This window comes from Leptidea sinapis, chromosome 18 (assembly GCF_905404315.1).
Source record: "Leptidea sinapis chromosome 18, ilLepSina1.1, whole genome shotgun sequence".
Lineage (NCBI taxonomy): Eukaryota > Metazoa > Arthropoda > Insecta > Lepidoptera > Pieridae > Leptidea > Leptidea sinapis.
In genome coordinates this window covers 10,142,061-10,286,239 of record NC_066282.1, presented here as the reverse complement: position 1 = coordinate 10,286,239, position 144,179 = coordinate 10,142,061, and the positions used below count along the sequence as shown (strand labels likewise).

At 34.8% G+C, this 144,179-nt stretch overlaps 1 protein-coding gene across 2 annotated transcripts; it reads left to right on the top strand.

The window, feature by feature from the left end:
• Positions 1–53,000: 53,000 nt before the first annotated feature.
• LOC126969567 (uncharacterized) lies at positions 53,001–143,799 on the top strand. Of its 2 annotated transcripts, none has more exons than XM_050815094.1 (6): positions 53,001–53,151; positions 129,531–129,654; positions 130,622–130,860; positions 134,536–134,628; positions 138,959–139,099; positions 139,945–143,799. In XM_050815094.1, exons 2-6 carry the CDS (start codon positions 129,548–129,550, stop codon positions 140,727–140,729), a joined length of 1,365 nt encoding a protein of 454 aa, XP_050671051.1. In that variant the 5' UTR covers positions 53,001–53,151; positions 129,531–129,547; the 3' UTR covers positions 140,730–143,799. The 2 variants fall into 2 exon arrangements, with proteins under 2 accessions (XP_050671051.1, XP_050671052.1); XM_050815095.1 differs by lacking the exon at positions 53,001–53,151 and adding an exon at positions 63,637–63,724.
• The last annotated feature ends 380 nt before the right edge of the window (positions 143,800–144,179 follow it).

Sequence of the window (144,179 nt, the reverse complement as noted above, 5' to 3'; positions counted from 1 at the left end):
GGCGCGTGATCAGCACGGTGCGGTGCTTCGGATCAGCTGTGGGTCAACGGAAACTACGTAGCCGTCCGGATGTGAGGTCAACAAAAGGTCAAACAGTGAAGGTGTATGATTTTCCATATCTGGGATTCGCGTTGGCGTAAAAACCAGTTGCATCAGACCATATGCTAAGGCAAAGTCGTGAACAGATTTCCCTTCATAATCGATGGTACGTGAGCTTAGCCATTCAGCATTGTGGGCGTTAAAATTGCCAAGAAACATCAAAAATCTGCAGTGGGGATCTGCTCCAACACGGAATCTGTAGCCATTTGGATGTGCTCGAGTAGCCGGTCAGTCTCTATGTTACCGCTATGGGACCTACACAGGTATACATAGATTCGCGGATATTCGTCGCAGTCTACATACAGCCAGATTATGGATAGGTCTTGTCCTTCAAGAAAACTCAGGAGTCGAGAACAGATCCTCCTCCGATCCATCCTCCCTGACGTAAACGCACACGCCAGCCCGCGGTATAAATGATGTTGTTCCAGATTATACCCCGGGTATATATGTATAGAGATAAGATGTTACAGCCAGAGAGGATATCTGTGAAGAAGAGCAGGGCTGGCCTCGCGTCTTCAGGTGAAAGTGGGCGGCATGTAAATCTGAGCCCCCCGATGTTGCAAAAGTCCACAGCGAATGTGGAGGAGGGTAGTTTGAGCCTCTTGCTCTGTTTGCCTGTAGTCAGCACAAGTTTGCCACATGCAGAATACGCGGGGCAGCCTGGGCATCCATTATTAGGTACAGGTCCTAATTGTGGACGCCTAGGGACGGATTGTCCAGGACTACATAGCCTGGTACCATCCTGGAGTAATCTATTTTAGTCCGTGCTGCCATTTGTATCTTTTTGTATGATAATAAGGGACGAGGAGCGGGACGTTCAGCTGATGGTAATTGATACGCCCTGTCCATTACAATGCAGTGCCGCTCAGGGTTCTTTAGGACTCCAGATACTCCATATACAACACGAAACACAGCGGCAAAGCCGCTATTTCACGCCGGTTTCAATTTCGGTTCGGTTGTGTACGTTAGGACCCAACATGGCACTAACACATAAAAATATAGATAGTTGACAATATAACAAACATAAAAAAGAAATCTATAAGTCCATGTTCTCCGTTTATACGGTTGTATAACGTGATGAAGCTTCTTTTCTTTGTAATATTTTTGGACGTAGGTAATTCTGGCTGGGACTGGGAGGCTTTGTGTCACAAATTGAATCAACTGATAGAGTCGTAGTGACACATTAATCACAAAATATGTCCCCTTATAGCGCCGCCCGACAAGATTATACTGACCAGAGCAATACACCGAGATAGAATTTCTCAGTTCTTCACACTTTCATACAAAAACATTATAACTCGTACCAAAATTTAAAAATACCTTCAAAACAATATGAAAACTTATTAGAACACGTAACGAATGAATTAATTTTACGGTCAGCTCAATTAAACTGGATGTTCACTTATTTAATTTATTCATTAGAGGGACAATTTATGTACACATAGTCTTGCCATAAATACTGAAACAAAAAAGAAAAAAAATCTATTGCAAATATTATTTATTACTTTTATAGTGTGTTAGTTTAATACATAAATATAAAAGAATTTTAAATATAAGAGCTTATTAAAATCGTAAGTCAAAAAATCTCCATTCAAATTCAAATTCAAATTTAAATACTTTTATTCAAAATAGGATGTGAAATCACTTATTGAAAGTCAAAAAAAAAAACAACCACCCATTCCAAAGTGAATGCCTCAGGCCTGAGAAGAATGGGCGCAACAAACACAGCGGGCTTTTTTTTTTCATCAAAAATATGTTTAACAATTAAAGTAACATTTACAAAGTAATATTGTAAAATTAAACTTATTATTTAATAGCCTGAGGGCGGTCGCTCCATTCCCAATCTGTGGTATCATTAAGAAATCATTTATGTTATAGTAACCTTTACCACACAAACGTTTTTTAACAATTCTTTTGAATAACGTAACACCTTTGTTTTGAACACTTTCTGGGATCTTGTTGTAAAAGTATATACATCGCCCCACAAAAGACTTACTAACTCGACTAAGCCGAGTAGTAGGCATCATCAGTTTATGTCTGTTCCTGGTGTTAACATTATGGTTATGACAGTTTCTGGCAAATTCACTTATGTGCCTATGAACATACATTACATTATCAAGAATATATTGAGAAGCAACAGTCAAGATGTTAATTTCTTTGAGTTTTGCTCTCAATTATTCTCTAGGACCTAGGTTATAAATAGCGCGAATAGCCCTCTTCTGCAGCACAAATATTGTATTAATATCAGCAGCGTTGCCCCATAGCAATATACCGTAGGACATAATACTATGAAAATAACTAAAGTATACTAGTCGCGCCGTATCTATGTCAGTTAATTGTCTAATTTTTTTAACCGCGTATGCTGCAGAACTAAGTCTGTTCGCCAATCCTTCAATATGGGGGCCCCATTGTAATTTGGAATCTAGAGTTATGCCAAGAAATATAGCAGATTCCACCGGTTCTATCACCTCTCCGTTTAACAAAACATTTGCATTTACATTTTTGACATTTGGTACGGTAAATTTAATGAATTTAGTTTTCTTGCTATTTAATAATAGGTTATTAGCGCTAAACCAGTACACGATGTCAGATAAAATATCGTTCACTTCGTCATACATAGCTTGGTTTCTTTTCACTTTGAAAATCAGTGAAGTGTCGTCCGCAAACAATACTACCTTATGTTTTTTCTCTATAAGATTAGGAAGATCATTTATATAGATAAGGAAGAGGAACGGTCCAAGAATAGACCCGTGTGGTACCCCCATACTGAGAGGAGTCCCAGGAGATCTCCTGCCATTCACGTCGACCCTCTGAATTCTATTGTTTAGATATGAAGTCAGAAGATCGAGTGAAGTTCCTTTTATAGGCCATAGTGGTATAGCTTCCTGACCAGCGTTGAATGTTGAACACAATCAAAAGCCTTAGATAAATCACAGAAGATGCCAAGTGCATTCTGCGATTCCTCCCAGGCATCAAAAATATTCTTGATCAGCTCAACACCTGCATCCGTTGTTGAACGTCCCCTAGTAAAGCCAAATTGTTTCAAATGAAGTAACTTATGAGAGTTAAAGTAAGTAAGCATTTGGCTTAAAATTATTTTTTCAAAAATTTTACTAAGGGTCGGCAAAACCGACACAGGACGACAGTTGTTCGGGTCAGAAGAGCATCCCGACTTAAATATTGGTGTTATTTTACTATGTTTCAGAAGGTCAGGAAACACGCCACGATTAATACAATTATTAAATACTATTGCAAGATATGGTGCTATGACTTCAATTATTGAACTTATTATTTTAACAGAAATGCTCCATATATCAGCAGTTTTTTTCATGTCTAGAGATTTAAAAGTTTGGCTGATTTATTGGCTGCAATACAGTAAAGTAAGTACTTTAAACGTTGTGGCCTGTTATCAATGGAAGTGCGTGACTCTTTCCATGGGAAAATTCTTTACTGCCAATGGTACGGATTGTTTTAGGTACTCCATATTATCATGTAGCTTAGAGCAAGCCATACTCTCTAAAACTGACAATAAATCTCAATCCAGCGGATTAAGATAGGACAAGACGACGGCCAGTCTTCAGCTTTGATGAAGTCCGAAACGTACGTTTCCAACCAAGAGTAGATCGAGCTTTATGACCCGGCGCAAAGGCTTGCTGGAAGGACCATTATAGGATACGATAGGAATCCAACATACTTGGTATGGTGGAACATATTGAATAGGATTCAGCTGGAATGCAGTAGCATTCCCTAGTGGCCTTGTCTGTACAAACTATATCACATGCGATGGTATTGGTGACACATGGTCCACCTACTAGGATATAGCTACAATTAGTAACACAAATATCTACTTGAATATTGGGCGTTTTGATGTCAATGCACACAAACTTAATGTTTTTTCAATTATATGTTAAATTTAAATGCCACAAACTACAAAACATCGCACTGAAATAAGGATTCGGCATAAAAGACAAGTCCATCGACAGTGACACGATAAAGCGTATATACACAACAGCAGTAGCCTTTCTAGCTACTGTCACGTTAGTTCCACTTCTAAGTTCGTTGTCATCTCAAACAATCACAGAGAACTTAAGCTATTAAAAATACCTGGCAGCAGTTAACTGTATAGAATTTTAATATCAGCAATACTGCATTTGTTTCTTTACCTTGTTGAGCTACCATTTGTTATTTACACGTTATCAGAGAAAACATATAACCATTGGAAAATAAATGTCACATTTTTATAACATAATATTTACTAATGCAGTTAAATAAACTATGGAGATACTGCAAATATTCTATGAACACCTCAATCCTTGTTGATTTCCTGTGGATGTTAATTTATTGTCCGTGGCTTATTTTTTTTTATTTAATGAAAATACGGGAAGAGACGAGCCCGACATTCAAATGGTAATTTATACGGCCTGCCCATTACAATGCAGCACCGCTCAGGATTCTTGAAAAGCCCAAAAATTCTGAGCGGCACTACAGTTGCGCTCGTCACCTTGAGACATAATATGTTGAGTCTCATTTTCCCTGTAATTTCACTAGCTACGGCGCCCTTCAGACCGAAGCATAGTAATGTTTACACATTACTCCTTCACGGCAGCAATAGCGAGCCTAATCTAGCCGGCATCCTGTGCAAAGGAGCCTCCCACTGGTTAACTTATCGAATCTATCACGAGTACCACTGTAAAATCACTATATCGTAAATAATTGGACATTGTAATATAAGTACAAAAACCAGCATTATGTACTAAACTTAAATTTAGAAAAATAATTTAAGCTATGTTTTTATATAATACTAGCAGCTGTGCCTTGTACTTAGATAAAATGCAAAAAGGCTTTACATGTCTGTTATGCCGCCCGTGTAGTTGAAGGCAGCTTGAGTCAGTTAACGGCCGTTTTCAATAACCTATCTATCTTAGTTTAACTTACTAGACGTAGACAAATCTATCCTTTTACGCTTACTTACATTTCAATAACCTATCGATAGCAGATAGCATTGGACTATTACTATATTGGACATAACTATGGATAGGTAAGACCTTATCATTAACCGGTGATAGCAATACATGCGTAACTAGATATACTTTATTAAAACCGGCCGTAAGAGATCATGTTAAGTAAAACCAAAATTAACAAGTTAGAGCTACTGAAAATCCAAGTGACCTGTGACCTGTGCGCTTCTCCGGGGCATAAAAAGAATAGAGAAGTCTTAGGCCCAAGGGTGTCGTAGGAGGCGACTTAGAGCATTTACCACTGGGAGGCTTGTTGTGAGGACGATATTACTGGGCAAATGAGACATAACATCTCGTGTCTCGGGGTGTCGGGAGCTAGCGCCGCTCAGTTTTTTTTTTGGTTTTTCCAGAATCCTAAGCGGCACTGCATTGTAATGAGCAGGGCGATAAATTACCATCAGCTGAACGTCCTGATTGTCAAGTCCCTTATTGTCATAAAAAAACTGTCAATATTCTTAGTTAACTTCCACACAGTAATAATTTCGTTTACAAGTTACATACAAAATATTGTAAATTTATTAAATAAGCTTAATTGTATTCTTTTAATTGTATTTGCTTTATTGACCTCGCCTTGATGAAGTTCTTATAACTGTCGTGTGGAATTACTAATGTGTCTGAAAGTCTGGATCAACTAAACCAACGACCAAAAACCAGCAAACCTTCATTAATTGCTGTGTGTATTTCCATTCCATATTCTTTTCTTTTGCAACCTACATTTGGTATTCAACATCAAAACATCTCTGATATTAATATCACGCACCAGGATCAATCCTTTTGTTAGACTGGCCCACACAACTTCCTTTTTATATTTGCTATCATATAGTTGCTTTAGGTTTAGTAATATATATATATATATATTTATATATTATAATAATATTTAATTGCATTCTTAAATACTTATTACGCAGTGAACGTTAAAACGAACGTTAAAATATTTTTTTTTGTTACTTAATCACACTGCTCGTAGTTTATACTGAAATTTAATTATTTTCTAATTTTAAGTTTGGATTTACTATAAATAAGTGTGTTTTTTTTTCAAACTGTTAATTATTTTTGCTTTTTTAGTCTTAAAACGATGATAATGTAGTATAAGCATGCGCCATTTTGCGTCAAGTCTTCGGGACAAAGATACTACCGGGTATCGGACCTTAAATAAAATCGTTGGTGCTGAAGATCCTGGTAAGAAAAATAGGATAGACTTTATAAATATTTAAATTGATATCAATCCTTGACCAGTGTGCAGTTTTGAAATTATGCCGAGCTTTTAAAGAGGTCAAAAATAACTAAAATAAGAGGTCAAACCCAACATTTTAAATTGGGTGAAAATAATATTCAAAGTTTCCGTTACATAAAAAACAGACATACATACTAAGCTAACAAAAGTATTATTGTCATCGGTCCTTGTTAAAGGTGCAAAGATTCAATTCAACCCAACATTTTAAAGTGGGTGAAAATCATTTTCAATGTTTCCATTCCGTTACAAAACCTCGTCAAAAATGTTATTACAAGTTAATATTTGCATAAATTGTGTTTTCTGTAATACATTGTAAATAATTTTTATGCATCAATCTATCTATATATATAAAAATGAATTGCTGTTCGTTAGTCTCGCTAAAACTCGAGAACGGCTGGACCGATGGGGCTAATTTTAGTCTTGAATTATTTGTGGAAATTTAGAAAAGGTTTAAATAAAAAAACAAATTTGTTTTCCCTTTGATATGTCCCCCATCGTTCAGAAATCAAATTAAAAAGAATAGTTTGAAATTAATAACTAATTAGAACTTTTTTATTTCTTTCAACTGTCCCTGAAGGTAAAAAATGAACTTAAACTTAATTTTAGCTAACTATAGTTGGTAGAAAAACTCTCTATCAGATTATTTTTATGTAGATTGATAAATCTTATGTTTTGTCACAAATAAAATTTCGCAACTATAATATTTGACATTTGACAACCAACTACACTGGCCTGCAAAAGTAAGTATCACACTTTTCAAATTATTTTTTTTTCTTAACTAAAGAAGGTAGAGATTTAAGATTAAAAACGTTTTGTTGCAAATTTTATAGGCTTTAATTCTTAGAAACTACAATTATACATTAGCAACATTTTTAACTTAAAAAAGATAAAACAATGAAAATTTTTAGTTTAGTGTAAAAAAATTCAACTAAAATGTATTACATGTTATTTAATTTTTAATAACTGATATTGCCTCCTCGAGCTCTGATTACAGCTTCGAACCGGTTTGGCATACTGAACACTAGGTTTCAGAGCAAATGTTGGGGAATATTCTCCCATCCTTCTACCAGGGCCTGCTTTAGTGCCCTGAGGGTAGTAGATGGTGGTCTGCGATTTCTAACTAGCCTCCCAAGCTCATCCCAGGCGTGTTCAATCGGGTTGAGATCAGGACTTCTTGATGGCCAAGCCATCACGCTGATACCGACCTCCTAAATATACTCTTGTACGATATGAGCCGTGTGTGGCCGGGCATTATTATGCATCAGCCTCTATCCATCACCTATATTTGCTAAATACGGCCCTGCATACTCATTGAGAATCTCTTGAGCATATCGTTGCCCAGTGAGGGTGCCATTTTCTATGACTACTAGCTCTGTGCGACCTTCTGAAGATATGCCAGCCCATACATGTACACTGCCTCCACCGTATTGGACTCATTCTGAGATGCAGGCTTGAAGGTATCGCTCATCAAGTCGCCTGTAAACACTTCGCCTTCCATTAGAAGTGTAAAGGGAGAATCGAGACTCATCTGCAAACAAAATTCTTGACCATTCTTCTTCATCCCACTGCATGTGTTCACGGGCGTATCGCAGTCTCGCTAGTCCATGCTGTCTCTTGAGTTTTGGGCCACTCGCTGGTCTTCGGGGTTTCAAATTTGCTTCAGCAAGTCTTCTTCTCACTGTACTGTCACTAATGCAGTCCCTCCGGGTCTGAAGTAGCTGTTGCTGGACTGCAACTGCATTTTGGTGGCGATTTCTTAACACAGTGGAAATAAGAAATAATTCTCGGGCACTGGTACACCTGGGTCTGCCATTACAAGGTCTCCTCAGATGGTGTCCAGTCTCTTCGTACCTTCGCTTTACCTTCTGGACCGTTCGTACCGTCACACCCACCATTCTTGCAGTGCGACGCATACTGATGCCTAGTTCCAGAAAAACCATGATCCTAGCACATTCTTCAAGTGAAAGAGGTATGATAAATAAATGTTATGTGCTTTTTAGCATAAATTTTTAAAACAAGACCCATCGATCTTGAAAAAAATTTAAAACAGAAAGAAAAATGTGAATGGTAAAATTGTAATTCGGAAACGTCCACTTTGAAAAAGGAATAGTTTTGTTTTTGATGTTTTTTTTCAGCCAATTCTTAAAAGAAGGTAACCGACTATAAAGTTTTTATGTACAAAATTAAATTCTCTTTGGAGTCCTTTTTATTTCGAAAGTATATCTTGTGAACTTAAAACGTTATCCCAATTTTAAAAGTGTGATACTTACTTTTGAAGGCCAGTGTATATCAATTACTAGCTGACCCGACAGACGTTGTTCTGTAGATAAAATTAAGTTTATTTTTTACCTCCTGAGAAAGTTAGAAAGATATAAATTCTAGTAAGTTATTCATTTTAAACTATTCTTTCAATTTGATTTCTGTCCCCCACATCAAAGGAAAAACATAATTGTTGTTTTTATTTAATTCCGAACATTTTCATATATATAGATATATTCAAGTTGTGTGCTATTTTTTACACGCTTTTTATTAGCTTCACCTGTATGTATGTTTATTTGTAACCGACTCATTTGGGCGCGATTTTGACCCATTTTAAAGGGCCAAATTTCATTCAAACAATTATTTTCAATTCCAATATTTGTTTTGTATGGACATATTTTCTATGAGAGAATTTATTGACGCACGGTTTGGCAGTTTTACTGTGAAAAAATTTCATTATGTCATAAAATCATTATTTTATATATTACATACAGAACAACGTCTGTCGGGTCAGCTAGTAAGCAATAATTTTTATCTTTACCAAATTATATATAAGGATAATAAATAAGGAGACCGAGGAGTATATACCAGTGGGAGGCTCCTTTGCACAGGATGCCGGCTAGATAATGGATACCACAATGGCGCCTATTTCTGCCGTGAAGATGCAGTCTACAAATTACTGTGGTTCGGTCTGACGGGCGCCGTGGCTAGTGAAATTACTGGGCAAATGAGTCTTAACCTCTTATGTCTCAAGGTAAAGAGCGTAATTGTGGTGCCTTACAGAATTTTTGGGTTTTTCAAGAATCCTTAGCGGCACTGCATTGTTATGGGCAGGAAGAAATCAATTACTGTTAGCTGAACCTGCAGCTCGTCTCGTCCCATATTTAAAAAGACTGCCAAAAATGTTAGTTTAATCATTAGCTACTCTTAAATTTCTTTCTATAGAATAGTATAAACACAGACAAATTATGTTTAATTTTATGTATATAGATGCTGGAAAAACAGCCACTGTAATCTTATGTAAGCAAGCAATATTGTTGTTTGTTTTCAGCAATGCACCGTTGTATATTGAAATTGTGCTACAAAAAATCTGCATCGTATTTACTTAGCAAATTTTACAACTTGTTGGTACTGTTTCTTTTGCAAACTTATTCGAATTTTACATTTTGTTGGTACTGTTTCTTTTGTAAACTTATTCAAAATGGATTAAGCACTGTTTAAAAAGTAAAATGGTGTCAAATAGAAAATACTTATATGTTATTATATGTAAAATAATTTATTTTACTTTCCATCAAATGACTTACTTACACCTCTGATATAAAACGCTTTATTACTCCATTAAATAGTAGATAAACCATAGAATAAAATCAGTACTTATAAAAAAGTTTAACACGAGATAATATTAGTAAATATTTATGAATTTTAAGAAATAGCTACAAACATGGTACAAACGTCATTATGTTTTGGTTTTTTGCCAATGTAATATTGTAGTTATAAACCTATTTAAATATGATTTTAATATTTTTCCTGTAATTGATTAATAATTGTAATATTCTTTTATTGTATTTTTGTTTGGTTTGGTCTTGTTACCAATGCTCTAAATAAATAAAACAAACAATTAATGTAATTTTTCAGAAATGTGTCAAATGTCAATAACTGTTAGTTGTCAATGTTTAAAAGAAATATTTTAATAACCAACTTCAACCTGTTACTTTTGTGTTACAGTGATGCGCGCGCATCTTAAAATTTCACTCTCATCATTTTTTCATAACGCGCCTAAAGAAGTATAACTTCAAAAATATTTTAGTTTCACGTTGAATTTTCGCGAGAGTAAAAGAAATGGATAATTATCCATTTAGTGGCTATTTACCAACCAATAAAATGGTCAAATTGGCAAGGCAAAAAAGGCATACAGTGAGTACTGTATAATACATTATGAAGATGAACATTATATTTTGTTATTTGGTACAGTTCTCGTGAAAGACATCGTCATGCTCGCTTAATGCCACTGCTTGTGGCGACGACGTTTGAGTATTTTGTAATTGAAATCAATTATAAATTTAATTGAAAATAAGAACTTGTAATACCATTCTGTTTTGAAAAGAGCAACCTTAGAATTTCTTGCACGTACTTCTCTAAGGAAATCTGTCTTCCGAATGAGCTGTATAAAAAAGTGACATATTTCAACACATACACACACACATACTCACGCCTTGTTCCCGTCGGGGTAGGCAGAGACAATAGAATGCCATTTGCTTCTATCCTTACAAACCTCACGCGCTTCCTCTACATTCATTACTCTTTTCATACATGCTCGCCGGTTGCGGGTGCTTCGGACCTCTCCTTTTCTCAAAACGTCCCCAATTTGATCGACGAATGTTCTACGAGGTCTCCCGCGACCGGCTTGCCCACACACACTTGCCTTATATATTTGATGCGTCATTCTTTCTTCACTCATTCGCTCCACGTGTCCAAACCATTTAAGCATTCCTTTTTCAGTCCTTGTCACAACATCCTCTTTCAAACCATAGCGCGCTCGAATTACCGCATTTGGAATTCTATCAGTCAGTCTTACCCCACACATACTACGCAGTGATCGCATCTCAACTGCGCTGATTCTGCTTTTATGCTTCTTCTGCCATACCCAACTCTCACTTCCATACATTAACGTGGCGACAAGTACTCCATTATGTACAGCCATTCGCGCTTCTATTGGCACAGTCTTACCGTTTATAAAGGCATGCAGCGCTCCATTCACACAATTTCCCGCAGTCACTCTCTTTTCAATGTCACCTTCATATCTTCCGTCTCTTGTAAACATGCTACCCAAATATACGAATTCTGTAACTTGTTCTACCCTTTCATCTTCAATTGTGATAGTACACTCAGTCAACCTTTCATCCTTCTCAAATACCATCACTTTCGTCTTTCTTGCATTTACTTTCAAACCTCTCTCTTTAAAGCTCCCGTTCAAACAGTCAATCATTTGTTGCAAGTCATATACCGATGATGAAAAAATGACTTGATCATCGGCGTACACGAGGCACTTAACACACAACCCTTCCATATTGATTCCACATTGCATTTCTCTCACATCATTCATGCATCTATCCATGAATAGGTTGAACAACCAAGGCGACGCTACACAACCCTGTCTGACACCTTTGGAGATATCAAACCAGCCCGTATAGGCACCATTAACACGAACACAGGCTTGAGAATCCCTGTACAGAGATTTCAAAGCCCTTATCAGAAAATTGTCCACCCTATACATAGATAAGACCTTTCATAATTCCTTTCTATTCACCCTATCATATGCCTTGTCCAAGTCTATGAACGCGCAATATACTTTCTGGTTTTTTGCCAGACATTTTTCAGTTATGCAGCGTAAGGAAAAGACTTGATCCGTACATCCCATTCCCTTCCGAAATCCCGCTTGCACATCCCATACCTTGTCATTAGTCACATTCTTTCAATCAATATTCTGGCATACACTTTTCCAACAACACTAAGAAGGCTGATCCCGCGATAATTTTGACATTCCTGCTGCGAGCCTTTGCCTTTATAAATTGGGACAATCACTGCCTTCGTCCAATCGTCTGGAACTTGGCCCTGTTTCCAACATAAATTAAAAAGGCGATGCAGCAGGCTCACTATTAATCCATCGCCAGCCTTCAACATTTCAGTCGTCACAGCAGACTTTCCCGACCTCATACCTCTTAACGCTTTCATAATTTCATCCAAACCTATTTCATCACTCGGGTCCACAAACATATCTATTATCTCTTCTTGCTCTTTTTCACTTAAATCTTTCTCGTATAAGCTCTCAAAATAATTCTTCCAGCACTCTAGTATCATACTTTCTTCATGTATGACCTCACCTTGTTCATTCCTAATCAGTTTCATAGATGAATTTATATTTGTTCCCCGCGCTTCTTTCACGAGTTTCCAAAACAGTTTTATATTATCTCCTGTTGTTCCTATTGTTCCTTATATTTCACCTTTTTCTCATTCCTTTTCTTCTCTATACATTCTTTAACTTTCGCTTTCACGCATCTATATTTGTCCTTGATTTCTTTAACATTATCTTCATTCATACCGCCACTCGCTCTATTTGTTGCTTCTATTGCCAAGACATCCAGCCATGCTTTTTTCTTTTCCTCAACCCTTCCTCTAGTTTCATCATCCCACCAGTCGGCATTTTGGCATTTCTTGCGACTTCTTTTACTCACACCGCATACATCATCAGCACATTTAATAATGTTAGTTTTAAATTCCGACCATACATCATTCACACTTTCCTCATTAACATCACTCCAGCTTTTTTCTAGCCGTTCACTCAATTGCTTTTTATACATCTCTTTTACTCGCTGATCTTTCAATCTTTCCATGTTTATACGTTCTAATTCAGTAGTTGACCCTTTTGATATGTGCCGCGAGCGCTTAAACAAACCACTTATTCTGCTAATTACCAAATAGTGATCTGTGCTGACATCTGGTCCGCGATAAGCTCTAGTATCCACTACTTTCATTTTTATTCTTTCATCGACTATCACAAGATCTATCATACTCCTTAACACAACATTGCCTTCCTTCTTTTGCCACGTGTACATATGTATCATCTTATGCTGAAACCACGTATTCATCACAGACAGACCCATCTCCACACATATATCTAACAAGTATACGCCGTTGTCATTCACACTCTTATCCCCAAACGTCCCAAGCACATTTTCATACCCATCACGCTTCTCTGAAATCTCCAAGCATGACAATGCGTTCATTCAACTTACGCAATAACAAAACCTCTCTCGTTTGTTCCCAAAATTCTTCTCTTACCGCCTTACTATGGGAAGAGTCCGGAGCTACCAAAAATAGAGGTGTCAGACCTACTTTCAATCGGACCCAGATAAGGCGGGGACTTACGCACTCATACTCTCGCATGCATTCTGACATTCGCTCTGAAAGAAGTATACCGACGCCTTTACTGCCATGTTCTTCATCTGGAACTCCCGACCATATTTCTGTGAACGGGCCGCGCGTCAGTATCTCTTTCCCTTTACTTTTTGTCTCATTCACACACAGCACATCTAATTTTCTTTCATTCATTAACTCGTAAATTTCATCCAGTTTCTCATTCATTCCTCCTCTAACATTCAACGTCGCAAAACGGCATTCCGATGCCCACTTTCCGCCCCGGCGAGAACAATTTGGACTTGACGTATGGCGAATATCGTCGCCGCCTACAGCTGTTAGGTTGCTCCCCCCAGAATACGAGGAGCAGCCTCGTCCTGCAGATACAGGAGGAGGAGGGGATTCTCCGGCTCTGCTGGGACCCCCCTGGGGTACAGTTACAGTATTTTTTCCATATTTCAAGTGTAATGCGATTAACCTACAAAATAAAATAATTTTGATTTGATTTGATTTGATGTTGTTATTGGTGAACAGTATTAGACACCGCACCTTGTATTAGTATTACCAATCATTTATTATATTTTTTTATTTTCATCATAGCTAGAAATAAAGCAGCAAGCAATTAGTAGTATTAATTATTATAGTCGTGTAAAGAACCCAAAAAGCAAGTTACAAATTATGAAAGATTGAAACATGGCCTTAAGAATGGTCTTAGTAATCAACCTTAGATTATAAAAGAACACAATATCGCTAGTAGGTATAAGAAGTAATACAAAATCTAATAAGTATGCTTGATTCAGTTTGTGATAGATTCAAATATCAAGTCAGCGTGTTAACAACAGTAATAAATTGATTCAAGCAAGTCACTTATGTCATAAACAAAAGTCCACAGAGCAGTTGTCGACAATGTGCTAACTTCATGTGTAAATCAACCCCTTTTAGTGTTCGGGCAGTACTAGTAGCCGTCTGGTCAAGCAGGTTTAAGATTTACGATGACAGTAAAGTAATGTTTGCTAGCTTACCGTCAGCATTCAATTAGGTACCAATATTATTAATATTTTGTTAATTTATTATGATTCTCATGGGAAAGGATAAATTCAATTCGTATTACCAATATTCATAATTAAAAATATATGCGTAGTGAATCATCCATAGATATCCAAGATGGCCGCCGCGCAAAATTATGATTTCAGCAATATGGATACCGTATCCGAGGTTCTCGAGGGTGCAGATCACGAATTTGGGATTTATTTTGCAGGGAAAGTTAGATTGAGACCGATTGGGATAGAGTGAGAAAGGGCAAACGTAGCATAAAGCACATGGCACCGCTAGTAAATATAACAACTTCGCTACTAGCGTTGTGTCTAGCAGATTTAGCGCGCGGCCGCAAGTAGAACATCTTCCCTAATCATTATCGAATTAGTACCAAAATATTACTGACAATACAATATACATTATTATTGTTTATTGTACGTCAATGCAAGAGATCCGAAAAATGTAAGTCAGTAAAAAATTGATTAAAATTAATTCTATAAATCATCACACAATTTCACATTCTCTCAGCATTCAAAAGTTAATATATTTATTATTGCTATGGAAGAGCGGGCCTATTACTGTTTTTATTTCATGAAAAAAAATTACTCTGAAATTATTTGAAAAAGAAAAGTAAAAGTACTTGTATTATAATTGGTTAAAAGTCAAATAAATTTTATTCAATTAGACTTAAACTAAGTGCTTTTGAATCGTCACAACGAATAATTCTTTTAAATTACTGAATTTATCATATGTTCGTAAAAAGTTGACTTCGCGAGAAGAACATACAAGAAGCTCAACGGCCACTCTTTTCAAGTAAATAGAGTATTTTACAATGGCAGTAATATGTATAACAGATTACTTTGTAAGATGCTCCATCCAATATATGAGTCGTGTTTAAATAATCTTATATCTTTAAACGAGCAACAATTCTTTATTATCTCTCTCTTATTATAATCTGAATCTCGGAAACGACTCCAACGATTTTAATGAAATTTAGTATACAAGTAGTTTCGGGGGCGATAAATCGAACTATCTAGGTTTCAATTTTTTTTTTGTTTTATCCGTGTTTTTCGTGTGAAACTGCTACAATGACATTAGAATACAAAGGTAAATTACGCAACTGTATACAAGACTATAATAGCTAGATAGATATATAATAGACAGATATCTAGGACTAGATAGAAGACCGGGGTCTTCTGCTTTCCGGAAGATGCCTTTCAAATCCAGATGTCCTATTAGTTTTTTTTGTTCAAGTTTTGTACCTTCTTAAAAATCCGAGAAAGGCTCGGTCGTCCAGGTACTTTAAATTAATTCATAAAAGGTTTTAAATAATTAAATGTATATCTAATATATAAAATTCTCGTGTCATGGTGTTAAACTTTGAACTGCTCCGAAACGGTTTGACCGATTCTCATGAAATTTTGAGTGCATATTGGGTAGGTCTGAGAATCGGGCAACATCTATTTTTCATCCCCCTGAATGTTAAGGGTGGTCCACACGAATTTTATTTTTTTACTTTTTTGACATTTTGTTTTAAATTATTATTATTATTTGATTATGAGTCAGCATTAAAAAAGACATACAACTTCAAATTTTCACCCATCTACGATCAACAGTTACTTTTGTATCGCGATTTTAATATCGGCAATACAACGTTTGCTGGGTCAGCTAGTTACTATATAAATATCATATCAAACTTTAGAGCTTGAATTCATTGTTACATGAAATACCAAGAATCTGAATGCTGACGGTAAGCAAGCATTTATTATGTCATTGTAAATCTTACACCTGCTTGACCAGACGGCTACCAATACTGCTAGAACACCAAATGGGGTTGATTTACACGTGAAGTTAGCACATTGTCGACAACTGCTCTGTGACTATTGTTTATGACGTAGGTGCCTTGATTGAACCGATTTATTATTGTCGTCTACGGAACACAAACTTTTTTCTGTTCTGTGGTCAGCTGTCATGACATTTTAATGTTGTATTTGGTTTCTTATACATTTTGGCGATATTCGACGTTTTGTTTTGGGTGGGTAAAACACTATTATATTATAGGTATCTATATTGTGGTGTAAATACTTTTGTGTTACACTTATTTGGGGTTTCCTTAAACATGGCAAAGATTTAAGCAAACAATTAGTTTATATTTATTTTTAAATATGAAGACTAATAACAGGCTGCTTAGATTCGGAATAACACGAAATCGTAATAACAAAATGGAAAACCAATTATTCAAAAATTGTTTATACCTATATTATAGCACGAAGTAGTTTCAGACCAAAAATAAAAAAAATTGCTTAAGTGTGTGTTTATATATTTATGACTCACGTTGGCATATAATAATTATCCTTTTTATTATTATTTTATGTGAAATAATTTATGTGAGTTTTTAAGTATATATCACTTAAATTAATAAATTGTTTTTATCACAAAATTCACTTATGCATAATAATGTGTTATGTTTTAAGAGTGATAACCCTTACTTCTGGATTAATTCACAAATAAAATTTGAAAACAAAATTTTATGAACGATGCGGGAAAATATGTTTTTAAATTTTATTTCTATACATAATACCAAAATATTTATTATAAAGTTAAAAAAGGGTTCTACAAGAACCCTTATTTAAACCTTGCTAGCACTCCTTTTTCTGAGCTTCTCGTATTTTATATGAGCCAGCCGTTTTAGTAATTTCGTCTTGCCATCTCGTCAGCGGTCTTCATTTGTAACGCTTACCATGTGGTCACCCTTTTAGCTTATCTTCGGTGTTGCAGCCGCCGTACGGGCCTCTCATTATTTACATTTCTGTTTCATAATAGTGACACGAGAGTGGGTCAGGGATTGGAAATAATACTCCGCTTCCTATAAAGGAACGAGTCTTTATATGCGTTCACTTTTTCTGAACTTGCACTTCGCCGGTCTGCCGCTGTTCCCCTTGTGGGCGGCGGTACCTTCAACGCGTCACACCGCACCGAACACTAAGTCTCTTCTATCTTCTTCTTCTTCACCTGGATCACTTGGCACTTTTCACTACTTCTTCTTTTCTTCTTCTTCTTCCTTAACACTTTCGAACTGCCGTACGCAAAAAAAAAATCAAATTCCAAATTTCTGTATTTGATATTAAAATATATACAAAATTACTTATAATCTACTTATTAAGCCTATGTAGGTATGAGAAAACTTACTTCTACAACCCTATCTACGTGTTGAGGGATAAAACTTTATTATGCTTAAAAACTAATACAAAAGGCTTAAAAGGCATAAGAGGCATTTATTTTCTAAAAATTGATTCCTTTAGAATTCTTTTTGATGTCATTTCTAATATACTAGATACTACTACCGCTTCGGAAACAAATAGCGCTCTGAGAGAGAAGAAGCGACCCAAGAAACTCTCCCAGCATTCTTTTTTTGCGCACTTTTTAATTAAAATATACAATATTGTATATTCATTGCAATTGCTATAAAATAATCATAATCTAGTCCCAGGCTGTCCGAACACTTAAATATTCAGCTGTGGAGTAATAGAATTTACGACAGAGACGAATTTTTATAAAACATTTAAATTAATTTATAGATAATGCATGAACAGTGGCTGGGACTTTATTATAAAAGTGTATACATTTACCCTTAAAGCTATGTATCTTATGAAGCCTACTAGAATTAGTTACAAGCGATCCCTTATTTCTATTTCTATAATAATGAAAATCACTATTAAGAGCAAAAAGGTGTCGATTTTTGTGAACGTATATTAGGTTTTCATATGCATATACATTTCTATGCAAGGAAAGGTTTGTGGGGGAAAATCCAGGAAACTGGGAAACTCTGTTATCCCTACCTTAACATTTTATTGAGATAAAACCTTTAGTTGCGAATGCAACCTTTACTTTGAAGGCAACTACTTGTTATATTATAACAAGGTAAAGTTTTTTGTGTATTGGTAGAAACAAAACTCGTACTCGATGGTCATCATCATCATCATCATCAGCCGGTAGACGTCCACTCCTGGACAAAGGCCTCCCCCAAAGACCCCCGACGATCGGTCCTACGCTGCCCTCATCCAACGTATTCCGGCGATCTTGACCAGATCGTCAGTCCATCTTATAGGGTAACTAACAACACTACGTCTTTCGGTACGTGGTCGCCATTCGAGGATTTTACAGCCCCAACGGCCTACTGTCCGTCGAACTATGTGCCCTGTCCACTGCCACTAGTCCGATGGTCAACAGGTCTTAAATAATTATAGTTAAAAGAAATTAAAAAATCGTAGAAAAAACTTTTTTGGATAAACTGACATTAACTGTATCCCATATACGAACACTTGATTTGCTAATAATTTATTTATAATTAAATAATCAATAAATAATGGGTAATGCCTGAATCTACAGCAACAGATATTACGGAAATGTGTCTCAACGAAGGTAGGAAGTGTTTTAATAAGATTATAGATAAGAGGGTATCATTTGTCATAGATTACTTATCATTCGAGTAAATTATATGAATGTGCATCGAAATTGCATTATTATTTTTACACTATGGCGCTATAATGGTGACATTAAATGAACACACGGGCTTAGAAAAAGGTAAACCGTAATCATAAACAAACAAGAGTGGGTTGACGCCGCCCGTTTATTCCGGCACTCATATTCAAAAGGCGTAGTCCCTGACTCATGGAAGTCAGCCGTTGTCCAACCAATCCAAAAAAAAGGAGACAGTTCGGATCCGGCAAACCACAGGCTTAAAGCTATTACCTCCTTGCTCTCCAAAATCATAAGCGCATAATTAACTTAGGTGTATCTAGAGGGTCACCAGATGATCAATGACCGACAGTACGGCTTTCACCATGGTCGGTCGGCAGGTGATCTTCTGGTATACCTAACACATAGATGGGTGGCGGCTATCGAAAACAAGGGGGAACCTGGCAGTATCATATTATATTATGACATGTTGGACACCACCAACATGCATTGCTATGCAGACAACAGCACTAGTGATGCCGTATACACGGGCCATGCAGGGAAATCGTCAACCAGTGCCGGAAGAAACTTGTGTCTTCTAACGAGTCCTCTCTTGAAAAGGTCGTGGAATAGGGTAAATTGAACCTTGTCCAATTTAACCCCCAGAAGACTCAAGTTTGCGAGTTTACCACTAAAAAAAAACTCCATATGTCGTATCACCGCTCTTCGACAACACTTCCCTTGTAGCCTCGCCTAGTATTGCAGAACTGGGCCTCGAAATCTCGAGCAATTGCCAATTCCACGGTTATGTGGAGGGCAAAGCCAAATTGACTTCGAAGAAGCTGGGTGTCATTAGTAGAGGACGGCAATACTTCAAGCCGGCCCACATTCACGCATTCAAGTATTTTCAGGACGGTACAATAAAAGCGCGTACACCCTCCTTAAAGGCCGGAAACGCTCCTGTGATTCCTCTGGTGGTGGAAGAGAATGTGGGTGGTGGTGATCACTTAACACCACGCTCGTTTGTCCTCCTTTTCCATATAAAAAAATAAAAAACAAATCAAAAATTATAGTAACTAATTGAAATTTTTGTACATACAAATTTTAATTTGTATGTTTCATACATTTCAACAAATTAAAATTGTATTTAAAAAAAAAAATCATCATTAATCATTACATAGGCGCTTTTCACCTACGAGTATTGACACTTACAGTTTGTTCCTATATGATTTTATGGAAATTTTATTTATTGAGGTAAATTGTGATTTTTTTTATGATTTCGGTTAAATAGCTCTAGCCGTGCATTCATTTTATGTAGCCAATGTCGCTCCCCGCACTATACATCCACCTTTATAAAAATTTAAAGTTACAAATACACTTTAAAGGTTGGTAGAAACCGTATACGACAAACAAAATCATGTTGAATGTTATCTTTCGTTAACATACTGGATTTAAGTCTACACTGACGAAGTAATGGGCACAGTTAATTAATATATAAAGTCCTCTGACTTATTCTAATTTAAAAATCTCAAATAATCACAGACAATATGGACTCAAGGAATACCCAGTATCCCATACTTCTTCTCGGTCGTGTTCTTCAATGCTGAAGGTCGTGTCCACATGGGTCAGGTGATATGATAAGGATGACTTATTTGGTTTTCGATTTGGTAATAATAAATTTGATACACTATTTACACTGATATATGATATATATATTTTTTTATATATAATCGCTTATAAAATGCTCACAGAATACCTTTATTTATTTACGGTTTGTGTGGACGATGCAACTACTGTACTCAATAACTTTTGTTTTGCATTAATTGTCATTTAACCTAACCTAATAGACTGACCAGATATTCTTCAAAATATTGGCATTTGTGTACCGTCATTTAATTGTCAAATAGGTACTTATTCCCCAATTTTTTTTAAATTTTATAGAAATAACTACGGATTTGACTTTCCCATTCAACTCATGTGTAAGCTATAATAAAATAATTAAATTAGATCATAACATCGATATATATTCAAATATTAACTTTTATAAAAAACAGGTGTCCTTGTCATTAAAAGGCTAAAATAAAGATTAGTAACTATGTAATTAGTATTAGTAGTAAATTCATTATTGTTATTTTTCTAATTTGTTTTTAGCACTAGGTTTTTAGTTTAGTAACGATGTGCATACCTTTAATTTATATATGTAAATAGTAACAGTTATAAATGTTTATCTTATTCGTATATGTAAAGTTATGTATCTACTTGGTAAGCCTTAATAAATAAATAAATTTACTTTTTTGTCTTACTTGTGTAAGGCATTGACTATTTTGTTGCATCACTGTACATATTATATTGTAATTAAAATAATTTGAAAAACGATGAAAATGTAAATCATGATTTAAAAGAGTGGCAATGAGTTTCTTGCGACTTCTTCTCATATACTCAACCATTTACGAAGTAGCAGTAGATTCAATAAGGTAAAAAATCTTTTTTTTTTGACACTCAAAACTGTCATTTCCGTGACCTACATGAATAAAGTGATTTTGATTTGATATAACATGAACATGAAGGAGAAGAATAAGCCACAAACATATGGAATATATCGTACAAGCTGCTATTATCGAGAGCTATATCGTGTATATTGGAATATTGGTTGAAGTAATAAGTTGTCGGTTGGAGCACTCAGCATAGTTACGACTATGTGAGCGCTAATTAAATGTCTTCGGGGAAGGTGCCAAAGTGCTTTCACTTACATCCTGAAGCAATTATTAGTTAATAGATGTGACATTATTTTAATTTTATGTGGTTATGCATATGCAGTCAAGTGTGAACTTAATATAATAAGGCCCAGTTTTATTAAAAGTAAATTAATTTTGTTCATGACATAAATTATGACAATCTAGAAAAAAAATTGTTTCAAATTTTTTATAGAATTAAGTTCAAATTTTTAAAGAAAATGTTATTTTTGTCCATATTTACAAAAATAAAACTGAAAACATAATTTTATGAACTCGAATATTCCGTGCGAACGGAACGCGTTCGAGTCCCGCATCGTTTATAAAAAGTTTTCAATTTTATTTGTGTAATTATTCATCCCAGACGTGAGGGTTATTACTTTCAAACATAACAAATTTTCCATTTTTTTTTATAAAATAACAGTTTTAATTGTTATTTTTTTGATTACGCTGTTGTATGTTTGGCTACTGACATTAATTTAGGAACCAAACAGAATAGCTAGATAGCAGGAAGCTTTTCATTAAAAGCGCCAATGAACTCCACTATTGCCGATACCAGTGCCGACACTTTGGAGTACTTATAAATGAGAGACATACCTATAACAATGAAGAAAACTGATATCTTATTTTAAAAATGGAAGATAATTCTAATATCATTATAATTGCAGTAAACATTTTAGACTCTTAACGATTTTGTGTAAATGAATAAGCATATTTTTAAATTTTTATCAAACTAGATGAAGTCACTGGGAAATCTTTTAAAATAACTGATTGACTATTTGTATTGTTTTTAAAGAACATTTTCCAAAAAAGGAGTCGTTGCATAAACCGCGCGGAAAACTAGTGTGAACCCCATCTTGGATCGTATTCATATATTAATCTATTTTATTTTTATTTATTTGGAAGACAAAATATATGTATGACAACTCCAAAGCTGTTTTAAGACTGTAAGCATCGCAAATTCCTCGTAAGGACTGATTATGCCGACCTTGAAGTGGTTACTAGAATTCAAGAATCCGGAAGGACAAGTGGCCAGATGGAATGAGCAACTTCAAGAGTACGACTTTGAAATCGAGCATCGAGGGAGAAAAGATCATGGAAACGCAGATGCCTTATCTAGAATACCTTGTCCGACGGAATGAAAATATTGCATTTGTCAGGAGGAGAAAGACATGTGAAATGATCTGGCAGATCAGAACAGATTCCATCTATGAGAATTGGAGCAACAAGCAATGAGGAGAGCCCAGGAACATGATAAGGATCTTCAACCACTTTTACATTGGACAGTAAGTGGATCTCTTAAGCCAGTAGTGGACAGACATCAGGATAACTGGGATGAGTCCATTCCACTATTTCTCATGTTGCATAAAGCCGCAATACACGAGACGACAACGGTGACTCCTTCGTACGCCAATTTTGGAAGGGAATGGAGATTACTCTACTCCGTAGAGTATAAAAGAGTATGTGGATGACTTACGGTATAAGATGGTTGACATCTACGAGGAAATTACATGAACTGGGCTTAAGGCAAGTGAACGGATGAAGACCCGCTACGATCGAAGAGCTAATGTTCCTAGTTTTTAAGAGGAAATCCTGGTTTGGTTACACAATCCCGTATGGCGAAAGAGGAAGTCTCCGAAGCTTCAACCAAGTTGGGTTACCATACAAAGTAATCACAAGGATAAATGATGTGCCTCTTAGGATCCAGTGTGCCCCTATAAGTCCCTCGAAAATCGTACATGTTGATCGGGTGGCTAAGTACTACGGAAGCATCGATGATAGGGACGATCATGTCGTGGGAGGGGGCCGTGTCGCGTAGCAACGCTTCGACGTACATAACGAGCGTTGTCATACTTCAAGTCATAGATAATTTCGACAGCTTCGTCAATAATACTCGCAGCTAAGCGGAAAAGTGTTTATTTCAGATGCTGTATACCCGGGATCGATAAACACTGTTTAGTGTAGGATTTTTTTTTGGGTTTTTTTAAAGTTAAAGGAAATTTCTAGTTCAGTAGTAGAAGTAAAAAGGGAAAAGAAGGAAGAAAAGAAGAATTAGTGAAAAGTTGAAAGTGATTCAGGAGAAGAAGAAGATAGAAGAGAACTAGTGTTCGGTGCGGTGTGATCTGTTGAAGGCACCGACAAGAGGGACAAGGGCAGACCGGCGAAATACATGTTCGAAAAGTGAACGCAAATAAAGACTCGTTCCTTTATGCAGAGTATTTATTTCCAATCCTTGACCCACTCTCGTGTCAATATTAACCCAAAATACTTATGTTGTTTATATATATATTAAGTACCTATTTGAAAGTATGTATGTTTATAAATCAGAAAGTGTCCAGTATTTTTTTTTATTTGGCACTTGAACTGACTCTCGGATAAATGGAAAATATGAGCACTAACAAATTAAAAGATGAAATGGGAGGCTCCTTTGCGCAGGATGTCGGCTAGATTATGGGTACAGCTCCTATTTTTGTCGTGAAACAGTAAATATTATTGGGTTTCGGTCTAAAGGGCGCCGTAGCTAGTGAAATTACTGGGCAAATGAGGCTTGACAGCTTATGTCTTAAAGTGACGAGCGTAGTTGTATTGTCGCTCAGAATTGGGGTGTTTTTCAAGAATCCTGAACGGCACTACATTGTTATGGGCAGGGCGTACCAATAACCATCCACTGAACGTCCTGCTCGTGTCCCTTATTTGCATAAAATATATACGATGAAATTCGCAAAAGTCAATTGAGTATTCTCCACAATCACTCCCAAGTATCGTTGTGAGAAAGCTTCTTATATTTATCTAGAGCATAGGAAATTTAGATGAGAGCCATTGTGTGAGAGGAAATAACCCTTGCTTTTATGAAACTGTAACGATATGAAGGGGAATTTTATCCTTATTTTTTATTTTTCTTACTTGCATCGCAAATGAGTGTAAACTGAATATGTTACTTTTTATTTTATTTCTATTGTTATTGCTCACAAGTTGACTCATTGAATATAATACTTTTATTATTTTCTGAGTTTGGCATTTAATTTAACGAAAAATCTTTCTTATTTTATTGCGTAGCCATTTTTTTATAAATATAAATGAACTATATTGAATACCTACTATTTTAAATTACATTTTGGAAATAATCCATTAAAAATATCCCTTACCTTGAATCAAGCAAGAGAAAAAATATATTTTTTTGAAATAGTACTTTTATATGTTCTTTATGATACATAAAATAAATTAAACATAATATTTTATTAATAAAATATAATGAAAACTTAAATAATATGTTATAAAACATTTACAATTAATTATGAATATTAAAAATTATTAATATTGCAGTCGGCACGAACGGTGCCTATTGCTTTCTATTCCAAATGCACAGTTGTTTTAAACGTACGAAATTATAGGCTAAGTAATATTTTTACAACGTTAGTTTACTACGCAATATATAAACGTAAAACAATTGTGTAATATTATTTTCAACTAAGACTACTTACGTATAGAAAACTTGTCAAATTGTGTATAATCTTTTTATAATTGATTTATTAGGTTTATTTACAATCACTTACAATAATACACACAAATATAAAAAGTAAAACTAAAAACTAGCTATTAAATTTAGGGATTACTAACAAATAAACACAGCATGCACAGAAATAATTAATTTTAAGTATTTAATAGTAAAAGTTAAGAATTAAACATTTTTTTTAATTAATAAATGATACACAGCTACAATAATTTACCAATTACAATATTATTAAGAATTTCCAATGTTGGTGAAAATTGTCTTGTGGTATTTGGCTAAGGAATCAGCAAATATATCAATATTAGCTAAGCTATAAGAATTATAATTACTGCCGACAAACTGCTGCGCAGTTTGGCAGAATAATATGTATACATCGCTTTGTAATGTTGTATCAGAAATAAATGGTTTAAAAAAAAAATTTAAAATTTTTCATAACCCTGGGACTGGGGAAGTGGTAGGTTGGTAGAAGAAGGATCGTTCGACAATATGGAGTAACAAGCTTACCTGGAATTATTACCGGTACTCTTAGGCTGGATTTATTTAGCATTTTGTGACAGTCGATAAAGCCGTTCAGGAGTTTATGAGTAAACAGAAGATCTAGAAGTTCATTACGTTCATCCATTGCGGTCATTTTTAAGAAGGCCAGCCTTTCTTTATAAGAAGAAAGACCTTTTGAAATCTTGTAGATTTCATATGACATTAAAAATATGTGCCCTTAAAAACATTGTCGTGTTAAAACCAATATATTATTAAGTTCAATATGAATGTATCTTAATTTTTATATGTATTTTAATTTGATCTACAGACTATATGTTATAATCACATTTTACTACCGAACAAACATTAACAGAGCGTATTCTCAAATCCAAAATTTCATAATCAAATTAAGCCCCATATTGAATATAATTGGAGCGAATAGTTGAAATTATTAACAGACCCATTCAGCGAAAACAATTTTAATTACTCTATGTCATAAGCGAGCTTTACGTTGAAAATTTAAAATTCGAACGGACGCGAGGCAGCAACAGTATTTCAACTAACGAGCGAAGTGCGGCGTGCGTGGGAAATTTTGTTATTAAAATTGAATAAAGTCAGTGTTGAAGCTAAAATAAAATCCAACGCATGGACTTCTGATGTGTACACAATGAATCTTAGAGCACGTAACTGGAACAGAGACGCTGATTATTTAACTTAGAGTAGGGTTATGATAACTTAGTAACTAGTTACCGCGAATAATAAATAAATTTTTACACACTTAAAACTGACAACAAAACTTTATGAACGATTTTTATTTTCAGTTTTATTAATTACATTATTAATCCCAGAACTGAGGGTTATCACTTTTAAACATCAGAAATTGTGCAAATATTGGGGTTGAGCAGGTTATCATTATGCCCTGTGCTGCCTCGGGGCGTAAAAAGAATAGGGTAGTCCCAGGTCCAAGGGTGTCGTAAGAGGCGACTACGGGCTTTTTGAAAGTGGGAGAGTCACGCTGCTGTCTTATGACGTCAGCACAATCGGGTCAGACTCGTCCGGGTTACTTACTACACTCGCACAGAATACCGGCGTGAAGTAGCGGCCTAGTGCCGCTATGTTTCGCATAGGTTAGTGTCGAGGACCGGAGGCCATCTCCCCCCCCCCCCCAACAAAATATGAGAGCGGTCCTAAAAAATAAATTACCCCAGGAGGGTACCGGCTCTTGTAGAGCCGGAGAATCCCTCCCCGAGCATTCGCGCTCGGGCTGCCCCTCGTATTCTGGGGAGGGCACAGTACCGCGTATGTCACAGGACAAACAGGGCAGCAACACCACGGCACCCCGCTCCACGCTTAATGTGGACTTTTGTAACATCCGGGGAATTCACTCCAACTTAAACGCCGTCCACCACCACCTTGAGGCGGCGCAGCCGGCCTTGTGTTTCCTTACGGAGACGCAGATATCTCGACCTAGCGATACGTCATATTTAACGTACCCCGGGTACAAAATTGAGCATAATTTCATGCCTGTACGTTAGGGAGGATATCTGCTGTCGCCGTCTCGGCAATTTTGAGGGTAGGGGCCTGTCTACTCTCTGGCTCCGCGTAGATTTAGAGGACCGCGTCCGCATCTATGCGTGTCTCTACAGGTCCCATAGTGGTAACGCAGAAACGGATCACCTCATGGGCTGCGTTCAAGCGACATTTGATGACGTGCTTGCTCAGATCCCCTCCGCTGAAATCGTAGTCTTGGGTGATTTCAACGGGCACAATGCCGAATGGCTTGGATCACGTACCACAGACTACGCAGGGCGATCTGTGCATAATTTTGCATTGGCGTATGGTCTGTCCCAATTGGTTGAGACGCCGACGCGGCTCCCGGATGTGGATAGCCACATGCCGTCCTTATTAGATCTTCTGCTGACTACACATCCCGATGGTTACCAGGTCTCTGTCGACGCCCCTCTCGGAATGTCCGACCATTGCCTGGTCAGGAGTGTAGTGCCTATCCGACGCCAACGTCGCAGACCACCAGCGACCCGCCGCGTTTGGCACTACAAGTCAGCAGATTGGGATAGGATGCGTTCCTTTTTTGCATCCTACCCTTGGGGCAGGGTTTGTTTCCTTTCAGATGATCCTAGTGCCTGCGCCGTTGCAGTAGCCGATCTGATGCTGCAGGGCATGGATATTTTTATACCAAGCTCTGTAGTACCGATCGGTGGCAGATCACAGCCCTGGTTCGATGCGTCAGTTAAAGCAGCATCTGACTGCAAAAAACAGGCGTATCGAACTTGGGTTGCGGCGCTGGGCTCAAAGGATCCGAACTGCAAAGTTCTGAAGAGGAAATATAACCGTGACTCCAGATTTTTTAAGCGGCAAATCGCCCGTGCGAAATCGAAGCACGTCGTCAAAATTGGCGAGCAGCTTTCCAGTTACCCGACCGGAACACGCAAGTTCTGGTCGTTGTCGAAAGCTGCTCTTGGTAACTTCAACCAGCCGTCCATGCCGCCGTTGCACATGAGGAATGACACCCTGGCCCATACGGCAAAAGAGAAAGCCGATCTCCTGTGCACTCTTTTTTCCTCCAACTCGACTCTTGACGACAACGGAAAAACACCGCCGACCAACCCGCGGTGTCAGAGCTCCATGCCTGAAGTACAGTTCCGACAGAAAACTGTTAGGCGAGCTCTGTTTTCGTTGGACGTCAGGAAGTCGAGTGGGCCGGATGGCATTTCTCCAATCGTGCTTAGAACGTGTGCCCCTGAGTTGACGCCGGTGCTAACGCGTTTATTCCGGCACTCTTATTCAAAAGGCGTAGTCCCTGATTCATGGAAGTCAGCCCTTGTCCATCCGATCCAAAAAAAAAGGAGACAGTTCGGATCCGGCAAACTACAGGCCTACATGCATTGCTATGCAGACGACAGCACTGGTGATGCCGTATACACGGGCCATGCAGGTCTCTCTCGGGAAAACGTCGACCAGTGCCGGGTGAAACTTGTGTCTTCTATCGAGTCCTCTCTCGAGAAGGTCGCGGAATGGGGTAAGTTGAACCTTGTCCAATTTAACCCCCAGAAGACTCAAGTTTGCGCGTTTACCACTAAAAAAACCCCATTTGCCGTATCACCGCTCTTCGAGAACACTTCCCTTAAAGCCTCGCCTTGTATCGGAATACTGGGTCTCGAAATCTCGAGCAATTGCCAATTCCGTGGCCATCTGGAGGGCAAAGCCAAACTGGCTTCAAAGAAACTGGGCGTCATAAATAGAGCACGGCAATACTTCAAGCCGGCCCACATTCTAGCGCTCTACAAAGCGCAGGTCCGGCCTCACATGGAGTATTGCTGTCATCTCTGGTCTGGCGCACCCCAGTATCAGCTCGATCCATTTGACCGCGTGCAACGCAGAGCAGCTCGAATTGTCGGGGACCCAGTACTCTGTGAACGGCTGGATCACTTGGCGTTGCGTAGAGACGTCGCTTCATTGTGTGTCTTCTACCGCATTTATCACGGGGAGTGTTCCGAAGAGCTGTTCAACCTGATTCCTGCCGCCGAATTTCACCTTCGCACGACACGCCACAAGTTACGATATCATCCCCACCATCTGGATGTGTGGCGGTCCTCCACAGTGCGGTTTTCAAGGAGCTTTCTTCCTCGTACCACGAAGCTGTGGAATGAGCTTCCTTGTGCAGTGTTTCCGGGACGATACGACATGGGTACCTTCAAGAAAAGCGCGTACACCTTCCTTAAAGGCCGGCAACGCTCTTGTGATTCCTCTGGTGTTGCAGGAGAGTGTGGGCGGCGGTGATCACTTAACACCAGGTGACCCGTACGCTCGTTTGTCCTCCTATTCCATAAAAAAAAAAAAATATATCAACTGTAAAGTAGATCCTGTAGATGAAGCCACAACCTGAGAGTTGAACAAAGCATTCAACATTTTATGACGATACGTCACTCGAACGGTTGGTTAAATTGGAAAGAGCGCACGCACGGAATATCGTTCATAAAATTTTGTTTTCAGTTTTATTTGTGTAATTAATCCCAGAAGTGAGGGTTATCACTATAAAAACATAACAAATTATTTAAAGAAGTTTTTGTTTTTCTTAAAAGACGAGTCAAGTTAGAAGTTTAATGGCCAGTTTACGCCTTCCACAGCCGCTCATCGTTCTTGATTGAATCCTTAACTCTATCCGCCACAAATTAGAATATCATTTCCACCGACCGGATGTGTGGCGTTCCATCAAAGTGCGGTTTTCAATGAACTTTTCTTCCACCTACAATAAAGCTGTGGAATGAGCTTTCTTGTATGGTGCTTTCGGACGGGCGTAAACCTTCCATAAAGTACGGTAACGCTCCTATGATACCTCTGATGTTGCATGAGAATGTGTGCACCGGTGATCACTTAACATGAAGTGATCCGTACGCTCGTTTGTCCTCCTTTTTCATAAAAAAAAATAAGTGGCATCGCAGTTTCGCTTGAAATTTTGAGACATTAGATGTTAACCATTCCGTGCCGGGAAACTGATCGGGCGGTATGCATCAGATCAGTGTGATTCTGTCGCTCGCGCAGCGTTATGTTAATGCATATTCTTTTACGTGTATTAATAGATTGCTTATAATTAGGATGATTTCAGTGAAGGTATCTGAAAGCTATAGAAACAAGCTATAAGCCCATGCAAAATAAACCATCTTACAAACAAAATAAGGGTCAAAACTTGATTAGGGAGTAGTGTTCCGTACGGCACACTCGGTTTTGATGTATCTGAAAAATCAAGTGCCCTGGGGTACTGCTAATTTCAGAAGGGTGTGTATCATTAGCCCAGTAATTTCAAAAGCATCGGCACCTTGCAAAACAAAACACAACAACGCTTACATATTCCTTCTGCACACAAGAAATGGCACTACTATGGCAGCAACCAAACCGCCATCTGGTGTAAACAACCAACACTGGTAAATGTTGTTATTTTAACTGTGTTTTTCCTTATTTGTAAATTGCGATTGCGTAAAAAAAGGTTGTCATAGTAAAATAGCCATTGAGGAATATTATGGAAACAGTAAGTAGAAAAGTAGATTAACTTAGGTTCAGACAGTGAAACATGGAGGTGGATACATCAGTTCGGAAGCCTTTTTTTTTCTTTTGTTTTTCTTCATAAACAACAGTAGTTATTGCTGACTGATGGGTTTAGCCTAACGCCTATTCGCTATTTCACGTTATTCTCGCTACAGAGATTAGCGCGTTCAAACCAACAGAAAACTCATCAGATTTATAATATAAGTATAGACTATAGATAATAATGAATGGCAGTCATTTCGTTTATTGCTAACTGAGATCGAACTCGCATCAAATTCAAATATTTTTATTCAAAATAGGATCCAAAATCACTTATTGAACGAAAAAACTACCACCTATTCAAGTTAGACTGCCTCAGACCTGGGAAGAACGGGCCCAAGAAACTCAGCGGGCTTTTTTTTAAAATATGGATTACAATGTAATATCGTTCAAAAACATTTATAATTAAAGAGCCTGAGGGTGTTAGCTGCATTCCCAGTCTATGGTATCATTAAGAAAATGATTTATGTTATAGTAACTTTTACCACACAAACGTTTTTTAACAATTATTTAAAAAATCGTAACATATTTGTTTTGTATATTTTCTGGGATCATATTGTAGAAGCATATACATCGCCCGATAAAAGACTTACTAGCTCGACTTAACCGGGTAGTGGCTGACTCAGAGACTCAGGAACAGTGGTGGAGGAGATAAGAGTGCTTGTGATAGAAACTGGAATGTCAGAAAAAACTTCTCAAAAGCAGAATCCATCATTATAGATTGGTTAAATACTATGCGATACGCTGAACAATTTTGTTTTTATATAAACTGACGCGGATGCGATGAGTTTTTAGCAAAGTTTCGCATTTACGCGTGTTAGCTCCGACGAAATTTAGAAAGGTCTTTCTTTGTTTGAAAATGCTCAACCACACAAGTGCCTCATTTCGAAGCACTACTGGCTACACGCTCGGGGATTCGAAGCCAACGAAACGTGAGTCGTTTGTGTGGTTCTTGTTCCAGCGTAGCTTATTGTGAACGGCAATACTTTTGCGAATATCATTTACGCGGACCGCATTCCAATTACCTACTCGTAGGTTGTTACGTAACGGCGTAGTTGTGGGCTTCAGAGAATCATGAAAATGTTGGTTCACTTCGAATGTTCCAAATAGTAATTTGTACACAAGTAAATAAACTCACAAATATTTTCGGAACGATGCCATGGTTCTGTTTAACTTTAAATAAATATTTTGTGATATATGTTTTTTTTTTAATTCCGTAGCTAGTGAAATTACTGGGCAAATGAGACTTAGGGTGACGAGCCTAACTCTAGTACCGCTCAGAGTTTATGGGTTTTTCAAGAATCCTGAGCGGAACTGCAGGGTGTTTCAATTACCATCAGTTGAACGTTCTGCTCGTCTCATCTCGTATTGGCAAAAAAAAAGGTTTTCCCAAAAGAGAAATTGAAATAAATTTGTTTTATGATAGACATTTTAGCCATAAACATATCTGATTAGGTATTTAATTAATATAAATTATATCGCAGTATTTCAACGGAATGCTAAAAATATTGTTTAATAACATGCCAAATAACAATTGTTTTGGTGTAAACAGACACGTAAAGTTAATATCCAATACGAAATTTTGTTAAATACTTAAGCTGGTTGAATTTATCACAATGTCATTGTTATTACACACAAGATTATGTTTAGGTAGAAAAGTGACCTAATAATTAACTAAATAGATATCATTTTTAAATAGCTTCTTTTGAGAATGTAATTTTATTTTTCTCTCCATCTCGTCACATATTTAAGAACATTTCTCATCTTAGCACATAAGTGAATTTGCTAGAAACTGTCATAACCATAATGTTAATGGAACAGACATAATCTTATAATGCCTACTACTCGACTAAGTTGAGTCAGTAAGTCTTTTGTGGGGCGATGTACATGCTTTTACAACAAGATCGCAGAAAATGTTCAAAACAAAAGTATTACATCAAAAGAATTTTTCAAAAATGTTTCTGTGGTAAAGATTACTATAACATAAATGACTTTCTTGATGATACCACAGATTGGAAATGGAGTGACCGCCCTCAGGCTATTAAATAATAAGTTTAATTGTACAATATTACTTTGTCAACATATTTTTTCAATGAAAAAAAAAGCCCACTGAGTTTGTTGCGCCCGTTCTTCTCAGGGGTGAGGATTTTGGAATGGGTGGTAGTTTTTGACTTGCAATAAGTGATGTCACATCCTATTTTGAATAAAGATATTTGAGTTTGACTAACGGAAACTTTAAATTGTAACAAGGTAATATTCCCATTCAAGTATCGAGAAAATAATCAACCAAGCATTACATTTAAGTTGTCTTAAGTACTATAAAATTAACTAACCCATTATCCAGCGTCGTGTTAACGACACAGATGAGATTGCGCATTTGCTGCTTAGATGTAAGTTACTTCAATATCTTGTGTATTAAGCATTCTAAATGCAACTAAAATAATTTAAAGTGAAACAGAATTGTATAGTTAAGTCACTAAAAAACTAAATTTTTCTATATGTGTAAGCATTTTTCCAGTGGGAGGCTCCTTTGCACACGATGCCGGCTAGATTATGGGTTCCACAACGGCGCCTATTTCTGCCGTGAAGCAGTAATGTGTAAGCATTACTGTGTTTCGTTCTGAAGGATGCCGTAGCTAGTGAAATTACTGGGCAAATGAGACTTAACATCTTATGTCTCAAGTTGACGAGCGCGTAAATTATAGTGCCACTCAGAATTTTTGGGTTTTTCATTAATCCTGAGTGGTACTGCATTGTAATCGGCAGGGCGTATCAATTATTATCAACTCAGCGTCCTGCTCATCTCGTCACTTAATTTCATAAAAAAAATACAGTGAATATTATGTAATAAAACTACAAGACTGACTTTGGAAAACACTCCTGCAAGAAACGAAAGCAGAATATAAATAGTGTATTAATAACAAGTTTACTGTACTCTTTATCTCTAGAGGCTTGCCTATCGTGTTCCATTTTACCGCATATAAATTTTGCAAATTGTCTAATACATTGTAGAAAATACTTTAGAGTTTTTGACTGTTAAGATTAAGCTTTCTTGATGCAAATATTGATAATGAATTTGACTTTAGACAGTTTTATATGTAAATATGTAATGAAACTGGTAAAACAAAAAACTCACAAGTATATTCGCCTTAGTATTTGTAAGCTTCTAATGATTTTCTATAGACGGAGGACTATCCATTGCCTTTATATATATGTATGTATGTATATTATATAATATATGTGTATGTATAGATTTCTATATTATATTGATATTCCTCAGCGGGTTGCTTCTATTCAATTGCTTTGTGAACGGCTAGAGATGTCGCTTCGCTGTGGTTCTTCTACCGCATTTATCACGGGGAGTATTCCGGAGAGCTGTTTGCCCTCATTCCTTCCGCTGAATTCCATTTTCGCACGACACTCCACAAATTAGAACCTTCAACATGGGTACCTTCAACAAAAGCAAGTCTGATGTACCAAGGGAATGCGGGCGACGGTGATCACTAAACATCAGATGACCCGTACGCTGGTTTGTTCTCTTCTTCCTTATAAGAAACACACGATCCTGGCTGAGCAGTAGCGTATGAGCACTACTTCTATTTTGGTTTTAACAGCGCCGTACCTAGTAATAATACTAGGCAACTTAAACTTAACATCTTAAATTTGCGAGATATCTTTATTGCCATATCTATTATGCCAGTGGGAGGCTCCTTTGCACAGGATGCCGGCTAGATTATGGCTACCACAACGACGCCTATTTCTGCTGTGAAGCAGTCGTGTGTAAGCTTTACTGTGTTTTGGTCTGAAGGGCGCCGTAGCTAGTTAAATTACTTGGAAAATGCAAGTCTCATTTGCCTTGCCTTGCCTATCTTATGTCTCAAGGTGACGAGTGCAGTTGTAGTGCCATCCTGCTCTTCCCTTATCGTCATAAAAAACCGCTCATAAGTTTAGATCTTTCAAGAATCCAGGGCGGCAATGTATTGTAATAGACGGGGTGTTACTAATGCCAACAGTTGACGTCACGTATAGGTCGTTCCGTAACTTTATCTCATGAAAACGTAAATAATTAACTTTGAAAATTAATCATATTAGTATTAAGTAATTGCTACAATCCAAAAGATAATGAAAAACCAACCACAATAATGTAATTATCTTTATTATTACTAGTAAATCTCCGAGATAAGACCGCATGTTGTTCAAGCTCAATTTAATTTAATAGTGAAAAAGATTACCTATATAGAATATAAATTAAGGCTTGTTATCACTGAAGAATAATAATACTTTTCTATATTTCATTGCAAAGCAAAGGATCGAAGTAGGGCATTGTGTAGTAATAACCGAAATAATAATCCTTTTAAACAAAGCATTTAACTTCGCCTAGAGAATACCTTACCTATTGTCTGAAATATGATTTCGAATGCTTATACTTTACAAAACAACAAATTTAAGGTGCTTATTACTAACTTAAAAGCGATTTTGTTCAAATAAATAATTTGATCACTGTTAATTGGGATGCAGAGTATGTAAATATTAATGAAATATCAAAACTTTCATTTTATTTCAGTTATCATTTTCAATTATTACTATTATCGAATCGATAGAAGATTCGGCATTAAACACGCCTTAATTTTCTTCGAAGTAAAAGATTGTTTAGCATCGGTATGATTTAATCTCTATGAAATGTAGACTCTTATATTGCCCTATACTTCACCGAGACACCATGGTTGCGCAACCAGTCGCCGCTACCAACAACATAATTATATACAGCCCTATAGAGAGTTACTCACCTGGTTTCCGACCAGCTCGGACGCGTCATGACTGTAGTGTCTGTATGGTGTCTAGTTTGGTAGCTTAGAATTTTGTTCCATCGCACTGTATACAGTGCGATTTTCAAGGACGATACGATATGGGTACCTTCAAGAAAAGCGCGTACACCTTTCTGAAGCACCAGCTATTCAATGCCTTATTTATGTGCATAGATACTCATTACGATTTAATATATTATGTAAGAAAACATGGAGAAGCCTAGTAAAAAAGCAGTTGCTTAAAGTACATACTTCGTAAATTATACCATGTTTTCTTAAATATAATTGCGTTACGCGACCTCAAATAATATGCTAATAATGTTTTCGTTGTATCATTTTTACGGCTTCACATTTCATTATCCAAGATTGGAGTGGTGCTTACCAATTACGATATGTTTATTTAAGAAAATTATTTTACATTCTTCCTAAGGTTGGGTTACGCTTCAAATTATAAGATATTTCAAATTATTCAAACAAAAACATTAAGGAAATAATAATAAAACTAAAATGAATAAATTATCAAAACAATTAGATCTTTATGGAATAACACTACTTGTTTAGATTGCCTAAACCTATTATTGAGCCTATTGTCCTATGTATCACTTTCTCGATATCGATGTGTTACCATCCTACATATATACATAATTAGGAGGGGGAATAATTCGAAATATAACACCAAATTAACATGGGAGTTAATTAGGAGATATTTCAGATAAAGTTTGACATATATTGAAGATAACTTGACGTGAAAACTTTACGTTTGACCACATTCACTACTAGCACTCAAAAGTTACAATATAGAAAAAAAGTATCGTAAAGCTGTGCGCGCTACAGGCTTGTAGACGTTCTATAACACACGTGAGTGTTGATAGCACAGCTTGAACGTGAAACACACAAAACTTGTTTTAATTTACCTGTAATTCAGTCATAGCACACACCCGTTTTAATCTTTTAATACATTTGCTTACCACTAAAAACTTTGTGGCCTTTAGGCCACAAAGTCAGATTCTATTGATAGAATCTGTAAAATCGTGTCTATATTGGTTGTCAAACCTGTTGTGGTTTGGCACAGAGCGTAATAAAAGCACCTACTTAAAAAAACGTTTTTCCTACGTTATTCTTCTTACTATTTACTAACTATCTACTCTACGTTACTAGCTACGTTAACCTAACTTGCGAATGAAGCCTAACACTACTGTTTGTTACATATTTTTAACATAATACAAGAACCATAGACTTAATATACTAGCCTTTACACAATAGAAGAGATAACATCTTTATCAGATACAGTAAGATGGAAAAGATAAGCGACCAACTGAGGTGAGCACTGAGTAGGCGTGGGGTATTGAATGTATATCTTAATATATATAAATCCAGTATCCTGATGTTTGTCAGTGAACTCCTAAACTATAGAACGGATTTTAACGGAGAGTAAGGATAGCTTTTATTTCGACTATGGCTCCATTAGAATAGCTACATCTCTTCGTCGAGACAGCACCTCTGTTCGGTCATACTCTGTGCTTATTGCTTCCAAATCGTGGTTCTTAAGGCGAGGAGTAAGCAGAAAATGCGCAAACAAGGTGTTTTTAGACAAGTTAAGTGGTGAAAATAAAGCATTTGGAGCTATGAACACTACTTTATCATGTTACACGTATCCTTTAGTCTTGCTGGTGATTGCTGTTGGTTATAGTTAATACTCCAGAGTTATTTTGTTCTACCACTTTTCATTGCAGTTAAACAAGTTTTTTCTCGGCATCACGCATTTTTTTAGTATTTCTCTCAAAAAAGTTATTCTTTTAGCTTGTACTTTTTTGTGTGGGTACATTTATTCAGATTAGTAATCAATAATGAGAATTGTAAGCATACAAACTGTTTGCGTCTGTTAAGATGTTACATTTTCCACGTAAGTATTTTGAAAATATTGGCTTGGCTATGTAAAAACATAGATGGTGGACCGGCAGCCATGAATTCATATCGCTCAAGGTCGCTGGCATTTAGTGTCGCCTTAAGGCGTGGCAGCGTTGTTGCACGCTTTCCAACCCATGAAGTTTGGTCTTCTTCCATTATCCAACCACCAGCAGGATTGATTATCTTATTGCCTCCGCAGCACTGTATTCTTTAATCTAGACAACATGTATAACCCAACCATATCTTCCAAGCCGTATGTGTTCGCCGCATAAATGGTACTTATATTAGTAATTGCACACTCTATGTTGTGTTTCCAATGTTGTATTTACAGCACAGATTTACAATCTTGTTTACTTTGTACCCAATAAATAGAAAGTACCACAATTTCCATTTCAAATTAAACCTCCAACCTCAATAAATTGTGATGTTTATAGCGCATTAAAAGTAACTCGCAAAAACAAGTATTAGACATCAGGGTTTATATTACTGCGAGAAACATTAAGCCTGGTGTGTCATGATTGAGGTTATAAAACCTCTTTGTTTGAAAGACCAAATATTTTTTATGCATATGGAACGTGTTTAATAAAGATTTGGATAGTCAATGTTAATACTACAATTATTATTGTTACGAAATTCCTTATTGCGTAAGGGGGTACATTAGTACAAATCATATGTTATAAAATAAAATAAAATAGCCTTTATTATTACTAGTGACTTAATTTTTCTTATACATAAAACTTAGATTAGCTTAACTAGTAATTTGTATCTCGACAAAGGCCTCCTCTAAAGATATCTAAAATTATATGTTAAATCAAATCAAACAAAATAGCTTTATTCATATACGTCGAGGAAATAGCGCTTGAGCGTGTCTGAAGATCTTTTTATCACTGTCCGTTATTCTACATCAAAGGTTGAGTTTATATGAGAAGAACTGGCAAGAAACTCATTGCAACTCTATAATTATAATCAACAGTTACAGCTTAATTTTAATTACAATATTTGTAACTTACCTTTGATTTACACGAGTAACGCCTTACACGTGTAAATTAAAAACTGTAAATACACACACATAAACAGTGTTTTCTGTGTAAATAAATAAATATATACTATTATAAAATATAAAAGTAGGCATCATACGATAAAAAGCTAGTTGCGTATGTCTCTCTACCAGGTAAACATAAGTGACCTTTACTAGCTGACCCGACAGACGTTGTTCTGTTCATAATAAAAAAAAACTCTTGCTGATAGAGTTTTGGTAAATCCGTTCTTAGCTGACCTGTACTCGGTGAAAAGAATATTCCTACCAAATTTCAAGTCTTTAGCTCTAATGATTCCAGAGATATCGTGATGAGTATATACGTGGAAATCTCTTATATATATATATGTGATTTAAAGAGTGATGGATGACGCGACGTGTCTGTGGAAGTTCAAAGTTTTGCGAAATGTTATTAAAATATTTAAAAAAATAATAAATATTTTTCTAAGATTTGTACTTAACTCTTTGATGTGCAATTTTATTAATATATTTAAATATTGAAAAAAATAATTTAAATATACGCAAATTATAGAAAAGCAATCTCTTCGCCTTTTAGGTGCACCAATTTTGGAAGAGTCTTTCTCAGCATATATAAATGAACAAAATTCAAAATTTTAACAATATTCAGACCCCTTACTATGCATACATTCCCACATGGCCTATCATATAATTCGGTTTTGTCTTTTTGTCCCCAAGCTAACTTATATTCTCCGATGTTGCCTTCTTTGGAATCATGAGATACTTTTGTCAAGTTTTGACGATTCTCTACGAAATTTACTATCAAAAATATTAAATTGTTCACTGTCTGATATTTCTTGGTGCCAGGCTTCTCTGCCAGAAAAATATCTAGTATATCCTTACCAGCATCCTTATCTTCTGTTCACAATGTCAGCACTTTATATGATAAAATTATCTCCCCGTCATTAGGGTCCCTGCCACTGGTGTATGCAGAAACTACTAAAAATGCGTGGAAAGTTGCCTGTCCAAATGAAAATTACCCTTTAAACATGCGATCACAAAAGCTTTGGGATGAGCCAAAGTGCAAAATCATTCACAAAAGGATATTATTATCAAGTCACAATATTTCAGATCAGGCTCGTTTTATTGCTGTTAGCGAACGAGATTCTGGCTTCAGGCCACTCCTTCAAGTAACATAGGGACACTTCTCGATAATTCCAGCTTCTCAATCGCAGTTGGTTTACGCCTGGGTATCCCTAGAACAGTTCCCCATATGTGCCGCTGCGGAGGCAATGTAGACAGTCTTGGTCACCATGGCTTATCTTGCCGCCGCAGTGCGGGCCGACTCTCACGCCATGCCGCCTTAAACGACGTCTTGCGTCGGGCCTTTACTACCGTCAACGTGCCGGCTATCCTAGAGCCGAATGGAATTTCACGTGACGAGGTAAGAGGCCTGATGGCATGACGTTGATTCCTTGGAGTCGTGGAAAGCCACTGTGGGATGCGACTTGTGTGGACACCCTAACCCTCTCTCATATTGAACATTCATCTAGAGCGGGAGGTGCAGCGGCGGAATCTGCCGAAAACCTAAAGCGGAGGAAATATGCATCACTCGGTGATGGATACATATTTGTTCCCTTTGGGGTGGAGACGATGGGTCCTTGGGGTTCATCGGCACAAAAACTCGTAAAAGAGCTATCCAGGCGTCTAACCGATTTAACAGGTGACCCAAGATCTGGTACGTATCTCTGTCAAAGGATAAGTTTGGCTATACAAAGAGGTAACGTTGCCAGCTTCATGGGCACCTTACCTGCCGATAGCGATCTTAATGATATTTTCTATTTGTAATTAATTAATTTTGTAAGATTATTTAAGTTTTATTTTATTATTATTTATATAAATATCGTTATTAATTATAAAGTCAAAGTCACCTGGCTTTAAGTGATCACCGCCGCCCATATTCTCACCAACACCAGAGGAATCACAAGAGCGTTTAAGGAAGGTGTGCGCGCTTTTTTTGAAGTTATATTAATATAAGTTAATTAATTAAGTTATATTAAGTTTGAGCTTATCTTTACTAAACGAATTAAGGAGATTTAAGTTGTCATTGTAATACATAAATTTCTGTTTCCTATAATTTATTACTAGGGCGAAAAAATTAACTAAAAGATTGGTGATTTTTTGTGAAAATGTGTATTTATTTTTAAAGAGCATGGGGCGCTTGATGTCATTTGCAATAAATATATTATTGATAGAATATATTAATAAAAGTAAAGGCATTTTGATGAAGATAACTTAAATGCATACACTTTTATAATAAGAACATTTTTTTTTGTAAATCACGCTATTCCTAATTTATACTTATTGAAAATAATTAATACTTTTTAGTTTCTTTTTCTATACGCGTTTTTAAGTTTTTTTTACTAGTATAGTCTTCTAGCCGCTCTTAATTTATATACCAGCTGTTTTAGAGCCAAATGGTATTATTACCCGCCGCGATGGCAAGCTTCCTGATGGAATGACGCAGGTGGCTTGGGCACGGGGAAGTGCGCTGGTGTAGGACGGGACTTGCGTCGACACTCTGGCTCCTTCTCATGTCCAAGTTACGGCAGTTGGTGCTGGGGCTGCCGGAGATAGCAAGCGTCGCAAATATGTTGGTCTTAGTAAGTCATACATCTTTGTGTCATTTGGTGTTGACACAGTTGGCCCGTGGGGCCCAGACGCGCGAAGAATGTACAAAGTACTATCTTCGCGCCTCAATAAGGCTACTGGAAACACAAGCGCTGGCAGCTATTTCGGTCAACGGATCAGCCTAGCTATCCAACGTGAAAATGCTCTCAGTATTCTTGGTACGCTTCCCCGTAATGCTTTTATTTTATGTAATCATAGTATTGTAATTATAGTTATAAGATTTTTTATATTCTTAAATTGATGATAGTTTCGTAGCAACGAGTAATCAATCTTAATTCTATTAGAACGCGCCCCTAGAGCCTATCTTTTGCACACAGGTACTACCGGGTATCGGGTATAAAAATTTGCTAATCGTGAACATTTGATAAGACAAATGGGCAAAACTTGAATTATTTTATGTTCATCTATTCTTGAGAATCATTCAAAATTTCGAAGTAATCAAACTAAAGTAATACATACTTAGTTGATAAAAGCGTGTTAATAATAATAATAATATCATTTTTATCAGGCTATATGTGGCCAAAATAGTGTAAGTAAAATCCTATTGTAGGGTTAGTAACACATTAAACACTTTTATTTGTACATTCTATTTTTTTAAGCCAATGTCTGTTCATTATATTATCTAAGCTATTTACTACATTTAAAACAATATTAGAACTTTTTCTTATGCGGTCTCTAATAGATTTTTTTTCCTATCTTATATATAAAATTCTCGTGTCACAATGTTCGTTCCCGTACTCCTCCGAAACGGCTTGACCGATTCTCATGAAATTTTGAGTGCATATTGGGTAGGTCTGAGAATCGGGCAATCCCCCTAAATGTTAAGGGTGGTCCACACGTTTTTTTTTTTGACATTTTTTTTAAATTTTCACCCATCTACGATCAACAGTTACTTTTGTATCGCGATTTTAATATCGGCAATACAACGTTTGCTGGGTTAGCTAGTTACTACATAAAATTCATTTACCCTGTACCGTGTAAACATTAAGGAAGCCCTACAGTAACGCGGCAAGTTCATAATCATTCTACATGCGTTGTTATAGACGCTACGAGTATCTTGGACACAACGCCGCACAAATGTCTCGATACTCGAAGAACTCAAGGTAAAAGAAAGGCTTTCATCTATAGTCAGAGCGCGTATCGTCAGATACTTCGGACATATCACGCGACGTGGAGAGCATGCCATACAGAGACTTGTTGTTCAGGGAAGGGTCAGCGGCAGTAGGAAAAGAGGACGCTCCCCTATGCGCTGGACAGACCAGATCAAAGCCCTAACCAATACTCCCCTCAACACACGTGCCAGAGAAGCAACAGCCAGGGATAACTGGCGTAGAATCGTTCGTCGTTCGACGTGACAACGACTGCTCTGTCAAGAGTAATCCAACGAAGAAGAAATAGATGTTCATGGCCTTGCGCTTATAATCAACCCAGAGATTGCTTGAATAAAGAGACTGACAGTATGAGATAAACATAAGCTTTTTAAGATTTTTACTGCAGTACCTAAATCTTCTTATATTATTCGATCTAACAGCTAAACTTCGCCTTTCTCTCTCTATGTCAACGTCGTCGCTTAGAGTACTGGTGACAAAATGATATAATTTAAATGCATTTATTTTTTATGACGACATAAAATTTTAATAACACTCATGAGTATCGATTTATTTAAGTCTCAGCAATAAATAAAAGATATCAATTTTATACGACTACATTTGAATTTATGGCATGCTTTTAATCTGTCTGGCCCACGAATCTACGGATTTACGCACTGTCTCCATGAGAAATTTAGTAATAGATTTTTCTAGAGATTTCTTAAGCGACAGTATGTCAGTTTCTCCAACCTAAATTTGTAGGGATTTTAGATGTAGGCTAAGCGAGATAAATTCCAGCCAAGCTTGGGTTGTGCGTCCCTTGTACCAGGTGCAGTCTTACTCAAAAGTCCAAGGTATATTTTGAAAATTATATTGCTAAGATATTTACAGTATTGTTGAACTGGTGAGAAGAACATACAAGAAACTCAACGGCCACTCTTTTCAAACAAATAGAGTATTTTACAATGGCTGTAATATACATAACAAATTAGTTTGAAAGGTGCTGCATCCAATATATTATGAGTCGTGTTAAAATAATATCAATTATTTCGTAAAAAGAAATAAACAATAAACACCCATCACCAGATGCTAATTGTGTTATTCCGGAACCATCTTTTTCCGATAATCATCTACGGGCTAATGATGGTGATGTACTAAAAGCAATAATGTCCTTTAAGACTGGTTCTACCGGCGGCCCCGATGGACTGACACCCCAGCATCTTAAAGATCTGGTATGTCCTTCCACGGGGGATGCGGGTAGAGCGTTGCTTAAGGACATTGTTCTCTTAGTAAATCTCATGCTTTCTGGAAAAGTTAATACCGAAATTACCGAAATTTTATATGGTGCAAATATATGTGCTCTTAAGAAAAAAGATGGTGGTATTCGTCCTATAGCAGTGGGCTGCACATTTCGACGCCTTGTTTCTAAAATTTGTTTTAAACATATTTCTCCTTTACTATCATCAACTAAATTTATTCCAACTCAGTTGGGTTTCGGCTGCAAAAGTGGTTGCGAAGCTGCAGTCCACGCTGCGCGAACTTTTTTGGAGAGGAACTCTGGTGATGTTTTTCTTAAATTAGATGTGAAAAATGCTGTGTTGATAGGGGAGCTCTGCTGAGAGAAGTTAAAAATTCAATTCCTTCAATCTATCATTATATTTGGCAATTTTATAAAAAACCATCCAAATTATTATTCAAAAATCATAATATTTGGTCTTCCGTTGGCTGCCAGCAAGGCGACCCTCTTGGTCCAGCTTGGTACTTGGATGATGGTACTTTGGGTGGTGAGGTGGACTCTGTTTTAGATGATTTGAAAGTTGTAATAGAAAGTTTTAGCGGTTCAATCGGCCTTGAGTTAAATTTTTCGAAATGCGAGCTTTTTATCGGCGAAAATTTCCAAATTTCGGTCTGAAATTACCAATAAATTTAATTTTCTGGCCCCCAATATTAAAGTTTTGGATAAGAATTCACTTCACCTTCTTGGAGCTCCATTATTTCCTGTTTCAATTCCAACGATCTTAAACGATCACATTAAAAAAATTAATAACGTTTCGGACAGATTATTGAAAATTAATTCTCATATGGCCTTAACTATTATTCGGTCTTGTTTATTTGTTCCAAAATTAACGTACCTCTTAAGGTCTAGCCCGTTATAGAAATTTCCAATTTTGCTTGATGTGATTGATATTTCACTTAAAAATATTTTACAAACCGTTTTAAATTGCGCGTTTATAGATCGTGCATGGTCTCAAGCCTCTTTACCGATACGGTTTGGTGGTTTGGGTACTCGCAAAGTTTCGGCAGCATTTTTATCTTCAGTTCATAGTGCACAACCTTTGGTTACTAGAATTGTAAATCATGTACCAGGTAACTCAGAGATTGTGTATTTGAACGAAGCTAACAATGCTTGGCTACATATTGCTACACAAACATTCAAAATTTTCCAGACGATTTAAAGTGTCAAAAAGCATGGGACGCACTTCTTTGTAAGTCAGCCTTTGATGATGTTTTGATCTCATCTACTGACATAACAGAGCGTGCTCGTCTTTTGGCATTGACAATATGACATTGTCAATATGCGTATCACTCCGACTAGGTATAAAACTGAATGAACCACATCAATGTAGATGTTGCGTTCAGGTAGATGTTCTTGGACGTCACGGGTTATCCTGCCTAAAATCGGCAGGCCGTATCAGTCGTCACGCCAGCATTAATGAAGTCATCCACAGGGCATTTGCCGCTCTTAATATACCAGCTGTTTTAGAGCCAAATGGTATTACCCACCGCAATGGCAAGCGTCCTGATGGAATGACGCTGGTGGCTTGGGCACGCGGAAGGGCGCTGATGTGGGACGCTACTTGCGTCGACACTCTGGCTCCTTCTCATATCCAAGTTACGTCAGTTGGTGTTGGTGCTGCTGCTTCGACTGCCGAAGACAGCAAGCGTCGCAAATATGTTCGCCTCAGTGAGTCATACATCTTTGTGCCGTTTGGTGTCGAGACACTTGGCCGGTGGGGTCCAGAGGCCCGGAGAATGTTCAAAATACTATCTTCGCGCCTCAATAAGGCTACTGGAAACCCAACGGATCAGCCTTGCTATCCAACGCGGTAATGCTGCCAGTATTCTTGGTACGCTTCCATGTAATGATAGTTTTAATTTTATGTAGTCGTAGTATTGTAAATATAGTTATAAGATTTGTTTTGTATTAAGGTGTTATAAACATTTATTAACTGTAGAAATATAAATAATCGTATATTGGATGCATCAACCTTTAGAGCTTGAATTCATTGATGCTTCGTGATCTTGATGGTCGTGATTACTGTCAATAATATAAGCTGTGGTTTCATATCAATTATTATTTATGAGGGTCATATTGTGTTACAAACTTCAGTACTGTGCTAAATAGCATCCTGTCCTATTTTCGGGTCTAAACTGTTATGCCATAGCCATTATTGGACAGTGTCTAATGAAAACAAATGACTTGGAAGAGTCAAACTTAATGATTCTATTTCGTTTACCCCAGTGGTAACTAGCAATATGGATATATTTATCGTGATGCCAACTAACTTTTCTTATTTTAACTATTGCTATAATAATAAATAAAGTCTTTTCTTCGTTAACCCATATAAAATTTGTTTGAGACATTAAAACAAACACATTGATCTGTATCTGAGTTCACTAATAATCAGTAACAAGTTTGCAGTCAAGAAGATATGCCGTAACATAGCCTCCCCTGATATCTTCCGCTTCTGTATATCGTGAGCTATCCTTTGCCGTCCTTTGAGCAGGTCTCCTTACCACCTATTAATTGAACGTACCTTTTATTTTTTTCAATTTCTTGCTGCCTTTACACTTTTTATCCACTTTATATTTGTTTTGCTTCTCTGTGTTGCAAGAAAACCCCATCCACCTTTTAGTAAGTGATCTTCGTAGTTACGGACTTAACACATTCTATTTCTATTTTTCAATATTCTAATACTATCACTCCATTACCGCTTTTATCCTCTTTCATATATTTTTTATGCTTCTCTCTGTCGCGATCTTACCTTTTCCATCCTTTTTAGGTCAACTTTCCACCTATTGTACCTATTTTTTCTATTTCTTAATTAAATTACTCCATTATACATTTATCCACTTTCATGTATTTGGTCTGCTATCCTCTATCGCAAGCTAACCTCATCCACCTTTATAGCATATAATCTTCCCACCTATGGACACATTAGTATTCTATTTATATTTTTCATTTTTTTAATACTATCACTCCATTACAACTATTATGCTCTATACACTTTTTTTCTGCTTCTCACTGGCGATCTAACCTTTTCCACCCTTTTTATATGTCATCTTCCCATCTATTATTGTAAATTCATCTGTTTTCTATTTCTTGATTATATTGCTCCATTATACATTTTATCTACTTTCATATATTGGGTCTGCTTGTCTCTGTTGCAAACTAACCATATACACCGTTTTAGCAGATATTTTCCCCACCTATTGACTTAGCGTCCTATTTCTACTTTTTAATTCTTTATGTTCGATCCGCTATGGTCTTAGATTCCTTTTTTTCTTTATTTTAATTGTGAACGCAACGATGTAAGAATGAAACATAACAATTTTGGATAAACAAGGAAGCATTAATGTCAACAGCAGACTCGGCGCCATATAATTTTTTAAATATTTATTCTGGCACGCGAGTGCATTGGACTAAATTTTCTCATGCTCTTCATGTAAAAAAATGTATTTTACATTAAATTACAAATAAATGATGTTTTGTTATGTAATATAATTAGCAGTTTTTATAAAACATTGTCTTATTTGTTAGATCTGAGGATTTAAATAAAAAAATCCAGGGGTACATAAACTTCAACTTTAGCCAACGATTGATCAAATTACAAAGCTTTTACCGCTAAGATTACTAAACAACGACGAAGCTTATTTCATAACGAACGCGCTGGTATAAGTTACATGCCTACTCCTCATGGTTTCTGAAAATTTGTTTATATTGTAAACAGACCCACTCAAGTGCCTACGAGATGTGCGGGGCTGTTGCAGTTACGCCATTTTGAATTCTACGTTCCCCCAGCTCAGGGGTTACACAGTTTCATATATTTGTTCTGCTTCTCTCTGTCGAAACGTTACCTTTTCCAGCCTTTTTGTAGGTCATCTTCCCACTTCTTCTCGAATATTTCTGATGAAATTAGATCGCCAATTAGGTGGTGCGATATCTTGAACTTAGTAATTCAAAGTTAGTTTCTTAAATAAATGTATACATGAAATAAATGTGAAGTATGAAAATGGGTGGAAACGATAATAAAATCAGAGGAAAACGGTTGAACGAAAACTTTTCATACAAACGCTACCTTAACTATAAGAGAAATATAGTTGTTTTGTAAATATGCATGAAGCATCATTGAAACATCAACTAATATTGGTAAATGCAGACGAAGTCGCGAGTAAGACCTAGTATTACATAAAGTTATACCGAGTTTTAAAGTCATTAGCAAACAAACTATGATATTTCATTCAAAGGGACTTGAAACCCTCCAAAATTAAGTAGTGTTGGACTTCCACTGTTTGTAATAATATTTATCGCACAATTAAGGAACCAAAAATATAATATTAATGATGCACTACTAATTAAATAGAGATTGGGTGAAGTCAAAACTCAAAGTGAAATAAAATTTATTCAATTAGGCTTAAGCAAAGTGCTTTTGAATCGTCATTATATTTCTTATTTCTGGATCATTGCCATTATGTTCCAAAAAAGTAGAGCTAATACGAAGAACATACAAGAAACACAACAGCCACTCTTTTCAATCAATAGAGTATTAATTTACAATAGCTGTAATATACATTACAAATACGTTTGTAATGTACATAATGTAATGTACATTACAAATACGTTTAATATACGCATGTAATGTACATGTACATAATGTAATTGTAATGGACATAAATCTGTTTTTTCGAAAGTAATAAAGAATTAACTTCATCATCATTGTTTCTGTAAGGATGTTTTGTGAACATGATGGTCATCGTGAAGGCACTTCTAAACGTCAAAATAGACGTAAATAATGTAGGTGTGATAATGTTTGGGAATTTATTTTTAATACATATAATTCCTAATATATAGGACCGCAAAATACTTCAAAATAACATAGAAACAGCAGTTTTTGGCATGAATATAAAATATCTATCTTATGGTATCTGAATATATCTTATTATTTACTCTCAGTTATTTCATTTATGTTTTTGTTAGAGTAAACAAACTGTAAACATTTTTATATATTATTATTAACAGAGAAGGAGACAATCTCGAAAGGGATGAATTTATTAATTAAGAGATCAATGCATGGCATAAAATGAAATGCCATCTGCGAATGTGACTTCATTTCGTTTAACCAAATATAATATTTCCTTATGATATTATACTTTTGGCAGAAGGCGTCGATGAATTGTTTTGATATGATCAATGACTATAAAAATGTCTAATGACACTAGACAAACAGTTTTAAATCGTATCCATTTTTTACAAAGCTTGCCATGATTTACCGTAATAAATAAAATTCAGGCTTTTATGCTAACTCAAATAGATTAATTTTTGAATAAGAATTTGTATTTTAATTTAAAAAAGGGATTCAGTTATCCTTTTCCCCTTTCTATATTTTTTAAAATTTTGTGTGCTACCGCCTATCTCCGCACTTTATGGACACGCCGTGTTTTCGATTTATTACGAAAAAAAACTATTGTCTTTTTATAAATATAGGTACGTACCTAATAAAGTGTACTGAACCCTCGGTCGGTGAGTCCGACACACACTTGTAAGGTTTTTTTCTAACGGTAACGAAATAATTTCGCATGAATTTCTTTATTTATTAGGATAAAAGTACTAGCATTTGTGTGGTTTAATACAATATTCATTTATTGCGCTATCATACTCAAAAATGACAACGACAGAAAATCAACTTTCTTTCATAATTTTAACGACTGTCTTACGAATTTCCAATCAAGACACGTGTCCTGACGCGAGATAAACATTTTATGCCCATTCCAAGAAAAGTGCTCAACGCTGATAAAGAAGTGCTCACTTCAAATATGAGAGTGAATCCTGTGGTACAACTAATAGAAAATATATGGTTATTGTATTCAAACTTAAAGTATCAACTTCGTCCTATATATTGCCGTGCTTGGAATTCATCATATAAATTAGTTCTCTAGAAACTTTCTTCCACAAACAATCAGACGGTGGCATGAACGAACTTCTGCTGAGTTTTCAGTACGATACGACAAATATGTGAACAATAAACAAAACTATGTTTAAATGTACTATATGTTATAATATTTTTTTAGAAGAAGGACAAACAAGTATACGGTTCACCTAATTAGAGCCGTACATTCACTTTTGCAACACCTGAGGAATCAGTGGGATGCGAGCTAGATTGTGGGTACCACAAGTCCTTTATTTCTGCCGTGAAGCAGTAATGTCTAACCATTACTGTGTTTCGGTCTGAAGGGCACCGCAGCTAGTGAAATTACTGGGCAAATGACACATAACATCTTATGTCTCAAGATGAAGAACGCAATTGTAGTGCCACTGAGAACTTTTGGGGTTATTCAAGAATCCTGAAAAGCATTGCATGGTAATGGGCAGGGCGTATCAATTACCATCAGCTGAACGTCCTGCTCATTTCATCCTATAAGGAATGAAAATAATTTCATAAATATAAACAACAACCATAAGGGTCACATGATGGTGAGTGACCACCGCGGCCATACCCTCTTGTGGCACCAGAGGAATCACAAGAGCGTTGCCAACCTTATAAAGCGACGAAAAAGGTACATATGAATGCGAAAACTAAACACACATTGGAACGTGGCGAGCGAGGATCGAACCGGGAGTTCCATAGTAAAAGTCAAATACTAGGCATTCATTTACTCTTATGGCGTATATTCACACATCAAACTCATTTATTATTTTGAACGTTTCCATATCTACTTTATCGTAACACATCTCTAATGGATAATGCGCAGCAATTTTTTTTGAAGTGTAAATTTCTTTAGCGGCGTTGAGCTCTTTTCTTGGGATAGGTATAAAATATAAAACTCGCGTGAAGACAGGTGTCCTGATCTAAAATTCGTAAGACAGTCGTTGAAATTGTGGACGAAAGATTTATACTTTTATCTAATCATCATAATATCAATATCAGTATTAGAGATTGGCGATGATGATGCTGGTAATGAAGATGGTGAGAGTCTTTGAAATTATGGATGAAAGTTGATTTTTCTGGGAGGTAAACATTTTAATGTAAAATAATGGTAATAGTTCTAAGTGCTTAATTTTTCATTGAATATAAATTGAATATGGTAAATAAACCACATAAATGCTATTACTTTTTAACCGACTTCAAAAAAGGAGGAGAACCGATATTGATAATTCTTTTTTTAATTGAAAGCTGGTGCTTCCCTTTTGGTCAAGATCTGACGCTGGAATCCATGAGAAAACCATAAAAGTCTTAAATTTTGCTATACATACGTATAAATTTCGGTGGTTAATTGAGATCACCACTTCACAAAATTATACTTTCTGTATACAAAATTATTGTTTTGTTATTGAATAATTTAAAACGCTATATGTATGCCTATAATTTTGTTAAACAAACATACCGAATTGAACATATCATTACTTTAAAGACTAATATTAGACAATAATTTACGGTAAGATTTATTATAATATGAATATGATGGGTCCTATGCTAGTAAATAAAGACTGGCAAGATTGTCCAGAATGTAGAATTCCCTTTGGAAGACAGGAATGGTTGTATGAATTTATCGTACAGTTAGTTATTCCCTTATTTTTAAAGAACCAGAATAGGAGTAAAAAGAAAGGATCGTGTAAAAAAATTTTTAACAAAAAAACAACCGACTTCAAAAACACATATAATATGCACTAAAAAGTATAAAAAGAATTCCGTATTTTTATGTAATCTAACTAATAAATCTAATTCTAGTTACGATTATTGTTATTTATCACCACACGGGAAACACCAGCCTTCAAATAAAGAATTATCAAAATCGATTCACCCAGTCGAAACTTATGAGGTAACAAACATATAAAAAAAACATACCGACGAATTGGGAGCCTCCTCCTTTTTTGAAGTCGTTTAAAAATTAAAAAGCCATTAAAAAAAAGACATATTTTAAGAATGCATACACAAAATTCAAACAATTAAAGTGGAAATCGACAAGGCATATGATAAGAGAAAAGACAGAGATATGGGCAAGACTAATAACTGAAGGGCAACGACTAGACAGCAAAAGAAATAGAGGTAGACAGCCTATGAGACGGGAAGACGACATCAAGAAAATAGCGGGGCAAATATGGACAGCAAAAAACAGGACTGAATGGAAATCTTTGTGGGAGGCCTTTGTCGGAAGACAAGCTGAACCAAAGTTTTCTTTTGTCGCTGTTTATTTAAAGGCATTTTTTAACTTATTTTATTAGTATTATGTCAAAATAGTAAGGCATGGATTTATATTTTATTTATTTATTTAGTTATCCCCTAATAATGCTGTTGTATACAAATATGTAATTTACTCGAATACTATATTATTTTGTTAAGCTTCTAAATTGAATACGTATTATCTAACAGGCTTAATTTCCCAATCCCTTCTCATCAGGGCTGAGGCCCTTAGGATAGATAATAAACTTAATATTCTCAAATCATCGATTTGGTTGTCGCCATGGCAACTTTGATAATACGCGATACTTAACAAGGGTAAAGCAATTATTTTAAGGTTATAATTATAATCCTCGAGAGCATGAAAACGTACTCAACAAAACACGGCTTCTTGACTTGTACTCTATGGGTTTACAAATGGTTTTTTTTTTGTCAAAAAAACATTGTGCCATAAATAATTTACTTGAAATAATAACATCTAAGCTAGGACTAAAATTAATTTTAAAAATTATTTTTAATTATTTTAAAGGAGCCAATTGCTATTGAACACATTCTACATATTTAAAAAAGTTATTCTTTTATACAAAAACAGTCTATTAGTATTAAGCTTAAGATTTTTATTGGAAATCATAAAGACCGAAAAATTACTTTTAAAAGATCAGTCCCCCTGGAACATCCCCTGCAAAGGTCACGAAACGTCGAGTTTAATAAATAATAACAACAATTAAACTTTTACCGAAAAACCTTATTTAAGAATACAGCTACAATTAATTGCACGCGTTCTAATTCTTGATTTTTTTTTAAGTATTTTAGTATTATTTATTTAAAATTGCAATATATTATAAAAATAAATCTAAAAGATAAAACAGTAAAGAACTATGTAAACAATTTCTTACAAGAATTGTATATTGAATTTCTTTTTTTTCCGTTAAGTTTAAATTGTACTTAAAAACTTTGATAAGAAAATTAAAAAAAGAAATGCTTTATAAGCCATAGTTTCCGCACACACAAAATATTTCTAGAGATTCTTGCAGCCCGCTGCAAAAAATATTAGCTGTAAAACAAAAAAGCTAAGAACTACTCATAATATCTCACATTTCATTTGATATCAATCACGTCTGTCTACGTTTCGGTTACGCTCGGCAACGATCGTTGATGGTCGGGGGGAGATTTCGTTACAACATATTCCACAGTGGGCTCGGCTTGCTACGGTGTGCACGTGTAGCCCGCGCTACGTCGTAGCTGTCCAAAACTACGACACTTCAATTATTGGAACATAAGTTTAGTGTTCAAAGTGAAATATTTCTTTTTTAAAACATTTTAAGCGGTTAGCAGAGGATTGTTTGTGACTAGATTTGTGTGATTTTATGGTAAGTCCCATAATATTCATATAAAAAATTTTATTTTTTAATGTTACAAATTACACGTACAAAAAACTGTATAACAATTAAACTTTTCTTTTTAAACGTTATATGGTAAATGCAATCACTTAAGTACACTTCTGTGTAATTAAAATAAAAATATTTCAAAATTACTTATAAATTTTAACATAATATATAAATCACTGATTTATATGTACGGTAACTAGTTTTATATCATAACATACAATTCTATTTTTCTTTATTTGATATTTTTGAAAGGACTTCTTTGAAGTGATAATAATTATTATTTTCAAATCAAAACACTAAAAATTTCTGTTTTTTTTTTTGGGACATTATTTAAAATATACACTAAGCCATATTATGTCATAGACATTAGGATAAAAAACAAAGGAAGCATATTCACATATTTTTGAACATATTATTATTTTTTTAAATATCCATTATATTGTTATTATTTGAAGCTGAGTCTAAATCGAAGTTAGAGTAAACTATTATGATTTAATTGTTTTAGCTACTCTTAGGCTTCATAAGATGGATTTCCAATATATAAATGATATCATTATATACTACATGTGGAATCTTGTAATTGGCATTTAGAATGTAAGCTCCCGAAATAAAATAATATAAAAAAGTGTGTGCGTGTAATCTTTACGCGCGATTGAAGTAAAAGTTAATAAAAATTAACTTTAGCAATAATTAATAGATACATTAATATATTACATTATACAAAGCCTTGTTACCAAATAAGCACTCACGTATTACTGAGCTTTGTTAGATTTTTGCTATTTTTTTTTCTCGGAAACGCTAACGATATAATCTTTTGAGCAAAGCTGGCATTTTCTCTACCTAAAATAAAAGACTGCTTTTATAATAAATAAAATCATTTAATCAAGTGAGATTTTTTTATTTAACTCTTTACAGGTAAGGTCATGATCACGTTTTGGATTTTCTCTTTTATGATTATTTATTGAAGAAAGAGTTTAATGTTCCTGGGATATCGCCATTTTATTTGACTGACTATTATTTTCATTTAATATTCTATTAATAATTCATTAATACCATTCGCACATTTTAAAATATTCACTCATTAAATAAAATAATTGATAATAAGAAATTGAAAGTTTATAGTAGTGTATATTAATATGCCGTTGTTATTGAATATTAACGATTAAGGCTGTATGATCTTGAACCCTTTGCCTTTCCTAATAATGGACGAAGAAACTAAAAACAAATTAACGAATGACGCAAATGTCAGAAAAATATATATGATTTATTACAAAAGTAGTAATAAATAAGCAAATTATTGGAGATTTTCAAAAAATATTACTGAGTATATTGAAATGTTTTATTAAAACCATAAAATTTTAACGGCTTAAAAATTTTTTCAAATGATTTTTTACTGAGCGTTACTTCCGTCAGAAAAAATTCTAAGTTACCCCGATGTCGCGCCTAAAGAAGTTTTACTTTAATAAAAAATTAAAAGGTATATTAATCTATAAAGAATTTCCATTCGAGTATAAAAAAATAAAAAACTGAAATAAATTTAAACGAGAGATTTGGTTGCACGTCAGATAGTCAATTATTAAAATGCTGTTTGCAATAAAAAAAAATCCCGATTAAATACAGATTTTAAATAAGTATTTTAAAATCAGTAAAGATGACAACAGAATATTTTTACCAGTGGGAGGCTCCTTTGCACAGCCGGCTAGATTATGGGTGCCACAACGGCGCTTATTTCTGCCGTGAAGTAGTAATGTGTAAGTATTACTGTATTTCGGGCGTCGTAGCTAGTCAAAATACTGGAAAAATAAGACTTGACATCATATGTCTCAACGTGACGAAGGCAATTGTATTGCCGCTCAGAAGTTTTGGGTTTTTCAATAATCTTGAGCGGCACTGCATTGCAATGGGCAGGGCGTATCAATTACCATCAGCTGAACGCCCTGCTCATCTCGTCCCTTATTTTCATAAAAAAAATCCGTATAAAATATTTTGATACATTTGAGGCATGGATATCGTTGAAATCTAAATTATGACAGCACGCCACAAAGGGATCAGCTTACACATATTAAAGTATTATATTTATTGTATAACATAAAATAGTACCTCATAATAAAGATAAAGATAAAGATGGCCTTTATTTCTAGGTATTAGTTATGTAGTAACATGTTTTTTTTTTATTTCCTCTATTTTTTAACAATATATCTTGCTTGTCCACTGACATAGGCCTCCTCTAGGACCTTCCAGTGCTCTCTCTCCCGCGCTTCTCTACTCCAAACTGGTCCAGCAACCTTCTTTATGTCATTTTTCCATCTTAGTATCTGTTTGCCTCTCTTTCTTTTAGCGTCTCTCGTGTACCAATGGGTTAGTTTCTGTGACCATTTGTTTGGGCCTCAGATCATATGACCGTCCATTTCCGCTTAAGTTTTTTGACAGTTTTTGTTATGGGATCACCATTGTTTTTTCTCATATGTCCGTTAGTCTTTTTCTCTGTCCTTTAATATTATGTCGAATAGGCTCCTATGCATGGTGTTTAGGCATACTTCCAGTTTTCTCATATTTTTGCTTGTAAGGTAAGGCTCACCTCATAATAGCTTACTTTAAATGGCAAAAAATGACTTGCAGATTCAATAAGAACAATACAGTATTATATAAAAATATTTTCTATAATTTAATATTCCAACTAAAATATTACATAATATTATAATAAACAATGCACTATTAGGCTAACTTCTATTTAAGCGATTGTCTTTGAAGCTATTCAAATCATAGACCTTAGGATAAACTAGCGTATAGACGGACTAACAGACCGATAATGCGTGAACAATTTTGATATTTTTTTATGACAATATGGGACGAGACGAGCAGGTCGATCATCTGATGGTAATTGATACGCCCTGCCCATTACAATGTAGTAACGCTCAGGATTCTTGAAAATCTAAAAATTCTGATCGGCACCACAATAATTGCGCTCGTCTCCTTGAGACATGACTTGACATGACTAGTAGATATTAAGGCGCCCTTCAGACCGAAACACTATAATGCGAACATATTACTGCTTCACGGCAGAAATAGGCGCCGTTGTGGTACCCATATTCTAACCGGCATCCTGTGCATCGTCTACAAGATCTACTTTACGGTTGATGACGTACTCAACTCTAAATATTTTAATATTAGGAAATCGACTTGAGATGTCGCGCTTGCAAATCTAAGCAATTTGTTATGTTTTTAAAGTGATAACCCATACTTCTGGGATAATAGAAAAATCAAATTTGAAAACAAAATTTTATGAACATTGCGGGACTGAAAACCACGACCTCTCGCGTTCCGTGTGAGTGCTCTTCCAACTGAGCTCACCTAAATTTAAAATAATTGAGATTGCAGTCTTTAGGTACTGGCCAAACTTATTCTATAACAGAAGTACGTGCGAGATCTTAAGTCACCTATCTAAATAAATCTTTAAGTGGTCAAAAAGTGGCATATAATTGGTAAAATAATAATAAATTGTAAACCAATATCTTTTTCTAATAAGTATTGTGTCTATATCTATCAATAATATTTAGTGTGCTAACTAAAATACAAATTTTTTTTTCTTTACCTATCTTTTTATGGAAAAAGAGAAGAACAGAACCCACAGTACTAATATATCAATGATATATTGGACACCTCCCACATACATTGCTATGCAGACGACAGCACTGTATACCCGTGTATACACGGGCCATGCAAGTCTCTCTCGGGAAATCGTCAACCAGTGCCGGGAGAAACTTGTGTCTCCTATCGAGTCCTCTCTCGAGAAGGTCGCGGAATGGGGTAAATTGAACCTTGTCCAATTTAACCCCCAGAAGACTCAAGTTTGCGCGTTTACCACAAAAGAAAACCCATTTGCCGTATCAACGCTCTTCAACAACACTTCCCTTAAAGCCTCGCCTAGTATCGCAATACTGGGTCTCGAAATCTCGAGCGATTGCCAATTCCGTTGCCATCTGGAGGGTTTAGTCCGGATTTAATTATTAATTAGATGGAATAAAATATTAAAACAACTTATATCAAATAAGTCTACAGTTTTTACGAGAAATGAAATCTACACGAGATTTACTAAGAATTCTGGACTTCTAACTAAATGCAAGGCCACACAAATATCACAGTGTATTTAACAATGATGATAAATGAAGGCATTTACACTTATGACGTTTAAATTCACAATTGCGCGACGCGAAGTTATATTTGCCATACAATATACATACTTTATAAATGTTATTAAAAAAATTAACTACGTTTAAAAAAAACGACTTCAAAACCTGAAAAGTATCAAATAACTAAAAATATAATATAATACTCTCTTATGCAAACCTTTACCTTTAATATTAATAACATACTATTATTTATATGTGCTACCTATTGATAGGTCTTAAGTTGGTTAAAAATATTAGTTTATTGTTACAATAAACGATAAGTAATTCGAAAATCTGTTAGAGTAGGGTAGTTGCGATATATTGGGCGTATTATCGTATGGTTCCGAATGTATCGTTGTCGATTTTGCGAGTAGAACTCCTGTTTCGCTCTAAGTATCGAGACACAAGAGGCACGTCGGTAAACAGTAGGTTCATTGAAGTAAGTGTTGTCTTAATTAAACATAAAATAACGATTATTATTTTCTTGTACTTAGTTTAGTAACGTACGCATATAAATTGCCTGCTAAAATTTCAGGCGTTTCATTATGAATAAGTAATAATTGTTTGAATAATAATTAATTTTAGCATTACAATATTAAGTATTCTACCTGTATGTATATCAATAATTTCCTTATTATCAACAGAACACAAGAACTGGTCATAACCTATTTTAGTTTAAACATGAAAGTTTCTTTGGACATAGATTGCGATTAATCTTATTGGTGTAAACGGCCTCAAGTTGTATGTTGTTGTGAGAAACATATCCTCCTATATCAAATACCTAAAAGAACATTTGATTATTCTGTAAAGGTTGAATAAATTATAGTAAAATATTATATTTATAGGTTAAAACAAATTCTCAGTTCACTTTGTAACGAGCCCACCGTCATTAAAAATTATTTTCCAAGTATTGAAGTGTGTTCTTTTAGTTTTTTCCATAAATAAAGTTGCTTTTATTATTAAGTAAATATTATTTGTTACTAGCTGACCCAGCAAACGTTGTATTGCCATATAAAGCAATTGAAAAATATTCAATAATTAACATTTTTGGGGTATAAAAAGCAGATGATGACCGATTCTGAAGCCTACCAAATGTATCGAACTACAATTATTGTATTAGATTACCATCTTGCAACCCTATAGCGGTTTTTGGGGATGGAACAGAATAATATAAAAATTGCGATACAAAAATAGTTGTAGATTGTAAGAGGGCGAAAATTAGAAGTTGTATGTATTTTTCAATGTTTAATCATAATAAAATGAAAATAAAAAATTGTCAAAAAAATAATAAAAGTTTTAAGTAATTTTAAGGGTGGTTGGATCGTGATACCCTTACCATCTACGGGTATGAAAAATAGATGTTAGCCGATTCTCAGACCTACCCAATATGCACACAATATTACATACAAATCGTGTCAGCCATTTCGGAGGAGTTAAGTAACAAACACGAGAATCTTATATATTAGAAGATAATATACGGATGAAAATTATGCATTAATTTTATAATTTTTGACAACTTAACAGATCTTAATAAAAATCTTTTTTAGAGTTATATTTGTCATTATGTTGACTGACGAATTCTGACTAAAGTTATAAAGATTTAGTGATAGCTCCGATAATCCAATAAAAAGGGAAAGATTCCTTTTCCAAGATTTAACAAGGACAAAGTCGACGGTATTGTCTTTTAGAACAGGACAATGGACAATTTAATGAAAGAACTTGAAATTCGAACTGGAATGTTGGTGACTCGATATTAGCTAAGTTCAGGAACCTAAGAAATTTCAATAATACCATTAATAGTATTACAGAAAGTCCTTTATTTATATAATTCTTAGTTACCATCCCAACACTTAAATCAAACATCCTTAAAGTAGTATACAAGCCACAGCTTATCAGCATTATTTTCTTGATATTTTAATGCGTTGATCCCGATATAAAAAGTAAATTCTTATCATGTCATTAAAGAGTACAGTATAGTGTTATTATTTTATTTATCTACACCCATTCTTTAAATCCTCTATTAAAGATTCCAAAACAGTTATTGCCAACATTAAAACACCCAATCTCCTAATAACCATTAGATCATCCAAACGAGTGTTGTAATGAAATTCAGTATAACATTACATCATCCGTTTTCATTACAACACTCGTTTGGATGATGTATTGGTTACTAGGACCGGCTTTTTTTAATGTTAGCAGTAAGTTAACTGTTTCAGGATCTTTTATAAGGTTCATATTATGGGTGTAGATAAAGTCTTGTATGCAACTGTTGATAATTAGGAATTAAAAGACTCAAGCGATACTATTATCACATGAGTGTTTCAATACCAATAGATAGACACATCCGTGTTTAAATACGCCTTATTACACAAAAGTTGCATAAATAACTATTTTGTCATAAGCTTAGTAACTCTTTAATAAAACAACTTCCCACCTAACTATGATTGACGCAGGATCATGAACACCATGGATTTTTCAAATTACTTATGAATCTTTGTTGGAGCTATCACCGTACACTTTCCACTTTGGTTTGAAATCTTCAATTCATTTGATTGATTTAATTTGAAATCTTAAGTGAAAAGGATATTTCTGTACTTCTAACCCGCAGCAAAGCAAGCATTTCGGGTGAGCAGCTCTCTATATCTGAGGCCTTGACTGAGGGCATTCTCATCATTCAGAATCGGAAGAGTTCTAGCGGGTATAAAAAATTGTTGCCTTATTGGCATTATCCGTAACTGTATTAAAAGCCTTTCTAAGAACACATGGTCGCACCGATCTTTTATACTCTTTGACCGACGATGTGTTGGTATATAAATAGATAGTGCGATATACGGACATACAGCTGATGAGATTTTATGACTATGCGTCACTCGAACGGTTAGCTCAGTTGGGAGGGCACTGGCACGGAACGCCAGAGGTCGTGGGTACGAGTCCCGCATTGTTCATAAAATTTTGTTTTCAAATTTTATTTGTGTAATATACTGGTTTTTTTATCGGTCACAACTCATTAGTATCGCGGTACCTTTACTTATTCTGGCCGCACACCATTCAAAGAGCCAAATATGTTTTTACTCTGGCATGTTGTGGTTTATTATTGTGTTTTATAATTATTATAGTTTTTATTCGAAAAATAAATTTTGTTATTATTAATATTCCAAAAATATACTGCTTCTTATTGAATGTTAAGTAATTTTTATAATAAGGCCTTAACTGAGGGCATTCTCATCATTCAGAATCAGAAGAGTTCTAGCGGGTATCTTTACTCACTATAAAAAAAAATGTTGCCTTATTGGCATTATCCGTAACTGTATTAAAAGGATTTCTAAGAACACATGGCCGCACCGATCTTTTATGCTCTTTGACCGACGATGTGATGGTATATCTATCGATAGTACGATATACGGACATACAGCTGATACGTGTAATAATATGTAGTGTTGAAAATGACCAACTTATTTATTGTGATTTAATCTAAGATCGTTTATACGTCTAGATAGACTGTGACAGCTGTGAAACCGTCGAAAAATTTAAATGACTGAAATAAAATGAAAATGAGAAATGACTGGAAATTATCCAAGTATCTTATTTAAAATAAGAGCCTTTTGCATATTTTTCAGTTGAACTTTGGAATTGCAAATAAAAAAATATATGTAATGTTTTAAAATGTAACAATATTTGAAATCAGATTTGTTAGTATACGCTTTTTATTAGCTTCACTTGTATATGCATACGTGAAGGTGAAGCTAATAAAAAAATGCTTTGTTTGTAACTCACTCGATTGGGCGCGATTTTAACCCACTTTAAACGGCCGGAGATCGTTCATACTTCATTTATTTATCGAGGACTGATGACAATACATTAATTTCATGAAGTTATTTACTCACTCTAATATTTAGTGTATTTCAATTTGCAAAATAAGAATTTTGTTAATTTATATAACTTTTTCAACTTTCGTCAATGAGGCAGGAATTTAATTACCAAAGCTTTTTTTTAGTTTTTTTAAAACTATTTTTATCTTAGCTTTAATATTTTGTGTATTTCAATTTGCAAAATAAGAATTTTGTTAATTTATATAACTTTTTCATCTTTCGTCAATAAGATAGGAATTTATTTTCCAATGCGTTTTTTTTCAGTTTTTGTAAAACTATTTTTATCATAACTTTAATATTTTGTTTATTTATTGTTTGAGTATTTATTTTAATTTCAATCTGAGTTATTTCAAAGTATTTTTTCCACAAAATTAGCAATGACGTTTTCATATCAGCGTGATATTGCGTTTACACTACGAACTAAGAAGCGAGAAAAGTTCGTCGTTTTGTAAACACATAATTCAGTTGGAGCGGTCAGGGCTTGGCATTTCAAATATTTGTACTCACCAATATTACAGTATCCATTCGGTAGAGTCTTTAATCATCTCTACTTTTTGTTTGTTTTTGTTTTGCATTATTTTTTGATATTAAAAGTAATATACTTGTCAATTTTCTATGTTTTTAAAGTGATAACTGTCAATTCTAGGATTAATACACAAATAAAATTTTATGAACGATGCGGGATTAATATTTCAAAAATATAATGCTTCTTATTGAATTATAAGTAATTTTTATAATAAGGGTTATCTACAGATGAAATCTATTCTTCAAACAATGATATTAATATAATCCTCAGGGTAATTAAGATTTCTTTCTAGAGCATTACAAAGCTAGCATTCAGGTTTATTCTATTATGTAAAAGGATTGCAGAATCTTATAACTATTGTGCGCCCTCTCGTATTTTTGTTCATGCTATGCATTGTTTTAATATCCACACATTTACGAATAACCCCTGGATTCACAATACTTTTCAAAAAATGTGACATTAATAATAATATTCAATATTTTAAATTTTTTTATATAGAAAGAAGGACCAACAAGCGTACGGATCATGTGGTGTTAAGTGGTCACCGCCGCCCACATTCTCTTGCAACACCAGAGAAATCACTAGAGCGTTGCCGGCCTTAAAGGCCGGCAACGCTCCAACCTTCTAAAAGCGTACACCTTGTACGCTTTTAGAAGGTTGTATGGTCCCGTAAACTCCACACAAGGAAGTTCATTTCACAGCTTTGTAGTACGTGGATGAAAGTTCCTTGAAAACCGCACTTTGGAGGAACGCCACACATTCAGATGATGGGGATTATATTCTAATTTTCGACGTGTCGTACGAAGGTGGAATTTGGCGGCAGGAATCAGGTGAAACAGCTCTTCGGAACACTCCCTGTGCTGAATGCGGTAGAAGACATACAATGAAGCGACGTCGCTACGCAACGCCAAGTGATCCAGCCGTTCACAGAGAGAGGCAAGCTGCTCTGCGTTGCACGCGGTCAAATGGATTGAGCTGATACTGGGGTGCGTCTGACCTGCGCTTTGTAGTGCGCTTGAATGCCGGCCGTCTTGAAGTATTGCCGTGCTCTATTTATGACCGAAAATTACCGTGCAGTTGGCAGTTGCTTGAGAAGTTCAACCCAGTATTCCGAAACTAGGCGAGGCTGTAAGGGAAGTGTTGTCGAAGAGGTGATACGAACAAATGGGGTTTTTAATGATAAACGCTCAAATTTAGGTTCTCTGGGGGTTGTACATGTTGTAATTTGAATTGGGGAGCATCAGTACTGTCATCTTCATAGCAACGTATATTGGAGGTGTTCAACATTTCATTGATATACAGAAGAAGAAGTGTAGGAGATATCACACAGCCTTGAGGCACTTCAGCGTTCATTGGCTTCGGGTTCGAGCAAGAACCGTCGACAACGACCTGTATGCTGCGCTCAGTGAGAAAGCTGGAGGTCCACTTGCGCAAACTCTCAGGATGCCCAAATGATGGAAATTTTGAGAGAACACAATCAGAAGCCTTCGCTATATCCAGGGTATGTGCCAGGCCTTTCCCTTGTTTTTGATAGCCGCCGCCCATCTATAAATATAAATGGTTTAAAATAGGCAACAGGGGTCAAAAGACGCGTTGTTGGCCTTTTAGCTGATAGAAAGATTAGCTAAAAAGGGATTGAAATCGTTACTGAAAATGTTCAATTATATGATCTCTAGGTTATTTTAATTTTATTATTAAATAATATGCAAAAACTGTTGTGGCGGTTAATATTTGAAACTTTAATAGTTTTTTCGCCGGATTCTGAAAGTAAAAGAAAAATTTTGCACTAAATGCCACCTCTTCCATTATCTGTGTGTGTAGCGTTGATACACAGTGCAGTTCTTGGGCATTATTTTGGCCACGAACTAAACTATACAACTACAGAATGAACTTCCTTCCACAAGTTAGATACGCTCCGACCAGATACCGCCGGTTTACTTGTAAAATGCGGCAATGATTCGAGGGGCCAGTCCATTGCAAGTAATCTGCATGTGTGTATGTTTTTTTAATGTAGTCATAACGAAAACTAACATAACTATTTGCATAATGAGAAAACCATATGTTTGAGACTTACGCATTACAATATTAAGTTGCCATAGACACTTATATGGTAGCGCGGAAACCTATCTATACATACATATAAATAAAATTGGAGTGTCTGTTTGTAATATTGAAATTATTGTTTTTTATTACGTGTATATAAATATATATACGGGACATACACCAAAATAGGATTTTTTACAATTTTTGTCTGTCTGTCTATCTGTTTGTTCCGGCTAATCTCTAAAATGGGTAGACCGATTTTGACGCGACTTTAATTGGCAGGTAGCTGATGTAATAAGGGGTAACTTAGGCTACGTTTATTTTAGAAAAATTTTTTTGTTTCAGAAAAATAAAGTAATGTTGCAATGTCCAAAAAACTTTGTAACTCTAAAAATAATAAATTTGGAAAAACAACGTTTGCCGAGTCAGCTAGTCTTAAATAAATGTTGTACAATATTTCCATTTAATTATTATTAATTTAGAAATTCAGATTGATTGAAGTCGGGGCTAGCAAGTAGTGAAGTAATAAAGGCTTATGAAACGGTTTTATCATTACCTATTTAAGACTTAGTTATAAATTTCATAACGAAACTACAACTTTATGTGGTCTGCCCATATGAATGTTGACATTTAAATGAACACAATATGAGAAAAGTTTGAAACATTTCCAAAATATATTCGAAAATATATTTGACAATATCTTAGGGACATTTCTAATATATTGTAATACAAGCGGCACCGGGGTCTTTGTCCGCGTACTTTTAGTTTCCGGCGTATTATTAAATTTGGAAATGTTGCGGCTTAATTTGGATTAATATAAAACCTCATTGGATCAGATTGAAGTGAAACGATTTTCAAATGACAGCTAGAACATTCTTTATTTTAAAAATATGTCATTATTGGATTATTTGACTTTCAAAATTAGAGTAAGTTGTGAAGGCGAGTTCCGGTAAGGATTAATGAAGCAACAACAGCAATAGCTCACAATATAAATGCAATGTTTGGAGAGGATATGGTTATTGACCGCATCGTGCGTTTATGCCTGAAATATTAATATATGTTATGCTTTACTTATTCGTAAAAAAATATAATGTAATAAAAAAACCTTTCACCTGAGGTGTGGGAGTCGAACCCACGCTCCCTCTCGGGAACCATATCTCTGGTACTTTTAAATTAATGATTTAACTTTACCTCTACTCCGCAGCCTCCTGTCAAACGATATGCGATAGATAGAAAAAAATTTAGCAATATAATCAAAGTTTTACTTTTATTACAATCTAGTCACAAAAAAGAAAGCGAATATATTTGAACGAATAAACTCAGAATGGAAACTAAAAGATTATCCGAATTTCCGGGTTCAGATAAATCCTGAATTTTCTTCATTTCGTTGCACGTTCTAACAGTAAAATGCATAATCATACATTCGTTTGTAGTAATGAAATTCCTACTAACATACGTTCTTACATAAGTTTAGTATACTAAATGGACAGAGATTGTGAGCTGTGACATTAATCCACAGACAATAGTGACTTTCGAGCGTTTATGAATAATAGTTTGTTTATTTTTTATTATGATTATGATATGAGTAAATCATGAATAGGATTTTTCCATATGATGAGCCACCTAAGTCGATAGAGGTCATTGTGTAGCAACAACTTGTGTTTCAAGCGGTTTCTGACGAAGCTGGAATAGAAAAGAAACAAAATAAAATGGTTGATCATTCATACACTTCTATCAGGAAACCAAAGGCTTGAAACTTTACTAAAAAGACGCGGCCCTCTATCATTTTATTTATACAGATACATATTATATGACGTCGTATCGTCCCGGAAACACCGCACAAGGAAGCTCATTCCACAGCTTTCGTACTACACGAGGAAGAAAGCTCCTTGAAAACCGCACTGTGGAGGACCGCCACACATACAGATGGTGCTGATGATATCCTAACTTGTGGTGTGTCGTGCGAAGGTGGAATTCGGAGGCAGGAATCAGCTTAAACAGCTCTTTGGAACACTCCCCGTGATAAATTCGGTAGAAGACACACAATGAAGCGACGTCTCTACGCAACGCCAAGTTGATTATTTAGAGCATATTATTTGAAAGTATCAATCAGGCAATCACAAATGACTTGAGCAAAACATATTTACATATATAGTGCTTAACATTTTGTTATGTTTTTAAAGTGATAACCCTCACTTCTGGGATAATTTACTCAAATAAAACTGAAAACAAAATTTTATGAACGATGCGGGACTCAATCACTTGCTTTCCGTGCAAGCGCTCTTTCCAACTGAGCCAGCCGTTCGAGTGACGTAACGTTTATAAAATCTTGTATGCTTTGTTCAACTCTCACGTAGTGGCTTCATCTACAGGACCTACTTTACAATTAATAACCTGCTCAACCCCATTACTTGCATATTAGGAAATTGACTTGAGTTGTCGCTCTTGCTAATCTTAACAATTTGTTATGTTTCTTAAAGTGATTACCATCACTTCTGGGGTAAATAACAAAAAATAAAACTGAAAACAACATTTTATTAACGATGCGGGACTCGAACCCGCGAAATCTCGCGTTCCGTGCGAGCAGTCTTTCCAACTGAGCCAACCGTTCGAGTGACGTTACGTTTATAAAATATTGTATCATTTGCTGTTGTCACAGGTTGTGCCTGCTGTGCTGGCCAGTTGAAAAGAGCGCTCGCACTCAACGCGAGAGGTCGCGGGTTCGAGTCAAGCATCGTTCATAAAATTTTGTTTTTAGTTTTATTTGTATATAGTGTTTACCAGACGAATAACAGGAGCATTAACGAGCTTGGTGGATAGTTTTATAACAGACATTGCAACAGGCTTACAGATCCCTAACATCTAAGACAAGAATATTTAAGATAAGATTATTTAATCAACTTACAACAAGCTGCGAGTATTGATAATATTGAATTGCAATACTTATAATACTAATTCAAATCCAATATCTCCCCACACTAAAGCACATTCAATTGAACGCATTCTACTTGCTCATTCCTAGAATGGCTGAGCAAATAAAACCCGAGCTAAAACTGAAAGTCACAAACGACGCCAATAAAACAAACCGAGATACCTTGGGGCGAACGGAAAATGAAATCACTCGTCGGAATCCTTTATCAGTTAGAAGACTTTATGACGATTTGTAGAGGACATTTGATAATGTTTGGTATGAAACTAAGCTAAGGACATAAATAACATAACATTTAGGGTCAAAACTTTTATTATAAACCTGAAATTAGAGCATTGGTCATTTACTTGCGTCGACACTCTGGCTCCTTCTCATATCCAAGTTACGTCAGTTGGTGTTGGGGCTGCTGCTTCGACTGTCACAAATATGTCGGTCTCAGTGTGATACATCTTTGTGCCGTTTGGTGTCGAGACACTTGGCTCGTGGGGCCCAGAGGTGCGGAGAATGTACAAAGTACTATCTTCGCGCCTTAATAAGGCTACTGGTAACCCAAGTGCTGGCAGCTATTTAGGTCAACGGATCTGCCTAGCTATGCAACGCGGAAATTATTCAGGCCAGTATTCTTAGGACGCTTCCCCGTAATGATAGTTTTAATTTTATATAATCATAGTATTGTAAATAAAATAGTTTTAAAGTATTGGTTATTTCAATATTTTCACTGAATCAATGACTAATAGTGATAAATTTAGCCGTATAAATTTTAACATAGGGGCAGTAAGCCTGCTAGTAGGAGACTCTTTCACATAATGCCGGCTAGATGATGGGTACCATAACTGCGCCTATTTCTGCCGTGAAGCAGTTATGTGTAAGCATTATTGTGATGCGGCTTGTAGGGCGCCGTAGCTAGCGAAATTACTGGGCAAATGAGACCAAAATCGTGTGTCTCAAGGTGACGAGCGCAATTGTAGTGCTGCTGTGTATTTTTGGGTTTCACAAGCATCCTTTGCGGCACTGCATTGTAATGGGCAGGGCGTATCAATTATCATCAGCTGAACGGCATGCTCGTCTCGTCCCTTACTTTCACTAAAAAGAAACTAGCTGTATGCCCTGTTTTATTTTGGTGATACAGTTTTGCTATCCTTACCTATTTTATACTCAAAACAGCAATTATCTTTTGATAAGTGTTAGTTAATATTAATAAAAGGATAATTGAGGTGACATAACCGCGTTAGTAAGAAAAAGAGTAGTGATTTAGTCTTAGATAAGTTGACGTATAAATTATCTAAATTTTTATTAGTAATCTTTTTTATGATAATAATATGTGACGAGGAGAGCAGAACGTTTAGCTGATGGTAAATCGGCTCTGCCCAATACAATGCAGTGATACTCAGGATTCTTAAGAAAAAAACAAACATTTTGAGCGGCACTACAATTAGACGTAGTCCCTTAAATACGTTCCAAGCCACAAACATCACATTTTAAAGAATTCGTGGGCATGTGGGTTTGGATACTAAGTCATGATATCATTTAAATAGAAAAACAGATGCCATTTTCTGTCAGTTCGTTTTGTGTTCATAACTCAATTTCGACGTGATTGTGGTTTGGAACGTTTTTCTGGAATTACGTCCATATCATATTGTCGTTATTGTTTGTATCTAATTTCAAAACAGCTTGAAGTGGCGGCGGTGACTGTCATATAAAGTGACCCGACAATCATAATATAAAAGTTACACATAATAATAAAATAAAATAAAATAAAAAAGCCAATACTAAATTACATAATTACATAGTTAACTTAAGCTAAATTTAAAAATTAAAACAAACTCGTAATTATTGTTAGTAAACTTAACTTAACTTAAGCTTATATTAATAATTAATAATAGCCTTTAATAACAATCTTTACATAGTTTTCGATTTACATTTAGTTTGCAGTAGACATCGGCACAGATTGTTTTGCTTTCGCATAGGCCTCCCCCAGGCTCTTCCACTGTTCTCGGTCATGACATGATCTGCTCCACGTCACACCAGCGGCATCTTTTAAATCGTCGCTCCATCTACGACTCGGTCTCCCTCTCTGTCTTTTTCCTTCTCTAGGATACCATTCTGTTACTATTTTGGCCCATTTTTCTTGTTTGCCTTGTATTAGGTGTCCTGCCCATTGCCATTTGAGTTTACTAATAGTTTGTGATACGTCTGCAATGTTTGTCCTTTTTCTTATTTCTTTTAAGTTTATTCTATCGCTTTTCTTAATCCTTAGTATACTTCTTTCTATGTTATGTTGACATGTTTTTAGTTTGTTGAGATTATCGTTGGTTAGTGCCCATGTTTGACATCCATACGTCATGGCTGGTGTTGTAAACAATACTTTTGAGTTTTAGTGGTATTGACGGGTTTTTCATAATCTCCTTGAGGGACCAGTAACGTTTCCATGCTATATTTATTCTGTTATGTATTTCCTTTGAGGTAGTATTCGTAGGGGAGATTATCAGGCCGAGGTAAGTATATTCGTCGACGTAGTCTATTGTTACGCTGTTTACTTCAATCGGTGATCTTAAACTATTCGTCATCAGCTTGGTCTTCTTTGTATTCATCTGCAGGCCCACCTTTTCGCTTTCTGATTCTAGTTCTTTGAGCATGACCTGCAGTTTACTTGGCTTGTCTGTAATTATTATCAGATCATCGGCAAATCGGAGGTGGTTCAGCATCATCCCGTTTATTCGTATCACATATTTTGTCCAATTTAATTTGCGAAATACATGTTCTAATGTAGCCGAAAATAGTTTGGGGGAAAGAGGATCTCCTTGTCTTACACCTTTTTTAATTTGGAATTGATCTCCCGCCCTTTCGGTTTTTATTTTCGCTGTCATGTTTTTGTAGACATTTGCAATAATTCTTATGTATTTCTTTGGTACTCCTTGGTCAGCTAATGCTTTCCATATCGGTCCATGTTTGAGAGAGTCAAATGCTTTGTTATAGTTAACGAACGCTAGATAATAGGGTAGACCATATTCTTTGTATTTTTCTGTGACCTGTTTTATTGTATGTATGTGATCTATAGTAGAAAACCCGCTTCTAAAACCAGCTTGTTCCTTCGGTTGGTTTTCCTCTAACACGTTCGTGATTCTATCCAATAATATCTTCGAAAATATCTTGTAAAGGTTTGACATGAGGCTAATGGGTCTATAATTGCCAATGTCGTCTTTTTTACCTTTTTTGTGAATTAAAGTTATGGTTGATGTTGCCCATTGGAAGGGTATTTGTTCCTTCTTTAGAATCTCGTTAAACAGATTCACTAAGTTATCCAATACAGCGTTCTTTAACCCTTTAAGCAGTTCATTTGAAATTCCATCTTCTCCAGGTGATTTTTGGTTTTTTGTGTCAGTCGCTTTTACAACTTCGTTCCTCATTATGAATGGAATCGCTTCTTCTTGTTCTGTATAAAAAAGGTGTTTTATTGAATATATCGTGTCATCCTTGTACAAGTTCTGGAAGAAGCATGTTGCTATATCTAATATATCCTGTCGTTTGGTTTTATTCTTTTTATTCTTGTGTTTGCTCATTTCTGGTATCCTATTTGTATATTCTTGCAGTTCTCTTTGTGCTTTTTTAACTCCTCCTGTAGTTTCTATGTGGTATTTAATGGTTTCTATTCTTATCTTTTCGAATTGATGTGTTTATTTGTTTGCTTATAATTGCTATCTCTTGTCTATTTATTGGTTTTTGCTGTCTCATATTTCGTCTTGTTTGGATTAAGTCGTGGGCTTCTTTTCCAATTTTATCCTTTATCAGGTTATTTGAGCTGAGTGTTTTTTCTGCTTTTTTTTAATTCGTTAACTAAAACATCATACTGTTCTTGTACGTTCTGTATTGCGTTTGTTTTTCCTTTTAGTGTTGTTTTAACATATTCCAAGGTATATTTGGTCGCTGTCCGCCAGATTTAAAGTGTTTTCTTGAGTGTTTTTTATTGCAGGTCCTGTTTTCGGCGCGCACCATTCGATGATCATTGTTGAAGTCTAGCTGTTTTATAGTATTAACATTCAAAAATATATTTGGATTGTTAGTAAGTATAAAATCTATATCGTTTTTGAAAATTCCGTTTGGTGAAATCCATGTCCACTTATGTTGAAGTTTCCAATTGTAAAAACTATTCATTATCCGTAAGTTATATTCTTGAGCAAATTCAATTAGTTTCTCTCCATTTGAATTTTGTTTTCCGGATGTAAATAAGCCTAAGCATTTGTTTTCATTGCCGTTGCGTTTACCAATTAGACTATTTAGGTCTCCCATTACTATCACTGTTTTGTGTAAATTCTCCATAGTTTGTTTTAGACTATTATAAAAATCATCTTTTGTCTCTTCCTTTGCATTTTCTGTTGGAGCATAAACTTGCACTATAGAAAAAGGTTGCTTATTACTAAACAGGTCAATGTTGAGTATTGCTATTCTGTCTGAGATTCCAATGAATTCCTGGATGTTGTTTTTCAGGTATTTTTTTTATCAAGAACCCAATTCCATAAAGACCTGGGGTTTTATTTTTGTAATAGAATATATATTCATTGTATTCTTCGATTTGCTCGTCAGATCTTCGTATTTCGCTCAGGCCGATTATATTCCATTTAATGTTCTTTAATGCATGTTCTAGTTCGTATAATCTTTCATGTGTTTTTAGTGTTCTTGTATTTAGAGTTCCTATGTATACTTGTATTCCTTTCTTTATTCATTTTATTTTTTTCATTTCTGGTTTTTCTGAGCAAAACTGGGGGGTGTGGTCTCTATCCCCACGGTGACCAGCCGGATTGGGGAGTATTGTGTAAATATTTTGTTGCTTGTTTTTAATTTGTATCTTTCTTCTGTTGCCGGTGTCTGCTGTTTCCTATGCCATTTTTTGGGTTGTTGTTTTGTCACTTAAAGGGTGGGATCTGGATCTTATATATGCAAATGGATCGGTTTTGTGTAGTTTCGTTGGTGCTAATACAGTTTTCTCACCATCTTGTTGTGAAAGTGCCTGGGGTGATATCGAGTTGTCTCGTTTCCTTTTCTCTATTTCTTTGAGTTTTATAATAATCTTATTGTTTTTTATAAATGCTATATTTCCTTTTTCTCTTTCTTGTTTCAGTTCTTGTTGGAGTTCTATGCGCTTTTGTAAAGTTTCTTTAGAGAAATCCTCTGTAATGTAGGTGTTTCCAGGCATTTTCTTTTTGTCTTTAAGTATTTCAATTTTTTTATTATTGCTTGTAAAGGAGATAAGTATTGGTCTTATTTTTCCTGATTTAAGTTGTCCAATTCTTTGTATTTGTTGATTTCGAATTCTTCAATTTTTACACCCAGTTTCCAAATTGTTTGCATGATTGTTTTTTTAAGTTCCGTATAGTTTTTTTCCGTTTCGTTGAGACCATGAATTATTATATTATTCTTCCTGTTAGTATTTTCTAGCATATTTTTTTTTTATTTAAGGTATCAATTTCTAATTTAAGGTTTTTATTTTCTTCTGCTATTGGTTTTATTATTCCGTCTATTTTTTCCATAATTCGCTTTGTTATAGCATCAGTTATTACAGAAGTTTGTTTTTCCATTTCCTGTTTCACCATTTTAAATAACAGTGACATTTCTTCAAACATTTTTGTTGTCAACATTTAATGTAACACAGAGTTACGGAACGTCGCTTGACTTCTATCAAAATGTTTTTGTCAGTTGGCAACTAAACTGCACAGTATCATGTCTGATTTTTATAGTCTGTCCCTTATGATGTTTATTTTAATGTCGATCAGTGTCAATTTGACGGATGTCACCTGTTAAAATGTTATTTTAAATGGATATTGACATTGACTCCCTTTTTTTTATGGAATAGGAGGACAAACGAGCGTACGGGTCACCTGTTGTTAAGTGATCACCGCTGCCCACAATCTCTTGCAACACCAGAGGAATCACAGGAGCGTTGCCGGCCTTTAAGGAAGGTGTACTCCTAATGCAATTAAAATAATATTATGAAGATAAATATTCCAAGTTGTACCTTTGTTGTAAATTTGTTGATCCAATTTTTTTTTGGCTATTTTCTTTCGGTATTTCCTTCTATAATTATTCTGATATCTTTGTGATGTTGATATTCTATCCTTGTCTTTTCCAAGTGTTACTTTTCAGCTTTGTAGAACACTGTGCTTGAGAAATGAAATCTGCTTCATATCACTGTTACTATTAATAGATTGAAGTGTAATCTATTTTCCCAGAACTCACAGAATCACAATTTATATCGCAGTTTATATTTGTAACGGTAAGTATATTTTTAAACTCGATAAAAGAAGGAGCTACTCAACAATTATGTTTACGATTTGACAGTCGATCGACGAGTAGCGAGTAGAGAGAAGCTTATATTATAAGAAGTTAAAAAGAGAATAGTTTTATGTTAGTATTTTTTTTTCTATTTCTTAATAATAAATGTTTAATTAGTAGTATCCTCCATTTTTTTCCACACTATTCGGTCTTTGCCCAATATTAGCTAGTCTTTTCCAGCGAATTCAATCACATCCTCAGCCCACCTCTTACACGGTCTTCAACTTTTCTAATGCCCACCGGCCCTTTCAATTTCGTTGTCTTTATCGTCCATCTGTTGTCTGTGAGTCTTGATATATGACCGGCCCATTGCCATTTTAGTTTCAATGCGTGGGTCAGTGCATCTTTTATTTTTGTTCTTTGTCTAATTAGAACATTTCTTATCTTTTGATTTTTTCTTATTTTCAATATACTTCTTTCTATTGCTCTCTGTGTCGTTCTAATTTTTTGTTTTACTTTATTCGTGAAGTAAACACAGTAAAGTTACACATAAAACTGCCTATTTAAATAAAAATACACACGGGCGTTTGTACATTTTTATTATGATTTATTACACCAGGAACCAGGAAAACATGAACGATTATAGTGTATCGTATAGCTAAATTATGAAGAAGTGTTGTTACATTACTCGCGAAGGGAGTTATCTTTATTTATAACCTTATTATATTATTGTAAATATGATGATATAGAACTCTATCTTCGCCGCTCATGAATATATTTTTACTATATTGTTATGGATATTTTTTGGATTAAATTAAAAGACAGTAATACCCCAATATTTTAGTGATTGTCATAAGGAAGTGTGCTTAAATCTGTGAGGTAAAATCGTAAAAAAATATCTTTCCTGTTATACCTATTGCATATCTGTTTTTGAAGTTTTACTTCTTTAGGCACGTTATGAAAAAATGATGAGAATGAAATTTTAAGATGCGCGCGCATCACTGTAACACAAAAGTAACAGGTTGAAGTTGTTTCCTAAAATTTTATGGAGTTTGCGTTATTCATTAATATTTTTTTTGGTTTCTCAGTCTATTATTAGGACAGGCAAAGGGTTCAAGCCCATACAGCCATATTCATTATTTAATAATTAATTGTCAAAGCCATCTTTGCAAGAATTTAAAAAAAAATCTTACTGTATAATCATTTTAATGATTTTTGCTTTGTTAGACCAAAGAAGTATAACTTCTTGCATGCATACATAAGTACACACACTTTTTTTATTCCTGAGCAACCACAATAGGTACATACCCCTATAATATGTCGTTGGAAAGGCCTTGGTGAGAAAAACTTTAAATCGTTGGATCGGGTTTCTAGGTTCTTAAACTATTCAGGTTGAAACATTTACCCTTAAACCATTTATACATCTAGGTGACAGCTGTGAAAACGTCGAAAATAATTGATCAAATACACGTACACAACAAAAAGTGAGAAGTGGCTAGTCACGCACACTAAAGTAATACAGACAGTCACTCAAAAAAAAATTTAAGCATTAAATATTATGATTGTTCATTGTCAGAATATTTATCAAAATTAAATAAAGTTCACAAAAAATCGTCACCTTTTAGCTCTTAATAGTGATTTACATTATTATAACACTAGAACTAAGGGATTGCTTGCAATTAATTCTAGTAGGCTTCATAATATAGACAATAGCTTTAAAAGTAAATGTATACACTTTTATAATTAAGTCCCAGGTACTGTTCAGGCATTATCTATAAATAAATTTAAACTTTTTATTAATAAATAGCTCTGTAGTAAATTCTGCTACTCCACAGCTGAATATTTAAGTGATCGGACAGCCTGGAATTATATTATGATTATTTTATAGCAATAGCAATGACAGTACAATATTTTATATTTTATTTAAAAGAGCGCAACAAAAGTATGCTGGGAGAGTCTCTTGCGCCGATTCTTCTCTCTCAGAGCACCATTTGTTTCCAAAACGGTGGTAGTTTTAACACTACTGCTAAATGATATCAATAAGAATTTTCACAAAATCAATTTTGAGAAAATAAATGCCTTTTATGCCTTTTAATATACTTGGCCTGTTTTTATCAGTTGTCTAGCAGAAAAAGGCTCAATCTAGACGTAAATTATCTAAGCATTTCCATAGAGTGACATTGAAACTGAGTTTTCATGAATCAAAATATCGGCTGCAGGTAATCGTGGAACTGGACATCCTTTTCTAACGAATTGGAGCATTTTCTACGCATTTAACTATTATTGCATATACCTAACCAGGCATGCATACACGGGTAGAAGAGACGCGAGAGACGACCTGGTCATTGCTAGTAAATGAAAATATCCCGTCTCACAGAATAGTTTAAAGAGATTTCTATTACCTATTATGTCGTCTTACCTGTACAATGACGTTCTATACATATAGACAATGCAAGTCAAAAGCCGAATTATGGCTCATGCCACAAATGACACCATGTCTATAGATTTCTGCTTTTACTCCAGATTTTTAAAATATTATTGGTCAATAGGAAGCAATGTCAACACTTTCTTAGTTTCAGCTGTGTATTTTGAATTTAGAACCCGATTTTTTGGACAGTGACATCAGTGGAGTAGAAGTTAGGTATTTTTTTAAACCCAGACGAAAAAGAGGATTGCTATTAGGGAGTTTTACATTTGTCAGTCTGTCCCTATTTTCCGATCAAGGTCTGCTCAGTTGGCGGTTTTTTACGTTTTTAATCCAAAATCACACTCATATTGTAAAGGGGACAGTTTGTATATTTATTTATTGGCTTGTGTTTATATTTGTTACTCCTTTACGTTCTAAAGGAATTTGCATTTAATAAGTTAAGGTAACGTTTGTTTGCGATGTAAATCAGTATCAATTATCACTAGGTAACGATACTTCCGTGATAACGTGTAAATAGCACTAGTATGTAATTGTTCACGTTCTTGTAAGCCATTCACATTACACAAAATACAACATTGCTAATCGTTGCTCACTAGGTCTTTCAAAAAAGAGCGACTCTATTGTTTTCATTTCTGACTGTATTCTTTCATCTGTCCCATTCTGACAAGCCGGTCTTGTCTGGAGACTTGTCAATAATGAATACATTCATATACATACACACAAATTTCTTACGCTTTTTGCATATCAATCTTATTTAATAACCTTACCGATGATAAAGCACATCATCTTTATTTTTGAGTCGTTAATGTATTACTTAAGCACACTTAGGCTTGTTGATTGAGACACAGTTGACACACGACTAAGGAGAAAAGTGTGCTTACATTAACTTTAAGCGAACTGTTGCCGTTCCGCTATCAGACTTCAAATGATATGTCCATAATATGTAAATAGAACGTCATTGTGCCCGTAAATCATTTTTTCTTTATAACTCCAGCACAAAATTCCACGATCTGTAGCATTTTCCGTATCGATAAACTCAGAAACATATTTATTCCCTTGTCTTTCATTTCTGATCCCGTTTGAAGTAAGTAAGATTGATAGTTTAATTATTGTTTTAGTATTTATGATGTATACGATACATATATACAGATAGTTCAAAATAAAGATGAACTTTACTACTTTTTTTACAGCGATGACATCAGAGAAACGAATAAAAACACAATATCATAAGAAATCAATTAATTATAGACATCTATGTTAAAAAGAAGAATATTCAAATTCAAATATTTTTGTTCATAATAGGATTCAGGATCACTTATTGAACGTCAAAAACTACCACCCACTCTAAATAGTCTGCCTCAGACCTGAGAAGAACCGGCGCAAAAAACTCACTTTATTTTATAAAATTATAGATTACAACGTAATATCGTACAATAAAAATTTATAAATAAAGAGCCTGAAGGTGTTCGTGTCATTCCCAGTCTATGGTATCATTAAGATATTCGTTTATGCTATAGTAACCTTTCCCACACACACGTATTTAACAATTCTTTTAAATTTCGTAACACATTTGTTTTCTACATTTTATGGAATCATATTGTAGAAGCATACCTATACATCGCCCAATAAAAGACTTACTAACCCGACTTAAACGAGTAGTAGGTTTGTTCCTCGTGTAAACATTATGATTGTCACAGTTTCTAGCAAATTCCTCAATGTGCTTATGGTGGTCACTAAAAGCTAACAGTTAGTTAAATATATATCATCCTCACCATCTGGATGTGTGGCGGTCCTCCACAGTGCGGTTTTCAAGGAGCTTTCTTCCACGTACTACAAAGCTGTGGAATGAGCTTCCTTGTGCGGTGTTTCCGGGACGATACGACATGGGTACCTTCAAAAAAGCGCGTACACCTTCCTTAAAGGCAACGCTCCTGTGATTCCTGTGGTGTTGCAAGAGATTGTGGGCGGCGGTGATCACTTAACAACAGGTGACCCGTACGCTCGTTTGTCCTCCTATTCCATTAAAAAAATAAAATTAAAAGTTAGTTACTTAAAACAATAATAAATTTTTAACAATAGTTAATTCATATCTTAATAAGAGCTTCTCTTATGAAGATATGAATTAACAATAATAAAATCTATAGCAAACATGCTCACGACAATAGAATACAGATGATACTTCGCTTAATTATTTTAGCTCACAATATTAAGGCTATAGCAAAGTGCCTGAGATAATTAAAATAATTAATATAATCAAAGTCTCGTGTTACTCTAATATCGCAGGTTATAATTAAACCAACAGTTAATATTGTTACAAATTTTGCATGCTAATTTGGTGCTGGGATTTTGTGCAAACAACTATTAGACGCTACGAGAATTTACTTGTTTTGAAATACGTAGATTTCTTAAGTTCTCTAATATTCGAATTTGACTATTATATATGCTCTAATATAAAAATAAAAGGCGGTTATATAAATGAATTTTACAAAAACTATTTCCCTACGCAATTTGAAGTACATGTCAAATTAAACAAAATTAAGATTCAATGCTCATAAATCTAGTTACATTCAAAAATATATTATGTACCCTGTCTGCACACATATATTTTAACAATTAATTATACGTATTATTTGTATAAAAAATAGTGAATGTTTTAATTTAGAGTAAGTAATACTATACCATCAAAAATATTTTCTTCTTCGTCGGATTACTCTTGACAGAGCAGACGTCGTCACGTCGAACGACGAACGATTCTACGCCAGTTATCCCTGGCTGTTGCTTCTCTGGCACATGTGTTGAGGGGAGGCTTGGTTAAGCTTTGATCTGGTCTGTCCAGCGCAAAGGGGAGCGTCCTCTTGTCCTACTGCCGTTGACCCTTCCCTGAACAACAAGTCTCTGTATGGCATGCTCTCCACGTCGCGTGATATGTCCGAAGTATTTGAGGATACGGGCTCTGACTATAGATGAAAGCCTTTCTTTCACCTTGAGCTCTTCAATTATCGAGACGTTTGTGCAGCGTTGTGTCCAAGATACTTGTAGCATTCGTCTCAATCATAATAAGTATCACAAAAATATAACTTGAACAAAAAGCAAGCAGTTCTTCTACCGTTAAAAGTTGTGTATCCATATGAGAGATTTGACTACTCGGGTGTATTGAGGCCCTCAGTTTCGCCTCAAACACTCTCTTTAAAATCGATAACTATCTCCCCTTTATAAACAAAGTATATTATGCAATTTTCCGCTTTTGAATATGACGTGTAGAGGATAGCAAACAACTAGATGTGGAGAATAGTGTGTAGCATAAAACTTGCTAGTAACGTAGAACTTATTACAACGCAGTACAGTTCATATTCAGAGATATAAAATACCTTGTTTGCTTTTTACCTTGTGAAACCGATCTAGCGCCGTAATTAAAGTTTTTATGATATTATCCCTCTTAAATTAGGTTTATACAAGATATAATGTGTTTATTTATTCTTAATTTTAACGTATTACTGCATACCAGAGGGATGCTCCATTGCACAGGATGACGGCTAGATTATGGGTATCACAACGGTGCTTATTTCTGCCGTGAAGCAGTAATGTGTAAACATTACTGTATTTCTGTGTGAAGGGTGCCGCAGCTAGTGAAATTACTGGGAAAATGAGACTTAACATCTAACGACTCAAGGTGACGCGCGCGAATGTAGTGCCGCTCAGAATATTTGGGATAATCAAGAATCCTGAGCGGCGCTGCATTGTAATGGGCAGGGCGTAGCAATTACCATCAACTGAACGAGCTGCTCGTTTCGGCCCTTATTATCACAAAAAAATTAAATATATCGAGGTTTTGTAAATAGTTATAAACTTTGTTATTATATCTTGGACAAATATATAAATATCACCCTTATTAACAGATTATTGACATTTTGCAGTTACAGAAACAACGGGAACTGTATTATATAGAGTTGGCTGTCTCATCGTCCATCTGTCTGTCAGCGAGCGGTCTCATAAGCGACAACACACCTGAAATTATGATTCGATTTTTGGTCGTATTACTATGGCCGTTGTAGAAATAAATAAAAAGCCTCAAAATGGCACATTTCAAAATGGTTTGTTACGCTTTTAGTCGGAACTAAAAAACTGTGCGTTCTCTCTGCATCTTCTACCGCATTTATCACGGGGAGTACTCAGAGGAGGTGTTCGGGTTGATTCCAGCGGCCGAATTCCACCATCGGACATTACGTGCAAAGTACCATCCGCATCACGTAGACGTCTGGCATTCCACAACCGCGCGTTTTGTTCGAAATTTCTTGCCTCGCACAGCCACTTTGTGGAATCAACTACCGGCAGCGGTCTTCCCGAACAGATACGACTTAGGGACCTTCAAGAAAAAAGCATACTCCCACCTTAAAGGCCGGCAACGCATTTCTTGACACACCTGTTGTTGCGGATGTCCATGGGCGGTTGCCTCACCTCTCCCCATCCCGTGAGCCTCTTGCCCGTTTGCCCCCTCTCATATAAAAAAAAAAAAGGTTTAGTAGAACCAACATTTTACACGTTTAAAAAGTCTCCTTAGTAAACAGAAACCAACTTAAGTAAGCCTAAATATATTGCTTAATATGCTCAAACGACAGATTAAAAATGTGTTTTAGGAAATTTTGAACTTCGATTACGCAAACGTTAGTTATTAGGTAAGGAAGTAATACATTTTATTTCATATCTTTATCTTTAAATATATAATTCTACTGTACGTGTGTTGACATTGAACTCCTCCTAAACGGCTGAACCGATTAGTATGAATTTTGTGTTCAAGTGGATTCGAGGATGGTTAAGATTCACAATTGAACTACCTTCTAAACGGCTGGACCAATTTTGATGATTTTTTTTTGTATGTACATATAATATGATTTCCAGTGAATTTGGAATGGTTTAGATTCTCAATTCAGTCCATATATAATTCTCCTGGCGATATGTATGTAAATGTCGAATTGTCGGGGGCCAAGGCTCTGTGAACGGCTGGATCACTTGGCGTTGCGTAGAGACGTCGTCGCTTCATTGTGTGTTTTATACCGCACTTATCACGGGGAGTGTTCCGAACAGCTGTTTAACCTTATTCCTGCCGCCGAATTCCACCTGCACGACACGCCACAAGTTACGATATCATCCCCACCATCTGGATGTGTGGGCGGTCCTCCACAGTGCGGTTTTCAAGGAGCTTTCTTCCACGAACTACAAAGCTGTGGAATGAACTTCCTTGTGCGGTGTTTACGGGACGATACGACATGGGTACCTTCAAAAAAAGCGCGTACACCTTCCTTAAAGGCCGGCAACGCTCCTGTGATTCTTCTGGTGTTGCAAGATAATCTGGGCGGCGGTGATAACTTAACAACAAGTTAACCATACGCTCGTTTGTCCTCCTATTCCATAAAAAAAAGTGTACTCCTCCTAACGGCTGGACCAATTTTTCAAATTTAAGACGTGTTTACAAGACAACTTCTGTCGGGTTCGCTATTAATATATATAATATAGATTAAACATATCTGATTTTCATGATCGTATTTTTCTGCAAATCGTAAAATACTAATGTGTTGTTAAATAAATAATTATTTACCAAAATATTAATTAAAAAAAAGAATCAGTGAAGTCAACCTTTCTTTTGTCACTTCCGCCACGATGTTATCTATTTTCGTTAACCAAATTTGTATTATTTATATTTATTTGACACTTTTTTAACACATACCATCAGGTAACCCGTTTCTCTGCGATAAAAAGGAGTTAAGATTTTTAATAAGAAGTCATAAATTCTCATAATTGTACGTTACTTTGGAAAATAAAGCCGAGAAATAATTGAAACCATTCGACTCAGATAAGTTTTTAGGTCAAACAGCTCTAGAGAAATTGTTAGGCAGATTCAGGGTATTTTATATTGAAGATATAAATTGTTTTATAATAATATTAATTTATTTATTAAAGACCAGTCAAATGAAATATAGCCTATTTTATGTATCATCAATAGTTTTAGAGCGATATAGGGTTGCTAACTTTTTCTGATAGAAGTATAAGCATGTATAATTTCAGAGAGAATAAACATTGAGCGTCTGTTGTCTATGTTATCTCTCTATGTATTTTCTTTTTAGAGGAAACCGTCTGCACTATAATTGAATTAAAAGTGAATAGATAATTGCGACGCATACAGAACTAAATTCTTATTTTTTATGATAATAAAGATTATTTTTAAAGATAACAAAATACAAATATAATAGAGTACAACACAATATTTTACACCATAGCTGGCAATCCCATAACGTCCGCTCAATAATTACGCGTATGAGCGAACCGTTTAAAAGGCATAAAAGGCATTTATTTCCTCAAAATTGATTCCTTTAGTATTCTTTTTGATGTCATTTCTAATATACTAGACACTACTACAAATGGCGCTCTGAGAGAGAAGAAGCGGCGCTAGAAACTCTCCTAGCATTTTTTTGCGCTCGTTTTAATCAAATATACAATATTGTATTGTCATTGCTATTGCTATAAAATAATCCTAATCTAGTCCCAGGCTGTCGGATCACATAGATATTCAGCTGTGGAGTAGTAGAATTTACGACGTAGCCATTTTTTAATGAAACATTTGAATTTATTCATAGATGATGCCTGAACAGTGGCTGGGACTTTATTATAGAAGTCTATACATTTTTACCCTTAAAGCAGTTATGTAACTTATGAAGCCTACTAGAATAAAATACAAGCAATCCCTTAATAATTAACCCCGTATTAGTTCTACTCACATAACAATCACGTGAGAAAAGATAACTTAAATTTAAAATAATTATTATGGTGCTCAAATCCACCGAAGTATTAGTAAGCAGCTTATAGTTCCAGCCAAAACATTATTTTGAGCTTCTTGTGTCTACAACTTTCAAAGTTAGTTGAATGTCTCTACGTGAGCTCTTTCAGTAATAATGCATACATCTATTTATGACTGCATCAAGTAAGAGCTCGTTGAATAAGTCATTTTGGTGGAGGGAGTAGGGATACAATAATGCTCATAATAACTTTACAGGTTTTTCTTGAATGTTGTTATTTTTTTTATGAAAATAAGGAAGGAGCAGGGCGTTCAGCTGATGTTAATTGATACGCCCTACCAAAATGAATGCCTCAGGCCTGAGAAGAATGGGCGAAATAAACTCAGCATTATTACAATGCAGTGCCGCTCAAGATTATTGAAAAGCCCAAAAATTTTGATCAGCACTACAGCTGCGCTCGTCACCATGAGAAATAAAATTACAAGTCTTATTTGCCCAGTGATTTCACTAGCTACGGCTGTGCAAAGAAGCATACCACTGGTAAATTATCATATAGAAGCAATATCTAACTATTTATTACTAAATAGCTGCGCCTGTGACTTTGCCCGCTGCTGCCCCAAGTGTCATATGTATGAGTTGTGTAAGAAAATCTAAGTGAAATTTCTTATGAATGACTTTGAATTGTGTGCCGTCCTTTTCTTATAATATCTTAAGTTGTTAAGGGACCGGAGTCATTCAGAGAATATTTACCACAGTAATAATTACACAATCATAATTATTTATATTGTATATGTTTATTACTTTAAGAAAAAATAATAAAAAGTATTCCCAATGAGTATTTTTTTATTTATTTTTTAATAAATTACAAATTTTAATAATGATTTCATAGCAATAAAAGCTACTGAGATTTGTACTGTTGCTAAATTAGTTACAGAGCTACAACAACAAAAGAATGAAACATAATCAAAACTTGCGAGAGAATAGGACACCTTTAATGGAGATAAGATAGAATTAAATGAATTGGATTGCTCAATTTAACACTGGATTTGTAAATATTTGCGATAATATAAACATATTACTCCAAACTAACCAATAATTCAAAGAACTCGAACGATTAAGCAGAACTGTTTGTGATATTAGCGGGAACAGACATATAGTTAGACGAAATTTCTAAAAGAGATATATTCTGTAAGTTCATGGACAATAAATCCATGATTTTGCTAAATTTAAAGTCACCAAGCCAGTCTTGGATATAATAATTTATAAAATTTTAATGTTACGTAGTTATTTCATAATCTCCATTTTATACATGTTCACAAAAATTGCCACCTTTTTGCTCTTAATGATAATGATAAGTGATTTTCATTATAACAACACTAGAAATAAGGATTTGCATGTAATTATTTCCATTGGCTTAATATACAACAGATTTAAGGGTAAATGTATACACTTCTGTAATAAAGTCCCAGCCACTGTTCAGGCATTATCTATAAATAAATTTAAATGTTTTATAAAAAAATGGCTCTGTCGCAAATCTAATATCTAAGTGATCGGACAGACGGGGACTAGATTATGATTGTTTTATAGCGATAGAAATGACTTTACTATTGTATATTTGATTAAAAAGAGCGCAAAATAATTATGAATAAATTTGTGATACTTTGAAAGAAAAATTTTTTCGTGATGCAGACAATGAAACATTAAAAACACGCTGGCTTATTAAACTACTTTGTTGCGCTTTTGTTTTAGTTTAATTATTTCTATGTCACACTAAAAATACACTCACAAAGTTGGCTTCCAAGAGTAAAGAAAAACAGCCGCAAAAGTTGTCACACTTTATAAATAAGACATGAGATATAAAGAGTTACAGTACAAAAATGAAACTGGGAATTCAGCCAATAAAGGGGAGAGACAAAGCCCTGAATTTCGCATTATATAATATTTCACGTCTACCGTTTTCACGCTAGCAAGCATAATTCACACATTATCTGCTGCTTGATTGAAGGGAATGAGTTTTTGTATAAAGATTTATATAACAATGTCAGTTTTCCTTTTGTTTGTTACCTGACTAGATACAGAGAGATAATTTTAGGTATTGCATAAACATTGTGTATTTTTTTTGTATGATAATAAGGGATGAGATGAGCAGGACGTACAGCTGATGGTAACTGATTCACCCTGTCCATTACAATACAGTGCTGCTCAGGATTCTTGAAAAACCCAACAATTAAATTGCGCTCGTCGCCTCGAGACATAAGAAGTATCACTTACCTAGTAATTTCACTAGCTACGGTGCCCTTCAGACCGAACCACAGTAATGTTTACAAATTACTGCTTCACGGCAGAATTAGACGCCGTTTTGGTAAACTCTTTCCGGAATCCTTTGCAAAGCAGCCTGGTGTTTTACTATAGTTTAAATTTGGGGGTTTTTAACATACTTTTGATACCTGGTATGTAGATTATGGCTGTTAAGTCAAGTAAGCCAATAATTCCACACGAATTTAAAAAATATTTTTCGTCAGATAATTAGTAAGGCTTTGTGGCTCTGAGAAATACATCTGTGCAATAAAGAAGAGAATCCAAAGTCAGGAATATTTTAGTGATTGAACGTGCATAAGGGTTTTTAATACTCCAGTTGCTTTGTAGCAGCACCAGAAAAATTACAAGACCGCTGCTTGTCTTTTAATAGAAAAACATCCATATGTCCTTCCCGCGTTTTTGCAAATGCATCACCAGCTTCCTCACTTGGAGCTACATAGAAAGCATTATCGGTGGTTGTTGCTCTTACCTTGCCTCTTACCCTTACTTAGTTTGTCTATCAGTACACATTAAAAGGATTGAAATGCGTATAATTGTAACTCTGTTCTTATGTTAGATTTTAACGTAAAAGTTACATTTTTATTACTATTTCAGTTAATCCGACGTTTTAAGACATTTCCAGATCTCGTGTTCCGGGGAACTGCAGATAAAATGTCAGTATACTGTTTCCTCCGCATCTAAATCATAATACTTTGCATGCATCGTACATGCATACTTATACGGACTTGCCACATATATTTGCCATGCAGCTGGTACCTTTAGCTGGTAATTTTAGAATTTTTTCATCCAGTCTGGGACGAAACGTTTATTTTCGTAGTGTAAATGTGGAATGAACCTAAGTTCAACTTTCAAAAGTTACAAATTATACTACCCACCACTAACCACTAAAAATCGAGGGAGGCGATGGCTTGTCCTTGAGTCATGCTTGTGAACGGGCGCTACTTGTGGTGACAAGATGATCCTGGTATAGGAAATTCTGCCTTATGATTTTAAATTAATAAAAGTTATTTAATACATTATTTATGTTTAAATACATATTTTTATAATCGTTTGTAACTGGCATGTGGATGGATGCATTTACTATACTCAATAACTCTTGTGTTTTTATTTATAAATTTACTTTTATTTTTATGATTTACCCGTGTAAAGCATATAGTCTTTGACGTTTGAGTATTTTTGTTACGAATCTAAGTATTAACGCACTGTTTCCATGGGAAATTTATTCACTGCTTGTTCTAGAATGTTCAAGCAACTCGATATTGACATGTTCTTTAGTGCTGGTCATATCCTCTGTAACTCTAAAACCATAATATGTAGTCCAAAGGCACATCTGGACTAGACGAGGGCCAGTCTTCAGCTCTTACAAAGTCCAGTGGGAGGCACCTTTGCACACTATGCCAGCTAGATTATGGGTACCATCACGTCGCCCAATTCTGCCGTGAAGCAGTAATGTATAAGCATTACTGTGTTTCGGACTGTAGGGCGCCGTAGCTAGTGAAATTACTGGGCAAATGAGACTTAACATCTTATATCTCCAACGACGGGGACGAGCGCAGTTGTAGTGCCGCTTAGAGTTTTTGGGGTTTTCAAGAACCCTCAGCGGCACTGCAGTGCCGTTTATGGGCAGGGCGTATCAATTACAATCAGCTAAACGTCCGGCTCGTCTGGTGCCTTATTGTCATAAAAACAGTCCAGAACGTTGACTTTTAGCACCAAACTTGAGTACTTGAATACGTTTCTCCTTTTTGAACGAATACTTAGTCTCATATATCACCCTATATTATCTAATAACATGCAAAGGAAATTCTATCATACATTTAGTTAGTCAGTGTAATGTAGTTATCTGCAGTTTGAATTGAATTTAAGACCGTTTCCGTAGTTACATTGACAAGATTTCTAGTGTCATATTATACTCATAAACACGTGCTTCCTCTAAACGGCGACGAATAATAGGGTACATTCAAATAAGTGGTGTGGATATACCAGTCACCCTGTATTCAAAACGATACGAGAATACTCCATATTTCATCTTCATTCGTCCTCTGAATACACAATGAGTGAAGCATCATGAATACTAACTAGAGAGCAGTTTATTTCGTTAATCGTTCAAACAAGAACTTTCTGTTTATGAAGCAATATCAGCGAACTTAATGGATTATTATAACTCTTTAACTGTTAATCAATTCTCACTCGGGCGACATGGCTAGAAGCTTACAGTTTGTGTTGTACACAATGACATTCTATTCATTCGCAGTCTGATAGCGGAACGGCAAAAGTGTGCATTGAAGACATTGTAAGCACACTTTTCTCCTTAGTCGTGTGTCAACTGTGAGTGCTCAATCAACAAGCCTGTGTTTGCTCTATAAAAATGCTCAAATAATACATTACGCAAAAAAAGATAGCGTGACTTTTCACCGGTAAGTTTATTTTATATATTCAGTAAGATTGGTTTGCAAATGCGTAAGTAATTTAGTAAAACGAATATTTTTTCATTAAATATGATACAATTATTTACAAGTATTCACATCCCGTTCTCAACTGCTTGACAGAATGAAACGGATTAAAGGACGCGACAAGCACACAGTCAGAAATTAAAACTACGATCTTTTTTAAAAGGCCCAGGGAACAATGGTTATTAATATTGTATTCTGTGTACAAAAAGTCATTACCGGTGAATGTGAACGGCTTATAAGAATGCGAACAATCACAATCTATTGCAGTTTACAGGGTATAACAGACGTATCGTTTGATAATTGTTTTACACCGCAAATCTGTAAAAGCTATTTTTGGAGTTTACTCCTTAAAAATCGATTTTCATTATAAGGCGCCCGGTATGAGATAAATATGGAGGGTAAAACCTACTCATTAAATGGCATACTATCGTTTTTGGTGCACATCATTTCTCACGCACCTTTTGCACGCACAAATTATGGAAGAAAGTGGTTTAAATAATAGTGCCGAAAAATCTGATAAGCACGTGGGTACTAAGTTACAATTCATACATTAATATGACATGTATTGTATATATAAACATGTGTGCTTTGTATTTATTTAATATTGAATTATCAATATAGTTCATTAATATAGTTTATTTTAATATGAAGAGTATTTATAGTGCATTTCACGCCAAATAGATAATTTTTAACCTAACCTATTATTTTAGTACCTGTTCAAAGACAATCGTTCTTGAGGAGTAAACTCCAGTCGTGCGTCGGAGCTGACACACACACTTTTTTTTTTCATTTGCTATCCCGTTCACGAGATCAGAGAAGTCTCTTTCGAATGTCAATATATTTAGTCAAATTGTCACACACACAAAATTCTAATTAGCCACATTTATAATTTGATAAAAGCTGTCATTCAAAGATATGTTGATATCCGCTTACACTAAATATGCAAAAAAGATACCCTGGAAAAGTATCTAAGTCTTAAAGACAAGTTTTTAATAAATGAAATTTATTTCAGGCAACTTAACATTTTAATATAATATATATGAACTGGTAAGCTTACCGAATTTTTTTATGTAAATAAAAATATTACATTTGAGTGTTTGGCTCACATAGGTTACCATTACTTATTCGTATGAATTGAAAATAATAATCATCGTGATCATTTTAGCCGGAAGACGTCCACAGCTGGACAAAGGCCTCCCCCAAAGATCGCCATGTCAATCGGTCCTGCGCTGCCCTCATCCAACCTATTCCGGCAATCTTAACTAGATCGTCAGTCCTTCTTGTGGGGGTCTCTATCAACACTAGGTCTTCCGGTACGTGGTCACCATTCCGAAGACTTTACTGCCCAAACAGCCATCTGTCCGTCGAGCTATATGCGCTGCCCACTGCCACTTCAGTTTCGCAACCATCTAGGCTATGTCCATGACTTTGGTTCTCCTGCGGATCTCCTCATTTCTGATTCGATCTCGTAGGGAAACCCCGAGCAGAGCCTCTCCATTGCCCGCTGAGCGACAATGAGCTTACTCATAAATATAAAAAATTAAAATAATACATTTTTACAATTCACATAATGCATAATACACAGAAGAACCATTACCAATGAGTGTGCAAAAGAAATTATTATTCACAAAGTGAATCTCATTTGACATGCCGACAATGACGAATACACGGCTTTCTATTATTAAGTACGGGTGCCAAGCTCACATTATCTGGGCTTTAATTTATGGGTCGCGCAAAGGCCAATGCATCAGCGACATTGCCTCGATAACATTATTAACATTTAATTTGGATTTTAACCATCAGCTGTGTATGTACTTATGTATGCAGTTAACAAGTTATAATTCTTCAGCATATCAAAACAATAATCCTCAAAAATTTTATACCCGGTGCTATTTTATGTTTATAGAAATTAAAATATTATCACTACATAGTATAAAACAAAGTCGCTTTATCTGCCCCTATATCGCTATGTATTCTTAAATCTTTAAAAAAAATGGATACGCAACGGATTTTGATGCGGTTTTTTTAAAAGATAGAGTGATTGAAGAGCAAGGTTTATATGTATAATAACATCCATTAAATAATGGAGAAATACTGTTATTTTTGAGGTTTCTAATGTGATGTCGTTTATAATTACATTTTTTCCGCTTACTTTGCAGACGCAGGCTGAACCCTACGAGATTTATCAAAATAATGTACTAAGTATTGTACACATTAAAAAGGTCTACAGAAAACTCCGCTATGGTATATGTCTATCTCTTATGGATATCCCACAATAACATTTTTTTGTCATTTACTTTTTACTACAAATAATGGCTAATTTTCGAAGCGTTTTTCACCAATACAGCATTAATCCTTATCTAATTAAATACACTGTTGATTTAATATAGATCTATATGGCCATTTACAGCATATGATTTAAATGAATATTTTCAAATATATTACAGATTTCAATAGCACTTTGAATTTAGCAGCGATCGAAAGCGCTCTGGACCGATTTTTCAAATATAACATACACGTGTGATGTCCTGTACACACGTACAGGACATCGTCTGTTATACCCCATTAGTTATAAATAAAGTATTAAAATGGAACCGATGAAAATATTATTGTACCGCATAATTTCGTTAAATATAGTTTTTTGTTTTATTTACAAATATTATAATTTTAGTTTTATTAATATTTAGTTGAAGTTTATTATTATTTAGCCAACAAAAGATTTTGTCCATTGTAATATTAAATTTTTCTTCTAGTTGTTTTCAATTAGAGTATGGGATCAAAATAGAATTGTCATCAGCAAAAAGAGTACAATCATCGTCTGTTTTGGAATTAGTTTGGAAGATCATTATTGTATATGAGAAACAATATACAACCCAACACACTGCCCTGTGGCCATTTCATGGACATTTCAACTTATTCTTCCACGCGTTATTAAGAAAAAGGGATACATACCAGGGCTTTAAGGGTAAATGTATACAATTTTATAATAAAGTCCCAGCCACTGTTCAGGCATAATCCATAAATAAATTTAAATGTGTAATAGAAAAATGGCTCTAAGTTATCGGACAGCCTGGGACTAGTTTATGATTATTTTACAGCGATAGAAATGACTGTACAATATTGTATATTTTTATTGAAAAAAGCGCAAAAAAAGAATGCTGGGAGAGTTTCTTGCGACGCTTCATCTCTCTCAGAGTGCCATTTATTTCCGAAGCGGTAGTAGTATCTAGTAGTATAAGAAATGACATCAAAAAGAATTCTAAAGGAATCAATTTTGAGAAAATAAATGCCTTTTATGCCATACGTAGAGATGGACAACAAAAGCGACCTTATGAAATTCCTTTCATCTTAAAGAAATAAAAAACTTATAATATACCAAAAGTATCATATCCATTTTACCATAATATTGTCCTCTTAAATCACAAAATTTCTTCACTGTCATCATTGTAACTAAATGAATTTTAAGAGCTTCGCCTTGTCCAAATCGTGATTAATAGCGTACACGACAGCGACATAAAAATCCCAGGAATATCCTCACAATTACTTCATAATAGCTCTTAATCTCTCACTGGGATGGCCAGCCTGCTGTAATAGCTGTATTTTATTTGGACCTAGCAAATTATAGGCATTTCAGTCTACTTAAGTAAATTGAACCAGGAAAGGATCGCAATACTTTTATCTAAATAACTAAGGGTTGTACTTTATGTTAACTGCATTTCGAAGAAGTCAAAGCACTCACTTGTAAAGATAAAGTAAAATTAAAGAAGTTTCAGAGATAGAATAAACATACATTTGAGGTGTTATCTACTTCAATTTATGTGTTTGCGATGATATTGTTTACATAAATCATCGCAATCACTACACACTATTGTAATAATGTGGCCAGACAATTTCATTTTTATCATCATTCTTGATATTCTATATAAATATAGAGCCCAAATGATTGTGAAACTAAAGTCAGCAGGGCACATAGTTCGACGGACAGATGCCGATTAAGGCAGTAACGTCCTCTTAAGCAGTGTTGGTAGGCTCCTACAATATGGACCGACCATCTGGTCAAGATCACCGGAGTACATTGGATGTGAGCAACGCAGGAACGATTGTCGTGGAGATCTTTTGGGAAGGCCTTTGTCCAGCAGTTATTTATGCTCTCCATGATTTTGAAGCAGGGAGGTAATATCAATAGGACTGTAGTTTGCCGGATCCGAACTGTCTATTTTTTGGATCAGATTGCCAAGGGCTGACTTCCATGAGTCAGAGACTACGCCTTTTGAATATTAGTGCCGGGATAAACGTGTTAGCACCGGAGTCAACTCTGGGGCACACGTTCTAAGCATGAATGGAGAAATATCATCTGACCTGCTCGACTTCCTGACATCCAACGAAAACAGAGCTCGCCGAACAGTTTTTTTGTCTGAACTGTAGTTCAGGCATAGAGCTGTGACACCGCGGCATGATCGGCGCTGTTTTTCCGTTGTCGTTAAGAGTCAAGTTTTTTTTTTATTTATTTATTAGGAAAACAAACAGCATACAACAAAATACCTGTGTTTAACTCAGTCTAATTATTACATGCACCTATTAAGTTTTCGCAAATAACATGATTTATTAAATTCTGCGGGTATTTTAATTACTAATATTTATTGAGTTAAAATAAAGTACACACCAAAACAAAAACTGAAAATAAATAATATGTTACAAATGCACAGATACTCTTATGTATAACAATTTCACCTATATTTAATAAATTTGATTTAAATTTACTGTTTTTATTTATTTTTTTATTTATTTATATATTTAGAAACAAACAATCACATACATATTCAGGTTTACAAAGAAATGTTAGTACCGAATTAGACCTACAGTTTCCTTAAAATTAATATTTTATGACAATTAAGACTAAAGTACAGCAGAGAAAAATAAGTTATACAAAATAAAAATAAAAAGAGGCACTAGTAAAAAAAAAATGTTAATAATAAACTAAGATTTACTAAATTACTTACTTACTTATTTACTAAATTATAAAAAGAAAAAAAATGTTGTGGTTAAACAGTTATAATCGTTCAAATCTCACTTTTTCTTAGCACAGTTAGTATATTCTTTTTAAAACTGGACAAGGTTTCTTTAAAAATATCTAAGTCAGCAAGTTTTCCATTAAGAAGTCGACAGGTCCGCCTTATATAACTATTTCCAGCATAGCATGTCCTACTTTTTTTAACTACGAACAAGGGTTTACTTCGACAAGTACGTATATTTCTTTTGGGGATTTGAAAACTAAGGGCCTGTAGTAATGAAGGAGCATCAATGTGGTTATTTACGATTTTATATAGTAGCATTGCATCAAAAGAGTTTCGGCGATCACTTAATTTGACAACATTGTGAATATAACATGATTCAGCGTAGCTGGAGTACCTAAAATTACTATTATAATCGAGTGACTTTACAAATTTTTTTTGGAGTCTTTCGATTCGGTTGGTATGGATAGTATGGAAAGGATTCCAAACACTACAGGCATACTCGACGTGACTCCGAACGAAACTATTATATGAGATTTTATACGTGGAAGGCCTTTTAAATGGCTTTCCAACTCGTAAAATAAAACCTAACTGTTTATATGCTTTGCTTAACATTTTATCTATGTGAGGCAAAAAACTTAGCTTTGAATCCATGATAACTCCTAAATCACGAATTTGAGTAACTCTAGTCAAATTTTTATTACACAATTTGTAATTGAATATAACTGGTAATCGCTTTCTACTAAAAGTGATGACAAAACACTTATCGGAGTTCAAAAAAAGATGGTTGCTATAACAAAAAGATTCAAAGCTACTCAAATCGACTTGAAGAGAATTACAGTCTTCTAAATTTCTGATAACTCTAAAGATTTTTGTGTCGTCAGCATATAAAAGTAAGTTAGAATTTTTTATATAGTCACTAATATCGTTAATATATAATATAAATAGTAATGGTCCCAAATGGGACCCTTGTGGAACTCCAGAAGGAATAGATTTGTAACGCGACGTATAACCACCTAAGACAACAGCTTGATAACGATTCTCTATGTAGGATTGTATCCAACGAAAAAGATCGCCGTGTACACCAAGTCGATAAAGCTTATGTAATAAGGTCTTATGGCATATTTTGTCAAAAGTTTTAGCAAAATCAGTGTACACAGCGTCTAGCTGTGCGTTATCATCCAAAGCATCGAGAATGAGTTCACTAATATAATATACCAAAAGTATCATATCCATTTTACCATAATATTGTCCTCTTAAATCACAAAATTTCTTCACTGTCATCATTGTAACTAAATGAATTTTAAGAGCTTCGCCTTGTCCAAATCGTGATTAATAGCGTACACGACAGCGACATAAAAATCCCAGTAATATCCTCACAATTACTTCATAATAGCTCTTAATCTCTCACTGGGATGGCCAGCCTGCTGTAATAGCTGTATTTTATTTGGACCTAGCAAATTATAGGCATTTCAGTCTACTTAAGTAAATTGAACCAGGAAAGGATCGCAATACTTTTATCTAAATAACTAAGGGTTGTACTTTATGTTAACTGCATTTCGAAGAAGTCAAAGCACTCACTTGTAAAGATAAAGTAAAATTAAAGAAGTTTCAGAGATAGAATAAACATACATTTGAGGTGTTATCTACTTCAATTTATGTGTTTGCGATGATATTGTTTACATAAATCATCGCAATCACTACACACTATTGTAATAATGTGGCCAGACAATTTCATTTTTATCATCATTCTTGATATTCTATATAAATATAGAGCCCAAATGATTGTGAAACTAAAGTCAGCAGGGCACATAGTTCGACGGACAGATGCCGATTAAGGCAGTAAAGTCCTCGTAAGCAGTGTTGGTAGGCTCCTACAATATGGACCGACCATCTGGTCAAGATCACCGGAGTACATTTCACCATTTTAAATAACAGTGACATTTCTTCAAACATTTTTGTTGTCAACATTTAATGTAACACAGAGTTACGGAACGTCGCTTGACTTCTATCAAAATGTTTTTGTCAGTTGGCAACTAAACTGCACAGTATCATGTCTGATTTTAATAGTCTGTCCCTTATGATGTTTATTTTAATGTCGATCAGTGTCAATTTGACGGATGTCACCTGTGAAAATGTTATTTTAAATGGATATTGACATTGACTCCCTTTTTTTTATGGAATAGGAGGACAAACGAGCGTACGGGTCACCTGTTGTTAAGTGATCACCGCTGCCCACAATCTCTTGCAACACCAGAGGAATCACAGGAGCGTTGCCGGCCTTTAAGGAAGGTGTACTCCTAATGCAATTAAAATAATATTATGAAGATAAATATTCCAAGTTGTACCTTTGTTGTAAATTTGTTGATCCAATTTTTTTTTGGCTATTTTCTTTCGGTATTTCCTTCTATAATTATTCTGATATCTTTGTGATGTTGATATTCTATCCTTGTCTTTTCCAAGTGTTACTTTTCAGCTTTGTAGAACACTGTGCTTGAGAAATGAAATCTGCTTCATATCACTGTTACTATTAATGGATTGAAGTGTAATCTATTTTCCCAGAACTCACAGAATCACAATTTATATCGCAGTTTATATTTGTAACGGTAAGTATATTTTTAAACTCGATAAAAGAAGGAGCTACTCAACAATTATGTTTACGATTTGACAGTCGATCGACGAGTAGCGAGTAGAGAGAAGCTTATATTATAAGAAGTTAAAAAGAGAATAGTTTTATGTTAGTATTTTTTTTTCTATTTCTTAATAATAAATGTTTAATTAGTAGTATCCTCCATTTTTTTCCACACTATTCGGTCTTTGCCCAATATTAGCTAGTCTTTTCCAGCGAATTCAATCACATCCTCAGCCCACCTCTTACACGGTCTTCAACTTTTCTAATGCCCACCGGCCCTTTCAATTTCGTTGTCTTTATCGTCCATCTGTTGTCTGTGAGTCTTGATATATGACCGGCCCATTGCCATTTTAGTTTCAATGCGTGGGTCAGTGCATCTTTTATTTTTGTTCTTTGTCTAATTAGAACATTTCTTATCTTTTGATTTTTTCTTATTTTCAATATACTTCTTTCTATTGCTCTCTGTGTCGTTCTAATTTTTTGTTTTACTTTATTCGTGAAGTAAACACAGTAAAGTTACACATAAAACTGCCTATTTAAATAAAAATACACACGGGCGTTTGTACATTTTTATTATGATTTATTACACCAGGAACCAGGAAAACATGAACGATTATAGTGTATCGTATAGCTAAATTATGAAGAAGTGTTGTAACATTACTCGCGAAGGGAGTTATCTTTATTTATAACCTTTACAATATGATGATATAGAACTCTATCTTCGCAGCTCACGAATATATTTTTACTATCTTGTTATGGATATATTTTGGATTAAATTAAAAGATAGTAATACCATATTATTTTAGTGATAGTCCTAAGGAAATGCAGATATATCTCTGAGGTAAAATCGTAAAAAATATTTTTTCTGTTATATTGCATATTTGAATCAGTTTTTGAAGTATTACTTCTTAAGAGGCGTTATGAAAAAATGATGAGAGTGAAATTTTAAGATGCGCGCGCATCACTGTAACACAAAAGTAACAGGTTGAAGTTGTTTCCTAAAATTTTATGGAGTTTGCGTTATTCATTAATATTTTTTTTGGTTTCTCAGTCTATTATTAGGATAGGCAAAGGGTTCAAGCCCATACAGCCATATTCATTATTTAATAAATAATTGTCAAAGCCATCTTTGCAAGTATTTAAAAAAAAATCTTACGGTATAATCATTTTAATGATTTTTGCTTCGTTAGACCCAAGATGTATAACTTCTTGGATGCATACATAAGTACACACACTTTTTTTATTCCTGAGCAACCACAATAGGTACATACCCCTATAATATGTCGTTGGAAAGGCCTTGGTGAGAAAAACTTAAAATCGTTGGATCGGGTTTCTAGGTTCTTAAACTATTCAGGTTGAAACATTTACCCTTAAACCATTTATACATCTAGGTGACAGCTGTGAAAACGTCGAAAATAATTGATCAAATACACGTACACAACAAAAAGTGAGAAGTGGCTTGTCACGCACACTAAAGTAATACAGACAGTCACTCAAAAAAAAATTTAAGCATTAAATATTACGATTGTTCATTGTCAGAATATTTATCAAAATTAAATAAAGTTCACAAAAAATCGTCACCTTTTAGCTCTTAATAGTGATTTACATTATTATAACACTAGAACTAAGGGATTGCTTGCAATTAATTCTAGTAGGCTTCATAATATAGACAATAGCTTTAAAAGTAAATGTATACACTTTTATAATTAAGTCCCAGGCACTGTTCAGGCATTATCTATAAATAAATTTAAACTTTTTATTAATAAATAGCTCTGTAGTAAATTCTGCTACTCCACAGCTGAATATTTAAGTGATCGGACAGCCTGGAATTATATTATGATTATTTTATAGCAATAGCAATGACAGTACAATATTTTATATTTTATTTAAAAGAGCGCAACAAAAGTATGCTGGGAGAGTCTCCTGCACCGATTCTTCTCTCTCAGAGCACCATTTGTTTCCAAAACGGTGGTAGTTTTAAAAATGATATCAATAAGAATTTTCACAAAATCAATTTTGAGAAAATAAATGCCTTTTATGCCTTTTAATATACTTGGCCTGTTTTTATCAGTTGTCTAGCAGAAAAAGGCTCAATCTAGACGTAAATTATCTAAGCATTTCCATAGAGTGACATTGAAACTGAGTTTTCATGAATCAAAATATCGGCTGCAGGTAATCGTGGAACTGGACGTCCTTTTCTAACGAATTGGAGCATTTTCTACGCATTTAACTATTATTGCATATACCTAACCAGGCATGCATACACGGGTAGAAGAGACGCGAGAGACGACCTGGTCATTGCTAGTAAATGAAAATATCCCGTCTCACAGAATAGTTTAAAGAGATTTCTATTACCTATTATGTCGTCTTACCTGTACAATGACGTTCTATACATATAGACAATGCAATTCAAAAGCCGAATTATGGCACATGCCACAAATGACACCATGTCTATAGATTTCTGCTTTTACTCCAGATTTTTAAAATATTATTGGTCAATAGGAAGCAATGTCAACACTTTCTTAGTTTCAGCTGTGTATTTTGAATTTAGAACCCGATTTGGACAGTGACATCAGTGGAGTAGAAGTTAGGTATTTTTTTAAACCCAGACGAAAAAGAGGATTGCTATTAGTGAGTTTTACATTTGTCAGTCTGTCCCTATTTTCCGATCAAGGTCTGCTCAGTTGGCGGTTTTTTACGTTTTTAATCCAAAATCACACTCATATTGTAAAGGGGAAAGTTTGTATGTTTATTTATTGGCTTGTGTTTATATTTGTTACTTCTTTACGTTCTAAAGGAATTTGCATTTAATAAGTTAAGGTACCGTTTGTTTGCGATGTAAATCAGTATCAATTATCACTAGGTAACGATACTTCCATGATAACGTGTAAATAGCACTAGTATGTAATTGTTCACGTTCTTGTAAGCCATTCACATTACACAAAATACAACATTGCTAATCGTTGCTCACTAGGTGTTTCAAAAAAGAGCGACTCTATTGTTTTCATTTCTGACTGTATTCTTTTGTCCCATTCTGACAAGCGGGTCTTGTCTGGAGACTTGTCAATAATGAATACATTCATATACATACACACAAATTTCTTACGTTTTTTGCATATTAATCTTATTTAATAACCTTACCGATGATAAAGCACATCATCTTTATTTTTGAGTCGTTAATGTATTACTTAAGCACACTTAGGCTTGTTGATTGAGACACAGTTGACACTCGACTAAGGAGAAAAGTGTGCTTACATTAACTTTAAGCGAACTGTTGCCGTTCCGCTATCAGACTTCAAATGATATGTCCATAATATGTAAATAGAACGTCATTGTGCCCGTAAGTCATTTTTTCTTTATAACTCCAGCACAAAATTCCACGATCTGTAGGATTTTCCGTATCGATAAACTCAGAAACATATTTATTCCCTTGTCTTTCATTTCTGATCCCGTTTGAAGTAAGTAAGATTGATAGTTTAATTATTGTTTTAGTATTTATGATGTATACGATACATATATACAGATAGTTCAAAATAAAGATGAACTTTACTACTTTTTTTACAGCGATGACATCAGAGAAACGAATAAAAACACAATATCATAAGAAATTAATTAATTATAGACATCTATGTTAAAAAGAAGAATATTCAAATTCAAATATTTTTGTTCACAATAGGATTCAGGATCACTTATTGAACGTCAAAAACTACCACCCACTCTAAATAGTCTGCCTCAGACCTGAGAAGAACCGGCGCAAAAAACTCACTTTATTTTATAAAATTATAGATTACAACGTAATATCGTACAATAAAAATTTATAAATAAAGAGCCTGAAGGTGTTCGTGTCATTCCCAGTCTATGGTATCATTAAGATATTCGTTTATGCTATAGTAACCTTTCCCACACACACGTATTTAACAATTCTTTTAAATTTCGTAACACATTTGTTTTCTACATTTTATGGAATCATATTGTAGAAGCATACCTATACATTGCCCAATAAAAGACTTACTAACTCGACTTAAACGAGTAGTAGGTTTGTTCCTCGTGTAAACATTATGATTGTCACAGTTTCGCAGTTAGCAAATTCCTCATTGTGCTTATGGTGGTCACTAAAAGCTAACAGTTAGTTAAATATATATCATCCTCACCATCTGGAAGTATGGCGGTCCTCCACAGTGCGGTTTTCAAGGAGCTTTCTTCCACGTACTACAAAGCTGTGGAATGAGCTTCCTTGTGCGGTGTTTCCGGGACGATACGACATGGGTACCTTCAAAAAAGCGCGTACACCTTCCTTAAAGGCAACGCTCCTGTGATTCCTGTGGTGTTGCAAGAGATTGTGGGCGGCGGTGATCACTTAACAACAGGTGACCCGTACGTTCGTTTGTCCTCCTATTCCATTAAAAAAATAAAAATAAAGTTAGTTACTTAAAACAATAATAAATTTTTAACAATAGTTAATTCATATCTTAATAAGAGCTTCTCTTATGAAGATATGAATTAACAATAATAAAATCTATAGCAAGCATGCTCACGACAATAGAATACAGATGATACTTCGCTTAATTATTTTAGCTCACAATATTAAGGCTATAGCAATGTGCCTGAGATAATTAAAATAATTAATATAATCAAAGTCTCGTGTTACTCTAATATCGCAGGTTATAATTAAACCAACAGTTAATATTGTTACAAATTTTGCATGCTAATTTGGTGCTGAGATTTTGTGCAAACAACTATTAGACGCTACGAGAATTTACTTGTTTTGAAATACGTAGATTTCTTAAGTTCTCTAATATTCGAATTTGACTATTATATATGCTCTAATATAAAAATAAAAGACGGTTATATAAATGAATTTTACAAAAACTATTTCCCTACGCAATTTCAAGTAGATGTCAAATTAAACAAAATTTACATTCAATGCTCATAAATCTAGTTACATTCAAAAATATATTATGTACCCTGTCTGCACACATATTTTTTAACAATTAATTATACGTATTATTTGTATAAAAAATAGTGAATGTTTTAATTTAGAGTAAGTAATACTATACCATCAAAAATATTTTCTTCTTCGTCGGATTACTCTTGACAGAGCAGTCGTGGTCACGTCGAACGACGAACGATTCTACGCCAGTTATCCCTGGCTGTTGCTTCTCTGGCACATGTGTTGAGGGGAGTCTTGGTTAGGGCTTTGATCTGGTCTGTCCAGCGCATAGGGGAGCGTCCTCTTGACCTACTGACGTTGACCCTTCCCTGAACAACAAGTCTCTGTATGGCATGCTCTCCACATCGCGTGATATGTCCGAAGTATCTGAGGATACGGGCTCTGACTATAGATGAAAGCCTCTCTTTCACCTTGAGCTCTTCAATTATCGAGACGTTTGTGCAGCGTTGTGTCCAAGATACTTGTAGCATTCGTCTCAATCATAATAAATCAAAAATATAACTTGAACAAAAAGCAAGCAGTTCTTCTACCGTTAAAAGTTGTGTATCCATATGAGAGATTTGACTACTCGGGTGTATTGAGGCCCTCAGTTTCGCCTCAAACACTCTCTTTAAAATCGATAACTATCTCCCCTTTATAAACAAAGTATATTATGCAATTTTCCGCTTTTGAATATGACGTGTAGAGGATAGCAAACAACTAGATGTGGAGAATAGTGTGTAGCATAAAACTTGCTAGTAACGTAGAACTTATTACAATGCAGTACAGTTCATATTCAGAGATATAAAATACCTTGTTTGCTTTTTACCTTGTGAAACCGATCTAGCGCCGTAATTAAAGTTTTTATGATATTATCCCTCTTAAATTAGGTTTATACAAGATATAATGTGTTTATTTATTCTTAATTTTAATGTATTACTGCATACCAGAGGGATGCTCCATTGCACAGGATGACGGCTAGATTATGGGTATCACAACGGTGCTTATTTCTGCCGTGAAGCAGTAATGTGTAAACATTACTGTATTTCAGTGTGAAGGGTGCCGCAGCTAGTGAAATTACTGGGAAAATGAGACTTAACATCTAACGACTCAAGGTGACGCGCGCGAATGTAGTGCCGCTCAGAATTTTTGGGATAATCAAGAATCCTGAGCGGCGCTGCATTGTAATGGGCAGGGCGTAGCAATTACCATCAACTGAACGAGCTGCTCGTCTCGGCCCTTATTATCACAAAAAAATTTAATATATCGAGGTTTTGTAAATAGTTATAAACTTTGTTATTATATCTTGGACAAATATATAAATATCACCCTTATTATCAGATTATTGACATTTTGCAGTTACAGAAACAACGGGAACTGTATTATATAGAGTTGGCTGTCTCATCGTCCATCTGTCTGTCAGCGAGCGGTCTCATAAGCGACAACACACCTGAAATTATGATTCGATTTTTGGTCGTATTACTATGGCCGTTGTAGAAATAAATAAAAAGCCTCAAAATGGCACATTTCAAAATGGTTTGTTACGCTTTTAGTCGGAACTAAAAAACTGTGCGTTCTCTCTGCATCTTCTACCGCATTTATCACGGGGAGTACTCAGAGGAGGTGTTCGGGTTGATTCCAGCGGCCGAATTCCACCATCGGACATTACGTGCAAAGTACCATCCGCATCACGTAGACGTCTGGCATTCCACAACCGCGCGTTTTGTTCGAAATTTCTTGCCTCGCACAGCCACTTTGTGGAATCAACTACCGGCAGCGGTCTTCCCGAACAGATACGACTTAGGGACCTTCAAGAAAAAAGCATACTCCCACCTTAAAGGCCGGCAACGCATTTCTTGACACACCTGTTGTTGCGGATGTCCATGGGCGGTTGCCTCACCTCTCCCCATCCCGTGAGCCTCTTGCCCGTTTGCCCCCTCTCATATAAAAAAAAAAAAGGTTTAGTAGAACCAACATTTTACACGTTTAAAAAGTCTCCTTAGTAAACAGAAACCAACTTAAGTAAGCCTAAATATATTGCTTAATATGCTCAAACGACAGATTAAAAATGTGTTTTAGGAAATTTTGAACTTCGATTACGCAAACGTTAGTTATTAGGTAAGGAAGTAATACATTTTATTTCATATCTTTATCTTTAAATATATAATTCTACTGTACGTGTGTTGACATTGAACTCCTCCTAAACGGCTGAACCGATTAGTATGAATTTTGTGTTCAAGTGGATTCGAGGATGGTTAAGATTCACAATTGAACTACCTTCTAAACGGCTGGACCAATTTTGATGATTTTTTTTTGTATCTACATATAATATGATTTCCAGTGAATTTGGAATGGTTTAGATTCTCAATTCAGTCCATATATAATTCTCCTGGCGATATGTATGTAAATGTCGAATTGTCGGGGGCCAAGGCTCTGTGAACGGCTGGATCACTTGGCGTTGCGTAGAGACGTCGTCGCTTCATTGTGTGTTTTATACCGCACTTATCACGGGGAGTGTTCCGAACAGCTGTTTAACCTTATTCCTGCCGCCGAATTCCACCTGCACGACACGCCACAAGTTACGATATCATCCCCACCATCTGGATGTGTGGGCGGTCCTCCACAGTGCGGTTTTCAAGGAGCTTTCTTCCACGTACTACAAAGCTGTGGAATGAACTTCCTTGTGCGGTGTTTACGGGACGATACGACATGGATACCTTCAAAAAAAGCGCGTACACCTTCCTTAAAGGCCGGCAACGCTCCTGTGATTCCTCTGGTGTTGCAAGAGAATCTGGGCGGCGGTGATAACTTAACAACAGGTGAACCATACGCTCGTTTGTCCTCCTATTCCATAAAAAAAAGTGTACTCCTCCTAACGGCTGGACCAATTTTTCAAATTTAAGACGTGTTTACAAGACAACTTCTGTCGGGTTCGCTATTAATATATATAATATAGATTAAACATATCTGATTTTCATGATCGTATTTTTCTGCAAATCGTAAAATACTAATGTGTTGTTAAATAAATAATTATTTACCAAAATATTAATTAAAAAAAAGAATCAGTGAAGTCAACCTTTCTTTTGTCACTTCCGCCACGATGTTATCTATTTTCGTTAACCTAATTTGTATTATTTATATTTATTTGACACTTTTTTAACACATACCATCAGGTAACCCGTTTCTCTGCGATAAAAAGGAGTTAAGATTTTTAATAAGAAGTCATAAATTCTCATAATTGTACGTTACTTTGGAAAATAAAGCCGAGAAATAATTGAAACCATTCGACTCAGATAAGTTTTTAGGTCAAACAGCTCTAGAGAAATTGTTAGGCAGATTCAGGGTATTTTATATTGAAGATATAAATTGTTTTATAATAATATTAATTTATTTATTAAAGACCAGTCAAATGAAATATAGCCTATTTTATGTATCATCAATAGTTTTAGAGCGATATAGGGTTGCTAACTTTTTCTGATAGAAGTATAAGCATGTATAATTTCAGAGAGGATAAACATTGAGCGTCTGTTGTCTATGTTATCTCTCTATGTATTTTCTTTTTAGAGGAAACCGTCTGCACTATAATTGAATTAAAAGTGAATAGATAATTGCGACGCATACAGAACTAAATTCTTATTTTTTATGATAATAAAGATTATTTTTAAAGATAACAAAATACAAATATAATAGAGTACAACACAATATTTTACACCATAGCTGGCAATCCCATAACGTCCGCTCAATAATTACGCGTATGAGCGAACCGTTTAAAAGGCATAAAAGGCATTTATTTCCTCAAAATTGATTCCTTTAGTATTCTTTTTGATGTCATTTCTAATATACTAGACACTACTACAAATGGCGCTCTGAGAGAGAAGAAGCGGCGCTAGAAACTCTACCAGCATTTTTTTGCGCTCGTTTTAATCAAATATACAATATTGTATCGTCATTGCTATTGCTATAAAATAATCCTAATCTAGTCCCAGGCTGACGGATCACATAGATGTTCAGCTGTGGAGTAGTAGAATTTACGACGAGGCCATTTTTTAATGAAACATTTGAATTTATTCATAGATGATGCCTGAACAGTGGCTGGGACTTTATTATAGAAGTCTATACATTTTTACCCTTAAAGCAGTTATGTAACTTATGAAGCCTACTAGAATAAATTTAAAATAAGTATTAGTTCGACTCACATAACAATCACGTGAGAAAAGATAACTTAAATTTAAAATAATTATTATGGTGCTCAAATCCACCGAAGTATTAGTAAGCAGCTTATAGTTCCAGCCAAAACATTATTTTGAGCTTCTTGTGTCTACAACTTTCAAAGTTAGTTGAATGTCTCTACGTGAGCTCTTTCAGTAATAATGCATACATCTATTTATGACTGCATCAAGTAAGAGCTCGTTGAATAAGTCATTTTGGTGGAGGGAGTAGGGATACAATAATGCTCATAATAACTTTACAGGTTTTTCTTGAATGTTGTTATTTTTTTTATGAAAATAAGGAACGAGCAGGGCGTTCAGCTGATGTTAATTGATACGCCCTACCAAAATGAATGCCTCAGGCCTGAGAAGAATGGGCGAAATAAACTCAGCATTATTACAATGCAGTGCCGCTCAAGATTATTGAAAAGCCCAAAAATTTTGATCAGCACTACAGCTGCGCTCGTCACCATGAGAAATAAAATTACAAGTCTTATTTGCCCAGTGATTTCACTAGCTACGGCTGTGCAAAGAAGCATACCACTGGTAAATTATCATATAGAAGCAATATCTAACTATTTATTACTAAATAGCTGCGCCTGTGACTTTGCCCGCTGCTGCCCCAAGTATCATATGTATGAGTTGTGTAAGAAAATCTAAGTGAAATTTCTTATGAATGACTTTGAATTGTGTGCCGTCCTTTTCTTATAATATCTTAAGTTGTTAAGGGACCGGAGTCATTCAGAGAATATTTACCACAGTAATAATTACACAATCATAATTATTTATATTGTATATCTTTATTACTTTATGAAAAAATAATAAAAAGTATTCCCAATGAGTATTTTTTTATTTATTTTTTAATAAATTACAAATATTAATAATGATTTCATAGCAATAAAAACTACTGAGATTTGTACTGTTGCTAAATTAGTTACAGAGCTACAACAACAAAAGAATGAAACATAATCAAAACTTGCGAGAGAATAGGACACCTTTAATGGAGATAAGATAGAATTAAATGAATTGGATTGCTCAATTTAACACTGGATTTGTAAATATTTGCGATAATTTAAACATATTACTCCAAACTAACCAATAATTCAAAGAACTCGAACGATTAAGCAGAACTGTTTGTGATATTAGCGGGAACATACATATAGTTAGACGAAATTTCTAAAAGAGATATATTCTGTAATTTCATGGACAATAAATCCATGATTTTGCTAGATTTAAAGTCACCAAGCCAGTCTTGGATATAATAATTTATAAAATTTTAATGTTGTGTAATTATTTCATAATCTACATTTTATACATGTTCACAAAAATCGCCACCTTTTTGCTCTTAATAGTGATTTTCATTATAACAACACTAGAAATAAGGGTTTGTATAAATAAAGTCCCAACCACTGTTCAGGCATTATATATAAATAAATTTAAATGTTTTACAAAAAAATGGCTCTGTCGCAAATCTAATATCTAAGTGATCGGACAGACGGGGACTAGATTATGATTGTTTTATAGCGATAGAAATGACTTTACTATTGTGTATATGATTAAAAAGAGCGCAAAATAATTATGAATAAATTTGTGATACTTTGAAAGAAAAATTTTTTCGTGATGCAGACAATGAAACATTAAAAACACGCTGGCTTATTAAACTACTTTGTTGCGCTTTTGTTTTAGTTTAATTATTTCTATGTCACACTAAAAATACACTCACAAAGTTGGCTTCCAAGAGTAAAGAAAAACAGCCGCAAAAGTTGTCACACTTTATAAATAAGACATGAGATATAAAGAGTTACAGTACAAAAATGAAACTGGGAATTCAGCCAATAAAGGGGAGAGACAAAGCCCTGAATTTCGCATTATATAATATTTCACGTCTACCGTTTTCACGCTACCAAGCATAATTCACACATTATCTGCTGCTTGATTGAAGGGAATGAGTTTTTGTATAAAGATTTATATAACAATGTCAGTTTTCCTTTTGTTTGTTACCTGACTAGATATAGAGAGATAATTTTAGGTATTGCATAAACATTGTGTATTTTTTTTGTATGATAATAAGGGATGAGATGAGCAGGACGTTCAGCTGATGGTAACTGATTCGCCCTGTCCATTACAATACAGTGCTGCTCAGGATTCTTGAAAAACCCAACAATTAAATTGCGCTCGTCGTCTCGAGTCATAAGAAGTATCACTTACCTAGTAATTTCAGTAGTGTTTACAAATTACTGCTTCACGGCAGAATTAGACGCCGTTTTGGTAACCTCTTTCCGGAATCCTTTGCAAAGCAGCCTGGTGTTTTACTATAGTTTAAATTTGGGGGTTTTTAACATACTTTTGATACCTGGTATGTAGATTATGGCTGTTAAGTCAAGTAAGCCAATAATTCCACACGAATTTAAAAAATATTTTTCGTCAGATAATTAGTAAGGCTTTGTGGCTCTGAGAAATACATCTGTGCAATTAAGAAGAGAATCCAAAGTCAGGAATATTTTAGTGATTGAACGTGCATAAGGGTTTTTAATACTCCAGTTGCTTTGTAGCAGCACCAGAAAAATTACAAGACCGCTGCTTGTCTTTTAATAGAAAAACATCCATATGTCCTTCCCGCGTTTTTGCAAATGCATCACCAGCTTCCTCACTTGGAGCTACATAGAAAGCATTATCGGTGGTTGTTGCTCTTACCTTAGACACGTGAATTCTTATGTTCTCAGAGTTTGTCTATCAGTACACATTAAAAGGATTGAAACGCGTATAATTGTAACTCTGTTACTGTTGTTAGATTTTAACGTAAAAGTTACATTTTTTTTTTTTTTATGGAATAGGAGGACAAACGAGCGTACGGGTCACCTGGTGTTAAGTGATCACCGCCGCCCACATTCACTTGCAACACCAGAGGAATCACAAGAGCGTTGCCGGCCTTTAAGGAAGGTGTACGCGCTTTTTTTGAAGGTACCCATGTCGTATCGTCCCCGAAACACCGCACAAGGAAGCTCATTCCACAGCTTTGTAGTACGAGGGAGAAAGCTTCTTGAAAACCGCACTGTGGAGGACCGCCACACATCCAGATGGTGGAGATGATATCCTAACTTGTGGCGTGTCGTGCGATGGTGAAATTCGGCGGCAGGAATCAGGTTAAACAGCTCTTTATTATTATTTCAGTTAATCCGACGTTTCAAGACATTTCCAGATCTCGTGTTCCGGGGAACTGCAGATGAAATGTCAGTATACTGTTTCCTCCGCATCTAAATCATAATACTTTGCATGCATCGTACATGCATACTTATACGGACTTGCCACATATATTTGCCATGCAGCTGGTATCTCTTTAGAATTTTTTCATCCAGTCTGGGACGAAACGTTTATTTTCGTAGTGTAAATGTGGAATGAACCTAAGTTCAACTTTCAAAAGTTACAAATTATACTACCCACCACTAACCACTAAAAATCGAGGGAGGCGATGGCTTGTCCTTGAGTCATGCTTGTGAACGGGCGCTACTTGTGGTGACAAGATGATCCTGGTATAGGAAATTCTGCCTTATGATTTTAAATTAATAAAAGTTATTTAATACATTATTTATGTTTAAATACATATTTTTATAATCGTTTGTAACTGGCATGTGGATGGATGCATTTACTATACTCAATAACTCTTGTGTTTTTATTTATAAATTTACTTTTATTTTTATGATTTACCCGTGTAAGCATATAGTCTTTGACGTTTGAGTATTTTTGTTACGAATCTAAGTATTAACGCACTGTTTCCATGGGAAATTTATTCACTGCTTGTTCTAGAATGTTCAAGCAACTCGATATTGACATGTTCTTTAGTGCTGGTCATATCCTCTGTAACTCTAAAACCATAATATGTAGTCCATAGGGTTCACATCTGGACTAGACGAGGGCCAGTCTTCAGCTCTTACAAAGTCCAGTGGGAGGCACCTTTGCACACTATGCCAGCTAGATTATGGGTACCATCACGTCGCCCAATTCTGCCGTGAAGCAGTAATGTATAAGCATTACTGTGTTTCGGACTGTAGGGCGCCGTAGCTAGTGAAATTACTGGGCAAATGAGACTTAACATCTTATATCTCCAACGACGGGGACGAGCGCAGTTGTAGTGCCGCTTAGAGTTTTTGGGGTTTTCAAGAACCCTCAGCGGCACTGCAGTGCCGTTTATGGGCAGGGCGTATCAATTACAATCAGCTAAACGTCCGGCTCGTCTGGTGCCTTATTGTCATAAAAACAGTCCAGAACGTTGACTTTTAGCACCAAACTTGAGTACTTGAATACGTTTCTCCTTTTTGAACGAATACTTAGTCTCATATATCACCCTATATTATCTAATAACATGCAAAGGAAATTCTATCATACATTTAGTTAGTCAGTGTAATGTAGTTATCTGCAGTTTGAATTGAATTTAAGATCGTTTCCGTAGTTACACTGACAAGATTTGTAGTGTCATATTATACTCATAAACACGTGCTTCCTCTAAACGGCGACGAATAATAGGGTACATTCAAATAAGTGGTGTGGATATACCAGTCACCCTGTATTCAAAACGATACGAGAATACTCCATATTTCATCTTCATTCGTCCTCTGAATACACAATGAGTGAAGCATCATGAATACTAACTAGAGAGCAGTTTATTTCGTTAATCGTTCAAACAAGAACTTTCTGTTTATGAAGCAATATCAGCGAACTTAATGGATTATTATAACTCTTTAACTGTTAATCAATTCTCACTCGGGCGACATGGCTAGAAGCTTACAGTTTGTGTTGTACACAATGACATTCTATTCATTCGCAGTCTGATAGCGGAACGGCAAAAGTGTGCATTGAAGACATTGTAAGCACACTTTTCTCCTTAGTCGTGTGTCAACTGTGAGTGCTCAATCAACAAGCCTGTGTTTGCTCTATAAAAATGCTCAAATAATACATTACGCAAAAAAAGATAGCGTGACTTTTCACCGGTAAGTTTATTTTATATATTCAGTAAGATTGGTTTGCAAATGCGTAAGTAATTTAGTAAAACGAATATTTTTTCATTAAATATGATACAATTATTTACAAGTATTCACATCCCGTTCTCAACTGCTTGACAGAAAGAAACGGATTAAAGGACGCGACAAGCACACAGTCAGAAATTAAAACTACGATCTTTTTTAAAAGGCCCAGGGAACAATGGTTATTAATATTGTATTCTGTGTACAAAAAGTCATTACCGGTGAATGTGAACGGCTTACAAGAATGCGAACAATCACAATCTATTGCAGTTTACAGGGTATAACAGACGTATCGTTTGATAATTGTTTTACACCGCAAATCTGTAAAAGCTATTTTTGGAGTTTACTCCTTAAAAATCGATTTTCATTATAAGGCGCCCGGTATGAGATAAATATGGAGGGTAAAACCTACTCATTAAATGGCATACTATCGTTTTTGGTGCACATCATTTCTCACGCACCTTTTGCACGCACAAATTATGGAAGAAAGTGGTTTAAATAATAGTGCCGAAAAATCTGATAAGCACGTGGGTACTAAGTAAGTTACAATTCATACATTAATATGACATGTATTATATAGTTCATTAATATAGTTTATTTTAATATGAAGAGTATTTATAGTGCATTTCACGCCAAATAGATAATTTTTAACCTAACCTATTATTTTAGTACCTGTTCAAAGACAATCGTTCTTGAGGAGTAAACTCCAGTCGTGCGTCGGAGCTGACACACACACTTTTTTTTTTATTTGCTTTCCCGTTCACGAGATCAGAGAAGTCTCTTTCGAATGTCAATATATTTAGTCAAATTGTCACACACACAAAATTCTAATTAGCCACATTTATAATTTGATAAAAGCTGTCATTCAAAGATATGTTGATATCCGCTTACACTAAATATGCAAAAAAGATACCCTGGAAAAGTATCTAAGTCTTAAAGACAAGTTTTTAATAAATGAAATTTATTTCAGGCAACTTAACATTTTAATATAATATATATAAACTGGTAAGCTTACCGAATTTTTTTATGTAAATCAAAATATTACATTTGAGTGTTTGTTACTCTCACATAGGTTACCATTACTTATTCGTATGAATTGAAAATAATAATTATCATGATCATTTTAGCCGGAAGACGTCCACAGCTGGACAAAGGCCTCCCCCAAAGATCGCCATGTCAATCGGTCCTGCGCTGCCCTCATCCAACCTATTCCGGCAATCTTAACTAGATCGTCAGTCCTTCTTGTGGGGGTCTCTATCAACACTAGGTCTTCCGGTACGTGGTCACCATTCCGAAGACTTTACTGCCCAAACAGCCATCTGTCCGTCGAGCTATATGCGCTGCCCACTGCCACTTTAGTGTCGCAACCACCTAGGCTAAGTCGATGACTTTGGTTCTCCTGCGGATCTCCTCATTTCTAATTCGATCTCGTAGGGAAACCCCGAGCAGAGCCTCTCCATTGCCCGCTGAGCGACAATGAGCTTACTCATAAATATAAAAAATTAAAATAATACATTTTTACAATTCACATAATGCATAATACACAGAAGAACCATTACCAATGAGTGTGCAAAAGAAATTATTATTCACAAAGTGAATCTCATTTGACATGCCGACAATGACGAATACACGGCTTTCTATTATTAAGTACGGGTGCCAAGCTCACATTATCTGGGCTTTATTTTATGGGTCGCGCAAAGGCCAATGCATCAGCGACATTGCCTCGATAACATTATTAACATTTAATTTGGATTTAAACCATCAGCTGTGTATGTACTTATGTATGCTGTTAACAAGTTATACTTCTTCAGCATATTTTTCAGCATGAAGTTCTCACCAACTATATCTTCGGTCTGTCCAACATCTCTTGCTTTGTACACCTGTTCATAAAACTTCCTTTTTCAACAATTCATTTGTTGTGCAAGCTGTTAACCTATGGAATTCTCTTCCCTCTGAAATCAGAAAGGCTCAAACTCTCCAATCTTTCAAAACAATGCTCCATAATTATTACTTATTACTGTGACAAATTCATTAGTAGTTCTTTTCTTGGAATTATTTACTGTATGTGTATGTTTAAATTATATGCTTATCGATAACACCACCTTCTGTTATCTTTTCAACTAATACTACTTCATTACAGGTTGCCTGGTAGAAATCGCTCTTAAGCGATAAGGCCGCCTATTGCTTTTTGTAGTCTCGATTTTTGTTATGAAAAGGCATAAAAGGCATTTATTTTCTCAAAATTGATTCCTTTAGAATTATTTTTGATGTCATTTCTTATACTACTAGATACTACTACCGCTTCGGAAACAAATGGCGCTCTGAGAGAGAAGAAGCGGCGCAAGAAACTCTCCCAGCATTCTTTTTTTTGCGCTCTTTTCAATAAAAATATACAATATTGTACAGTCGCTATAAAATAATCACAATCTAGTCCCAGGCTGTCCGATCATTTAGATATTCAGCAGCATATGTTTAATTATTTTGTGGTGTGCAATAAAGATATATTTCATTTCATAACAAAAATCCTCAAATTTTTATTCCTGCTATTTTATGTTTGTAGAAATTACAATATTATTACTACATAGTATAAAACAAAGTCGCTTTCTCTGCCCCTATATCGCTATGTATGCTTAAATCTTTAAAAAAAATGGATACGCAACGGATTTTGATGCGGTTTTTTTTAAAAGATAGAGTGATTGAAGAGCAAGGTTTATATGTATAATAACATCCATTAAATAATGGAGAAATACTGTTATTTTTGAGGTTTCTAATGTGATGTCGTTTATAATTACATTTTTTCCGCTTACTTTGCGACGCAGGCTGAACCCTACGAGATTTATCAAAATAATGTACTAAGTATTGTACACATTAAAAAGGTCTACAGAAAACTCCGCTATGGTATATGTCTATCTCTTATGGATATCCCACAATAACATTTTTTTGTCATTTACTTTTTACGACAAATAATGGCTAATTTTCAAAGCGATACAAAAGCGATTTTAACCAATACAACATTAATCCTTATCTAATTAAACACCTTAAATACATTGTTGATTTAATATAGATCTATATGGCCCTTTACAGCATGCGATTTCAATGAATATTTTCGAAGAAATTACAGATTTAATAGCACTTTGAATTTAGCAGCGACCAAACGCGTTCTGGACCGATTTTTCAAATTAACACGTGTGAACAGGACAAAGTCTGTCGGGTCCTCTAGTTATAAACAAAGTATTAAAATGGAACCAATGAAAATATTATTGTACCGCATAATTTCGTTAAATATAGTTTTTTGTTTATTTTACAAATTAAGTATAATTTTAGTTTCATTAATATTAAGTTTAAGATTATTATTATTTAGCCAACAAAAGATTTTGTCCATTGTAATATTTAATTTTTCTTCTAGTTGTTTTAAATTAGACCATAGGATCAAAATAGAAATGTCATCAGCAAAAAGAGTACAATCATCGTCTGTTTTGGAATTAGTTTGGAAGATCATTATTGTATATGAGAAACAATATACAACCCAACACACTGCCCTGTGGCCATTTCATGGACATTTCAACTTATTCTTCCACGCGTTATTAAGAAAAAGGGATACATACAAGGGCTTTAAGGGTAAATGTATACAATTTTATAATAAAGTCCCAGCCACTGTTCAGGCATAATCCATAAATAAATTTAAATGTGTAATAGAAAAATGGCTCTAAGCTATCGGACAGCCTGGGACTAGTTTATGATTATTTTACAGCGATAGAAATGACTGTACAATATTGTATATTTTTATTGAAAAAAGCACAAAAAAATAATGCTGGGAGAGTTTCTTGCGACGCTTCATCTCTCTCAGAGTGCCATTTATTTCCGAAGCGGTAGTAGTATCTAGTAGTATAAGAAATGACATCAAAAAGAATTCTAAAGGAATCAATTTTGAGAAAATAACTGCCGTTTATGCCATACGTAGAGATGGACAACAAAAGCGACCTCATGAAATTCCTTTCATCTTAAAGAAATAAAAAACTTATTATATACCAAAAGTATCATATCCATTTTACCATAACATTGTCCTCTTAAATCACAAAATTTTCCGCTGTCATCATTGTAACTAAATGAATTTTAAGAGCTTCGCCTTGTCCAAATCGTGATTAATAGCGTACACGACAGCGACATAAAAATCCCAGTAATATCCTCACAATTACTTCATAATAGCTCTTAATCTCTCACTGGGATGGCCAGCCTGCTGTAATAGCTGTATTTTATTTGGACCTAGCAAATTATAGGCATTTCAGTCTACTTAAGTAAATTGAACCAGGAAAGGATCGCAATACTTTTATCTAAATAACTAAGGGTTGTACTTTATGTTAACTGCATTTCGAGGAAGTCAAAGCACTCACTTGTAAAGATAAAGTAAAATTAAAGAAGTTTCAGAGATAGAATAAACATACATTTGAGGTGTTATCTACTTCAATTTATGTGTTTGTGATGATATTATTTACATAAATCATCGCAATCACTACACACTGTTGTAATAATGTGGCCAGACAATTTCATTTTTATCATTTCTTGATATTCTATATAAATATAGAGCCCAAATGATTGTGAAACTAAAGTGAGCAGGGCACATAGTTCGACGGACAGATGCCGATTAAGGCAGTAAAGTTAAGTAAGCAGTGTTGGTAGGCTCCTACAATATGGACCGACGATCTGGTCAAGATCGCCGGAGTACATTGGATGTGGGCAGCGCAGGAACGATTGTCGTGGAGATCTTTTGGGAAGGCCTTTGTCCAGCAGTTATTTATGCTCTCCATGATTGTGAAGCAGGGAGATAATATCAATGGGACTGTAGTTTGCCGGATCCGAACTGTCTATTTTTTTGGATCAGATTGCCAAGGGCTGAATTCCATGAGTCAGAGACTACCTTTTGAATATTAGTGCCGGGATAAACGTGTTAGCACCGGAGTCAACTCTGGGGCACACGTTCTAAGCATGAATGGAGAAATGCCATCTGACCTGCTCGACTTCCTGACATCCAACGAAAACAGAGCTCGCCGAACGGTTTTTTTGTCTGAACTGTAGTTCAGGCATAGAGCTCTGACACCGCGGCATGATCGGCGCTCTTTTTCCGTTGTCGTACTTAAAAATAAACTTGACTTAAGAGTCAATTTTATTTTTTAGGTAAACAAACAGCATACAACAAAATACATGTGTTTAACTCAGTATAATTATTACATGCGCCTATTAAGTTTTCGCAAATAACACGATTTATTAAATTCTGCGGGTATTTTAATTACTAATATTTATTGAGTTAAAATAAAGTACACACCAAAACAAAAACTGAAAATAAATAATATGTTACAAATGCACAGGTACAATGTATAACAATTTCACCTATATTTAATAAATTTACTGATTTTATGCCAAGGTGGTCATCCGAAGGGAAAAAAACCTTGCCCCAAAGGAAGGATGCAAAAAAGTAACGCATCTTGTCCCAATCTGCTGACTCGTAGTGCATAACGGGCGCTGGTGGTCTGCGACGTGGGCGTTGGATAGGCACAACACTCCTAACCAGGAAATGGTTGGACGTTGCGAGAGGGGCACCAGGTCGACGCCCCTCTGGCAACGTCCAACTATCGGGATGTGTGATCACCAGAAGATCTAATAAGGACGGCATGTGGCTGTCCACATCCAGTAGCCGCGTTGGCCACTCAATCAAATTGGGACAGACCATATGCCAATGTAAAATTATGCACAGATCGCCCTGCATAGTCTGTGGTACGTGATGCAAGCCATTCGGCATTGTGCCCGTTGATATAAAGATTATAAAACGTAGAAAATAAATATTGAGTTTTATCGTATTTCTTTAATTGTTACAGAGTTAACGTAATATGAGCTATTTGATAAAAACCTATAATATAAAATTATAATCATAATCCTCAAAATAGACCATTAACTTCAACATTAAAATTGTTCAAATATCAATAAATTATGCTGTAAGAACCTTCCTGTTCCCACCTGAAAACTTTGGGAATAATTCAATTTGATGAGGGCAAGTTTATCTTTCGGAAAAGTTAATCTTATAGACTATTAATGGATTTGAGTTGAGGGTAGCTACTTACTTTATCAAATTTCAACATCTCGAAATCAATTGGGTGTTGTCTGGGTTTTCTTTGAACTTTAATTCCCTGTTTATCGTGAGACATGCTGTGCCTTATTGATATCATTTACAAGTCGCGATATTCTCCGACTAAATTCTCAACCTTCTTCCTTTCTTTCGCTGACCGCACTGTATATATTTTTTTATGTAAGACAATCGATCGTAGCGACAACTGATGTTTAGTGATAACCGCCGCCCACATTCTCAGTTTGATGTTTGCCTATATATTAATATTTAAACTAGTGATCATTTAAATATGGAGTGTGAAATGAAAACAATAAAAACTAAATATTACAAAAATAAAAATAGAAATTCTATCTTAGCATAAATATATAATAATAAAATTATAAGGATATATAATATACAAATTCTGCAAAAATATTTAAAAGCAAAGCTAACATTTACAAACAAAACAGCGTATATTGTTAATAAGTATAAATAATAAAAATAGTTTAAAAAAACAAAAAAGCACGCTTTGGTTGAAAAGATAATAGTAGAAATTTAAAATGAACATAAATTCCTGCCTTCCGACTATAGCTGAAAAAAAATATATAAAAATACAAAAATCTTATTTTGCAAATTGAAAAATGGAATAATTTTATCACATTAATATATATGTATTGTCATCGGTCCTCGATAAATCTACGAAGTTTGAATGAAATCTGGCCGTTTAAAGTGGGTCAAAATCATGTAAAAAAGTTGATAATATCGTCATAAAATTTAACAATTAGTCAATAATTAAATTAATATCCTATTCATGCTTACTTATAAATGACCTTAAATCCATAAGGTAATAAGATAAGAGACATTTGGATTAACTGTTAACAAGAAATTTGTGGCAGATTGTAATGTAACAAATACATTACATCTCAGTCCGAGCGAAACGTGTCATCAATCAAAGTCGCTTATACATAATACCGCCCTGAGTGCTTAGAGGCAAGAGCATTACCCTAATTGTAATATTTGATCCTGAGCAATTAGATTGCGTTATAACATAATACTCACTGAGTGCTAGGGCATTACCTAGTGAAGATATTATGTCAATATCAATGTACGAAATAGATGATGTATGAGAAATATCTAATAACTATCATATTGTTGGCCCAAACTTTAGCATCTCCTTTCCAATGAAAGAATCAATTTACAGTATCGATACGGCGCCCATTTCTGCCGTGATGGAGTAATGTGTAAGCATAACTGTGTTTCGGTCTAAAGGGCGCCGTAGCTATAGAATTACTGGGCAAATGAGACAAGATCTTATGTCTCAAGAAGACGAGCGCAATTGTAGTGCCGCTCAGAAATAGGGTTGTCCAAGAATCCTGAGCGGCACTGCATTGTAATAGGCAGGGCGTATTAATTACCATTAGCTGAACGTCCTGTTTGTCTCGTTCCTTATCGTCATAGAAAAACCTATATAAGATACACAATTCAACCATACATTATTTTGTTATATCTCGAAGGGCTTAGACAGTGTGTATTCGTTGATAGCTCCCAGACGGCTAATTTTTTTCCGACACCTATCAACAAATATCGTTAGAAGTTATTTCCATTAGAAGAGGAAATAACCACGAAAGATCCTGAAACGTCTTATCTATGGGTATATTACTATAAAATAAAATATAATATATTTATATAATAGTTATTTATGCAACTGTTTATGTATGGGGTATTAAAACACGTATGTGGGTGTATGGATAATATATTTGGTGTTTTAATACCTAATTATCAACAGTTGCATACAAGACTTTATTTACACCCATAATATGTATTCTCTAAAAGATTCTGTAACAGTTAGCTTACTGCTAACTTAGTCCTATAATTAACCATTGCATCATCCAAACGAGTGATGTAGTGATGTACGAATTTCATTACAACACTCGTTTGGATGATATAATGGTTATTAGGACATTGGGTGTTTTTTTGTTGGCAATAAGCTAACTGTTTTAGAATAACTTTATTAGAGGATTTAAAGCATGGGTGTAGATAAAACTACTTTACGCACGATTGACTTGGGGAATAAGCTGATGAATGCGTGACGAGAGAGTTACGAACCAACGCGCGCTAGTGTTACGTGAAGGGTGATTTCTTCACTATCTCATAATTTCATATCGTTCTTGAATAATTTCATAAATTAATATTTTGTTTTACTTCAGTCGCGTGGTCTATGGCATACTCGGTTTTTTTTATGGTATACTGAGTACGTGTAAGCTAATACCAGAAAAACGTCTTAAAACGTTTGAGAACGACAGTAAAAGATTATTAAATAACCACAGAAAGAATGAAATGCTTTAAGTTAATAAAATATATCCCTTGAGGATGAAAGCAAACGGCTTATTAAGTTGAAGCTGTAGATTGAGTGTTTGGTGAAGAAAGTCGACAGGCAAAGGCGAAGGAACGATAAAGAAATTACTGGTGTTTTCCTTCTGTAGCGACATCTAGTTTCGATTCATTATTTCATCTCAACTGTTAGTTGCCAATTATTTCCACTATATACATTATGTTTATATAATATTATTATTCAATATTTCATGTAACTATTTTTGTTATGTGTATAGAGCAGTACTTAATGGAACTTTTTTGAAAATTTATTGATAAATTGTTAAATCATAAAAATCGGTATACTCTGTAGGAAAGGGTTGTTGTGTATTTATTTTGAGATGAGTGAAATTTTTATATTTATAAGATTGTTATTATATTCATGTTTATTCATAATAATATTGTTATCTTTCAAGATAAAAATAAGCATTACAGAGAGTTACAAGACAAAATACACTAATAACTGGCGGTTTTCCATACGTATAATAAAATCTAAGATAAAATTTAAACGTCTAGATAGAGCATTCTGCTGCTGGACAACCGATGAAAACAGGCCAGGTTTATTACTTAAGTGTGCCTGACAAGCACACATGTCTTACACTCGCAAACTGTATATCGCTTTGTGTTAGTGTGCGTGCATTGCTCAAAACAGTGATTAACGGTCAACCACAATTTTTTTCGGTGTTTTCACAGCTGTGACAGTCTATCTAGATATGATATATTATATCTATAAACGATCTAAGACTAAAATTATAGAAGTGCTTTGATAGTAAATTATAAGTAATTTACCGAAAACAATTACTGAAGCCAAATAAATCTGTTCTTAGAATATCCTTCTTTCTATCTGTGTTTTGAAAATCTCAGAAAAGGCTCAACGGATTTGAATGCAGTTACTAATATTTTGTGGCAAAATCTCCGTAAGTTCAACTGGATTATTAAAAAAAAGTATTGAAATTATACAATCGTATAAAATTTAAGATAATTAGAAAATACGTTTGGTATATTCAAATTCTTATATTTTTTTCCAAATAGGGATTTACGTTACTTATTGTACGTCATAAACTACAAACCATTCGAAAATTGAAAAAAAAACTGAATTGGCTTCGTTTTATTCATAAATTTCGTTACTTAAACAAATTTATAATTTACATGAGGGTAGTTGGTCCATTTCTTATCTGTGTTAACATTAATAATGTCATTTATGTTATACTATCCTTTAAAAGGAATAAAAGGCATTTATTTTCTCAAAATTTATTCCTTTAGAATTCTTTTTGATGTCATTTCTAATATACTAGATACTACTACCACTTCGGAAAATCGCGCTCTGAGAGAGAAGAATCGGCGTAAGAAACTCTCCTAGTATTTCTTTTGCGTTTGTTTTTAATATAAACGTTTTTGTATACATAAGTCTTTTTAATTTCGTAACACATTTGTTTTATTTATTTTCTGGCATCATGTTGTTTAATAATAATATATTTTGACTGATAAAAACTTGCTAACTCGAATTTATCGAAGCAAGTTTATGTTTATTCCTAGTAGCATTATATTATGTATTTTAAAATGTTTATTTCTGTAAATTTTTCTCTTGATTCCCTGCCTACTGAGCTAGAGGTCCCAGGTTTGAATCCCGGTAGGTGCAATCATTTATATGATGAATATGAATGTTTGTTTCCTAGTCGTGGATGTTTATATGTATTTATGTATGTTTACGTAAGTATATTGTATTTAATATATCATTGTCTTTACACCCATCGTACAGGCTATGCCTAGTTTGGGTCAAAATAATTTGTGTAAGAGTGTCAGTATTATTATTATTATTAATAACTCAAATAATAGAGTTAATAAACTAAGTTTGGTTCATAGAGATTATAATATTTTGTAATTTGGAAGCTGATAAATATAAAAGTCGTTCGCTTAAAGTGTGATGTTCGACGACCGGCGACCAAATGAGTTTTATAACTTTTATGATTTCTATCCCCGATGGGAGTTTTACGGTTCTTTGGTGACGCGTTTCGTAATTATGTTTAATGGAACCGTTTATCGTTGTTAACACAAACTTTGTTTTGTATGTATAAGCTCAATTTTAAGTTTTTTTACAACAATTTAACATCTGTACGTACTTTGATAATGTTATATTTATCTCGGATGGTCATTCAATTAGAATATTATATTTTTTTACTTGTAATTATTTTGACACCAATAAGAATTGTCATAGTTAAAAATACTACAATAACAAATAAAAGTCAAAATTATGTATTAATTTTTAATAAAATTATTCAAAATTTTTTATTTAGTTAAGTGAAAGTGTAAAATTCTATATAACATGTTTATATAATAACTATATGTCATATAATAACACTCGAAACATAATTATCCATAATAAATAAAAGTTATATCAATTAAGTTATTCTTAAATTAACATTCATTTCGTGAATTTTTATTTTCTAAGTTAAAATATCAAATTTATATTACATAAATTGTAATACTGATTGATATACTTACTGTAAATGTAAATGCATTAAATTTTATTATCTGTTATTTTTATCTGCTATATATTATCTAGTCAACTTTGTGTACTTTAACGAATATTGTATATTCCGATGTCATAAATTCCATTTAAGGCCATTAGGGCCTTTCCTGGTGCGTCTATCATCAATGTAAACAAGTTGGTTGTAAGCCTTGTTATTTCAGCGAACGCAATGTTTGTAAAAGAAGCAAATTGAAAAGAGAGAGAGATAGGGCGCCTGAACAAGGTTGGCTTGCGGTAGCTTCCGTGGCTCACTCGAAAATAGTGTACGAAAAATTCATAAAACTTATTCCTGTAAATACGTGGTATGAGTAAGTTTGTGAAGTTATTGTTTGTTATTTTAAACCTCCATTAAATATGCATAGTTTCTCTAATAACGTCTTCTTTATTATACAATTTATGAGTAATATATGAACAGCCAACTTTCAGGTATAATTTGTGCAGAAACCAGATATTTCCAGGCGCTAAACTTGTTTCTCCAAATTTGTATTTATTTTTATATGGAAGCTTATATACACTGTAGAAGGCACCTATTAGATCAAAAGATTCAAAGAAACATGTTATAATACGCCCAGAATCATGTCCGATCACTTATATGACAGGACGGGTTGGCCGATCATAGGCTGCAATTAGTGCTCGACCGACGGTCAGTGCTGACGTCAGTCAAGCGTATAACAATGAAAACATATGATTGCGTTCATTACAGTGCTGATGAATTGCTACGCGCGTACAGCTACGTCGCGCTGACGAGAATCGTCGGTCGAGCTCGTACGTCGATGCGCTGACACGCTATAACATTAAATTAGTGCGTTCAATGCGTCACTGACCGACCAACCGACCGCACGTGCGTTCGTAACATTGTAATCAAAAATCGTAAACAAGAAATTTCTGATTGCTAAACGCTATATAGTCAGCTCGTTCGGGTACGCGCTACGCTTGATCGACGACAGCGCTGAGTCTGTCAGTGCTCAGTCGAGCACTAAATGCAGCCTTAAGGATAGTTTCTAAAGAAGAATCTATTGGAAAATTTTATACAAAATGCTTTTTATAACTGTCAACACAGCGTCTACGTGCACCCAGCGACACATGTATTCAAAAAGGTATTGCGTAAAGCACAATGCTAACTGTCTACATGTAGATTGAAGATATAAAAAGCCATGCTGTTATTCTACAGTGAAAGGATAAAGTATCTCATATATCAACATTTCAAGAAGCTTCGACGATGTGAATAATATATGAAAAGGAAGCAGAGTTGAAGGTCAATTTAAAAAATAAAAGTACCATTTTATGGCAAAACGGAGCAAAATGTAATGTAGGAAAGTTCAAATACCCGTGTACTAATGGGCTTTATTTCCATTGGTTGAACTGTCTAGAAGTTGATATCTGTAAGTCCTTCTTGTGGAAAGTTCCAACAGTGTGAGCAACAAACCGTTGCAATGACACACAAATCAATAAGATGTAAACTTATATAACAGTTTCAGAGAAGCAGAGCTCGGTCTGTGCGTGTTTTTTTGGAATTAGCCCAATTTCTTTTAGAACACCAAAAGATATACAGGAGCGTTGCCGACCTTTTGAAGGTAACTATGTCGTATCCTATAGGAATTAAAAGAAAATATACTTCCATGTCTAACATATGGATGTCAAAGTTGGGCTGTAACAGATCGTCTCTAAGAAAAAGTTAATGTGTAGAAAAAACTCAATAGAAAGGAGTGGAATTGGAGTTAGGAGACGAGACAAAGTAAAGTTAGAGAACATTAAAAGTCAGACAAACTTCAAAAACACACACAAGACGTGTGTCAAGCAGAAGTGGATATAAACTGGACACATTCTAAGGGAAAAGAAAGAGAAATGGACAAAAACTGTTACAGAATGTTATCTAAGAGAAGGGAAACGAAGGAAAGGTAATATATATATAGAAGTTGGGAGGACGATTTTAAAAAGATATCAGTACCGGACTACATGAGAGTTGCTAGAAACCGAATAAAGTGTAAGTCCTTAGAGGAGGCCTTTGTCGGGAGACAAATTACTAGTTAAGTTAATTTAAGTTTTATTTATAAGAAAAATTAAGCTAATAGTAATATTAAGGGCTATTTTATTTATGTCGTATTGCTCTGGAGTAAGCTACAGTCAGGAAAGGGTCTTGCCGTGTAACTTTTCATTACATAAAAAAAGATTCCACTTAGTCCAGTTTCAGAGTTTACTTTATCCAATATACGTAAGAAGAAAATTGCAAAACTTATATGTTTTCCCGTTCAATCTATTTGAATACATAAAAGCCACGAGCGAGCTCTATCTATACACGAACTCTTATGTTGCTGAGAGCGTCAACTAAATAAAATCAAAACGTCGGTACATTTCTCTTTACTTGTAACATATGCAGCCAAAACGAGCACTTTGAAGCTACATACTGAATTATTCAGAATATTCCTTTGAAATGGACTATCAGACGATCAGGAAACTTTCCAGTGCAGTCTTCTATTGAATGAACTTGCAGTATATTAAATATTAAACCGCAATATGATACATGAATGTATTTTAACGTTTAATGTTATAGCAATATTGCCTGTTGGATATAGCAATCATTACAAATAACTCCTGTAATTATTGCTATTGATATTAATATATAACTATTTATATCACTCTTTAGTAATATATTCAATTATATATAGTATTTAGAAAACCAAAACTTTTACAATCATAACATATTTTAAGCTTCAAATCAATCAAAGATAATCAATTAATGATAAATTGTCAAATAAGTTTACACATAGTTAAAAATGGTGTCAGTTTTGGTAATGAGTAATGGAATTGTATTTGTAACATAATTAAAATTTTCAAATATCTTGCCTCAACCTTCCGTGATAGGCAAGTGCCCCAGCGCCGCGGTATTCCATAGATCGGCGCCAGTTTGGCGCACGCGCAGCGTTAATTTTAGCGTATTTATTTTACGTGTATTAATAGATTGGTTATAATTAGGAAGATATAAGAGAATATATAAGAAAACTAATGAAACAAGCTATAAGACATTGCAGAATAAATTATTTTATAAACAAAATGAGAGTTAGAACTTGGTCAGGGCGTAGTGTGCCGAATGACGCTTTCGATTTTGGTGTATATGAAAGATCTAGAGCCAAATGGCACTTCCCAATTTTGAAAGGTCAAATAATAAATATAATACTCACTTACCATATAAAATTGTGTGCAAAAACATGGTGTTTACTAGTGAAAGTAAAAGAATGTGGGTATCATGCTGGTGTTGAGGAGGAATAGCGTGGAGCAGGGGACGCAAAGACTGGTTAGCGTAGTGATTTATTAATAGAATTGTGAATTGTATGAAAGCACACAACAATATTAATTCAAAATTTTCAATGATTTGCTATTATGTGCTTTCAGTATTGGTCACTGTTCAATTGCAACAATGGACAGACAACAACATGATGGTGCTTAGGTTTGAGTACACATGCACAAAATGAATAAGATTTTTTTTTGAATAGACAAACAAACCACGCTTATAGACAACAACAGAAAAAAAATAGTGAGTTTAAATTTGTAGAGATTTAAGTTACACGAAACATACAATGAGTTACGACCTTATGGTCGCGATAGGTAAAATAGAGCTCTTTAAACTGTTCTATGGTTGCGATACAGTGTTTTTATTTTTTGTAATGGATGAATGACACCGATTTATGAATTAAACTTGTTGTGTCACGGATTTTGAACGCCGCGCCGTACCCCTCCAAAAAGATCGATAGTAACTCTATTTATTTTTATTCAAATTCAAATAGTTTTATTCAAAATAGGATATAATATTCAAAATTCCACAGACCTGCGAAGAACGGGCGCAAGAAACTATTTTTTTTTTTTTTATAAAAACATGGTAGCAATGTAAAATTTTACAATGAAAGTTAAATTTAATAGCCTGAGAGCAGTTGCTCCATTCCCAATCTGTGGTTTCATTAAGAAAGTCATAGTTATAGTATGACACACAAACGTTTTTTTTTTAATTCTTTTGAATATCGTAATACATTCGTTTTGAACATTGTCTGGGATCTCATTGTAAAAGCATATACAACACCCCACAATGGACTTACGACCTCGACTTGGCCGAGTAGTAGGCATTATAAATTTCTAACAAATTCACTTATGTGCTTATGTACATACATAACATTATCAAGAATATATTGAAAAGCAACAGTCAAGGTGTTTATTTCTTTAAATTTTACTCTCAATGACCAAGGTCATAAATAGCCCTCTTCTGCAGCACAACGATGGTATTAGGGGTTAAGGTATGAAATTGCCGATTTGTACTGAAAAATTGAAATTAATTTTTTTTTTATTTAACATATTTATTTAATAAAAATATTTACCATTACTATCTATACATTGCTGCCATTTAACAGGATAGGAGTCATCAAGCCTTTGCAATAGAACTCTGGTGATCTAGATTCGACAAACTGTGTGAAAGCCTTTTGTACTGACTCCCGAGAGGAAATCTTCTTATCACGTAGAAAATTTTCGTCTTCGATTCATAAGTCGTGGCTGTTTCACTACTAGTTTTGCTATAGTTGTTCGGAGTTTGGCACATTAGACATCTTCTGTTATTTATTGACCAGATCAGAGAAATCTACAGTGAATAGCACCATGTTGACACCACTACACCACTTTTTATTGGTAAACTTTGCTTTAGGACACCTTTGCTCCGTTGGACGTGGGGTCAATCTTTGCATTTTTCGCTTACGTAGGGATTCCACTATATAATATGTATTTATGGAAATGGAGGACAAACGAGCGTACGGTTGCCACATTCTTTTGCAACACCAGAGGAATCACAGGAACGTTGACGGCCTTTAAGGCGCGTACGCCCTGTACGCGCTTTTTTGAAGTTACGCATGTCATATCGTCCCGGAAACACCGCACAAGGAAATTAATTCCACAGCTTCGTAGTACGTGGAAGAAAACTCCTTGAAAACCGCACACTACTTTTAATCGCATAATAGCTCAGATGGGACATTGGGTGATGAAGCAAAAGACCCCGGTTCGAATCCAGATGATTTCTTATTAGCTTTTTTATGTTCAAATTTTGTACATTCTTAAAAATCCGAGCAAGGCTCGGTCGTCCGGATGTTTATTCTAAATAGAGAAGCTGAAATAGTATGTTTCTCACAATATGCAATGTTATTAATACTATTTCTTTTACTTAGCTCAGTTATCTTGTCTATAACTGGAATTAACTTCATGATTAAAGCCTCTAGAAACACATTATATCTAATATGGTAACCAGTGAATCGAAGTAATTCATCTCAATAAACTACGGCAATAATTATTATTATCGCATCAAATGAATCAAAAGCAATTAGTTAAGACTATAACTCATATTACATACAATACATTAAACAAGATCAAATCGCTGGGTGGTAATAAATCTGTGGAATTTCGGTGACCATATCCCCGGGGATATTGCCCGCCATTCGTTTTACTTCCCAACCACTCGCAACTTATAATCGAATAGCTGTTGTGACGATTTTGTCTCCGCAGATAGTCTATCAGAACTGAAGATTATATAATGTTTGAAGTTATACTTCTTTAGGGGCGTTATGAAAAACTGATGAGAGTGAAATTTTAAGATACGCGCGCATCACTTTAACGCAAAAGTAACAGGTTGAAGTTGGTTCCTAAAACCTTCTGACGTTTGCGTCACTCGTTATTTTTTTTGGTTTCTTCATCCATTATTAGGACAGGCAAACGGTTAAAGCCAAACAGTCGTATTCATTATTTAATAATTAGTTGTCAAAGCCATATTTGCCAGATTTTTATAAAAATTGTTTTAACAAAAACGGATTTTTGCTTCGTTAAGCCAAAGAAGAATACCTTCTTGGGTGCATACACGAGTACACACACACTTTTTTTTACCATAGTTTACGTAACTGACATGTTCTTTTGTACTGTTATTTGGTGAAAGTTATGACTTCTTATACAATTAATGAAATGAACTTTATTTATTGTGTCGAATACATTATACATCTTAAATTCGTTGTAGTTGTACGGCTTATTTAAATTAGCATGCAAAAATTTTACTAAAAATTTCTAAAATCCTCACTATAAAATTTTTTGTCGATTAACCATTTAAATAGGAATCCAGTAAATCGTTTTTGTGGTAAGTTTTTTTATTACTAGAGGTAGATGATTGAATAATTTTATACACATTGCGTTGCTACTATTTAGGTATAATGTTGTTCTGGGAGTTTGTATGTGTCGTCGTAACGACTGAAAACTCGACTGATTTGCATGAAATTTTGCTCACAAGATTTTAGTAATATAAAAGACTAGGTAATTTAACATAATTTTTTATTTACCGAAGGAACATGACACTAACTTAAAACATAACAAAAATAAATAATTTTGTTTCCTAAGTATGAGGTGGTACGTTGTATTGGAAACAAGGAATTGTAAAGAAGAATCAGAGAAATAATCTACAATACAATTCAATATATAGTAGTAATAAGTAAAACATAATCAACACCAGGTGAAAAAAATGAAATATTTACGTTTCCTATAATTCATCCCGGAGTATGGTAGCAGAAGGATGAGTTGGGTGTTATAATTAGTTAGAAATATAGAAAAAAAAAATGTAATAAATGTTTTAAAAAAATCTTAAAAATCTGTTATGTTTTGAAAGTTAAGAAAGAACCCTCACTTCTGGGATTAAAACACAAATAAAATTTGAAAACAAAATTTTATGAATGATGCGGGACTCGAACCCACAACTTTCTCGCGTTCCGTGCGAGTTATCTTCTAACTGAGCTAACCATAGTAGACCAGTGCCGAAGCCTTTGAAAATTATAAAAAATGAAACAAAATAATAGTAGGTTCATCCTACCCATTGGAAAAGGACGAGAATAAAACATAAATTAAGGGAAAAATAAATTACGGGCGATCTGAGGTCGGGAAGTGGAAAAGGGGGGGTGTTTTAGGGTAAAAAACGGTTTATCTCGATTTCCGGCAAAAAAAAAGGACTTGTAGTCCTATGGCAAAAAGTTAATTGGCAAAGTTGTAGGTAATATAGAGATCTACAATTTTTGTAATTACACTTTTTTCACCTAACCTCAAAATGTAGGTGAAAAATTCAAAAAAACCAAGTTTTTGGTTTCTTATTTATATCTTTTTCAAAAAAAAATTTTTTTTCTACGAAATTTGGTGAAAACTTACCTTATTATTTCTCAAATACACTGTAATTTATTTGATTTAAAATATTTATTTTTTCGCCTTATTTTAACTTAATATCAAAAAAGCACCCTAATTTTCAATCGAAAATTCTGACGTCAAGATATCAGCTTTTTTCAAAAAGTTTGGGGGATTTTTGTTCGTTGAAATATCTACTTTCTGATGGTGTAAAAAAAAATATATATTACAATTGTTAATGTTTGGAAAATTTCAGGTTGTGGCTTCATCTACAGGATCTACTTTACAGTTGATAACCCCAATATTTGCATATAAGGAAATTGACTCGAGACGTCGCTCTTCTAAACAATTCGTTTATTTTAAGTGATAATCCTCACTTCTGGGATTAATTACACTAATTAAATTTGAAAACAAAATTTATGAAAGCTGCGGGACTCGAACCTGTAACCTCTCGCGTTCCCTTAAAGCAGGTTATCGACTATAAAGTAGATCCTGTAGATTAAGCCACAAAATGAAAGTTGAACAAGACATAAAAGATTTATCAACAATACGTCACTCGAACGGTTGCCTCATTTGGAAGAGCGCTCGCACGGAACGCGAGATGTCACGGGTTCGAGTCCCGCATCGTTCTTAAAACTTGGTTTTCAAATTTTATTTGTGTATTCATCCTAGAAGTGAGGGTTATCACTTTAAAAACATAACAAATTTTTGAGATTTTTTTGAACATCTATTATATTTTAATTTTTCTTCCATATTACTAACTAAAATCTCCACTAAATCTTCTACCATACAACCATACTCCGTGATGAAATCTAGGAAACGTAAATTTTAATTATTTGGACCAGGTGTTGATACTGATCTACTAATTACTACTTTATTATATATTCAAATTTAATTTGCGTACTTGATCCCAGAAGTGAGGGTTATCACATAAAAAAAACAAACAGCTTATACCAACTTTAACCAAAAACGTAATATGTCAACCCATAAGTCGTAATCACAATATTAGAATAATACACATTTTGATTTTATAAAGAAAAATATTGATATAGATTAAACAATATTGATATAAATCCCGTTAACATAATTGAGAACCTTCAATATCAAAACAACCCTTGATAAATTTGATTCATCGGAGATATTGAAACACCACACATAGAGCTACAACAATATTTATGCCAAACTGACTCTTCAATTTAATTGATCCATTTGGGAATATTGTTACACAAATTATTGAAGTAGTTTATTGTCGAGCAATAGTGTTAATCAAGGCTTAGTGTTAACGATACTATTTGATGACATTGTCTGTCGTTTATTTGTATTTGCTGTCGTTTATATGCCAATCTATTTTTATGCGACAAAAAAAGCTGATTTCGAGGGCTGTTATGATATAGATTTCTTAACAATTATCCAAAAAAAATCTAAACTACAATTCATCTAGAATATTAATATTTATAATTATTCAATAAATACTGAACAATATCATAGATACCTATAAATATAATAAGTATTTAATTATTTATTTTATAAGAAGAACATAAACAGAAATACAAAAACACAAATAAAATTTGAAAAACAAAATTTTATGAACGATGCGGGGCTCGAATCCACGACCTCTGGCGTTCCGTGTCAGTGCTCTAACCAAATGACCTAACCGTTCGAGTGACGTATCGTCATAAAATCTTGTATGCTTTGTTAATCTCCTTTCTATACTATATATATAATCTACTTTACAGTTGATAACCTGCTCAACCCCAATATTTGCATATAAGGAAATTGACTTGAGATGTCGCTCTTGTAAATCTAAACAATTTTAATTCTAGAAGTGAGGGTTATCACTTTAAAAACATAACAAATTGTTTAGAAATACAAATACATGGGTAAAAGTGACCTATATAAGATACACAATTGCAACATAAATTATTTTGTTATATCTCAAAGGTTGTAGACAGCGTTTTCGTTGAAAGCTCCGAGTCGGATTATATTTTTCCGAATGTACACAAAATCTATACAAAAACTAAATAAATTATATACTAAAACCTTCCTCGAGAGCCACGCTATCAACAACTAACAACTAGCTAACAACATGAAAATCGGTATAGTAGTTTTTGAGACAGAGAGATGCGGCGGAGGACTTTCATTTATAGTATTAAGTGATATTCATCATGAGCCGGAAGATGTCCACTGCTGGACAAAGGCCTTTCCCAAAGATTTCCACGACGACCGCTCCTGCGCTGCCCTCATCCAACGTATTCCGGTGACCTTGACCAGATCGTCGGCCCATCTTGTGGGGGGCCTACCAACTATGCGGCTTTCGGTTGCCATTTGAGGACTTTACTACCCCAACGGCCATCTGTCCGTCGAACTGTGCCCTGCTCACTGCCACTTCAGTTTCGCAATCATTTGGACTATGTCGGTATCTTAGGTTCTCCTACGGATCTCCTCATTTCTGAACCGATCTCGCAGGGAAACTCCGAGCATAGCCCTCTTCATTGCCCTCTGAGCGACCATGAGCTTTCTCATAAGGCCTATAGTTAGCGACCACTTCTGCTATATATTTAGTGATATATTTAAGGTATACACTGATTTTATTTCAGTGAAGAATTGAGAAGGCATGTGGGGCGGCGGCACCCAGTGCGTGCACGCGTCGTTGCCGCGGGGTTCACAAGCACCCGTCGCTCCAACGCTCAGTGGTGCTATTGCAAGCCGTCGCCCGCCCAGGTATTTATTTCCCTCTTTTAAACGATCTCAAAAAAGGAGCAGTGATCTTAGAAACTTATTTTTGTTTTCACATTACAATGCAGTGCCGCTCAGGATTCATGAAATACCCGAAAATTCTGAGCCGCACTAAACTTGCGCTCGTCACCTTGAGACATAAGATGTTAAGTATCATTTTTCCATAAATTTCACTAACTACGGCACCCTTCATACAGAAACACAGTTATGTTTACACATTACTCCTTAGCAGCAGTAACAAGCGCCGTTTTGGTACCCATACTCTAGCCGGAATCCTGTGCAGAAGAGCCTCCCACTGGTGTTATGTGAGGGTTTCTATCAGAGCCCAATTTTGTACTAACCAACGATGCCTTTGAATTTAAGACATATACCTAGACATATTTTCATTTCGCATCACACAAGCAATTACAAAATATTACATTGCATTTTCGTAATAAAACAAAACAGAAGGGAAAACAAATAAAATCTTACACACCAAAAACGCTTATAAAAACTAAACTAATTATAACCAAACAAAACTAAAAACTAAACTAAATTATTTGATACGAGTACTTTCAATATAATTTTAGTAAAAAATTTAAAAAATAGTAGATTAACGAGTGATGCGAAAATGGGTACCGCTCAGCATATGTTGCAGCAGGTGCTACAACGCTGGTCTTCAGCGGAATCCATTGCGATGCAGCTCGCGACCTGGTTCAGAAACGTTTGAAGATAATTTGAGAAATACCGTACAATAAAACACACACAATCACTCAGAATATCATTTATAATAAAGAGAAACATCGAACAAGTTTTAATAATATTTGTTGTAAATTAATTTATGGATGAAATCAATAGGTATTACTCAGGAAAGCCTTTTACTACGGTCTCTTAAGAGGATAGCGGAGAAAACTATACATTATTTTGTTATTTAAATATGGTATTATTTTACAGAAAACATTTTATGTTCCAGGCCATCCCCTCCATCACCAACTCTGGTTTCTCAAATTGAATCATCGGTTGCTTGTCTTTGGCTACTGACTCCACTATCAGCGGGTACAGCAGTGGTAGCAGTTTTAGTCGCTGTCACTACGAACAACTGGCTCCATACTGTAGAGAATATGCTAAGCCCATCATACAACGGCTCTGGTAAACATGAGCTCGTGGCAAAGCACACAATCTCCGGATTATGGCGAATTTGTCACACAGAACGTAAGTATTTTATATCTTTAGCCGTTACCGAATTGGGCGAATTTTAAAAGGAAATAAATTCATGAAGGAACGTTGGAATTCCAAAAATAAGCCAAACATAAGTAGCCATAAACCATGTAGGATAAATTTCGCATCGAATGGTGGTAGTTTCATGTCGATAATTTTAATACAGGTAGTTTTAGGGGCGAGAAATCGATCTAGCCAGGTTTCTATTTTATTAAAATGTAGTTTTATAGTTTTAGCATTATCAAAAAGAAAATATAAAATATTTAAAAAACAAATGCGCTTTTCTAGCAAACAAAATAGTACAAAATAATTTTGAAATAATATGACGTGTTTGTTGTATATCGATGTAAGTTCTACTTGATTATTTTAATTATAAATGTTATTTTAGAGTGCATGCCTTAAGTTTTTTTGGTATTTTTTTATGAAAATAAGGGACGAAACGAGCAGGACATTCAGCTGATGGTAATACATAAACGCCCTACCCATAACAATGCAGTGCCGCTCAGGATTCTTGAAACTTGCCCAGTTATTTCACTAGCTACGGCGCCCTTCAGACCGAAACACAGTAATGTTTACACATTACTGCTTCACGGCAGAAATAGGCGCCGTTATGGTACCCATAATCTAGCCGGTATCCTGTGCAAAGGCGCCTCCCACTGGCACTACACTTGGTGTCGAGACACTTGGCACAAGGGGCCCAGAGGCGCGGAGAATGTACAAAGTACCACGCGCCTCAATAGGGTTACTAAAAAAACAAGCGCTGGCAACTATTTTCAGCGGATCAGCCTAGCTATCCAACGCGGTAATGGTGCCAGTAGTTATAAGTATTCTTTTAAGTGACTAACTTAAGTGTAAACTAAACAACTAAGACAAAACTCAATTTGCAATCGACGGAGAATAAGCATTTATAGTCATGCTTCTATGAAGCTTCCTGCGCGAAGTTCTGACAATGGCTGTTCGTTTCCTGTACGAGAGAAATGCATTGTAATACCCTTCACAGTTGGCCCACATTGCCTTTAAAGCAAAATGACATGTCAGTTACGCTGGTCAGTGCATTTCCTAAAGTACCTACGTAAGAATGGATTTCATATGTCTTTCAAATGCAGCTGTTTTCTACTAGATTTTCGATTTGGACATAGATCTTGGAAAATCGCTGAATTAAATGCAAGTGTTTTCAATACTAGTAATTTTTGGGTATTGAATCGGATAACATCTATTCGAGTCGACTAAGAATCGAGACATTTCTGTCACACGGCAGTCCTGACTGTCTGTTTTATTAATTTGATAATTACAACGTTATTGTTAGAATCTGTTCTGATTTAGGATTTCTTTATGATTTAAATTTGTGTTTTTACTATTTAATTCGGTCTTCTCAATATACTTAGACTGGCCATAAATAATGTTACAGTTAAAAAAAAACAAAATATTACATTTGAATTTGGAATCTGTCATTTTTATGTGATTGTTCATCAGTTTTCTCATTTTGGCGCCAATACATTGTACAATATTTTGCGATATTAAAATGGAGTGGGGTGATGAAAAGAACCGAATCGCTGTGTTAGCATTATACAAAGTAGGTATGGAGCGAAATGCAACTTTTAAAACTCTCCATACCCTTGGTGTTAGTAAAATGTTTGGGTACCGGGCTATTAATAAGTACAATGAGACCTCCTCTGTTTGTGACAGAAAATGATCTGGCCGTCCACGTAGTGTTCATACAAAAAACGGTGGTCACAGCAGTAATGGGAAGAATTCGAAGAAATCCTGTCCAAAAGCAAAAGATTTTATCTGGGGAGATGAAAATAGTACCCAGAACCATGTTGCGTATATCAAAAGATGACTTAGGACTTGCAACCTATAAGAGAGATTATCAGTTAAGCAATGACCAGTACGGTCATTGCTTAACTGATAATTTAAAAAAGAATAGGATAGTAAAATCGAATCAACTACTGGAGCAGTACGCATAGGGAGGTCACAGAAAAATTTTTTTACGGATGAGAAAATAATTACAATTGAGTAACATTTTAAGAAACAAAGTAACTGTATTTATGCAAAAAGCTCCAGTGGCCTCATGTTTGTTTCCAGTAAAACCTAAACAAAGGAACGGATTTTGAGAGATTACTTCATTGAGTGCAGTTTAATCCAACTTGAGATATAGGATAGTTTTTATTTCGATTTTCCAATATTTGTTTTGTATGGACATATTATTTTCAATGAAATAGTTTACTGACGCAATGTTTGACAGCTGTTCTGCTTTGAAATGTGTAATACCATTGACAAATTCATAAAAAGTAGTACTTTATTTATTATGTACAGAAAACACTGACCTGTATAAATACCACTGGACAGGCTGTTCCATATGATTGACAGCAAATTTGTACCTTTTTGATGCGCCACTCACGAGCGTCCAGAGAACTAATTTTGACGTATAATACAAATGGCTGCGAAGGAACGTACAATACTCTGAAATATTTTTGCATTTTTAATTAATTTCGTTAGTTTCCCATGTTATTTAAACTTCAAGAATCAACGTAATAAGTACAATTTTGTTGTAAAAAGTTTCCCACCATCTATCGATATTTGCTGAGGTTTTCATCACTAGTTTTAGTACCGCAGACTCTCGCTACATGGCCAACAGCGCCAACATGGCTTAACAAAAATTAAAAACCTTAATAAAAACAAAAAGTTATTAAAAGCCAAAGTAAACTTTAGAAAATAATTTTACAATATCGAAACTAAATAAATATAATAGAAAAGTCAGTGTCAAACATTCCTCTAAATAATAATTTCTACTTTTTAGTTTGGCTTGCTATAATATAATTTATTTCTGATTCGGTAGTTTCAAGCTAAGATTAAGGATTGGTCTCCGCTTCGCTACAACTAGATACCGCACTACCTAAGAACAATAGAGTTTTTATTACGGCAACTATTATATACTATATTATGCTTGTGTGGGTGGCATCTTGATACTCAATGGTATCTTTCAAATTTTGTAACATACGCTTCGTGTTATTTTGTACTGAACTTAATAAAATATAAAATAACTTACTTATGATATGTGATCCCAGTGTCTTTCTTATTTATTTGTAATAATATTATTTTCACAAAGTTTTACTACGCAAACCAGCATATTAGCAAAGTTTAATAGAACATGTGGCACGTCAACGTCACACATTGTTCGAGACTGGCTCGAACGTTTTATTCGTTGGGCGTTGTATTCGTTGCCACACTTTGCGACTACACCTGCTGTATTTATTTTATTTTTATTTAACAACTTAAGAAATTTTACAGCTATGTAATAACTATTTATTGTGTATAGTCGCTTAAGTAAGTAAAAGTTAACAAAGTTAAAAGTTTTTATTTACCTGACCTGACCTGACTCTATCTAGTTGGAGCGCAGCAGTGACCAATCCTTGATCTAAGGTATTGAGTTATAAAATTATATTTATTGAAGTAGGCGTTACTTTGCGTTAATCCATAATTATTCAAATGATTTCAGTTTTCTTTGGTGTTAATTCCGCCAATATTTGTCTTTAAACAATTCGACACGTATTTCGCCTCTACACGAGGCATCCTCAGGACTTGTTGACTCGCCAAAATCTGGCACGAGACTCGTGACAGAATTATAATAATATTATTATGTCTTATATAAGTATTTTCTAATTTCAGCTGGGAGTAAGGAATATAGGTGTTTAGACATACCTTATTTCCCTTTGTCGCAGTACCAGCCAGACAACAGTGATTCCACAACTGCCATACCATGTAAGTTTTTCATTAATAATATGATATGTATTTATCAAAATACACATTGTATTTTTAACATAACAGATTAAATCTAAAGTGTTACAAATATATAGTAAAGAAAGAAAACAATCGAAATTATAAAACTATGTATCTTATTTTATAGAGCTTACAGGGATCATACTCATTTACCAATGGGAGGCTCCTTTGAACAGGATGCCGGCTAGATTAAGGGTACACAACGACGCCTATTTCTCCCTTAAAGCAGTAATGTATAAACATTACTGTGTTTTGGTCTAAAAGGTGCCGTAGCTAGTGAAATTACTGGTCAAATGAGACTTAACATCTTATGTCTCAAGGTTACGAGTGCAATTGTAGTGCCGCTTTTCAAGAATCCTGAGCGGCACTGCATTGTAATGGGTAGGGCGCATCAATTATCATATATTATAGCATCAGCTGAACGTCCTGATCGCTTCATCAATTATTTTCATAAAAAAAAATTATGTGGATGGAATTTTGCATTTAGTTCATGTCTCGTGCTAGAATTTGGGTGTTGGTGCTAACCTGAACAACTCCTCTAAGCAATCCCCGTAATATATCCAGTAGAAGATAGACTAGACTACGATCTCTATTCGCTAGCTATCTAGAAGTAGATATTTATCTGTGATATTGACTTAAATGAACCCACATGTGAGCAAATATACTTTAATACCGAACAAGTCCAAAAACAGCTTGGGTAAATCTTTTCTTTTATAAAGTACTAGTTTAGTTTATTGTAAATAGTAGTTAAGTATGTAGGAACATAATTAAATGTTTTTTTTTAGCGCAATAACTTGCCATCAAACTGTGAAAGTTTAGCAGGATAAATAGTATTATCGTAAAAGTGTAATTATAAAATTAAAAAGCCTTAAAAAATAATTTGTTAAAAATTTAAAAGTTTTAGAAATGTATTTTATTATTATTTTTTAAACTATAGAAACATAATAAAAACAAAAAAATTAAAATTCACAATTATTCAAATTAATTGAGATGTGTATGTACCAGGTTTAATTTATTAATTTATCTTAAAAATTAATAATGTAATAATGTTATATAACGCTATAATAATGTTATATATTTTCCCCCTTATTCATAATAGTCTGCTAACTTAAAGCATTGCTAATTCTCACTCTATCTTCTTCTATTGACCTAAGTCAGAATGAGAAAAAACACTCCTTAGCGGCTGTTTAAAGTTAGCGTACCATTATGAATAAGGGGTTAAAATATAAATATGTTAATTAGCATGTCAGTTTATCATATTGTTTTTATTTTAATAGGATCTCTCAACGAGTTAAATCCTGAAATAAAAAGTGTAATTATTAAATTTAAATATTGAGGTATTATATGGGCGGTTACTCAACAGTTCCCATCACGTGAACACATCTGCTCCCTGATATACAGGATGGCCGAGAAGTTGACGTCGAAAGCTACAATTAGAAAGCCTCATGGTGATGAGAATCCGAATCACCCCTATGTATGTTCTACGGTTTTGCGTAGTTTAGGAGATAATAATTTTATTCCCCTTTTATCCGCTTTTTTTGCCTTATGGTTTAGGACTTTTTTCAATTTTTTTTGAACACTTTTAGTTAATTTTATTGTTAATAATTATTAACTACAGTTGCAATAACCACATAAGAAACTATGAATAGTTTGGACAATGCGGAACTAGTTTAGAATTGAGTTGTAAGTTCAAGATAACTGCTCCAGCTAATTTCATGAAAATGTTCAAGATATCAAAAAAAAATGTTTTTTTCTAAAGACTATTTCTATGGCTTCTAACTATTTTTAAAAACTTCCCAGAACATTGGCCAGTAAAATGAGCCAAATTCAAATTTTAGCTTTGGAGGTCAACTTCTCGGCCACCCAGTATAACAATTATACTAATATCATTTATTTCAGGCCATATATAGCCCATATAATGTTAGTGAAATCTTAGACCACTTTAATTTTAACAGCCAATGTCTATTCATTACATTATAAAAACATCAAAACTATTCACTAGATTTAAAATAATATTGGCACTTTTACTAATGCGGTCTCTAATAGAAAAATATGTTTTCTAATAATTACTGCAAAAAATCATTTGCCATAAACATTCTAAATGAGTTAAAATATTGAACTGTTAGGATGTTCATTCCCGTACGCTTATAATTAACCCAGAGATTGCTTGAATAAAAAGGCTGACAATATGAGTCAAACAAAAGCTTTTTAACATCTTTACTGCACAGCTTGAATGTTCTTATAATCAATCATATTAGATCTAACAGATTTGTAAAACAATTAAAATGTAAATCTTGACTTAAAAGAGTGGCAATGAGTTTGTTGCTACTTCTTCTCATTAGCTCAACCCTTTACGAAGTAGCGGTAAATTCAAAAAGAAACAATATTTTTATTTTATTTTTGTCATACATAAGTGTCATTTCCGTGACCTACATGAATAAAGTGTTTTTGAATTTGAATTTGAATTTAAACTTCGTTATACAACTGATTATAGTCTCGTGCCAGATTTTGGCGAGACAACACGTCCTGAGGATGCCTCGTGTAGAGGCGAAACACGTGTCGAATTGTTTTAAAAACAAATATTAGCGGAATTGACACTAAAGAAAACTTAAATCATTTGTATAATTATGGATTTCCGCAAAGAAACGCCTAATTCAATAAATTTAGCTAAACTTTTAGCCTTTCTCTCTCTATTATTTATCTGTTATATAAATCCTTAATTATTATAATCATGGCACCCGTTCGATGACATCAGGAAAACTTAAAGTACCTAGAGTAAACAATTACTTTGGCGATAAAACTTTAAAGAAGTAAATAGCATATCTGCTTAATAGTTTGCCAGAGGACATGCGACGGGAACCAAACAAAAATAAATTTAAAAAACGATTGAAATATTATTTATTGCTGCAGTAACATTTGTAAAATATGTTTCAAGGTTTATTTTATTCGCTCGATCCTGTAGACAAACTGTGTAAACAGTTTTGCAGGACTTTGTATTATTTTAAGAAGAAACTGTATGTATGTAGTAAATAAATAAATAAAAATAAAGTCATATTTACTTTAGAAATAATCACAATGCTTGATAACATCTGAATTTAACCTTACGACGGGATTTTTATCATAAAACGTAATATTAAAGGGCATAATCAATGAAAACTTAGTTAACTAATCACTCACTGTTCCACAAATATTAACCAATACTTAAACCACTTGACCCTAAACCTTGATTTCAGCTGGCTCCAATTGCCAATACTTTCAAAGATCTTTATAATTAATATAAGTGTAGGTTTACCTCCGAATTTCAGTTGTTTTATATCGAAACAAGTAATTTTACCTTTTTTTTTAAATCATAATATATTTCCCTAGTTCGAAACTGGCATTTAAGATGATTAAATATTAATCAGGCTGGTATAGTGGGGTGAAAATACCTAGGATAAATTATGCATTTAGCCTTTGCATAATTGCAAGCAATAACTAAGAAAAATATTACTTTTTGATACACTGGCATCAAGTAACGTATACGAGGGCGGTTTAATATTTAATAGTAAGAGTGGGGTAATTACAAATTTATTGCAACCAAAAAAAAATGTACCTGACTGATAAGCTGAAATATAGATTAGATTAAAAAAATAAAATAATAAGGATTTCTTATGTTTTTTTTAGAAGTGGAAGTCCTTTTTCTAGAAATTGTCATAGCCAAAATGATAACACCAGGAACAAACAAATACTTATAATGCCTACTACTCGGCTAAGTCGAGTAAGTATGTCTTTTCCGGAGCGTTGTATATGCTTTTACAACGAGAACCCAGATAATATTCAATACAAAGTATGTATTACGAAATTCAAAAGAATTGTTATTACACGTTTTTGGTAAAGGTGATTCACACTGATTGGGAATAGTGCGACCGCCAAAAGAGTATTAAATAAAAAAAATTACTGTACGACTTAACTATATTTTTATTAAAAAAAAAAGAAGCCCCGTTCTTCTTCTTCTTCTTCCCCGGTCTGAGGCATGCCTTTTGGTATGGGTAGTATTTTTTGACTTTCAATAAGTGATTTTATATCTTATTTTTAATAAAAATATTTTTTGAATTTTAATTTTCTTTCAGTTCGTTGGAGTTTGTTGTTAAGAATTGCGTACGATTAAACAAACAATAATTGTATTGTACTATTTTATATTATCTATTGTATTTGCTTTTTATAGAAACCTTTAATCTTGTTGTTGCATAAGTACAGACTTGTACATGTCATCAAAGGACGACACAAACCAGCTCATGTCCATTTTTGTTAACATGTTTATTTATTTTTTCAGATATAGTAAAACGATCAGCGATTCCACTTCTTCTGGCTGTGTTTACTCAAGGAGTTGGGGCTCTTTGCTGCATTCTCGGACATTGTGTCAAAGGCAGAAGACTGTACACCTTCATTGCGGGGGTGCTTTTCATAATCTCTGGTAAGTCTATATAGATTAAGAGTTGTTAAGCATTTTGTAAAATAATTTTTCATTTACGAAGGATAGTTCTTAATAGCTGGTTCTTTTCCAAAATATACGACCACTTCCACCATTTACAAGCGAAAACAATCAAATAGATGTACCCTTCTGTATTAAGTATTTTTAATGCTAACATAACTGTATGCACTTGTTGTAATAATAATTTTAAACTCTCAACAATAACGACTTGATGGCCCAGTAGACTACTAATACGTTTAAATTATCAATGCAAGCAATTCGGTCACCCAAGTGTGGTTAGCGAGCACGGGGTACTAAATCATCATTCGTCAGTCACTTACTATCAATATCTTATCTCTTTGAACGAGCAATTCTTGTATATACCTATATATAAATTGCTCCAACGATTTTCATAAAATTTAGTATACAAGGGATTTTGTAGTTGATAAATCGATCCAGCTACGTTTCCATTTAAAAAAATGTAGTTTTATCCGTGTTTTAATGAGAAACAGCTACAATAACATTAGAATACAAAGATAAATTTCGCCAATATATACAAGACTGTAATAGCTCTGACGGGATATTGGGTGATCTGGAGAGCAGAAGACCCCGGTTTGAATCCAGATGTCCTAATATTTGTTCAAGTTTTGTACATTCTTAAAATATCCGAGCAAGGCTCGGTCTGACAGAGACATGGCACAGACATAATATCATAGTAATCTAAAAGTGTTTACCCTATATTAATACCAATGTTTAATGTTACTGGCCAATAACTAAGCAGGCTTACGTAAGCGTAATGCTGCTAAAACATTGTCGTCTAAACACTAATGCATCATTGTTTGTTGCAGGTCTGATAATGTTGACTGGGATCGTAATGTACATATCGGTATTCAAATCACAGCTTGGCCATAAACTACGCTACATGACCTTCTTTGATACACCACGCATGTCATACAGTTACGGCTATTCTTTTGGTCTGTACGTTGGAGGATTCATCGCAGCTGAATTAGCTGGGACATCGGCTATATACCTCTTTATTCAATGGTATCAGAAAGATTGGATTACTGAGCTATCAGAGAAGGCTAAAGCTGATTGCCGCGCTTGGGATCGCGAATATGCCCTATCTGATTTTCATGAGAGAGACTCGACAATTTTAGAACGGCGTATGCTGAAAAGAGATACAACATATCCACCACTTGGATCGTCAACGGCGACACCGAGAGAGCGACGAAGATTCGTTTACGATGGAGATGAATCACCACATTGTTCTGTTCATAAAAACAGAAGAATTAATTTGAGTACTGCCTCGCTGAAGGATCTGTCGTCGTCAACATTGTACGGTTTCCCAGCAGGGCCACGACCAACAGCATGTGATAATTATTTCGAGGAATTCAAAGAGGTCCCGCAGAGTGCAAATACATTGAGCGGCTTAAGGAGTGCGTCTATTTTTCAATCGCAAGTTTCTGTAGCTAGCGGGAGATTTCTTGGTACAGCAGAGGTAGACCCTCCTCCGTCGCGTGAAGAAGAACTGGTAACATTTGGTGTTGGCAACAGGACATTGAATGAAGCCAAACAAACACGTCGTGACCGTGCCGTTGGTACGATGCCTTGTAAAAGAACAACTCCAGTTTGACTCTTAAGAAAGGGTGTCTTCCCTTAAAAGCATATCGATAAGGAAACAGTGACGTTCCATATATATATAAAATATCTTTAAGTGTACTGAGGCGGCTTGCATACCGTTTTATATGAATAACAATTATTTTATTTTATTAAATTGCGTGTTTTAGAGCACTGAACAGAAGTGGAGTCGCGAGGTTAATACTATTAAATTCAACTCTTTTGTACGTCTCATAAGCGAAGCGTTTGAGGTAGTGTTCTACTCTCGACATGTCAAAAAAAGTTTTCTCGAAACTGAAATTATTTTTTTATTACACATACAGTTTGAAAATAAAATATATTTCATAAACACATATTCAGTTCAACATTGTAAATAATTATATTAAGAATAATCTTTTCTGAACGCCCATATATAGGTGTGTGGCAGGGAAATTGGTAGAAAAAATTTTAGTACAGTCATAATTTTTTTTATTATCTAAAGTAACACTGTGGACCTTCTAAATTGAGCTTGATTCTTATGAGCATTCAATTCCCTGATATTTTATTTTTATTTATAATTATTATAAAAAATATCACCTAATCGGTCCAGCCGTTTACGAGAAGTTCACTTTGTTAGTGACACACAGGCAGAAAAATAATTTACATTTATCAGTCTGTGTATGAGATTGTTGTTTTATAAGACGGCAGAAAAACGGGCAAAGGGCTTTATGGGAAATGGATATCCGCAACACCAGGGTCTTGAAACCTGATGCTTTGCCTTTAAGGTGGAAGTATGCTCTATGCTCGATGGTCCCTAAAGGCCGTTCCCAATATTCAGTCGATCTCTTACTTGAGATAAAAATCGTAACTATCGTTGACTTTTCTGTCCCAATAAACTTATCGACGGTAACTCACCTTATCCGTACACGCTGTCTGTCAATGGGAGGACATATAGCTTACCAGCGATAGAAGTTTGTATGGAAAATGCAATTCACGAGTCCCAATATAAGGCGATAAAAATGACTTATCGCCGGGTATATGGGACAGCTTCCGTCTACTTTCAGTAATTAGCTGTCATTCTTGTCATTTATCTCTATCTGTAGATTGTATATTGGGAACGGCCGAAAAGTAGTATCTATATCTATCGTTTTGGGATAACAGCAGCCGGTAATTGATTCCACATAGTGGCTGTACGAGGCTTTTGAAGATGGTTTTCCACTGAATACTCTCCCGATATATGGGGTAGAAGATGTATGGAGATTAGGTTATTTAATTAGTTAGGTGACAATGGAATTGGCCATGCGTAGCATGCTGTCTATAAAAAAAATGGTCTCCGCTGCACTCCAACTAGATACCGCACTACCTAAGAAAAATCGCTTTTTTATTACGGCAACTATTAGATGCTTGTTCGCGTGGCATCTTTCAAATTTTGTAATACGCTTCGTAATATTTTACATTGAAATTAATAAAATACAAAATACTTAGTGATGATATGTGATCCCAGTGTCTTTCTAAATTCTTTTAGTATTATTTTTACAAAGTCTTACTACGCAACCCGGCGTTTTAATTTCAATTATTAGCAAAGTTTAATAGATTATGTGGCACGTCAACTCGAGTACTCGAGCACGGTAGCTCGAGTTAGCCCACTTGGGCGTTGTATTAGTTGCCACACTTTGCGATTACGCCTGCGATATCTAGTTGGAGCGCAGCGGAGACCAATCTTTAATCTAAGTTTGTATGTATATAATTGTAGTAGTAAATTTGTGTTGTGTATATATAAATAGTTAGATAAGTAATACAAAAATTTAAGTTATATTATTATGATTGTTATTAAATATATTGAAAAGTATATGTTACATTTTAAATTTTTTTACATAGTCATCACCATAGATCAGATAAAAGACATTATAATGGCCATCACGCTTAATTTGTATAGGAACACGTCTGAACAGGTTGATCTGTTCTGTGGTCATCACCGTCAGTTATATAATATATATTTATAGATACGATTGGGATACATCACTTAATTTATTATATAGTTAAAATTAATATTGTTACTTATTATAGGCTCAGTACTGTTTGTTATCATTTTGAGGAGCGGTTTTAAGTCCATTTTTTTGCTTAATTATAAAACTTGAAACAAAAAAAATACCGACGAATTGAGAACCTCCTCCTTTTTTGAAGTCGCTTAAAAATCAGGCAAACAAGGCAGTTACCAGACTGTCTACCAGTAGGAGGCTCTTTTGCACAGGATGCCGGCTAGAGTATTGGTACCACAACATAACTTTGTTTCGGTCTGAAGGGCGCCGTAGCTAGTGAAATTACGGGGCAAATGAGACTAAACATCTGACGTTTCAAGGTGACGAGCGCAATTGTAGTGCCGCTCAGAGTTTTTGGGTTTTTCGAGAGTCCCGAGCGGCACTGCATTGTAAATTGGGCAAGGCGAATCAATTTTCATCAGCTGAATGTCCCGCTCGTCTCGTTCCTTATTTTAAAAAAAAAGTGTAAGACCCATTTTACCTTAGAACACATGAGGAACTCCTTCAGTTGTTTAAACAGTCACAAATATTCAATTTAGCAGTATCGACATTATTTTTTGGTCAATAATACCTTTGAATACAAATTAGGATTTTGCGCAAGAAAAATTTAAATCGAAAATTTAAATTTAATTCTGTTCATATTGGCACGGGCACTTTTTATAATTTTGTAAAATATTGGCTAAGGTTGGATTGAACTCCATAAATAACTCCCCGATTTAAGTTCTACACTCATTTTTACACGCTTTTTATTAGCTTCACCTGAATTTATGTGTGTTTGTAACCGACTCATTTGGGTGCGATTATGACCCACTTTAAACGGCCATATCGTTCAAACTTCGTAGATTTATCGAGGACCGATGACATACATTAATTTGATAAAATTATTCCATTTTTCAATTTGCAAAATAAGATATCTGTTAATTTATATAATGTTTTCATCTAATCTATCTATCATGTTGATAAGGCAGGAATTGATGTTCATTATAAATTTCAAACGTTATCTTTCCAACCAAAGCATGTTTTTTAGTTTTCTTAAACTATTTTTATTTACATTATTGATAGTTATGCAAGCCGCTTATTTATATTATAAAAATAATAATAATGACTGTCAAATTTATAAACATTATATCTACCAATTACTAAAATATGTTGTTTAATTGTTATTTCTTGAATAAACACTGCCATTTTTGTGTAACCTTTAAGAATTATTTTCATTCATCATCATCATCCGGAAGACGTCCACTGCTGGACAAAGGCCTCCCCAAAGATTTCCACTACGATCGGTCCTGCGCTGCCCTCATCCAACGTGTTCCGGCGATCTTGACCAGATCGTCGGTCCATCATGTGGGGGGCCTACCAACACTGCGTCTTCCGGTACGTGGTTGCCATTGGAGGACTTTACTGCCAATCAATCTATGTGCTCCTCCTACTGCTACTTCAGTTTCTTA

What these genes read in the sequence shown, in the direction of transcription:
- LOC126969567 (XM_050815094.1), top strand. Translation starts at nt 129,548, where the DNA reads ATGTGGGGCGGCGGCACCCAGTGCGTGCACGCGTCGTTGCCGCGGGGT. An exon ending in GCGAATTTGTCACACAGAAC is followed by an intron (nt 130,861 to 134,535) that starts GTAAGTATTTTA and finishes TTCTAATTTCAG; the next exon opens with CTGGGAGTAAGGAATATAGG. An exon ending in GGTGCTTTTCATAATCTCTG is followed by an intron (nt 139,100 to 139,944) that starts GTAAGTCTATAT and finishes TGTTTGTTGCAG; the next exon opens with GTCTGATAATGTTGACTGGG.